At 39.1% G+C, this 123,330-nt stretch overlaps 1 protein-coding gene and 1 pseudogene across 1 annotated transcript; both read left to right on the top strand.

Annotated features, from left to right (window-relative positions):
- Nucleotides 1-2,248: 2,248 nt before the first annotated feature.
- LOC100341884 (SERTA domain-containing protein 1-like) lies at nucleotides 2,249-69,065 on the top strand. Its single transcript, XM_070047112.1, has 3 exons — nucleotides 2,249-2,467; nucleotides 32,696-32,891; nucleotides 68,112-69,065. Exons 1-3 carry the CDS (start codon nucleotides 2,249-2,251, stop codon nucleotides 68,747-68,749), a joined length of 1,053 nt encoding a protein of 350 aa, XP_069903213.1. The 3' UTR covers nucleotides 68,750-69,065.
- Nucleotides 69,066-104,605: 35,540 nt separating this feature from the next.
- LOC100342394 (vacuolar-sorting protein SNF8 pseudogene) lies at nucleotides 104,606-106,957 on the top strand (annotated as a pseudogene).
- Nucleotides 106,958-123,330: the final 16,373 nt, after the last annotated feature.

Raw genomic sequence — 123,330 nt, 5'->3', positions numbered from 1 at the left:
CCAAGAAATGGAAAAATCTTCCATGCTCATGGATTGGAAGAATCAACATCATCAAAATGTCCATTCTCCCAAAAGCAATTTATAGATTCAATGCAATGCCAATCAAGATACCGAAGACCTTCTTCTCAGTACTTTGTACTTTGAATGTCTGTGTGAGTGCAAACTGTTGAAATCTTTACTTAGAATAGAGTTGATCTTCTGTATTTAAAGATAATTAAAAATGAATCTTAATGAAGAAAGGATAGGTGAGGGAGTAGAAGGTGGGATGGTTTGGGGGTGGAAGGGCAGGTATGAGGGCAAGAACTGCTATAGTCCAAGAGTTGTACTTATGAAATTTATATCTATTAAAATAAAAGCTTTCTATTAAAAAATAAAGGAGGCCGTGTCTTATCAAATGCTTTCTCTGCATCTATTGAGATAATCATATGGTTTTGGTCCTCAGTTTGTTAATATGGTTTATCACATTTATTGATTTTCAGATGCTGAGCCATCCTTGTTACCAGGGATAAATCCCACTTGGTCTAGATGAATGATATACCTGATGTGCTGTGGGATTCAACTGACTAGCATTTTGTTGAGAAATTTTTGCATCTACGTTCATCAGAGAAACTGGTTTGTATCTATTTCAGGTTTAGGAATTAGAATGATGCTGATTTCATAGAAGGAGTTTGGGAGGATTCCCTCCTGTTCAATTGTTTTGAAATGTTTGAGAAGGATTGAAGTTAGTTTTTCTTCAACTGCCCAGAAGAATTCAGCAGTGAAGCCATCTGGCCCTGAACTCTTCTTTGTTGAAAGTCTATTAAAGATTCAATTACTGTCTAGGTTAATGATATGTTTACATTTTCTATCTTCATGGCTCAATTTAGGTAGGTTGTATGTGTACAGGAATCTATCCATTTCTTCAAAGTTTCTTGATTTTTTGGCATATAGCTATTTGTAGTAATTTCTGTAATATGTGCTGTGACATTGGTTTTTAATCTGTAATTTTATTGATTTCAGTTTTCTCCCATTTTTTTGGTTAGTTGGACCAATGGCTTGTTAATTTAGTTTAGTTTTTCAAAAAGCCACCTCCTCATTTCACTGATATTTTGTATTACTTTTTGGTTTCAATTCTGTTATTTCTTCTCTAACTTTGATTACTTCCTTTCTTCTACTAGTTTGGGATTGGATTGCTGTTGTTTTTCTAAATCCTCTAGATTCTTGTGATTCATTGACAGCTCATTTATTTGTGGCTTTCCAATTTCTTGATGTAGGCACCAATTGCTATAAACTTTCCTCTTAACACTGCTTTTGCTGTATCCCATAATTTTTTTTAAAGATTTGTTTATTTATTTGAAAATCAGAGTTACATGGGGGGAGGGCAGGAGAGAGAGAGAGAGAGAGAGAGAGAGTGCTCTTCCATCTGATGGTTCATCCCCAATATTCTTCTGCTTCACCAATTCTAGTGTTAAGGCTTTCCAATGTACTTTTTATTTCTTCTATTGAATTCTTAATTTCCAAAATTTCATTTTGATTTCACTTTAAGATCTCAATTTTGTGGGAGAAATTTTCTTTCATGCATTTAGTTCATGCATTTTCGTTTGATTACTTCTAAGTAATCCTATGATCAATTTTTTGCATTCCATTTCTCGCATTTATTTAATGTATTCATCTTCACATTCTAGTGTTGAAGTGTTGTATTCTTTTGGAGGCATCATGTTGTGTTCTTTATTCTTGTTTCTTGAATTGGTACATTTATTATTTGGCATTTGTGGAGATACTCGTTGGTTTCTTCTTTGTTTTTTTGCACATTTATTTAATGTATTCATCTTCACATTCTAGTGTTGAAGTGTTGTAGTCTTTTGGAGGCATCATGTTGTGTTCTTTATTCTTGTTTCTTGAATTGGTACATTTATTATTTGGCATTTGTGGAGATACTCGTTGGTTTCTTCTTTGTTTTTTGCTGTGGTAGCTTTTATATTTGGACTATTCCTCCGTGGAAAAGTGGAGCATTTATTTTTTCAGTGAATACCTATAGGTGTGTCGTAAATGTGGACAGGGAGCTCTGTTCAGTGCTCCATGGTGAACGAAGTGTCTAAGGTAACACCAGGTTGTCACCAGGTTGTCACCAGGTTGTGTGGTAAATCTCTTTTTATCAGAGCATAGGTATGTTCTGTTCAACTCAACTGCTCTCTTCACAGGAGACCAGTGCCTTGGCACTAGCCTCAGTGGGTATAATATTCATCTGTGCTGCCACAAAGACCACACAATGATCTGTGAAGTCCTCAGTGTAAGCACAGATTCCCCACCAATGTCCCTCATCAGGGAACCAGGGAGCCCTGAGCATGTGGAGCCTCCCACAGTGACTTCTCAAAGTGCAAGCCACACCCTGAGCCCTCCCATGCAGCCTGTTTTCACTGTGCCAGCACACAACCCCCTTACAGTCATGAGCACCCAGCCCACTGTCAGTGCTCCCCACCAGACTCAGGTGTCTGCTTGGTTGGCTGCTGGGCTCAGACACAAGCTAGCGCACCTTTTACATATGTCCAAAATGGTGCCTGCTCTATATCAGCTTGTTACAGGATGCCCTTGCAGGGTAATGGGGGAGAGAAAAATTTGCCCTATTTTTTTCCTCCTTCAGTTTGGTGGGTACACTATATCCCACAGGGCTCCAAGCCAGATTCCCTTCAGGCTTTATCTACAGCCTATCACCAGTGGCTTGGGCTGCTGCAGACTGGTCTCCCCTCAGTCTCTGAAGGAGGTGTGGAGGCTTTCGGTTTCTGGAGTCCTGAATTGTGTTTGTCCTCACTCTCCACGTAGATCCACAGTGACCCTCTGATTTGCATGGAGTTTCCTCTGCCATTTTCTCCCTAACTCTTCCTTGAGATTGTACTCTTCACTTTTTTTTTTAACCATCTACCCCTGGACAGGAGCAGTTAAGCTCCTTCCCTATTCTGTCATATTCTACTTTCTGCTTCTTATTCCTTTTTGTTCATTTGTTTTGTTGGTTGGGTGGTTTTAAATTTTATACTCTCCTTTCTATGACTAACCATGTCCTCTGGGTCCACTTTCCAATCTGCCCCCTCCTGTCCTGGTGCTGCTCTGTTACCCTTCATAGAGGAGGATGCCAATCAAAGACTGTCATTTCCAAGTTGGCATTCTGTATTCAAAGCCACATGTGGCCCTCTCACCATCTGGAGACATCCATACTCCTTTCATAGTGGCTAGATGCCATCATCCAGTGTGATTTCTCTCAATTTATTGTTCTTTTTTCTCAGAAGTTAGCATTTTCTTGGTTTTGTCACCCCTTTCTTCCTCAAAATGTCTTTGTGTCAAGACTAACAATTCCTTGTACATTCCTCAACTCATCTTTCTCATTCTCTCACTCATCTCTGTCTGACTCTCCCTATTTCCATGAGCATTGTGCTAGAAATATGTTAAATTCTCTGTATCATTAAAAGTAAACAACTGAATGAGTACAAGCAATTCTTTTCACAGATATCAATTTTTCTTTAACAACCTCTTTTCTCCTATTTCTATAATTGTAAGATATTTACTACAATAGCCTTCCTTTGATCTCATCCATTCATATCTCCCATTTCCTTCTCATTATGACAAGCTGATTTCCACAAGTCTGTTATCTCTTAATTCTGGAGCCAGACAGTCAGGGCTGCCGACTGCCTCATATCCAGGTCTTTGACTTCACTTCAAGAAGTAATTTAAGTAACAAATAGGAGAATAGACAATAGTGAGCAGCAAGCACAATGTCATTGAGAAATCAAAGCTACCCACTTCACAGACACAGGGGTTCTACTAGGAGGGCAGTGGCCTCATCTCTGAACTGAGTAGAACAATATAGGAGAAGAATAGTCACAGATTTTCTGGGAAGTACTTGGAGATTTTCTGGAATATAGTTATCCCTCCTTTTCATTGCTTACATGGTTCAGTGCTTACTGTCATGGTGACTGGTAGGTGTCTCATTTAGCATGCTAACATATGACAATGAGCATAAAATGAGCTGTAGGTCAAATTAGGTCAGCTTAATCCCCTAAACTGCTATGAGTCTGATCCTGGCAGGAGGTCTGATTCTTCTCAGGGCAAGGGGAACCAAACCAACACCTATATGTCTTCAGATAACAGGAACTATCAGCCCTCCATGGCTCAACTGTTTCTTCTGCCTCCATGTTCCAATTCTACCTCTCGTTCCATTCTTCATTCTACTTAACCTCTCATTATGATCTTGTGACCATTTTATCTCAGTACTTGGTAAATACCTAGAATGAATTTGATACTCCATTAATATTTGGTACTATTGATCACTGCTTCAACCTCACCACTCTCTTGATTCTAGTACATCATTTATCACTGTTTTTTCTGTTTCTGGTGTTTCTCAGTATTCTTATCTGATTTCTACCTATTGAAGATACACAGTGGATAAGATTCTTTTCCTGGTTTCTTTTTTTGTTGTTGTTAATCCATACTTTTTAACTACCAAGTTATCATTCCCAAGTTTTTAAATCTCACCTATAATTGGATGATTCTCAAATGTAGTCTCTTCAAACCTAACTTTTCCTTAGTGACGACAATTTTCTCCTACAGTGAATGTTGCAGAAGCCTTCAGTTAAATTTGCCCTCACCTAAGTCCTTTTTGCCTCTGATCCAGGTTTCCTGGTCCCCTAATGCTCGTTATGTCCACTCTTGGCATCGTCATTTACCTGGGTACTGGGTTCTTTTTTCCTATATCTAACATCTGTACCATCTATAACCCTCATGCTATAATTGACACTTTGGGATTCAAACTACTTCTCTGACAAATTTTGATTTGATTATTTTAAGAAACTTCAGACTTAAGAATAGCTCTGAAAAGAGTTCTGTTCCGAAATAAACTTAGATTTCTAAAGGAAATAGACATTAGTGCAATATCTGTTTCAGGGAGGGGGCTATATTAAGATAACTTACTACATGAAAGACTTTTTATAAAATTTATTTGAAAGGTACATAGAGAGAGAGCCATATAGGCAGAGCTCTCATCCACTATTATGCTTTACCAAATGTCTGCAAGGAGGCTGAAACCAGAAGCCAAGAATTTAATGTAGGTCTCTCACATAGGTGGCAGGAACTCAATTACTTGAACCATCACCTACTACCTCCTATGGTCTGCATTGATAGGAAGCTGTAATCAAACCCTGGCACTCTGGTATGGGATGCCAGTATGTGATATCCTAGTCATTATGACAAATGTCCACCCTAACCTGAAAGATGTTTTATCTATGTAGTGGAACAGCAGTTGTTCAGCATGCATTTACTCCTCTTGCCCTCCATGGTTCTCACTGTCTCATCCTCAGTAGTTCCAAGACCTTATTCCTTTCTTAAGCTCAGGATGCAATGTAAACTTCAATCATCTGGTCCTTCTTTGTTCTATTTGTTGAAATCCTGGGCATATACATAAGATTTTTTCTACTTTTAATTTGTCTATTGTTAATTTACTTCAATGACTCAATTATGGAACATTCAGAGTGCAGAGAGAAAGTATTTCTCTCTTCTACAGGCACTGGAGATATAAATATGAGGATGACATGGTGCTTGCTTGCCTTCCAAGAATTTTACAGTCTATTCAACTAGACCAAAACCTAAGCACATGATTTCAATGTAAGATGAAAATAGCAGTGATACATGTATCCAATTCAGGCTCTTCAGACATATAATAGAAGTACATCACCTGGTATAGTGATAGTGACAGTGGAAATGAAGGAGTGGTCTTGGTCCCAGATCTGAGTCTTGAAGAGGGGACTGATTCAGTGGCCAATTGGTTGATATGCGGAGGGGATAAAATTGCATGGTATGAGAAGAGGACCTCATTCAAAATATGGGAGATAAATAGGATAGATACAGAGGATTCTGGCCTAAGAACCAGAATATGAAATCAAATCTACCATACCTAATGTTGTTACTGAACCAAGTTTGAGTCTGTTGCCCACATACATCAAAACCAGATACCATAGCCACGATCATTGTGATAACAAGGTGGCTAAGTACAGAGGCATCCTGCTCAAATCTGACTCCCCAGTCGGGAATGTGGGGAAAGTTTTATGGAGTAGACAGGAGGGAGCTAGTATGAAAAAAAATGTTGGGGAGGTGAGCTCTTATCAGAAGGACTTAGGGGGGCTGTCACTGTGGCACAGCAAGTTAAAGCCCTGGCCTGAAGCGCTGGCATCCCATATGGGCACTGGTTCTAGTCCAGGCTGCTCCTCTTCCGATCCAGCTCTCTGCTATGGCATGAGAAAGCAGTAGAAGATGGCCCAAGTCCTTGGGGCCCTGCACCCACGTGGGAGACCCAGAAGAAGCTTCTGGTTCCTGGCTTCAAATCGGCACAGCTCTGCCCATTGCGGCCATCTGGGGAGTGAACCAGCGGATGGAAGACCTCACTCTCTCTCTGTCTCTACCTCTTTATATAACTCTTTCAAATAAATAAAATAAATCTTTTAAAAAAAAGAAGAAGGAGAACTTAGAATAAGAACAGCAGAGTGCAGTCATGTTCTAAGGGACTCTCCAAAGAAAGCAGAGATTTAAACAAAACATGATCAGACATTTTGTTAATAAGATGAGACAACTTGCAGAAAAGGAATGGGAAAAATAAGAAGTTTTTGAGTTTGCACTGTCAGGGAAACTGGTAAAAGGGACAGTCCAGTCTAATAACAGTGTGTCTTGCCCTGTTCTATCCTTGATCATTTTTCCAGATTATTTTCACCCATGCCTATATCAGTGTGGAAGGGCTATCCATAAATAATGACAGCTAAGATATTTGGAAAATTTACAATGTGCTAAGCACAGCTCTCAGTGCTTTTCATCTTTTAGTTTATTTAATTCTCAATACAATTCTGTGAAGTAGGAAAGAGTATTATCCTCATCTTATAGCTGAAGAAATTAAGGCCCAAAGAGGCTTCATAACTCACCTAAGACACAGCTAACAAGCATCAGAGTGAAGATATGAACCAGGCTCTCTGTCAAGAATCTATTCTAATCATCATGCACTGCTCTCTTCCTTTGGGCTTAAAATATTTTGTCTTCAGCTTTAAACTTGTAGGATTGATATAACTTGGTATTTGTTCGTAAGATGCTGTGAATATAAAAAAAAAATCCAAGAGATAACTTTTGTGTCAAGATAACAAAAACTTGTGGGCTTTAATTAGAAATTTGAAGAGGTCATATATGCCCAGTGATCAAAATATAGATAATCTAAATTTTTAAAAACTGCCACATGTATGCCAAGATTGGCAGGCTTGCTCCTCCTAATAATCTGATAATGATCCTTTCCTGATAATGAGCTGATATTTGCAATAGATTGCTGGTTGTTATGGTGACAAAAATGAGGCTTAACTTTGCAAAATGATGAAATGTAGACAGAACAATTTTTCAAACTTATATAAGCATTCATCTAAATGAACCAGTTTCAGTGGCACCATCAAATGGTTTTACCAAAAAATTCTCTGTAAAATCAGATGAGTTTTCTCTTCATATCCAGAAGAATAAAGGTGGTCAGAGTTAACATAAATGAATAGAGTTTCAGGTACTATTTTTAAAATTAAGTTTTCCTGGAATGTCAAGCACAAAATATGAGGTATATGTGATAAAGCAGAAAATGTAGTTGCTGAGGTCTATAAGGCAGCTTGGACTCCACCTTACATAACTGAGGCTAGATAAGTTACTTTTCTATGACTTTAGTTTGGGACAGAGCAGGACTACAGTTAAATCTTCCTGGGTTAAGAACAGGCTTTTGTCCAATGCAAATCCTGTATTGTTGTCTGTAAGAGCAGAAAACCAGAAGTAATTTAGAAACAACCATGCCCAAAACTTCTCTGTGTCTTTTTTTTTTCACTTATCATAAAGAGACAACACAGTGAAATAGCTTGTTCAGACCTCATTACTGATTAGTAACAGAAATGGGATTCCTCTGTTAGTGGTTTTTTTCTGCAGTTGATTATTAACCTAATCTAGATACCAGTTTAGTAAAAATTAATTATACAAAATACTATGTTTATTATCTTTTTAGTTTCTGAAATGTCTTGTGCCATTTCTTAGGGAAAAAGGGGGGGGGGTAGGAAATAGTGACATGAGGTAGGGAGGGGGAACTGACCTGACAGCTAGGTCCTGGTGGAGAAGTATTTAACACTGTATCATTTAGAATTATCAGCATGTGGCAATAACACTAGCAGGACCAAATTCTGGATGGTTGGTTATGGCTGGTTGGTTGGTTAGTTGTTTTTTCACTTCAAAGACAAAACACTCCCTTCTTTGCCTTGGACGTGTAATTCTAAACACTATCACTGGTAGAATACTTTTCCCTATCTGGGCTCTAAAAAAGCACAAAAGTGCTTTTTACTAAAAATGAGAAAATATGCCTGAGTAGATGATGGTACCAAATATAAAATGATCTGCATTTCCCCAATGAGAAGATCCTTCATATAAAAAGGCCTGGGATAACTTGATTCTACAATCTTTTAGAAACTTAAATGAAGTAGTTATACAAATCTGTAAGTATTGAACTTGCTCATTTGATACTTATTTTATATCACATATTAATCTAAATCTCATATAAAATGAAAATTAACACAGCAATTTTGAATCATTGCTTTTTTTTCTATCCTTAAATTACATTTCTTTTTAATCTAATTTAAGAGACAAGGAGAGACAGACAGAGCTTACACTCTGCTGCTTTATTCTACAAATGCCTGCAAAGGCTGGGGCTGGCCATGCCATAGCAAGGAGCTGGAACTTAATCCAGGTCTCTCCCATTTGACTGACAGAGACCCAACTATTTGAGACATTACCACTGCTTTCCAGTGTCTGCATTATCAAGCAGTTGGAATCAGGAAACAGAGCCAGGACTCAAATCAAAATACTCAGACCCAGGATATCTCTCTTAACTTCTAGACCAAAGACATACCTGACACATGCTATTAATTCTAGTTATTCACAGGCAATCTTTTTGTATTTTGTAGAAAACGTATTTATTTGTGTGATAAGGATAGGTGAAGGGATAAGTCTGGGAGGTAAGTGGTCAAAGAATACTTTGTCTGAATGTTTACTGTTCCTTTATTTTTTTCCAGCTTTTATTTAATGAATACAAATTTCCAAAGAATAACTTACGGATTATAGTGGCTTTCCCCCCCATAACCGCCCTCTCACCCACAACCATCCCATCTCTCACTCCCTCCCCCATCCCATTCTTCATCAAGATTCATTTTCAATTATTTTTATATACAGAAGATCAACTTCTATATATACAGTATATACTAAGGAAAGATTTCAACAAACTGCACCCACATAAAGTATACAGTACTGTTTGAGTAGTGGTTATACCGATAATTCGAATATTACAACACATTAAGGACAGAGATTCTACCTGGGGAGTAGGTGCACAGTGACTCCCATTGTTGACTCAACAATTGACACTCTTATTTAGGACGTCAGTAATCACCCCAGGCTCTTGTCATGAGCTGCCAAGGCTATGGAAGCCTCTTTAGTTCACCAACTCTGATCTTATTTAGACAAGGCCATAGTCAAAGTGGAAGTTCTTTCCACCCTTCAAGAAAGGTACCTCCTTCTTTGATGACCCATTCTTTCCACTGGGATCTCACTCATAGAGATCTTTCATTTGGGTCATTTTTTTTTTTTTTGCCACAGTGCCTTGAATTTTCATGCCTGAGAAACTCTCATGGGATTTTTAGCCAGATCCGAATACCTTAAGGGCTGATTCTGAGGCATATCCCATAATTTCTTTATCCAGTCTTCTGTTGATGGGCATTTAGGTTGATTCCATGTCTTAGCTATTGTGAAGTGAACTGCAATAAACATGAAGGTGCAGACAGCGCTTTTATTCTCCAATTTAATTTCCTTTGGGTAAATACCTAGGAATGGGATGGCTGGGTCATGTGGTAGGGCTATATTCAGGTTTCTGAAGAATCTCCAAACTGTCTTCCATAGTGGCTTTACCAGTTTGCATTCCCACCAACAGTGGGTTAGTGTCCCTTTTTCCCCACATCCTCGCCAGCATCTGTTGTTGGTAGATTTCTGTATGTAAGCCATTCTAACCAGGGTGAGGTGAAACCTCATTGTGGTTGTGATATGCATTTCCCTGATGGCTAGTGATCCTAATATTGTTTCATGAGTCTGTTGGCCATTTGGATTGCCTCTTTTGAAAAATGTCTATTGAGGTCCTTGGCCCATCTCTTAAGTGGGTTGTTTGTTTTGTTGTTGTGGAGTTTCTTGATCTCTTTGTAGATTCTGGTTATAAATCCTTTATCGGTTACACAGTTTGCAAATAATTTTCAAATTCTGTCGGTTGTCTCTTCACTTTCCTGACTGTTTTTTTACAGTACAGAAACTTCTCAATTTGATGCTATCCCAATAGTTAATTTTGACTTTGACTGCTTGTGCCTCTGGGGTCTTTTCCAAGAAGTCTTTGTTGGTGCCTATATCTTGAAGGGTTTCTCCAATGTTCTCTAATAATTTGATGGTGTCACGTCATAGATTTAGATCTTTAATCCACGTTGAGTGGATTTTTGTGTAAGGTATAAGGTAGGGGTCTTGCTTCATGCTTCTGTATGTGGAAGACCAGTTTTCCCAGCACCATTGTTGAATAGATTGTCCTTGCTCCAGGAGTTGGCCTTATATCCTTGATCAAATATAAGTTGGCTGTAGATGTTTGGATTGATTTCTGGTGTTTATATTCTGTTCCATTGGTCTATCCATCTGTTTCTGTATCAGTGCCACACTGTTTTGATTACAACTGCCCTGTAGTATGTCTTTAAATCTGGTATTGTGATGTCACAGGCAATCTTGATATAATTGTTTTCATCATTACCAGAAGCAGTTTCAAGTTATCTAACAGTGTCTAGAGCACATCATCTTTGTTGCCATCTAAATTAATTGAGATAATACACTTCCTTTGAATTTTTCTGGAATGCTATCTCCAAAGATTTTGTACAAAACAGAATTCGTCATTACCTTAAACTTCTGGATAGTATTTTTGCTTTGATTTTTTAAAATTTATACTATAGCTGATTATTTTTATAGAACAAATACTATATTGCTTTTTAAGTTATCTTTGAACGACTTATTTAAGGCAATAGCCAACCCTAATTTGTAAGATCAGACCCACAGGAATAATTAGTAAGTCTGTGACTGTTATTGGCTTGAAACCAATTTGTAACTAATCTTACTCCATTTTTGGCCATGGATGGTGAATATCAGTCTTCACCTGGAAGGAAGCAGTGGTTCCAGTGCTCCACAGAATGCTGTCACTAGGGACATCTTAGCCCTCTATTTTTTTTGCTTCAGAGTAGTACATCTTTGTTCTTGACCAGGCAACTGGTGAACGTCTGGGATGAAAGTCAATCCGCTACAGAGACAGTTTTGCAAGAGCAATGACCCTCAAACATCAACAGAACCATCAACTAATACAATCACCAGCCAACATAATCAAGAACCGCAAACACAACATGGGCTCCTGCTGTTCATCCCCTCACAAGATGGCCCTGTGATCACACTTCAGATGACAAATCAACAAGAGTGACCAGAGGCTCTGTAGAAAATATTATTTTCTCAGACCTAATTGTCCACAGTTATTTTAATACCTGCAGTTCTCAGGCCACATCCTGGATGGAACAGGCAGTTCAGATTTGGAGCTCTCTGATTTTCGCATTTCCATGTGAGTTCATCCTTACTTTTAGATCCACATTTCCAGTTAAGTCTTACTAAAGACCTAGTTGCACACAATGGTAAATACCCAACAGTAACAGAGAAGGTAAACTCCATTTTTATGAAGGGGAAGGACCCAAGATCTTGTTCCAACAGTGTGCCCCAGCCCACTTCAATTCACTAGCAAGATTCTAGACCTCTTCTCTCCCTGAAGGTAGATAGAAAAGCACTGTGTACAGTTACACACTATGCAGCCATTGTTTGAAGCAAATTTTATGGTTTAGGAAAAATTTTGCTTCATGCAGGTATCAAGTAAATGACATTCAAGAGCTATTTCTTAGATTTTATTTTTCTTCCCTGAGCAAACTAAAGATGTATCTGCTTTCACTGTAAGAGGATTAAAAATATATTTGATGAGGGGCCAGCACTGTGGCGCAGTGGGTTAAAGCCCTGGCCTGAAGCAACGGCTTCCCATATGGGCACTGGTTCTGGTCGCAGCTGCACCTCTTCTGATCCAGCTCTCTGCTATGGCCTGGGAAAGCAGAAGATGGCCCAAGTCCTTGGGGCCCTGCACCCACGTGGGAAACCCAGAAGAAGCTCCTGGCTCCTGGCTTCAGATAGGCACAGCTCTGCCCATTGCAGCCATCTGGGGAGTGAACCATCAGATGGAAGGCCTCCCTCTCTGTCTCTGCCTCTCTCTGTAACTCTTTCAAATAAATAAAATAAATCTTTAAAAAATTTTTGATTATATCATCAAGATCTGAGCTAACCAATTTTTTAAAAAGTAGACCCCCAAATCTATAAACTTCAGGCTAGTTTTTGTTGTAAAAATATGACCTTTAGTTAAATTACTTAAACTGTGTGAAATAGGCAGAGAATTAGAGTTTAAAAAGCACGAGACATGATAATCCTGACTCTATCTCTAATCCAGAATAGCACCTTGGGCAAATCATTTAAACATTTTAGATTTATTCCCTTAACTGTAAATATAATTGTTAAGTCCCAGGTTCCTGTAAAATGCTATGAAGATAATATTTAAGAAAATTATGTGAAAAAAAAATTGAATTCAAGTATGTGCCAAAAGCTTTATATTCAGAATATATGAAGCATAAAAAAGCAATAAAAGGAGAGATGATCCAATTTGTTTATAAACACCAAGAACATGAAAAACCACCTTTTGTTATTAAAAGGTCTTTCTTATTACTTTGTTTAAGGAATACAATTTCATACATTTAATATATACAGATTTGGGAACACAATGCTTCTTCCTAACCTACCTCCCTCCCAGCCATACTCCCCACCTTTCTTTCTCCTTCCTCTTCCTCCACCATTCTGAAATCAATTTTCAGTTAATTTTTATAGTCATAAGGTAAACCCTACACCAAGTAGAGAGTTCACCAATTAGTATGAAGAAAAAAAAAGAAGTAAAGAACAAAAACAAACAAGGAAAATATTGTTCCCCGAAAATCACAGCAAGGGCTATTCAAAATTGTTGTATCTCAAAATGTCTGTTTCATTCTTATAGGTTATATTTTAAGTATTCTATTGGTTACCACAGATCAGAGATACCATATGGTATTTGTCCTTCTGTGACTAGATTATTTCACTAAGTATAATGGTTTCCAGTTGTATCCATTTTGTTGCAAATGACAAGATTTCTTTTTTTACCACTGTGTAGTATTCCATGGTGTATATATATCATAATTTCTTTATCCACTCATCAGTTGATGAATACCTGCACTGATTCCATATCTTAGTTATTATAAATTCAGCTAAAATGAACTTGGGGGTACAGATAACTCTTTAATATGCTAATTTCATTTCCTTTGGATAAATTCCCACGAATGGGATGGCTGGGTCATATGGTAGGTCTATATTCAGTCATCTGAGATATCTCCATACTGTCTTCCACAGTGGCTATACCAGTGTACATTCCCTACAACAGTGGATTAAGGTGCCCTTCTCCCCACATCTTTGTCAGCATTTGTTGTTTGTTGATTTCAGTGTGAGAGCCATTCTAAAAGGGGTGAGGTGAAACTTCATTGTGGTTTGTATTTGCATTTCCCTGATGGCTAGTGACCTATTGGCATTTTTTCCATGTGTTTGTTGGCCATTTGAATTTCCTCTCTTGAGAAATGTCTGTTCAGTTCCCTTGCGCATCTCTTAATTGGATTGTTTTGTTGTTATTGAGTTTCTTGGTTTTTTTAGAGATTTTAGAAGTTAGTCCTTTGTTAGTTACATTGTTTGCAAATATTTTCTCCATTCTGTAAGTTGCCTCTTCACTTTGCTTCTCAAGTGATGTAATCCCACCTGTTAATTTGGACTTTGATTGCTTGTGCTTATGGGGTCTTTTCCATGAAGTCTTTCTCTATACCAATGTATTGTAGGGTTTCCTCAATAGTTTGTACTAATTTGATGGTCTCATGTCATAGATTTAAGGCTCTAATCCATTTTGAGTTTATTTTTGTGTAAGGTGTGATGTAGAGGTCTTGTTTGATACTTCTGCATATGGAAATAGAGTTTTCCCAGCACCATTTGTTGAAGAGACGGTCTTGACTACATGATTGATTTTTGCTCCTTTGTCAAATATAAGTTGGTTGTAGATATGTGAATTTATTTCTGGGGTTTCTAACTGCTCCATTGGTCTACACGTCTGTTTTTGTGCCACTAATAGGCTGTTTTTATTTTGACTGCCCTAAGTATGTCTTGAGGTCTGGTATTGTGATGCCTCTAGCTTTGTTTTCATTGTTTAAGTTTGCTCTAGCTATTTGGGGTCTCTTGTGTTTCCACATGAATTTTAGCATCATTTTTTCTAGATCTGAGAAGAATATTGTTTTCATTTTGACTGATACCTCATTGAATGTATAAATTATTTTCAGTTGAATGGACATTTTGAAGATATTGATTCTTCTAATCCATGAACATGCAACACTTTTCCACTTTTTATGTCTTCTATTTCTTTCTTTAACCTTTTGTAATTTTCATCATAGAGATCTTTAACGTCCTTGGTTAAATTTATTCCAAGGTATTTAAATTTATTTGTAGCTATTGTGAATGGGATTGACCTTAGAAGTTCTTTCTCAGCTATGGCATTGCCTGTGTATACGAAGGCTATTGACTTTTGTGTGTTGATTTTATATCCTTCTACTTTACCAAACTCTTTTATGAGTTTCAATAGCCTCTTCACAGAGTCTTTTGGGTTTCCTAAATATAGAATCATGTCATCAGCATAAAAGGGATAGTTTGACTTCCTCCTACCTAATTGTATCCCTTTGGTTTCTCTTTCTTGCCTGTTGGCTCTTTCTAAAACTGCCAGGATTCTATTAAATAGCAATAGTGAGAGTAGGTATCTTTGTCTGGTTCCAGAGCTTAATGGGAATGCCTCTAATTTCTCCCATTCAGTGGGATGCTGGCTGGGGGTTTGTTATAAATTGCTTTGATTATGAAGAGGAATGTTCCTTCTTTACACAATTGCTTAAGGTTTTCATCATGAAAGGGTGTTGAATTTTGTCAAATGCTTTCTCTGCACCTATTGAGATTATCATATGGTTTTTGTTCTTCAGTTTGTTAATATGATGGATCACGTTGATTGATTTGTGAATATTGAACCATCTCTGCATAACAGGATAAATTCCACTTGGTTTGGGTGAATGATCTTTCTGATGTACTTTTGGATTCAGTTGGCTAGAATTTTGTTAAAGATTTTTGCATCTGTGTTCATCAGGGATATTGGTCTTTGTTCTCTTTCTCTGTTGTGTCTTTTTCTGGCTTAGGAATTAAAGTGATGTAGGCTTCATAGAAGGACTTTGGAAGGATTTCCTCCCTTCCAATTGTTTTGAATAGCTGGAGAAGAATTGAAGATAGTTCTTCTTTGAATGTCTGGTATAATTCAGCAGTGAAACCTTCAGTACCTGGGTTTTTTTTGTTGTTGGAAGGTTCTTTATTACTGATTTACTCTCCATTTTGGCTATTGGTCTCTTTAGGAGTTCTATGTCTTCATGACTCAGTTTATGTAGGTTATATGTGTCCAGGAATCTATACATTTCTTCTGGGTGTCCTGATTTGTTGGAACAAATCTCTTTATAGTAATTCCTGATGCTTCTTTTCATTTCTGCAGTATCTGTTATTACATTCCTTTTTCATCTCTGATTTTGTTGACTTAGGTCTTCTCCCTCTCTCTCTCTCTCTCTTTTTTTTGGTTAGTTGGGCCAATAGTGTTTCAATTTGGTTTTTTTTCCTCAAAAAACCAGCTCTTCATTCATTGATCTTTTGTATATTTTTGTTTTCAATTTTATTTATTTCTTCCTTAATTTTAATTATTTCTTTCCTCCTACTAACTTATTGTTTGGTTTGTTGTTGTTTTTCTAGATCCTTGAGATGCACTGACAGCTCAATTATTTGATGGCTTTCCAGTTTCCTGATGTAGGCACTAATTGCTGTAAACTTCTCTCTTAACACTGCTTTGTGCTGTGTCCCATAAGTTTTGATATGACATACTGTCATCTTCATTCATTTCCAGAATTTTTTATTTCTCTTTTGATTTATTTTATAACCCATAGTTCATTTAGGAGCATGTTGTTCAGTCTCCATGTGCTTGCATATGTTCTTAAGATTCTTGTGTTGTTGATTTTGAGCTTCAATCCATTGTTATCAGAGAAGGTGCATGGCATAATTTTGATTATTTTAATTTGTTAGACTTGCTTTATGGCAAGTATATGGCCTATCTTGGAGAAAGTTTCATGCACCACTGAGAAGAATGTGTATTCTGAAACTGTGGGGTGAAAAGTTCTGTAGATATCAGGTATTTGGTCCATAGTATCAATTAGCCCTATTGTTTCTTGGTTTAATATCTGTACAGTTGATCTATCCATTGATATAACTGTGGTGTTGAAGTCCCCTGCTACTATTGTATTGAAGTCTATGTCTCCCTTTAGATAGATTAACAAATCTTTTAAATAGCTAGGCACCCTGTATTTGGGTGCATATACATTTATTATTGTCACATCTTTCTGTTATATTGATCCCTTAATCACTACATAGTGTTTTTCTTTGTCTCTTTTAATACTTTTTGTGTTACAGTCTATTTTGTCTGATATTAGGATGGCCACATTTGCCCCCTTTTTTTTTCCTTCTGCATAGAACATCCTTTTCCATCCTTTCACTTTCAGTCTACGTGTATCTTTGCTGGTGAGGTGTGTTTCTTGTAGGCAGCAAATAGATGGGTCTTGTTTTTTAATCCATTCAGTCAGGTACACCCTGCCTTCTCTCAGAAAGTCAGTGTTTTCTCAGTCTCAGCTCCCAGGGCTCTCATGGTTGAAGAGTGCAAGTGGGGGCCGGCGCCGTGGCTCACTAGGCTAATCCTCTGCCTTGCCGCGCCAGCACACCGGGTTCTAGTCCCGGTCGGGGCGCCGGATTCTGTCCCGGTTGCCCCTCTTCCTGGCCAGCTCTCTGCTGTGGCCAGGGAGTGCAGTGGAGGATGGCCCAAGTGCTTGGGCCCTGCACCCCATGGGAGACCAGGAGAAGTACCTGGCTCCTGCCATCGGGTCAGCGCGGTGCACCTGCTGCAGCGCGCCGGCCGCGCTGGCCATTGGAGGGTGAACCAACAGCAAAGGAAGACCTTTCTCTCTGTCTCTCTCTCTCACTGTCCACTCTGCCTGTCAAAAAAAAAGAGAGAGAGAGAAAAGAGTGCAAGTGGGGCCACTCCACCCTACTAGCCCGTCCTGACCGCAGTAGACCAAGATGATCCCAGGGCCACTGTCTGTGTATGTTCCAGCCCGCTGAATTGAATCCTGTTCTCCCAATCAGATTCAATGTCAGTGCAGAATGCAGATTTTTTTCGCTGGTAAGATCTCTGGATCACGGGCGCACTCAGTACCTACCAGCCACAGCCCTATTCACTTCAAAGTTGTGCTGGGCCCTTATGAGAGTCCTGAAGGCAGCATTTCCCTTTGGTGGGGATGACTCCCCTTCCCCACCCGTTTCTGGGTAGGCATAGAGGAGCCACTGTTGTTGCCCTGATGACAAGTTGGGGACAGACCCCATCAGTTGATTCAAACTGCTGTGGTTGCCCCAACAGTCCCCAGTAGCTGCAGAGCACACATGAAGAATCTGGAGCCACTGTTCCTATTTATGTTTGAAATGGTACCAGCCTTCTCGAAGCTAGTTAGCTTCTGGGTGCTGGTGTGGCAGTGGAAGAAATGGAGAGGGAGGCATGTGCTCCCACCCCCCAACCCCAATGAGCAATCGCCCAGTTCCCCTGGGATATTCCAGGCCGGACTCATATATGGTGCAGTCTATTAGACTCTCCCTCTAGCTGTATCAACAATGGTATGGCATGGGCCAGTGCAATTTGACCTCACCTTGTCATCCAAGGCAGGCTGCTGGTTCCGTTGTAGTGTTTGTGTTCCATGCTCATTGCTGTACGTCTGTGCCTTCCCCATAGGTCCAGGCCATTTCCATTGATTTCACAAGATCTCCCACTGCAGGTTTCCCTGCAACTTTTCCCTGAAAGTGTAACTCTTCCACTTTTTTTTCTGCTAAGTTTGCATAGCCTAGAGCAGAGCTCCCTGTCATTATTCTACCATTTTACCTGCCTCCAAAAGCTACCTTTTTTAAAAAAAAAATGATATCTAAATAGCTATAAGCATAGAAAAGATATTCAACAACTTTGGTCATAGGAAATGCAAATTGAAACCAAAATATTATAACATCATAACACACCAATATGACATTTTCTAAATTACCAAGTGTCTGCAAAGGAATGGAACAATTGGATTCCCCTAAACTTCTACTAGAAAGGTACAGTGTCTGTACACTTCATACAGCTGGCAGTCTGCTATAACTGAACATATGCATGCCCTAAAACTTGGCAGTTCCACTTTCAGATATCTTCCCAGAAGAGGAAGTATACATATGTACTAAAAAATAGTCATAAATATGCAATGCCTACAAGCCAGAAATTCCACTTTTTTGGTATGTACTCAACAAAGAAAATGAATATATGCACAAAATGATATAAAATAATGTTTATGGAAGTTTTTTGAAGATATTTTAAACACATTTCATTTATTTGAAAGGCAGAGAATCAGAGACAAATGTATCTCCCAAGCATTGGTTCAAACCCCAAATGTGAGCCATAGTTGAGGATGAGGTGAGGCCAGAAGTTGGGAACCCCAACCAGATCTCCCACAAGTTTGGCAGGAACCTAGTTATTTGACAACTTCAATGTTCATCAACAGTACAATGAATAAATCTATCATGGTATGGTATTCTATGGAACTTGTTCAGTAATATAAAAGATTTTATTATGACTGCATTCAATAACTTGAATGAACCTGAGACATTGACAGTATGCAAAATAAGCACCACATAATTGATAGTATGCAAAATTCACCACCTAATTTCATTATTATATAAAGTTCAAAAATAAGCAAAACTAATCTTTGTTGACAGAAGTCAGAATAATGCTTCAGTTTGTGGGCACAACATGAAAACAGAGGCTGCAGATGTTCTAAATTCCAATCTGGATTACAACTATATGGGTGTATTCATGTATAAAATGAATATCTTATCAACAACAATTCTGCTTATAAAAATTTGTAAAGCTTTACTGTATCACATAAAAAAATCACCCAAAATAAATTTTTGAAAGATTTATTGGAAGGCAGATTTACAGAGAAAGGGGGAGACAGAGAGAGAAATATTCTACCTGCTGGTTCACTCCCAAAATAGCTACAATGACCAGGACCGGGTTAGGCTGAAGCCAGGAGCCAGGAATTTCTTCCAAGTGTCCCACATGGTTGGCAAGTGCTCAAGCATTTGGCTACCTTCCGTGTTTCCCAAGCACATTAGCAGAGAGTTGGATCAGAAGTGGAACAGCTGGGACTCAAACAGGCACCCATGTGGCTGTGCCACAACTCTGGCTCCAATTTAGGAATAAAGAAACATATACCGGGCGGAGCCAAGATGGCGGAATAGTGAGGGCGCGCACCGATAGTCCAGGAAAATTTAGTTTAATAAAAGGGGAGTTACGGTAGCCGCAGAAAAAAGAACCAGGAAAAAATTGCACGGGAATCGTGAATCGGAGGACCTACTGGGAGAACAAGGTCGCCCACCGCGCGGAAGCCAAGTCGCGGGACCGAGCCGCAGAAGCCCCAGTGCTCCAAGGGGAGTGCATGCCACACAGACAACAGCGGGGAGACTTGGGACGCTCAGGGCTCCGAGTCCACACATCGGCGCTGGAAGGGGAGGTGAGCTCAATAACCCGAGACATTGGTGGGGAAACGGGGGTCAGAATCTAGAGGGGGGCCAGAAAGTGCAGCAAACTCACTACCGGAAAGAAGGAAAAAAAAGCTTCGGGGTTTCTCTTCCCCCTAACCTTGCAAAGGTTACAAGACTGGGAGGCTAGAAGAATTCCCAAGAGACAAAGAGCAGGCCTGCTCTCTGGATTTACATATCAATGGGGGAGAGCTAAGGAACTGAGTCACTACAATTCAGTAGCCTAGGCAACCCAGTGGGAGTCCAGAGGAGCCAAAGACTGGAAGCTAAATACCATCAATTCTGCACAGCCGTGCCCTGCGGTGTTACTTACCCCCTGAATAAATAAAATAAATAAATAAATAAAAAGAGAGAGATTTACCACGCATAACCTGAGGGTGTCACCTTTGCACACCCTTAACCTGGAAGAACCAGGCAGAGCTCTCAGGCCGCACCCATCTCAAGCCTCCAAGGCTCCTCCAACAGCATGCAGTCCACTTAACACGGACACAGTATAAAAAAAAAAAAAAAGAAAAAAAAAAACGCACAGTGACGCAAGAAGAATTAACTATGCCGAGTAACAAACACAGAAATAGAGGGAGCAAGATCAACAATGACACTATGATGCCTCCAAATAAGCAAAACACCCCAAGCCAAGAGTATGAAGATGATGAGATAGAAGAAATGCAAGATACGGATTTCAAAAAATTTATGATAAGAACATTTAGAAGTTTTCAAAAGCAAATCCTTGAACTACAGAAATCCTTAATGGACAAGATTGAAAATCTCTCTCGTGAAAACGAAATTTTAAGGAAGAGTCAAAATGAAACTCAGAAACTAGTAGAACAGGAAAGTGTTATAGTGAAGAGAAATCAAAATGAAATGAAGAGCTCAATAGATCAAATGACAAACACATTAGAAAGCCTTAAAAACAGAATGGGTGAAGCAGAAGAGAGAATATCGGACTTAGAAGATAGAACACAGGAAAACATACAGTCAAACCAAAGAAAAGAAGAGGAAATTAGAAACCTAAAAAATATTGTTGGGAATCTACAGGATACTATTAAAAAAACCAACATTCGAGTTCTAGGAGTTCCTGAAGGCATGGAGAGAGAGAAAGGATTGGAAGGCCTTTTTAGTGAGATACTAGCAGAGAACTTTCCAGGTTTGGAGAAGGACAGAGATATCCTAGTACAGGAAGCTCATAGAACCCCCAATAAACATGACCAAAAGAGATCCTCACCACGACACGTGGTAATTAAACTTACCACAGTGAAACATAAAGAAAAGATCCTAAAATGTGCAAGAGAGAAACGTCAGATTACTCTCAGAGGATCTCCAATCAGACTCACAGCTGACTTCTCATCAGAAACCCTACAAGCTAGGAGGGAATGGCGAGACATAGCACAGGTGCTAAGAGAGAAAAATTGCCAGCCCAGAATATTATATCCTGCCAAGCTCTCATTTGTGAATGAAGGTGAAATAAAGACCTTTCATAGCAAACAGAAATTGAAAGACTTTGTGGCCACTCGTCCGGCCCTGCAAAAGATACTTAAAGATGTGCTACACTCAGAAACACAGAAACACGGCCATCAATATGAAAGAAGGGAAAGAAAGAACACCTACCAGTAAAAGAGCATGGGAAGCTCAAAGCATATACTAGAAAATATTTCCGGGAAAACGGCAGGGCAAAGTCACTACGTATCAATAGTCACATTGAACATTAATGGTCTGAATTCTTCAGTTAAAAGACACCGTTTGGCTGACTGGCTCACAGAACACAACCCAACTATTTGTTGCCTACAAGAAACACATCTCTCTAACAAAGAGGCATGCAGACTGAAAGTGAAAGGTTGGAAAAAGATATTCCATGCCAACAGAAACCAAAAAAAAGCAGGTGTAGCCATATTAATATCAGACAAAATAAACTTTAATACAAAAACTGTTAAGAGAGACAAAGAGGGACACTATATAATGATTAAGGGTTCAATTCAACAGGAAGATGTAACTATTATAAATGTATATGCACCTAATTACAGGGCACCGGTCTATTTAAAAGATATGTTAAGGGACTTAAAGGGAGATTTAGATTCCAATACAATAGTACTGGGGGACTTCAATACTCCACTCTCAGAAATAGACAGATCATCCGGACAGAAGATCAACAAGGAAACAGCAGATTTAATTGACACTATTGCCCAAATGGATCTAGCAGATATCTACAGAACTTTCAACCCTACATCTACAGACTTCACATTCTTCTCAGCAGCGCATGGAACCTTCTCTAGGATTGACCACATACTAGGCCATAAAGCAAGTCTCAGCAAATTTAAAAGAATTAGAATCATACCATGCAGCTTCTCAGACCATAAAGGAATGAAGCTGGAAATTAGCAACTCAGGAAACCCCAGAAAGTATGCAAACACATGGAGACTGAACAACATGCTCCTGAATGAACACTGGGTCATTCAAGAAATCAAAAGAGAAATCAAAAACTTTCTGGAAGTAAATGAAGACAACAACACAACATATCAAAACTTATGGGATACAGCAAAAGCAGTATTGAGAGGCAAATTTATAGCAATAGGTGCCTATACCAAGAAATTGGAAAGGTACCAAATAAATGAGCTTTCAGCGCACCTCAAGGACCTAGAAAAACTGCAGCAAACCAAACCCAAATCTAGTAGGAGAAGAGAAATAATTAAAACCAGAGAAGAAATTAACAGGATTGAATCCAAAAAAACATTACAAAAAATCAGCCAAGCGAGGAGCTGGTTTTTTGAAAAAATAAACAAAATTGACACCCCATTGGCCCAACTAACTAAAAAAAGAAGAGAAAAGACCCAAATCAATAAAATCAGAGATGAAAAAGGAAACGTAACAACAGACACCACAGAAATAAAAAGAATCATCAGAAATTACTACAAGGACCTGTATGCCAGCAAACAGGAAAACCTATCAGAAATGGATAGATTCCTGGACACATGCAATCTACCAAAATTGAACCATGAAGACATCGAAAACCTAAATAGACCCATAACTGAAACAGAAATTGAAACAGTAATAAAGGCCCTCCCAACAAAGAAAAGCCCAGGACCAGATGGATTCACTGCTGAATTCTACCAGACATTTAAAGAAGAACTAATCCCATTTATTCTCAAACTATTCAGAACAATCGAAAAAGAGGGAATCCTCCCAAATTCTTTCTATGAAGCCAGCATCACCTTAATCCCTAAGCCAGAGAAAGATGCAGCACTGAAAGAGAATTACAGACCAATATCCCTGATGAACATAGACGCAAAAATCCTCAATAAAATTCTGGCCAATAGAATACAACAACACATCAGGAAAATCATCCACCCAGACCAAGTGGGATTCATCCCTGGTATGCAGGGATGGTTCAACATTCACAAATCAATCAATGTGATTCACCACATTAACAGACTGCAGAAGAAAAACCATATGATTATCTCAATTGATGCAGAGAAAGCATTTGATAAAATTCAACACCCGTTCATGATGAAAACTCTAAGCAAACTGGGTTTGGAAGGAACATTCCTCAATATAATCAAAGCAATTTATAAAAAACCCACAGCCAGCATCCTATTGAATGGGGAAAAGTTGGAAGCATTTCCACTGAAATCTGGCACCAGGCAGGGATGCCCACTCTCACCACTGCTATTTAACATAGTTCTGGAAGTTTTAGCCAGAGCCATCAGACAAGAAAAAGAAATCAAAGGAATACAAATCAAGAAGGAAGAAGTCAAACTATCCCTCTTTGCAGACGATATGATTCTGTACTTAGAGGATCCAAAGAACTCTACTAAGAGACTATTGGAACTCATAGAGGAGTTTGGCAAAGTGGCAGGATATAAAATCAATGCACAAAAATCAACAGCCTTTGTATACACAAGCAATGCCATGACTGAGAAAGAGCTGCTAAGATCAATCCCATTCACAATAGCTACAAAAACAATCAAATACCTTGGAATAAACTTAACCAAGGATGTTAAAGATCTCTACGATGAAAATTACAAAACCTTAAAGAAAGAAATAGAAGAGGATACCAAAAAATGGAAAAATCTTCCATGCTCATGGATTGGAAGAATCAACATCATCAAAATGTCCATTCTCCCAAAAGCAATTTATAGATTCAATGCAATCCCAATCAAGATACCAAAGACATTCTTCTCAGATCTAGAAGAAATGATGCTGAAATTCATATGGAGGCACAAGAGACCTCGAATAGCTAAAGCAATCTTGTACAACAAAAACAAAGCCGGAGGCATCACAATACCAGATTTCAGGACATACTACAGGGCAGTTGTAATCAAAACAGCATGGTACTGGTACAGAAACAGATGGATAGACCAATGGAACAGAACTGAAACACCAGAAATCAACCCAAACATCTACAGCCAACTTATATTTGATCAAGGATCTAAAACTAATTCCTGGAGCAAGGACATTCTATTCAATAAATGGTGCTGGGAAAACTGGATTTCCACGTGCAGAAGCATGAAGCAAGACCCCTACCTTACACCTTACACAAAAATCCACTCAACGTGGATTAAAGACCTAAATCTACGTCCTGACACCATTAAGTTATTAGAGAACATTGGAGAAACCCTTCAAGATATTGGCACAGGCAAAGAATTTCTGGAAAAGACCCGGGAGGCACAGACAGTCAAAGCCAAAATCAACTATTGGGATTGCATCAAATTGAGAAGTTTCTGTACTGCAAAAGAAACAGTCAGGAGAGTGAAGAGACAACCGACAGAATGGGAAAAAATATTTGCAAACTATGCAACAGATAAAGGGTTAATAACCAGAATCTACAAAGAGATCAAGAAACTCCACAAAAACAAAACCAACAACCCACTTAAGAGATGGGCCAAGGACTTCAATAGACATTTTTCAAAAGAGGAAATCCAAATGGCCAACAGGCACATGAAAAAATGTTCAAGGTCACTAGCAATCAGGGAAATGCAAATCAAAAGCACAATGAGGTTTCACCTCACCCCGGTTAGAATGGCTCACATTCAGAAATCTACCAACAACAGATGCTGGCGAGGATGTGGGGAAAAAGGGACACTAACCCACTGTTGGTGGGAATGCAAACTGGTCAAGCCACTATGGAAATCAGTCTGGAGATTCCTCAGAAACCTGAAGATAACCCTACCGTTCGACCCAGCCATCCCACTCCTTGGAATTTACCCAAAGGAGTTTAAATTGATAAACAAAAAAGCGGTCTGCACCCTAATGTTTATTGCAGCACAATTCACAATAGCCAAGACCTGGAACCAACCTAAATGCCCATCAACGGTAGACTGGATAAAGAAATTATGGGATATGTATTCTTTAGAGTACTATACCGCAGTAAGAAACAACGAAATCCAGTCATTTGCAACAAAATGGAGGAATCTGGAACACATCATGCTGAGTGAAGTAAGCCAGTCCCAAAGGGACAAATACCATATGTTCTCCCTGATCAGTGGCAACTGACTGAACACCAAAAAGGAAACCTCCTGAAGTGAAATGGACACTATGAGAAATGGTGACTTGATCAGCATAGCCCTGACTGCTAATGGACAACTTAATACACTATCCCTCATAGTATTTTTTTTTATCTGTTCTACTTAATATGACTGGTTTAGATCTGTAATTGATGCACAGTTATTCTTAAGTGTTGAAAATTAACTGAAATGTGATCCCTGTTAAACATAAGAGTGGGAATAAGAGAGGGAAGAGATGTATAATTTGGGGCATGCTCGGGCTGACTTGCCCCAATTGGTAGAGTTGGAAACATACCAGGGGATTCCAATTCAATCCCATCAAGGTGGCATGTGCCAATGCCATCTCACTACTGCAAGTGATCAATTTCAGTTCACAATTGATCATAATGAAAGGACTAAGAGTCAAAGGGAGCACATAAACAAGTCTAGTATCTGCTAACACCAACCGATAGAATAAATAAAGGGGAGAGTGATCCAACATGGGAAGTGAGATACTCAGCAGACTCATAGAATGGCGGATGTCCTAAATAGCACTCTGGCCTCAGAATCAGCCCTAAAGGCACTCGGATCTGGCTGAAAAGCCCATGAGAGTATTTCAGGCATGGAAAGCCAAGACACTCTGGCAAAAAGATCTCTGTGAGTGAGATCCCAGTGGAAAGAACAGGTCTTCAAAGAGGGAGGTGCCTTTCTCTGAAGGGAGGAGAGAACCTCCACTTTGACTATGACCGTGTCTAAACAAGATAAGATTCGGAGAACTCAAGGGGCTTCCATAGCCTTGGAAACTCATAACTGGTGCATAGGGAGATTACTGATGCCATAAACAGGAGTGTCAATTGGTAAAGTCAACAACAGGAGTCACTGTGCACTTACTCCTCATGTAGGATCTCTGTCCTTAACGTGCTGTACACTGAGGCTTAATGCTATAACGAGTACTCAAACAGTATATTTCACTTTGTGTTTCTATGGGGGTGCAAACGACTGAAATCTTTACTTAATGTACACTAAACTGATCTTCTGTAAAAAAAAAAAAAAAGAAAGAAAGAAAGAAATTATCAATTCCCAACTTGACTCTCACTGGGATTAAACATGACAATAGGTCTGATCTGATTTCATCATCATTTAAAAAAAATCATCTATTATTTTTCACTTTATGTTTCTGTGTGGGAGCAAACTGTTGAAATCCTTACTTAAGGTATACTAAGCTGATCTTCTGTATATTAAGATAATTGAAAATGAATCTTGATGTGAATGGAAGGGGAGAGGGAGTGAGAAAGGGGAGGGTTGTGGGTGGGAGGGACGGTATGGGGGGGAAGCCATTGTAACACATGAGTCGTACTTTGGAAATTTATATTCATTAAATAAAAGATTAAAAAAAATCTAAAAAAAAATAAAAAAAAAAGAAACATATACCTGAAGTCCATTAATTCTTACAATTATTAACTCTTTTTTGTTCAATTAAGTAATATTTTTAATTTTAAATCATATATTTCCTATAATCCTATTTTTCTATAACTACTTCTTTTATGTGGTTATTTTTGCAGTATATATGCATAAAGAGATGTCTAGGTAAGATTCACGAAATATTCACCAAATGTTAATGATTTTTTTCCAGAAGGTAAAATTAGGATAATATAATTAGGATGATAGGTTATTTTTGTCATGAACTTTCCAATGTTGTCTGAATTTTTAATAATGCATATATTACTTATATAAAAATCATAGAGCCATTTTTGACAGATAAATAAAGCTTTCTGGATAATATGCCTGATCACTAGCCCTGCAATAAATGAGGAGATCATGTGATTCAACATTGGTAATAAAACCCACAGATGGCATCATTCTGAAATCCCTGCATCCTCACTGTTCCTTTCTGTTTATGACATGTACTGCTTTTAATGGCTGAGGGCATCACAGAGAGGCTCCATAGCTAATCACCAGGGAGCCCATGGCTGCCAACAACATCATTTGCTGCTCTTGCCCTACTGTCACCCACCTCTTATACTTCTCTCAAGCACTTTGCTGACAGCTGCGATTCCAACTGACTCATCCAAGCCCTCTGGCTATCCACATTTCTCATGACAGAATCCATTTCACCAGTAGGTAGGTTCTGATACAGATGTCTCTTCACCACAGGCCAAGCTGATTCTAAGACTGAGGCAACCTAAATTCCCATTATTTCTCCCACAACAGAGGGATGTTGAATAATTATGAGGCACACAATTATGAAGGTTGATGTCACTGTTTTCAACCACATTATATCTGATTACTCTTTATATCTGAAGGAAAGATTCTTAGTATAAGATTTCCCAAAATGGAAGCCAAAAAGGTCCCTAGCAGCTGTTCTCAGAGCACATGGCCTCAACTCTACCATTGAGGCTTCCCACATAAGACTTGAGAGGATGGCCAGCGCCATGGCTCACTAGGCTAATCCTCCACCTTTGGCACCAGCACCCCGGGTTCTAGTCCTGGTTGGGGTGCCGTTTCTGTCCCGGTTGCTCCTTTTCCAGTCCAGCTCTCTGCTGTGGCCCAGGAGGGCAATGGAGGATGGCCCAAGTGCTCGAGCCCTGCACCCACATGGGAGACTAGGGGAAAGTACCTGGCTCCTGGCTTTGGATTGGTGCAGCGCACCAGCTGTGTTGGCCATTTGGGTGTGAGCCAACGGAAGGAAGACCTTTCTCTGTCTCTCTCTCTCTCACTGTCTAACTCTGCCTGTCAAAAAAAGACTTGAAAGGATAAAAAAAAGTCCTGGGGCACCCAATTATTCATAAGTGGATTGCAGACTTGAGTGCTCATGGAATGGCAGCAAAAGTCATCCAGAATACTACCAAAGGTATTTTACTGGATGAGGTGTGAATTTGGTCATGTTTTCAGCTACCAGACTTCCTTGGCTCTTGACTCATTTCCAAGCCTGATTCATCTGTAAGTTACCCAACAAGCTCCAACATAAAAAACTTTTCTCCTGAAGCTATCCAAATTTTGTCTCTGTTGTTTGCAACAAAGAACCCTGTTCACCTCCCACTATCTTCTGATTTCTTCTCTCTGGATGAAACCTGAAGAAAACGAACATCACCTCTCCTTGAAACTATTTCACTGAAGGAAGTAAATCCAATCATTCTCATCATTCACCACTTCTCTGGCATAATTGGTTTCCATTAATTGCAAACAAATTCCACATGCACTGGGTCTTTTTGCTGACCTCTAACCTTTGAGGTCCCTTGTACTCCATACAAAATCCATTAAACAGAAGAAGTCAACCTAAATAAGAGTGTCAATTGTTAAATCAACAATGGGAGTCACTGTGCACCTACTCCCCATGTAGAATCTCTGTCCTCAATGTGTTGTACTATGAGAATTAATGGTAAAACTACTACTAAAACAGTAAACTATACTTTGTATGCCTGTGTGGGAGTAGTCTGTTGAAATCTTTACTTAGTATATACTAAGTTGATCTTCTGTATATAAAGAAAATTGAAAATGAATCTTGATGAAGAATGAGATGGGAGAGGGAGTGGGAGATGGGATGGTTGTGGGTGGGAGGGAGGTTATAGGGGAAAAGCCACTATAATCCAAAAGTTGTACTTTGGAAATATATATTTATTAAATAAAAGTTGAAAAAAATGAAAAAATGTATAATCTTGAAAGTGAAATCAATTGATATAATATCCAAGGGTGGGCCATGAGCACTACTGCATTAGTTTGAACTCCAGGTCTACTTATGCAAGTGTATAAGAGATGGTATTTGGGCTAGTGGTTAAGATGCAAGTTTTATCACCTGCATCCCACATTTGAGTACCTGGGTTGATTGCCAGTTTTGACTCTTGCCACTAGCTTCCTGCTACTGTAGACAATGGGAAGCCATGGTGATGGCTCAAGAAATTGGGCTCCTGCCACCCTCAGGGGAGACCTGAATTGAGTTCCCAGATCCTGGCTTTTGCCAGCCCAAACAACTGTGGGCATTTGCTGAAAGAAACAGCAGATGAGATCAAAATAAAAGTTGATAACTCCCACTCCCTCTCCCTTTACCTCTCCTCCTCCCCCTCCTCCTTCCCTTCTCCTTCTCCCTCTCAAATAAATAAACAATAATGAATTTTTAAGTGATTTAGATAGGAGAGGACCAATGCAACAGGCTGGAAATCCAGAGAATTACATTCTCTTGCTTGTAACTGACTGCTTCTGTCAGAAAATAGAATATAGTGGATATTTGTCTTACTCTGAGGCTATATAACAACCATGGACAGCCCTGCAGTATATGGGAATGTCCTATCATAAAAGCCTCATCTTCCAAAGTAAAAGCCATCAAATACCTTTATTAAACACTGAATACTCAGCAAGTGACTAAGGATCCTTCCCATCAGCTGGGCAGAGCATGGTTTGAGCAATACTCCGGTCAGTCCATCATAACTCATGCTAATAGATTTACAGTGTGTTTAATCTAATGACAGCAGGTCCTCTTTGACCATTAGTAATTATGGGTAAGATACATACAATGAATTGTTTTAATTTCTTCCTGTAAAACAGAGATCTACCATGATAAGAAATAAAATATCCTGGCAATAGAAACTGTGTGTAAGATGACAGAGGAGGGAAGGAGCTTACTGCTCTAGTTTAGGAGAAGATAGTTTTTTTAAAAAGTGGAATTAGTGCAGTCTCAGGGAAGAGTTAGGGAGAAAACAACAGAGGAAGCTCTACAAAAATTGGAGAGACACAGTGGACCTATGTGGAGGGTGAAGACACGCACAGTTCAGGACCCCTGCAGCTGAGAGCTTCTGCACCAGTGTTGGAGAGTGAGGTGAGGCCAGACTGCATCAGCCCAAACCATTAGTGACGAAGCTGATGGAAGAGCCTAGAGGGAATCTGGCTTGGAGCACTGTGGGTGATAGTGTACCTGCCAAACTAAAGGGGGAAAAACAATAGGAGGGCATGCATTCTCTTACCTGATTACCTTTCAACAGCATTCTCTAACAAGCTGATAGAAAGTAGGCACCTTTTTGGACATATGTAACAGCTGTGTGACCTCATGTATGTGCCCAGCAACCAGCCAAGTGGAGACTCCTGAGTCTGATGGGGAGAACAGATGGGGCTGGATGCTTGTGACCATGGGAGGCTTGTGTGCCAGGGCTGTAAAAACACTGAGGTTGCGTGAGAGGACTCAGGGTATGGCTGGCTCTTTGGGCAGTCATTGTGGGAGGCTCCACATGCTCAGGGCTCCCTAGTTACCTCGTGAGGGACACTGGTGGAGAATCTGAGCTTATACTGAGCATGGCACAAATCCTTTGTGTGGAACTTATGGCAGAGCAGGCTAGTAATGTACCCACTGGGGCTAGTGGCCAGGCACTGCTCTCCTTTGAGAGGAGAGGAGCCAACAGACAAGAATAAACCTCCCCTCAGATAACAAAAGGAGATTTTCCATGCCAAACCTGGGTGTGTCACCTCAGACATGCCCTTTACCCTGGAGCACTGAAGAGAGCTCCTTGGCAACATCCACTACAGGCCTCTAGGTATTCCCTGAAATCAGACACTCCACTAATCCACTCAGACATAATCCAGAGATAAAAGCCACAAAGTGAAAAAGAGACCAATGAGTGTCTCCACAAAAGCCAAATAACAAATGCAAGAAACAAGAAAAAGGAACACAACGTGACACACTCAAAAAACAACACTTCAATACTAGACTGTTAAGAAGAGATTGGTCATCAATACGAAAGAAGGTAAAGGAAGGAAATCTCCCCGTAAAAATACAAAGGAAATCCAAAATAAAAAATGAGAATATTTGTGGTAAAATGGCAGAGCAAAACCGTTACTTAACAATAGTCACCTTGAATGTAAATGGCCCCAACTCTTCGTTAAAAGACAAAGATTGGCTGAATAGATTAGAAAACAGAACCCATCTATTTCCTGCCAGAAGAAATATAACTCACCAACAAAGATGTATGCAGATTGAAAGTGAAAGGATGGGGAAAAATATTCCATGCTAATAGAAATCTAACAAAAGCTGGTACAGCATTGCTAATATTAAACAAAATAAATTTTAAAACAAAAACTGTTAAAATAGACAAGGAGGGCACTATGTAATGATTAAGGGATCACTTCATTAGGAAGACGTAACAATAATAAATGTATATGCACCTAATTACAGGACACCTGGCTATTTAAAAGAAATGTTAAGGGATCTGAAGGTAGACATAGACTCAAATACAACAGTAATGGGGGATTTCAATATCCCACTTTCAGCAATGGACAGACCAATCAGACAGAAAATAAGGAAGGAAACAGCAGAGTTAATCGACACTATAGACCAAATGGATCTAACAGATAGCTACAGAACTTTTCATTCTTCAGTTATGGAATGCACATTCTCCTCAGCAGTCCATGGAACTCTGCCTAGGATGCTAGGCCATAAAGTAAGTCTCAGCAAATTCAAAAAAATCGAAACCATACCATGCATCTTCTCAGACCACAATGGGAAAAAGCTGGAAATTAGCAACTCAGTAATCTCTAGAACATATGCAAACACATGGAGACTAAACAAAATGCCCCTGAATGCACGGCGGGTCATAGAAGAAAAAGAGAAATCAAAAAGTTTCTGGAATCAAATGAAAATGACAACACAAGATATCAAAACTTATGGGATACAACAAAAGTAGTGTTAAGAGAAAAGTTTATAGCAATTGGTGCCTACATCAAGAAATTGGAAAGGCACCAAATAAATGAGCTATCAATGCATCTCAAGGATCTAGGAAAACAACATCAAACCAAACCCAAAACTAGTAGGAGAAAAGAAAAAATTAAAATTAGAGAAGAAATCAACAAAATTGAAAGCAAAAATATAGAAAAGATCAGCAAAACGAAGAGCTGTTTTTTTGAAAAAATAAGCAAAATTGACAAACCATTGTTTGCCCCAACAAACCAACAAAGGAGAGAGAAGACCCTAATAAACAAAATTTGGAAGTGAAAAAGGAAATGTAACAATAGGCAACACAGAAATAAAAAAGATCATCAGAATTTACTACAAGAAGCTGTATGCCAACAAACTAGGAAACTTGAAGAAATGGATAGAGCCCTGGACACATACAACCTAGCTAAATTGAGCCACGAAGAGACAGAGCTTTAACAGACCCTTTACCAAGACATAAATTGAATCAGTAATAATGACAGTCCCAGCAAAGAAAAGCCCAGAACCAGATGGCTTCACTGCTGAGTTCTACCAGACATTTAAAGAAGATATAACTCCAATACTTCTCAAGTTTGACAAAACAATTGAAAAGGAGAAAATCCTCCCAAATTCCTTCTATGAAGCCAACATCACCTTAATTCCTGAATCTGTAAAATACACAACAGTTGAAAGAGAACTACAGACCAATTTCCCTGATGAACACAGATGCAAAAATCCTCAAAAAAATTGTAGCAAATCGAATCCAAGACATCAGTCCTGCATCCCTGGTATGCAGGAATGGCTCAACACATGCAAATCAATCAATGAGATACATCACATTACAAACTGAAGGAAAAAAAATATGATTATCTCAATAGATACAGAGAAAGCATTTGATAAAATACAACACCCTGTCATAATGAAAACTTTAAGCAAATTATGTTTAGAAGGAATATTCCTCAACATAATCAAGGTAATTTATGACAAGTACACAGTCAGCATCCTTTTGAATAGAAAAAAGTCGGAAGTCTTTCCACTGAGATCTGGAACCAGACAAGGATGCCCACTCTCACCACTGCTATTTAATATAGTCCTAGAAGTTTGAGTGAGGGCCATTACAAAACATTAAAGAACGAAATAGAAGAAGATACAAAAAATGGAAAAATCTTCCATGTTCATGGATTTGAAGAATCAATATCTTCAAAATGTCCGTTCTTCGAAAAGTAATTTACAGATTCAATGTGATACCAATCAAAATACCAAAGACATTCTTCTCAGAACTAGAAAAAAAAGATGCTGAAGTTCATATGGAAACACACGAGGCCTTGAATAGCTAAAGCAATCTTATACAACAAAAACAAAGCTAGAGGATCACAATACCAGACTTCAAGCCATACTACAAGGCAGTTACAATCAAAACAGCTTGATACTATACTAAAACAGTTGGATAGATGAACGGAATAGAATAAAAATGCCAGAAATCAATCCAAGCAACTACAACCAACTTACATTTGACAAAGGAGATAAAATCAATTCATGAAGCAAGGACAGCCTCTTCAACAAATGATGCTGGAAAAACTGGATTTCCACATGCAGAAGTTTGAAACAGGACCCTATATTACACAGAAATCCATTATAAATGCATTAAAGACCTAAATCTATGACCTGATACCATCAAATAATTAGATAATATTGGGGAAACACTGCAATATATTAGCACAAGCCAAGAGTTCTTGGAAAAGACCCCAGATGCACAGGAAATCAAAACCAAAACTAACAAATGGGATTACATTAAACTGAGAAGCTTCTGTACTGAAAAAGAAGCACTCAGTAAAGTGAAGAGGCAACGGACAAAATAGGAAAAATTATTTGCAAACTATGCAACTCATAAAGGATTAATGACCAGAATATATAAAGAGAACAAGAAACTCAACAACAGCAAAACAAAAAAACCCAGTGAAGTAATGGGCAAAAGACTACAACAGACATTTTTAAAAAGAGGAAATCCAAATGGATAACAGGCACATCAAAAAAACTCAGGATCACTAGGCATCAGGGAAATGCAAATCAAAACCACATGAGGTTTCACTTCACCCAGTTAGAATGGCTTTCATACAGGATGTGAGGGCGATCTGGCTGCGACATCTGTCACCCCATTGATTCGGCTGATTTGGCTGGCTAGGCGGGTGTCCCCTTCCTCCCTCACTGTTCCATGTGTGTCCATCCCGAAGCTGCGCGCTTGGTCAAAGAGGATGACCTTCCCCACTAGAGGAGGACGGGTCTTCGGTCAAGGGTATACAAGTAGCTGCACTCCGCTGCTAGAACCTCCAAACAAGCTCTCAAGAATGGCTTTTATACAGAAATCAACAAACAACAATTGCTGGCAAGGATGTGGGGGAAACATTACACTAATCCACTGTTGGTGGGAATGTAAACTCATAAAACCACTATGGAAGATATTTGGAGATACCTCTGAAATCTGAACATAGACCTAACATATAACCCAGACATCTAACTCCTAGAAATTTACCCAAGGGAAATGAAAACAGTAAATAAAAGAGTTATCTGCACCCCTATGTTTATTGCCACTCAATTCACAATAGCTAAGACATTTAATCAAACTAAATGCCCATCAACTGAAGACTGGATAAAGAAATTATGGGATATGTACTCCATGGAATACCACACACTGGTCAAAAAAATTAAATCCATTCATTTGCATCAAAATGGATAAATGAATTGAAAACATCATAGTTTGTGAAATAAGCCAGTTCCAAAGGGACAAATACCATATATTCTCCCTGACCTGTGATAACTAATAAAGCACCTAAAAGGAAATCTGAATAAGTGAAATTGACACTCTGAGAAGCAATGACTTGTAGAGCCCTTGTCTTGACTGTTGAGGAATAGTTATTTTTTCTCCTCTTAATACTAGTTTTGGGGCCGGAGTCGTGGCTCGCTTGGTTAATCCTCTGCCTGTGGTGCCCACATCGCATATGGGCGCCAGGTTCTAGTCCCGGTTGCTCTTCCTCCTGTCCAGCTCTCTGCTGTGGCCCGGAAAGGCAGTGCAGGATGGCCCAAGTGCTTGGGCCCCTGTACCCACATGGGAGGCCAGGAAGAAGCACCTGGCTCCTGGCTTCGGATCAGTGTAGCACTGGCCGTAGTGGCCATTTTGGTGGTGAACCAACGGAAGGAAGACCTTAAAATAAAAAATAAATAAATAAAAAATACTAGTTTTGGAACTCTTTACTTAACATAGTTAATCATATGTGTATAAAGTCAATTGAAGAGGCCGGCAAGATGGCGGAATAGGAAGGGAGCACACTGATAGTCTGGGGAGAGATAGTTTAATAAAAGTGGAGATACTGCAGGTTCAAGGAAGAGTAGGGGAGGAAACAGCAGAAGAAACTCTTCCGGAACGCGTGACTCACAGCGGACCTGCTTGGAGAGCGTGGGAGCCCACAGTTCGGGACATCAGCGGCAGACTCAACACACCAGCGCTGGAACGCGAGGTGAGCCGAACCTCAATAGCCCGAGACACCGGCAGGCAAGCGGAGAGAGGAGACTAGAGGGAACGACCCCCGGGGGGGGGGAGTTCACAAGGCTAACTGGAAGAGAGAGAGAGAGAGAAAAAAGGGTGACTAGTACGGACACGGGTTTCTCTCTCTCCGCTCACCTCTCAAGGGCGAGCAAGACAAAGAGCAGGCGCCATCTTGGACATACGTCATAAGCAGAGCGACCTCAGGTCTGCACCGGCCCTGAGCCTAGCAGAAAAACCTGACTCTGGGCGGGGCAAATTAACAGGAGATTAGGAGCTAGTAAATTTGTGGTGCTACTGAACTGAGACTGTGAAAAAAGAGACGGTGGGGGAGAGAACTCACGGAATTCACGTGAGCACTCTCCAGAGACGCTACAATTCCGTAACTTTGGCAACCCAGTGGGAGGCTGAAGGAGAATTTGAGCCCATTCTGAGGGCCGAATAGATTCCCTGTGGGGATCTTGGGAAAGAGCTTCCGATCTCTGGCTCCTGTGGGTATATCATTTGCCTGCTAACTACCTCCAACTTCGTTCAGCTGTGCGGAATTACTTCCCTTTTGAATCAAAAAAAAAAAAAGAGAGAGAGAGAGAGAGATTTACCACGCCTAACCTGGGAGTGTCACCTTTGGCACACCAAACAGAGCTCTCAGGCCACACCCATCTCAAGCCCTAAGGCTCCATCAAAAACAGATAGTCCACTTAATCTAGAGTCATAGTATAACAAGAAAAAGCACCACAGTGAAGAAACCAAATATCTCCAATATGCCAAATAACAAACGCAAAAACCGAGGTAATAAAAACAAGGAAGTCACCATGACGCCCTCAAATAAAAAAGACACCCCAATTCAAGATTATGAAGATGATGACATAGAAGAAATGCAAGAAGCAGATCTCAAAAAATTGATAAGAACATTAAGAAGTTCTCAAAAACAAATTCTTGAACTACACAAATCCTTAATGGACAAGATAGAAAATCTCTCTCGTGAAAATGAAATATTAAGGAGGAATCAAAATGAAACGAAACAACTAGTACAACAGGAAACTGGGATAGTGACTGAAGTGAAGAATTCAATAGATCAAATGAAAAACACAATAGAGAGCCTTACAAACAGAATGGGTGAAGCAGAAGAGAGAATATCGGACTTAGAAGACAGAGAACAGGAAAGGATACAGTCAGACCAAAGAAAAGAAGAGGAAATTAGAAATCTGAAACATATTGTCGGGAATCTTCAGGATACTATTAAAAAACCCAACATTCGGGTTCTAGGAGTTCCTGAAGGCATGGAGAGGGAGAAAGGATTAGAAGGCCTTTTTAGTGAGATATTAGCAGAAAATTTCCCAGGTTTGGAGAAGGACAGAGACATCCTAGTACAGGAAGCCCACAGAACCCCTAATAATCACGACCAAAAGAGATCCTCACCACGACACGTTGTAATTAAACTCTCCACAGTGAAACATAAAGAAAAGATCCTAAAATGTGCAAGAGAGAAACGTCAGATTACTCTCAGAGGATCTCCAATCAGACTCACAGCTGACTTCTCATCAGAAACTCTAAAAGCTAGGAGGGAATGGCGAGATATAGCCCAGGTACTAAGAGAGAACAACTGCCAGCCCAGAATATTATATCCTGCAAAGCTATCATTTGTGAATGAAGGTGAAATAAAGACTTTTCATTGCAAACAGAAATTGAAAGAATTTGTTGCCACTCGTCCAGCCCTGCAAAAGATGCTTAAAGATGTGTTACACACAGAAACACAGAAACACGGTCATCAATATGAAAGAAGGTAAAGGAAGGAAACCAAAGAAGGAAAGCTCACAGCAAAAGATCACAGGGAATTCAAAGCATATATTAGAACTTATCTTTGGCAAATGGCAGGGCAAAGTTACCACTTATCATTAGTCACTTTGAACGTGAATGGCCTGAACTGTCCAGTTAAAAGACACCGATTGGCTGATTGGGTGAAGGAACAAAACCCATCTATTTGCTGCTTACAAGAAACACATCTTTCCAACAAAGATCCATACAGACTGAAAGTGAAAGGCTGGAAAAAGATATACCATGCCAACAGAAATGAAAAAAGAGCGGGCGTAGCCATCTTAATATCGGACAACATAAACTTTACCACAAAAACTGTTAAGAGAGACAAAGAGGGACACTATATCATGATTAAGGGATCAATTCAACAGGAAGATATAACAATTATCAATGTATATGCACCTAACTACAGGGCACCAGTTTATCTAAAAGATTTATTAACGGACTTAAAGGGAGACTTAGACCCCAATACAGTAGTACTGGGGGACTTCAATACTCCACTCTCAGAAATAGACAGATCATCCGGTCAGAAGATCAACAAGGATACAGTAGATTTAAACGACACTATAGCCCAAATGGATCTAACAGATATATACAGAACTTTCAATCCTACAGCTAAAGATTTTACATTCTTCTCAGCAGTACATGGAAGCTTCTCTAGGATTGACCACATACTAGGCCATAAAGCGAGTCTCAGCAAATTCAAAAGAATTAGAATCATACCATGCAGCTTCTCAGACCATAAAGGAATGAAGTTGGAAATTACCAACTCAGGAATCCCTAGAGCATACGCAAACACATGGAGATTGAACAACATGCTCCTGAATGAACAATGGGTCATAGAAGAAATCAAAAGAGAAATCAAAAACTTTCTGGAAGTAAATGAAGACAACAACACAACATATCAAAACTTATGGGATACAGCAAAAGCAGTATTGAGAGGCAAATTTATAGCAATAGGTGCCTATACCAAGAAATTGGAAAGACACCAAATAGATGAGCTTTCAATTCACCTCAAGGATCTAGAAAACCTACAGCAAATCAGACCCAAATCTAGTAGGAGAAGAGAAATAATTAAAATCAGAGAAGAAATCAACAGGATTGAATCAAGAAAAACATTACAAAAAATCAGCCAAATGAAGAGCTGGTTTTTTGAAAAAATAAACAAAATTGACACCCCATTGGCCCAACTAACTAAAAAAAGAAGAGAAAAGACCCAAATCAATAAAATCAGAGATGAAAAAGGAAACGTAACAACAGACACCACAGAAATAAAAAGAATCATCAGAAATTACTACAAGGACTTGTATGCCAGCAAACAGGGAAACCTATCAGAAATGGATAGATTCCTGGACACATGCAACCTGCCTAAATTGAACCAGGAAGACATCGAAAACCTAAACAGACCCATAACTGAGACAGAAATTGAAACAGTAATAAAGGCCCTCCCAACAAAGAAAACCCCAGGACCAGATGGATTCACTGCTGAATTCTACCAGACATTTAAAGAAGAACTAACTCCAATTCTTCTCAAACTATTCAGAACAATCGAAGAAGAGGGAGTACTCCCAAATTCTTTCTATGAAGCCAGCATCACCTTAATTCCTAAGCCGGAAAAAGATGCAGCACTGAAAGAGAATTACAGACCAATATCCCTGATGAACATAGATGCAAAAATCCTCAATAAAATTCTGGCCAATAGAATGCAACAACACATCAGAAAGATCATCCACCCAGACCAAGTGGGATTTATCCCTGGTATGCAGGGATGGTTTAATGTGCGCAAGACAATCAATGTGATACACCACATTAACAGACTGCAGAAGAAAAACCATATGATTATCTCAATAGATGCCGAGAAAGCATTTGATAAAATACAACACCCGTTCATGATGAAAACTCTAAGCAAACTGGGTTTGGAAGGAACATTCCTCAATACAATCAAAGCAATCTATGAAAAACCCACAGCCAACATCCTATTGAATGGGGAAAAGTTGGAAGCATTTCCACTGAGATCTGGAACCAGACAGGGATGCCCACTCTCACCACTGCTATTCAATATAGTTCTGGAGGTTCTAGCCAGAGCTATTAGGCAAGAAAAAGAAATTAAAGGGATACAAATTGGGAAGGAAGAGCTCAAACTATCCCTCTTTGCAGATGACATGATTCTGTATTTAGGGGACCCAAAGAACTCTACTAAGAGACTATTGGAACTCATAGAAGAGTTTGGCAAAGTAGCAGGGTATAAAATCAATGCACAAAAATCAACAGCCTTTGTATACACAGACAATGCCATGGCTGAGGAAGAACTTCTAAGATCAATCCCATTCACAATAGCTACAAAAACAATCAAATACCTTGGAATCAACTTAACCAAAGACGTTAAAGATCTCTACGATGAAAATTACAAAACCTTAAAGAAAGAAATAGAAGAGGATACCAAGAAATGGAAAAATCTTCCATGCTCATGGATTGGAAGAATCAATATCATCAAAATGTCCATTCTCCCAAAAGCAATTTACAGATTCAATGCAATACCAATCAAGATACCGAAGACCTTCTTCTCAGATCTGGAAAAAATGGTGCTGAAATTTATATGGAGGCACAAGAGACCTCGAATAGCTAAAGCAATCTTGTACAACAAAAACAAAGCCGGAGGCATCACAATACCAGATTTCAGGACATACTACAGGGCAGTTGTAATTAAAACAGCATGGTACTGGTACAGAAACAGATGGATAGACCAATGGAACAGAATTGAAACACCAGAAATCAACCCAAACATCTACAGCCAACTTATATTTGATCAAGGATCTAAAACTAATTCCTGGAGCAAGGACAGTCTATTCAATAAATGGTGCTGGGAAAATTGGATTTCCACGTGCAGAATCATGAAGCAAGACCCCTACCTTACACCTTACACAAAAATCCACTCCACATGGATTAAAGACCTAAATCTACGACCTGACACCATCAAGTTACTAGAGAACATTGGAGAAACCCTTCAAGATATTGGCACAGGCAAAGAATTTCTGGAAAAGACCCGGGAGGCACAGGCAGTCAAAGCCAAAATCAACTATTGGGATTGCATCAAATTGAGAAGTTTCTGTACTGCAAAAGAAACAGTCAGGAGAGTGAAAAGACAACCGACAGAATGGGAAAAAATATTTGCAAACTATGCAACAGACAAAGGGTTAATAACCAGAATCTACAAAGAGATCAAGAAACTCCACAAAAACAAAACCAACAACCCACTTAAGAGATGGGCCAAGGACCTCAATAGACATTTTTCAAAAGAGGAAATCCAAATGGCCAACAGGCACATGAAAAAATGTTCAAGGTCACTAGCAATCAGGGAAATGCAAATCAAAACCACAATGAGGTTTCACCTCACCCCGGTTAGAATGGCTCACATTCAGAAATCTACAAACAACAGATGCTGGCGAGGATGTGGGGAAAAAGGGACACTAACCCACTGTTGGTGGGAATGCAAACTGGTCAAGCCACTATGGAAGTCAGTCTGGAGATTCCTCAGAAACCTGAAGATAACCCTACCGTTCGACCCAGCCATCCCACTCCTTGGAATTTACCCAAAGGAATTTAAATTGGCAAACAAAAAAGAGGTCTGCACCCTAATGTTTATTGCAGCTCAATTCACAATAGCGAAGACCTGGAACCAACCTAAATGCCCATCAACGATAGACTGGATAAAGAAATTATGGGATATGTACTCTTTAGAATACTATACCGCAGTAAGAAACAACGAAATCCAGTCATTTGCAACAAAATGGAGGAATCTGGAACACATCATGCTGAGTGAAATAAGCCAGTCCCAAAGGGACAAATACCATATGTTCTCCCTGATCGGTGACGACTGACTGAACACCAAGAGGGAAACCTGTTGGAGTGAGGTGGACACTATGGGAAATGGTGGCTTGATCAGCATAGCCCTGACTGTTAATGAACAACTAAATACATTATCCCTCTTAGTAGTTTTTTTTATCTGTTCTACTTAATATGACTGGTTTAGATCTGTAATTGATGCACAGTTATTCTTAAGTGTTGAAAATTAACTGAAATGTGATCCCTGTTGAACATGGTGGTGGGAATGGGAGAGGGAAGAGATGTATAATTTGGGACATGCTCAGGCTGACTTGCCCCAAGTGGTGGAGTTGGAAGCATACCAGGGGATTCCAATTCAATCCCATCGAGGTGGCATGTACCAATGCCATCTCACTGTTCCAGGTGATCAGTTTCAGTTCACAGTTGGTCATGGTGAAGGGACTGGGAGTCAAAGGGAGCACATAGACAAGTCTAGTACCTGCTAACGCTAACTGATGGAGTAAATAAAGGGGAGAGTGATCCAACATGGGAAGTGAGATACTCAGCAGACTCATAGAATGGCAGATGTCCTAAATAGCACTCTGGCCTCAGAATCAGCCCTAAAGGCATTCGGAGCTGGCTGAAAAGCTCATGAGAGTATTTCAGGCATGGAAAGCCAAGACACTCTGGCAAAAGATCTCTGCGAGTGAGATCCCAGTGGAAAGAACAGGCCATCAAAGAAGGAGGTACCTTTCTCTGAAGGGAGGAGAGAACCTCCACTTTGACTATGAGCTTGTCTAAACAAGATAAGAATCGGAGAACTCAGAGGGCTTCCATAGCCTTGGAAACTCATGACTGGAGCATAGGGAGATTACTGATGCCATAGACAGGAGTGTCAATTGGTAAAGTCAACAACAGGAGTCACTGTGCACTTACTCCTCATGTAGGATCTCTATCCTTAATGTGCTGTACATTGAGATTTAATGCTATAACGAGTACTCAAACAATATATTTCACTTTGTGTTTCTATGGGGGTGCAAACTGTTGAAATCCTTACTTAATGCATACTAAATGGATCCTCTGTAAAAAAAAAAAAAAAAAAAAAAAAAAAAAAGAAATTATCAATTCCCAACTTGACTCTCACTGGGATTAAACATGACAATATGTCTGCTCTGATTTCATCATCATTTTAAAAAATCATCTATTATTTTTCACTTTATGTTTCTGTGTGGGAGCAAACTGTTGAAATCCATACTTAATGTATACTAAGCTGATCTTCTGTATATTAAGATAATCGAAAATGAATCTTGATGTGAATGGAAGGGGAGAGGGAGTGGGATAGGGGAGGGTTGTGGGTGGGAGGGACGGTATGGGGGGAAAGCCATTGTAATCCATAAGTCGTACTTTGGAAATTTATATGCATTAAATAAAAGTTTAAAAAAAAAAATAAAGTCAATTGAAAATAGATCTCAGTAAAAAGTAAGAGTGGGAAGAAGAGGGAGGAGTAAGGTTGCAACTGTAAAGCTGTATAGTTCTATATAAATTCCTATGGACTTACTTGTAAGGATACAGTTTAAAAACTTGCATAGAATGGCAGATGTCCTAAACAGCACTCTGGCCTCAGAACGGGTCACCAAAGAAGGAGGTATCTTTCTCTGAAGGGAGGAGAGAACTTCCACTTTGACCATGGCCTTGTCTAGATATGATCAGAGTCAGTGAACTCAGGGGGCTTCCATAGCCTTGGCAGCTCATGACAAGAGCCTAGGGTAATTACTGATGCCATAAACAAGAGTGTCAATTTGTTAAGTCAACAACAGGAGTCACTGTGCACTTACTCCTCATGTAGGATCTTTGTCCTTAGTGTGTTGTACATTGAGATTTAATGTTATAACTAGTACTCAAACAGTATTTTTCACTTTATGTTTCTGTGTGGGAGCAAACTGTTGAAATCTTTACTTAATGTATGCTAAACTGATCTTCTGTATATAAAGAGAATTGAAAATGAATCTTGATGTGAATGGAAGGGGAGAGGGAGTGGGAAAGGGGAGGGTTGTGGGTGGGAGGGACGTTATGGAGGGAAGCCATTGTAATCCATAAGCTGTACTTTGGAAATTTATATTCATTAAATAAAAGTTAAAAAAAAAAAACTTGCCATGGGATCCCAAATCCCATTAAGCTGGGGGGTAAAAAATGGCATCTTAAGTGTTAAAGAGACCATATCAAGTGTAAAAGGATGACATAGATAAGATCAAGTATCTGATAATAATAATAGAATTAAAAGGGAGAGAATGTTCCAACATGGGAAGCAATGCACACAGTAGACCTATAGAATGGCAATCACTTTAAATAGCACTCTAACCTCAGAATCAGCCCTTAAGGAATTCTGGTCTGGCTGAAAAGCCCATGAGAGCATTTCAGGCATAGAAACCCAAGACACTGTGGCAAAATAAATGTCCTACATGAATTCTCTCTGTAAGAGAGACCCCAGTGGAAAGAAGTGGCCATCAAAGAAGGATGTACTTTTCTCTGAAAGGAGGAGAGAACTTCCACTTTCCTTACGGCCTTGTCTAAATACTGACAGAGATTTGGATTCCAAAATTTTCCATAACCTTGGCCTCAGGTGATCACTGACATTATACATAGAAGTTTTAATTGTTAAATTAACAACAGGAGTCACTGTGCACTAACTGCCCATGCATGACCTCTGTCCTCAATGAGTTGTTTTATGAGAGTTAACTGTAAAACTTGTTCTCAGTGAGTGTGTGTGCATGCAAATTGCTGAAATTTTTAGTTAGTATAAAGTTCATCTTCTGTGTTCAAAGTTAATTGAAAATGAATCTTAATGGAGAATGGGACGGGGAAGGGGAGAGAGAAGAGATGGGAGTATGGGTGAAGGGCAGATATGGTGGAAAGAATCACTATATTCCTAAAATTGTACTTATGAATTTTGTACTCATTAGACAAAATGTTTCTTTGGGAAGAAAAAAAAGGAAATTTCCTTTCAAATTTTAGTGTATAGGGTATACTCATTATTATATACTTCTTCCTACATATCTCAGAAGAACAATTATTATAAGCATTATTTATTATAGTGATAAATAACCATCTCTCAGGTGTTAGGTAGTTTTTAATAAACTAAATTTCACTGAACATTATTTACATTCATCTTCAGATTAGGAGATCATTAGTATTGTTGAGTCTTAATTGAATCACACAAACAATATTACATGTTCTTTGTGGTATGTGCCAGCAACAATAGTCCAATAAATCTTATTCAATGTCTTTATACTGCATCAGTCTTACAGGTGATAGCGTTTTATAACAGCATCATGGTTTTGTTTATTTGTGTGAATTTTGTAGTAAAGCTTATTTACTATTTATCATCCTGTCTTTTTTATACTGTCAAATGGCTAATAGTCACTTTATTGTTTTTCTTTTGGGTTTGTTGGCATCTTTGAGCTATACAAATGGTTACATTTATGTAGACTCTGAAATTCATTATGGTTTTGTGTTGAGGAAATAGAATCTAAAGAAAGCTCACTCTCTGTATGTATCTGTATTTCTAGGCCAAGGCAAAGACTCAGTAGTAGTCATCTTCCTTTGACAATTTGATTTAGCATAAATAGACACATAACTGGCATGTAATTATCTAAAATTTTTCCATGTGAATCAGAAATCACTTCATGGTAAAATATCGTTATCTACCTATCAAATTGCACTGCTAATCCTATAATTTAAATTAACCTTCTCATCAGTTTGGTCTGGATTCATAGTTATAGACTAAAGATCTTTATCTGACTAAAGCAGAAAGAAATTACCAAGTGATATGAATAGTTCACAGAATGGTTAGAAGAGCTGAGAAGACAGAATAATTATTTCAATAACATGACATAAAACTGGGCCACTCAAGGAATTTCTACCTCCACTCTTCCTTTAACCCTCAGATGTGTGGCTGAATCAGTAGGTTGGTATGAGGGTTGTCCCTAGGATAATGGGTCCTGTTCCAGAGTTACATCATCATTGTATCTCTTCTATTGTAACGAAATTGGACCTCATGGTTATATATAAGTTTTGTGTGAGTGCAGCTATACTTGAAATGGGTCTTAAATCAAGACAACACCCTCAATGAAATGGAATTTAGGAAATCTAGATGTTTTTATTTTTCAAGTCTCTGCCATACAAAAGGACACAATGGAAAGGAGTTGAAATGTCACCTGATCAAGCCCAATGCATATATGCTTCATAACAACTTTCTCATGCTTCTACTAAGCCAGAATGATCTTTACAATTAAACCCTGATATTGTCACTCCTACATAAAATCTTATGGGAATTCTAAATTACTCAACGTAGGAAATTTTTAACATGGTTTCTAGGACTTTCTTCTTTTTTTTAATAAATATACATTTCCAAAGTACAGCTTTTGGATTACAGTGGTTGCCCCCCATAACTTCCCTCCCACCCACAACCCTCCCATCTCCCGTTCCCTCTCCCATTGCATTCAATTCAAGATTCATTTTCAATTATCTTTATATACAGAAGAGCAATTTAATATATATTAAGTAAAGATTTCAACAGTTCACACCTACACAGAAACAAAGTATAAAATACTGTTTGAGTACTAGTTACAGCATTAATTCACGTTGTATAACACATTAAGGACAGAGATCCTACATGGGGAGTAAGTGCACAGTGACTCCTGTTGTTGACTTAACAAATTGACACTCTTGTTTATGGCATCAGTAATCATATAGGACTTTCATGATATAACATTTAGGTCTCCATCTTCATCTCCTTCCTCAACATATGAAGCTTATTTTCATCAAAAGTACAATCTTATGATCTTAAACTTCCCAATCTTTTTTTTAAATTTTATTTACCTCTATTTTATTTGCCTTGAATGTCTTTAACCACTGTTTTTGTAGTAAATTTCCACTATTCCTTCAGTTAATTTTGGTATTATCACACATTCACAAAGATGCCCATCCCCTGTAGTATGACTGTATATCTATCCAGCTGACCTCCCATACTAACCAATGCATATGGATTTAGAGAACTAATCATCTGGAATCATCCTTATCTTGATTTATTTTTCAGTCTTCCATATATGACCATAACTGAGGCAATGATTATCTATCTACCACTATTTTTCCAATACTTTTCACAATGCCTAACACGTAATATTTTCTTAAACAAATGGATTAGGGCAAAGAAAATAAACAGATGGGTCACAGGTGAATGTTAGGACAATGAGACTACCTTATTTGATACTCTAATGTCGAATAAATGTCATTATAAATTTATCAAAACTCATAGGATGTACAATACCAAGTATGAACCCTAATAAAAAAATATAGACTTTAGGTAGCATTGCATCAATGCCTTGGTTATTACAAACCTACCAATCTGATGTGTAGAGACAGAGTGTATACAGAAACTCATACTTTTTGTGACTATGAACTTCTGTGAAAAGTAAAGTCTATTTAGGAAAAAATAAATGGAAAAGTCAGTATAATTGGATAATAATTCCATTGTGGGCATAAGGTTAACAAAAGGTGTTTCCACATGTCCACCTAGGAATATAGAATTAGAGACCACCACACAGGGGCCAGCACTGTGGCACAGTGGGTTAAAGCCCTGGCCTGAAGCGCTGGCATCCTGTATGGGCACTGGTTCTAGCCCAGCTGCTCCTCTTCCAATCCAGCTCTCTGCTATGGCCTGGGAAAGCAATAGAAGATGGCCCAAGTCCTTGGGCCCCTGCTCCCACATGGAAGACCAGGAAGAAGCTCCTGGCTCCTGGCTTTGGGTCAGCTCAGCTCCAGCTGTTGCAGCCATCTGGGGAGTGAACCAGTGGATAGAAGACCTCTCTCTGTGTCTCTACCTCTCTCTGTAACAATGTCTTTAAAAACAAAAAGAGAGAGAGCACCATACATTCTGAAAACCACATGGAAGAAAGTTTTATAACCAGTAATGTTTAATCCCTTTATTATATAGAAGAAGAAAAAAAGAAACGTAGAGCTATTTTCTCAAGATCACAAAGATATAATTTGAGCAAGGCACACAAATGTTTTTTCTTCTGCCTCCCTCCTTGAATGACTCTGGACTTCTGATAGAGTCCAGAACCAGAGGCCTTGGCATAGGCCATTCCAAAGTCTAAAGAATTACACATTAAAGGTCAGACAGGGACATAAAAGCTTGATGAACTCATGTACTTCAAGTAAACTATTGCTACAGGGTTCTCCAAAGTCCTTTTCCAAGTGCCTTTAGGTTTCACAACTAACCTCTGTGAATTTTAAACAGAACAAAATAAAGTTTTAAAGAATCAAATGACATAATGCATGAAAAAGAAAAAACACATTATCATGATTAAATATACTTCTTAGTATAACACAATATCTGCCACTAGCTAGAAACTGTTTAAGTAATTTTAAATGAGCTAAATTGGTAACATATTTCATGAGGCTTAATAAATTACAGCATAAAAGAAAATAAATGAGAAAAAGTTTTCAACTCTGGTAAAATCTATGACTCAACATTACTTTGCTTGAGAAACAATTTGACAAGCATCCAAATGCAAACAAAAAATTTTAAAATATTATATATATATGTATATATATTTTACTTAACTTCATTTTAGTAAGGTATTACACTTTAAAGTGTGGTCTTACAGAAGTTTATAATCTCTTTAATATAAACACCACCTATCCAACTCAGTGTTTTCCTTCTTAATAAGAAACCTAGTGAAATGTCATAAATAAATTTGGAAACTCAGATAAAATGAAATTCTTTTTTAAAAGATATATTTTATTTATTTGAAAGGCAAAGAGAGAGAGAGAGAATCTTCCATCCACTGGTTCACTCTCCAAATGGCTGCATTACCAAGGCCAGGCCTGGACAAAGCAAGGAGCTTCTTTTGGGTCTCTCACATGGGATGGGTACAGAGGCCCAAGGGCTCGGGCCATCCTCCACTGCGTCACCAAGCACATTAGCAGTGATTGGAAGTGAAGCAACCAGAACTCAAGACAACACCAGGATAAAATGCTGGCATGCCAGGCAGTTGCTTTACCTGCTAGGCCATAACACCAGACCCAAAACTCGAAATTCCTATAAAATTATAAGCTATCATAACTGAATTGAAAAATAAAACATATGAATAAACCTGGAGCCACAAAGAAATTGAATCAGTAAAATCTTTCCTCAATGAAAATAATAGGTCCTGAAATTTATACACAGTTAATTAACAGATCATTTTATATATTTTATATATTGATTGATTTTAATTTTATATTTGATTTAAATTTTAATTTTATATATTGATTGATATTAATTTTATATATTGATTGATTTTTAACTTTTATTTAATGAATATTAATTTCCAAAGTACAGCTTTTGGATTACAATGACTTCCCCCCCTATAACTTCCCTCCCACCCACAACCCTCCCATCTCCTGCTCCCTCTCCCATTCCATTCATATCAAGATTCATTTTCAATTCTCTTTATATACAGAAGAGCAATTTAGTATATATTAAGTAAAGATTTCAACAGTTTGTACCCACACAGAAACACAAAGTGGAAAATACTGTTTGAGTACTAGTTATAGCATTAAATCTCAATGTACAACACACTAAGGACAAAGATCCCACATGAGGAGTAAGTGCACAGTGACTCCTGTTGTTGACTTAACAAATTGACACTCTTGTTTATGGTGTCAGTAATCTCCCAGGCTCTTTTCTTGAGTTGCCAAGGCTATGGACGCCTTTTGAGTTTGCCGACTCTGATCTTATTTGGACAAGGTCATAGTCAAAGTGGAAGTTCTCTCCTCCCTTCAGAGAAAGGTACCTCCTTCTTTGATGACCTGTTCTTTACACTGGGATCTCACTCACAGAGATATTTCATATAGGTGTTTTGTTTTGTTTTGTTTGCCACATTGTCTTGGCTTTCCATGCCTGTGAGACTCTCTTGGGCTCCTCAGCCATATCCAAATGCCTTAAGGGCTGATTCTGAGGCCAGAGTGCTGTTTAGGACATCTGCCATTCTATGGGTCTGCTGCATATCCTGCTTCCCATGTTGGATCATTCTCTCCCTTTTTTATTCTATCAGTTAGTATTAGCAGACACTAGTCTTGTTTATGTGATCCCTTTGACTCTTAGTCCTATCATTATGATCAACTGTGAACAGAAATTGATCACTGGGACTAGTGAGATGGCGTTGGTACATGCCACCTTGATGGGATTGTATTGGACTCCCGTGGCACGTTTCTAACTCCACCATTTGGGACACGTCCGATAGAGCATGTCCCAAATTGTACATCTCCTCCCTTTCTTATTCCCACTCTAATATTTAACAGGGATCACTTTTCAGTTAAATTTCAACACTTAAGAATAATTGTGTATTAATTACAGAGTTCAACCAATAGTATTAAGTAGAACAAAAAAATACTAAAAGGGATAACATATTAAGTTGTTCATCAATAGTCAGGGCAAGGGCTGATCAAGTCACTGTTTCTCAAAGTGTCCATTTTACTCCCACAGGTGTCCTATCAGGTTGGTTCAAATTTCTTACTGAAAACAAGTCAAAAACAATAGATGAATTAAAATATCAAATTAATGAGCATAGATATAAAAATCCTGATAAAAATAATAGAAAATCAGGGGCTGGAGATATGTCATAGTGGCTGAAGCCACTCCATGTGATGGTTGCATTCAATATTTCTGCTGTCTTGAGTCCCAGGTACTCCATTTTGATCCAGCTCCCAGATAATTTGACTGGAAAGGAGTCAAAAATGGCCCAAGTGTTTGGGACCCTGCACCCATGTGGGCTGCCCACATGAAGTTCCAAGTTTACAGCTTTGGCCGGGTCCAGCCCCAGCTGTCACGGCTAATCAGGGAGCAAACCAGTGGATGGAAAATCACTCTCTCGCTCTCTCTTTCTGTAACTTTGCCTCTCAAAATAAATAAATAATTATTTAAAAAAAAGAAAATCCAATAAATAAAATATAATAATGTCAGAATATCCTAGGATTGCATTAAAAGCTTAACACTGGAAAATCATCAATTAGCAAACTTAAGGAGACAAATCATAAAATCATTTTTACAGACACAAAAAACATTAAATTAAATCCAACATTATATTCCTCACAAAACAGCCCCTGGCCAAAGAAAATTTTCTCAATTTAAAAACATATTTAACAAAAACTTCTTAGGAACTTCACACTTCATGATGACACATTAAAATGTGTCCTTAGATTTTACGTGGCAGATTCCAAGATAGAGGATTAGGGAACAACATATTGTACTAGGCTAGGGATAAACAGTGGAGAAAAGGGTATGGACAGTGTGCATTAAGGAGAGAATTGTAGAGAAAACCACACTGTAAATCCTGCAAAAGGAAGAGGAATACCATGGATCTGTGCGGAGGGTGCAGACATGCAGCATGAACAGCTGGAGGTGAGAGCTTGGAGATGGAGGTGAGACCAGACTGCAGTGATATAGCCGGAGACAGAGTGTGGTGCGAGTTCAGACTGGAGCCCTGAGGCTAGCAGTTGCCCATGGACCCAGTAGTAGCAGAGGGAGCACATTTATCTTCCACAACTACCCCCCAACAGCACCCACTGCCCAGCTGAGAAAAGACAGGTGCCATTTTGGGTTTGATTGGGAGTTGCAGAAGACTTTGCATGAGCACACAAGCAACAGGCTGAGACAGGATGCCATCTTCATGGCAGTACTAGCAGCAGTGGTGGCGAGAGAGCAAAATTTGGCCAGTGGCTCTTGTGTACGCATGTCATTCAGAGATTCTAGAGAAGGGAAAGTCTATAGTCTCCACCGACTATGAGCCTGGCTAGGAGGTGGCTGGGCAACCATATATGATGGTGATGTGCCCACAGTTTTCCAGGATCAAGATGCTTCAACAGAGCTGTCTTGGGGAACATCTGCCTCTCTGTTAACTGGACAGATTGGTAGGGCAAAGAGAAACCTCTGCACCTGTAGGAGTGTTATGTGCTGAGACTGTTGGGACTCGATGGTTGTATGAGAAGGTGGAAAGTGTAGCTGGGTCTCTGGGCAGTCAGTGGGTGCAGCTCCACATGCTCAGAGCTCCTTGGTTGCCTACAGCAGGTCATTGCAGAGGGAATTATGCTCACAGTGAGGACAGTACAGATCATTTGTGTGGTTCATACAGTGGCATGAAACACACTGGGGGCTAACACCTGGGGCACTGAGATTTACCACACCCAACTTGGGTGTTATCTTGGTTACTAGCCTGACACTGGAGCACTGGCCACAACCACCACACACCACTTGAAATTCACTGAAAGTGCAAACATTCTTCTAAGGCACAGAGGCATACCTAAAAGACATAAGCCATCAGAGGAAAAAAAAAAATCAGCTCCACAAATGCCTAAAAGCAAATGCAGAAATTCAAGAAACAAGAAAAAGAAAGACACACTGACACCCTACCAAAGGAACACAATAAAATTTCAATATTAGAATGTGAAGATGAAGAGACTAAGGAAATCAACTGTCGAAAATGGTATTCAAAAGATTAATCAAAGATAACTTAAAACAACCAAAAGTATACAAACGAAAGGAAACCATACTTGATATAAATGAAAATTTTTCCCATGAAATTTAGATTTTAATGATAAATCAAAATGAAATAGCAGAAATGAAGAATTCAATAGCTCAAATTAAAAATGAGATGGAAAGCCTTAATGGAAACTTGGCAATGCAGAAGAAAAATATTCAAACTAGAAGACAAATCTTTGGAAATCTTACAGTCAGACCAAAAAAAACCTACAAGAAGAAAATTAAAAAACTTAAAAACAGTATTGGAGATTTATAGGATACTATCAACATGTGGGTCTTAGGAGTTCATGAAGATGTAGAAACAGAGAATTCACTAAAAGGTCTATTTAGTAAAATAATTACAGAAAATTTCCCCAAATTGGCTTTCATACAGAAATCAGAAAAAAACAAGTGCTGGTAAGGATGTGGGGGAAAAGGTACCCTAGTCTATTGTTGCTGAGAATGTAAACTCATGCAGCACTGTGGAAGACAGTATGGAGATACCTCAGAAATCTGAATACAGGCCTACCCCATGATCCAGCAATGCCACTACTGGGAATTTACCCAAACAAAATAAATCAGCATATGAAAGAGTTACCTGTACTCCCATGTTCATGCAGCACAACTCACAATAGCTAAGATTTAGAATCAACCCAGATGTCCATCAAATGTTGACTACATAAAGAAATTATGGTGTATATAAACATAATGGATTACTACTGAGCTGTAAATAAAATGAAATCCTGTCTTGCAACAATGTGTACACAACTGGAAACCATTATACTTAGTGAAATAAGCCAATCCCCAAAAAACAGATATTGCATTTTTCCCTGATCTGTGGTAAATAATAGAGTATGTCAAATGTAATGTATTAGAATAAAATAGACATTTTGAGATTCAATAATTGTTAACAGCCCTTGTCTCTTCCACTGAAGAACAATTTCTTTTCATACTGTTTGTTGAAACCTTTTACTTAGTGTAGAGTTAACTATAAGATCATTAAGTGGAGCCAGCACTGTGGCATAGCAGGTAAAACCGCCACCTGCAGTGCTGGCATCCCATATGGGCACCGGTTCAAGTCTTGGCTGCTCCACTTCCAATCCAGCTCTCTGCTATGGCCTGGGAAAGCAGTAGAAGGTGGCCCAAGTCCTTGGGCCCCTGCACCCATGTGGGAGACCTGGAAAAAGCTCCTCTACTGCTTTTCAAGGCCATAGCAGAGAGCTGGATTGAAAGTGGAGCAGATGAGACTTGAACCGGCACCCATATGGGATGCCGGCACTGCAGGCAGTGGCTTTACACACTACACCACAGCACTGACCCCAAGTGGAGGATATTCTTATGTCTCATAAGTTTTAGTTATGCCTAGTTGTCCAACTCATTGCTTATTTTCATAAGTGCTTCCTTAATTAATGATAAAACTTGTTTTCAAGGACTTACTTTCTTTTAATGTATTAAGTGCAGGATATTCTTAGGTCTCCTAAGTTATAGTTATGTCTAAGTGCTTGCAAAAGATTTATCATTCTTGGGTGCTCCTTTAAAGTTAATTAAGTTTCTCAAAAAAAAGTGGGAAATTAACTTCAAGATGCAATGACTTTGAATAGCCTTTGTCTCGACTGTTGAAGAACATTTTCCCCCATACAAATTGTTGAACTCTTTACTCAGTATAGAGTTGGTCTTCTGTGTATAAACTTCATTGAAAGTAGATTTTAGTGGAAAATAGGACTGAGAATGGGAGAGAGATGAGGAAGAGGTATGGGGTGTGGGTAGGAGGATAGGTACAGTGGGAAGAACCACTAAATTCCTAAAGTTGTACTTACAAAATGTACGAAGTTTGTATTCCTCAAATAAAAGGTTTCTTAGAACAAAAGAAAGAAAGAAAATCCATAAACAGCTCAACACATATATGGAAACTCACACTCTGATAGAGTTGGTATTACAGACGGTTGTAAGACTATGGCTTTTTCAATACATGCTGCTGAGATGACTGGTCATCCATATGGAAAATGATAAAGCTATATTCCCTACTTGAAAAATATAGTGATCAATTCTAGATATAATTGTTTATAAAAATAAAACTTTTAAACTGTTTAGATGGAATAAAATAGTATGTTGTTCCTCAACAGTCAGGACAAGGGCTGATCAAGTCATTGTTTCTCATAGCATCCATTTCACTTCTATAGGTTTCCTTTTATACTTTTTAATATTTTTTGTTATATTTAATACCAATGGTTAAACTATTTAATTACCACACAATTATTCTTAGGTGTTTAAATTTAACTGAAAAGTGATCACTTATTATTAGCAGACACTAGTCTTGCTTTTGTGATCCCTTTAACACTTAATCCTATCATTATGAACAATTATGAACTGAAACTGATCACTTTGATTAGTAAATGGCATTGGTACATAACCACCTTGATGGGACTGAATTGGAATCCCCTAGCTCTACCATTAGGGGTAAGTCTGAAAGAGCATGTACAGAACTGCACATCTACTCCCTCTCTTATTCCCACTCCTATATTTAACAGGGATGACTTTTCAGTTAAATTTAAATGCCTAAGAATAACTGTGTGTTAACTAAAGAGTTCAACCAATGGTATTAAGAAAAAAAAAACACTAAAGGGAATAAAATAGTAAGCTGTTCCTCAACAGTCAGACCAAGGGCTCATCAAGTCATTGTTTCTCAGAGTGTCCATTTCACTTCAACAGGTTTCCTTTTAAGTGCTCAGTTAGTTGTCACAAATCAGGGAGAACATATGATACCTATCCCTATGGGACTGGCTTATTTCACTCAGCATGATGTTTTCCAGGTTCCTCCATTTTGTTGCAAATGACCGGATTTCATTATTTTTTACTGCTGTGTAGTATTCTACAGAGTACAAATCCCATAATTTCTTTATCCAGTCTTCTGTTGATGGGCATTTAGGTTGATTCCATGTCTTAGCTATTGTGAAGTGAACTGCAATAAACATGAAGGTGCAGAAAGTGCTTTTACTCTCCAATTTAATTTCGCTTGAGTAAATTCCAAGGAGTGGGATGGCTGGGTCATGTGCTAGGGCTATATTCAGGTTTCTGAAGAATATCCAAACTGTCTTCCATAATGGCTTTACCAGTTTGCATTCCCACCAACAGTGGATTAGTGTCCCTTTTTCCCCACATCCTCGCCAGCATCTTTTGTTAGCTGATTTCTATACGTAAGCCATTCTAACCAAGGTGAGGTAAAACCTCATTGTGGTTGTGATATGCATTTCCCTGATGGCTAGTGATCCTGAACATAGTTTCATGTGTCTGCTGGCCATTTGGATTTCCTCTTTTGAAAAATGTCTATTGAGGTCCTTGGCCCATCTCTTAAGTGGGTTGTTTGTTTTGATCTTGTGGAGTTTCTTGATCTCTTTGTAGACTGTGGTTATTAATCCTTTATCTGTAGCATAGTTTGCAAATATTTTTCCCATTATGTCGGTTGCCTCCTCACTTTCCTGATTCTTTCTTTTGAAGTACAGAAATTTCTCAAGTTGATGTAATCCCAATTGTTAATTTTGGCTTTGACTGCTTGTGTCTCTGGGGTCTTTTCCAAGAAGTTTTTGCTGGTGCCTATATCTTGAAGGGTTTCTCCAATGTTCACTAATAATATGACGGTGTCAGGTCATAGATTTAGATCTTTAATCCATGTTGAGTGGATTTTTGTGTAAGGTGGTGTAAGGTAGGGGTCTTGCTTCATGCTTCTGCATGTGGAAATCCAGTTTTCTGAGCACCATTGTTGAATAGACTGTCCTTGCTCTAGGAGTTGGTTTTAGATCCTTGATCAAATATAAGTTGGCTGTAGATGTTTGGATTGATTTCTGGTGTTTCTATTCTGTTCCATTGGTCTATCCATCTGTTTCTGTACCAGTACCACGTTGTTTTGATTATAACTGCCCTGTAGTATGTCCTGAAATCTGGTATTGTGATGCCTCTGGCTTTGTTTTTGCTGTACGAGATTGCTTTAGCTATTCGAGGTCCCTGTGCCTCCATATGTATTTCAGCATCACTTTTTCCAGGTCTGAGAAGAATGTCTTTGGTATTTTGATTAGTGTCGCCTTGAATCTATAAATTGCTTTTGGGAGAATGCACATTTTGGTGATATTGATTCTTCCATCCATGAACATGGAAGATCTTTCCTTTTTTTGGTATCCTCTTCTATTTATTTTTTAAGATTTTGTAATTCTCATCGTAGAGATGTTTGACATCCTTGGTTCAGTTAATTCCAAGGTATTTGATGGTTTTGTAGCTATTGTGAATGGGATTGATCTTAGCAGTTCTTTCTCAGCCATGGCATTGCCTGTGTATACAAAGGCTGTTGATTTCTGAGCATTGACTTTCTATCCTGCTACTTTTCCAAACTCTTCTATGAGTTCCAATAGTCTCTTAGTAGAGTTCTTTGGACCCCCTAAATATAGAATCATCATCTTCAAAGAGGAATAGTTTGACTTCCTCCTTCCCAATTTGTATCCCTTTAATTTCTTTTTCTCATCTAATAGCTCTGGCTAAAACTTCCAGAGTGAGAGTGGGCATCCCTGTCTAGTACCAGATCTCAATGGAAATGCTTCTAACTTTTCCCCATTCAATAGGATGTTGGCCGTGGGTTTTTCATAAATTGCTTTGATTGTATTGAGGAATGTTCCTTATATACCCAATTTTTTTAGAGATTTCACCATGAAAGGGTGTTGTATTTTATCAAATGCTTTCTCTGCATCTATTGGGATAATCATATGGTTTTTCTTCTGCAGTTTGTTAATGTGGTATATCACATTAATTGATTTGCGAATGTTGAACCATCCCTGCATAGCAGGGATAAATCCCACTTGGTCTGGGTGGATGATCTTTCTGATGTGTTGTTGCATTCTATTGGCCAGGATTTTATTGAGGATTGTTGCATCTATGTTCATCAGGGAAATTGGTCTGTAATTCTCTTTCAATGCTGCATCTTTTTCTGGCTTAGGAATTAAGGTGATGCTGGCTTCATAGAAAGAATTTGGGAGGATTCCCTCTTTTTCGATTGTTCTGAATAGTTTGAGAAAAATTGGAGTTAGTTCTTCTTTTAATATTTGGTAGAATTCAGCAGTGAATCCATCTGGTCCTGGGCTTTTCTTTGTTGGGAGGGCCTTTATTACTGTATCAATTTCTGTCTCAGTTATGGGTCTGTTTAGGTTTTCTATTTCTTCATGATTCAATTTAGGTATATTGCATGTGTCCAGGAATCTATCCATTTCTGATAGGTTTCCCTGTTTGCTGGCAAACAACTCTTTGTAGTAATTCTGATGACTCTTTTTATTTCTGTGGTGTCTGTTGTTACATTCTCCTTTTAATCTCTGTTTTTATGATTTGGGTCTTGTCTCTTCTTTTTTTAGTTAGTTGGGCCAATGGAGTCTCAATTTTGTTTATTTTTTCAAAAAACCAGCTCTTCGTTTGGCTGATTTCTGTAATGTTTTTTTTGGATTCAATTTTATTGATTTCTTCTCTGATTTTAATTATTTCTCTTCTCCTGCTACTATTGGGTCTGGTTTGCTGCAGTTTTTCTAGATCCTTGAGATGCATTGATAGCTCATTTGTGTGGTGCTTTCCAATTTCTTGATGTAGTAACCTATTCCTATAAACTTTCCTCTTAACACTGCTTTTGCTGTATCCCATAAGTTTTGATATGTTGTGCTGTTATCCTCATTTACTTCCAAAAAATTTTGGATTTCTCTTTTGATTTCTTATATGACCCAGTGTTCATTCAGGAGCATGTTATTCAGTCCCCATTTGTTTGCATATGCTCTAGGGATTCCTGAATTGCTAATTTCCAGCTTCATTCCATGGTGGTCTGAGAAGATGCTTTTGAATTTGCTGAGACTTGCTTTATGGCCTAGTATGTGGTCGGTCCTAGAGTAGGTACCATGGACTGCTGAGAAGAATGTAAATGCTTTAGATGCAGGATGAAAAATTCTGTACATATCTGTTATATCCATTTGGGCTATAGTGTCATTTAAATCTACTGTATCCTTGTTGATCATCTGTCTGGTTGATCTGTCTATTTCTGAGAGTGGAGTACTGAAGTACCCCAGTACTATTGTATTGGGGTCTAAGTCTCCCTTTAAGTCCCATAACAAATCTTTTAAATAAACTGGTGTTATTAGGTGCATATACATTGATAATCATTATATCTTCCTGTTGAATTGATCCCTTAATCATTATATAGTGCTTCTCTTTGTCTCTCCTAACAGTTTTTGTGTTAAAGTTTATTTTGTCTGATATTAATATGGCTATGCCAGCTCTTTTTTGTTTCTGTTGGCATGGAATATCGTTTTCCAACCTTTCACTTTCAGTCGGCATGTATCTTTGTTGGAAAGATGTTTTTCTTGTAAGCAGCAAATAGATGGGTTTTGGTTTTTAATCCATTCAGCCAGACTGTGTCTTTTAACTGGAATGTTGAGGCCATTTACATTCAATGTGACTATTGATAAGTAGTGTCTATATCCTGCCATTTTTCCAAAGATATTTCTAATATATGCTTTCAACTCCCTGTGATATTTTACTGAGAGATTTTCTTCCTTTACCTTCTTTCGTATTGATGGCCACCACAGCAAAAAAAAAAAAAAAAGAAACAAAATGAAGGAGAAGAAACCAAAGAATATCTTCACAATGCCAAACAAATGCAGAAACCAAGGAAACAAGAACAAGGAAGACATCATGATGCTCCCAAATGAACATGACACCCCAATACAAGATTATGAAGATGATGAAATAGAAGAAATGCAAGATACGGATTTCAAAAAATTTATGATAAGAATATTTAGAAGTTGTCAAAAACAAATGCATGAACTACAGAAATCTATACTGGACAGGACAGAAAGTCTCTCTCATGAAAATGAAATCTTAAGGAGGAATCAAAATGAAATGAGGAATTTAGTAGAACATAAAATTGAGATATTAAAGAGAAACCAAAATGAAATGAAGAATTCAATAGAACAAATAATAAATACATTTGAGAGGCTTAAAAACAGAATCAGTGAGGCAGAAGAGAGAATATTGGACTTAGAAGACAGAGCACAGGAAAGTATACAGTCAAACCAAAGAAAAGAAGAGGAAATTAGAAACCTAAGAAATATTGTTGGGTATGCTTATTTTTCTGTAAATACCATATGTATATATGATAATCAATAAAATATCATATAATATTTTGTCTTCCACACTCAACATCATCTGTGAGCTTTGGTCACATTGTCATATCTGTAATTCACTCATTTTTACTACTCTGTGCTATTGCATTCTGATAAGGCATAATTTATTTTCCCATTCTGTTGATGTGTGTGTGGGTTATAGGTTCTTTCCAGTTTTTCACTGTTATGTATGATGCTTCTAAGCACTCTCTTGCTTATGTCTTCTGGTACATTTTACTCATATAGAGTATGTGCCTAGAAGTAGCATAACTGGGTAACAGAACATAAATATGCTCTACTCTATTAGGTAATGCTAATTTTTTAAGTCAAAGTTTACAGTGTCACCACAGCATATGTTTCTGTAGCTTCTAACCACTATCAACACTTGAAATTTTTATGCTCTTTGGCCAATTTGATAAGAATGAAACAATATAGCAAGTTTTGTTATTTTGCATAGCCCCTTATATTAGTGAAACAAAACACCTTTTCATATGACTACTGTTCACTTATGTTTCTTCCTCTATGATATGTCAACACATGCTTCTTGCAAAGCTTTCTTTTTTAATATAGTATTCCAAGTACCTTTGGGTGGTTTTATCTGTTGCAAATATATTTCCCATTGCACAAACTGTCTTTGTTTATTATGCCTTTCAATAAAAACTTACCAAGGGTTATCAAACCCCATTAAGCTAGGTGGTAAAAATGCCAACTTAAGTGTTAAAGTGACCATATCAAGTGTTAAAGTGATCATATAGATAGGATTAAGTGTTAAAGGGATCATATAAATAAGATCAAGAGTCTGGTAATAATAATAGAATTAAAAAGGAGAGAATGTTCCAACATAGGAAGCAATACACATCGCTTCTTGGCCTTTTGGCTAAGATCAAGTGTGGAAGCAATGCACACAGTAGACCTATAGAATGACAATCACTTTAAATAGCACTCTAACCTGAGAATCAGCCCTTAAGGAATTCTAGTCTGGCTAAGAAGCCCATGAGAGCATTTCAGGCATAGAAACCCAAGACACTGTGGCAAAAAAAAAAAATGTCCTACATGAAAAATCTCTGTAAGAGAGACCCCAGTGGAAAGAAGTGGCCATCAAAGAAAAATGTACTTTTTTTCTCTGAAGGGAGAGAACTTCCACTTTGCTTATGACCTTGTCTAAATACCGATAGAGACTGTGTATTTAAAAGGTTTCCATAGCCTTGGCATGTCAAGAGCCTCGGGTGATCACTGAAGACATATATAAGAGTGTTAATTGTTAAATTAACATTATAAGTTACTGTGCACTCCCCCTGTAGGACTTCTTTCCTCAGTGAGTTTTATTATGAGAATTAGCTGTAAAACTTGTTCCCAGTTTTCTGTGGGGGTGTGGGTGTGTGCACATGCAAATTGTTGAAATCTTTACTTAGTACTGAGTCAGTCTTCTGTATATAAAGTTAATTGAAAATCAATCTCAATGGGAAATGGAACTGGGAATAAAAGAGGGAGGAGGAACTTGGGTGGGAGTGTGGGTGGGAGGGCAGGTATGGTGGGAAGAATCACTATCTTCCTAAAGTTGTATTTATGAAATTTGTACTCATTAAATAGAAGGTTTCTTTGGAAAAAAAGTTATTTAAAATGTAATTTAAAACAATATATAATATTCAATTATATAATACTTAAAATATTATTTAAAACCTTGAAATCATAAAAGAATCTTAATTATACATGTGATATATCTATTTGTTTGAGTCTTCTTCTATCTTTCAATAAAAACAATTTTTCTTTTTTTTAACTTTTATTTAATGAATATAAATTTCCAAAGTACAGCTTATGGATTACAATGGCTTCCCCCCCATAACGTCCCTCCCACCCGCAACCCTCCCCTTTCCCACTCCCTCTCCCCTTCCACTCAATCAAGATTCATTTTCAATTCTCTTTATATACAGAAGATCAGTAATAAAAACAATTTTTCAATAGAAGTCTAGCATATTTTCTATAAAATTTATTCATAGGTCTCTTATTTACTTTTGTTCATATTATAAATGATATCCATCTTCCTTTGCATGTCTAACTGCTCATTGCTGTTATCATGCTATATTTTTATTTTTATTATATTTTTCAATTAGGCATATCATTACAATACAAAGAAATAATTATTAATCAACTATATATATATATATATATTCTGTGTTACATGTTCAACTAGAAACTCTAGACACTGTCTCACTTCACATAAATAAACCTTCCTTAAACAATGTGAAAGGAAATTGTGTATGTGTGTGTGTGCATGCTCTAAGAACAATTAACATGAAATTGACCCTCCTAACAGATTTTGAAGTACATAATACAATGCAATTGTCTCTCAATATCCATAGGGATTATGTTTCAGAACACCCAGAAACACCAATCCAAAATTTGAAAGTTTAAGTCCCTTACATAAAATCTTATATTGGCATATAATCTATACATTCTCCTGAATATCTTAAATAATTTCTAGATTACTCTTAATACCTCATATAGGGGCCAGTATTGTGGTGCAACAAGCTGCCACCTGATATGCTGACATCCCACATGAGAGCAGGTTTGAGTCCCAGTTGCTCCAATTTCAAATTAGCTCCCTGCTAATGCACCTGGGAAGGCAATGAAAGATGGCCCAAGTGCTTGGGTCCCTGACAACCATGTGCAGACCTAGATGGAGACCCAGCCTCCTGACTTCAGCCTGATCTAGCCCCAGTTGTTGTGGCCATTTGGGGAGTGAACTAGAAGATGGAAGATCAATCTCAATACCTCTCCCTCTCTCTGAGTTTCAAATAAATACAATGAATCTTTACAAAAAACTTCATACAATGTAAATATTTGTAAGCAGTTGTTACACTGTGTTATTTATAAGAAAATGATAGGGGGAAAGGTCTGTCTATGTTCAGTACAGAAGCAGTTGTTTTTCAAATACTTTCAGTTTGCGACTGGTTGAGTCTTTGGATTCAGAACACTTAGATACAAGGGCCTCCTGCATTGTTAACTTCACACACAATGTTGTTCAGCAGACTTCTAGTTAATGGTCTCACACACACACACACACACACACACACAAACGGGGGGGGGGGAGATGTAAGTCAGCCTTTAAAAAGAAAGAAATCCTGAAATATGTGATAACTCAGATAAACCATAGGACATTATGTTAAGTGAAATGAGATAGTCATTCACAAGCAAATGCTGAATGATACTAATTATAAAAGTAATATTGAATAATCAAACAAGTGGTAAGCAAAGGAGAAAGGTGATTGCTAGAGGCATGGGTAAGGGGTAACAGGTAAGTTATCTTCAATGGTATATAATTTCAGTTATGCAAGACCACTATCTCTGGCTAGGAAAACTTAATATCACTTCTACACTCTTAACAAATTTTTGAAAAATATGATACAATGCAGTTGTCTCTGCATTATCTCAATAGATAACTTTATTTCTTCTTACCAAGTTGGAGGCTTTCTATTTTTTTATTCCCTAATTGCACAGGCTAGGACTTGAAGTACTATGAGAAATAGAAGTAGGAAGGCTAAGCAACCTTGTCTTGTTCACGGGCTTACAGGAAAAGCTTTCAATTTTTCATTGTTTAGAATGATATTGAGTGGAAATTTTTCATATATGGCCTAAATTGTGTTGAGATACATTCTTTCTGCAAGTAATTTGTTGAGAGTTTTCAACTTGAGAAGATGTTGAATTATCAAAATTTTTGCACATTTACTGAAATGATTATGTAGTTTTTATCTTTCATTCTGTTAATGTGATGCATCATGCTACTTTATTAACATATATTGAAATATCTTCACATCCAGTGGATAAATCCCACTTGGTCCTTGTGTATGCTACTTTTAATGTGCCACAAAGGGAAGATTTTTTTGTCTCATAGTATAGTTTAGAAAACTGAGGCTCACATAGTTAAGCAAAATTCAACTAGGATATGAAAATGGAAGCGAGGCGTAGAAAAAAGAATGTGAAGACAGAAGGGAAAGATGGAGAGAAGATGAAGGAGGGCAGAAATGAAAGGGAGATGATTACAGGAAGTAAAAAGAAATACTGGGGAGAGAGGAGGGTGATCGAGGGAGGGTGAGAGAGACAGATAAAGAGGGAGAGAGGGAGATGCTTGAGGGTAAGCAGCTCATTCCCCATAATCACCAGGGCCTCATCCCAGTCTTATCAGTGTTGGAGCCCCTGACTACCATGTAAGAAACAGGAATTCCTATTTATGTATCCACAATCTCCTCCTCTCTGAGATTTTCACTTATTTTTCCAAAATAAATTATTTCTTAAAATGACACCAACTTTTGTAAGCTTGAAATTGTTTCCAAATAAAAAGGTAAAAGGGCTGGTATTGTGGTACAAGGAGTTAAGGCAGCACCTGTGATGCCAAGATCCTTTAACAGAATGCTGGTTTGAGCCCTGGCTGCTCTGCTTCCCATCCAGCTCCCTACTAATGCACCTGGGAAAACAGTGGATGATGACCCAAGTACTTGGGCCACTGCTATTCACAAGGCAGACCTATATGGAATGATGGAGTTCCTAGCTTCTGGCTTTAGCCTGGCCCAACCCAGGCTGTTCCAGCCATTTACAGAGTAACCAGTAAATGGTAATCCTTCTCTCTCTTTCTTTCTTTCTTTCTCTGTGTGTGTGTGTGTGTGTGTGTGTCTATGTGTCCCTCTGTTGGAATCCCCTTATTCCCTTCAAATAAATAAATAAATGAAAACTTTAAACCACCTGAAAGATGGCGGTATAGCAGCAAGGTACGCCGAGTTATACAAAGAGAAACTGATGAATAGAGGGGACAGTCAGGCGATGGAACCACAAAAGGTTGGCTAGAGTGACACAGGAGCATGCCAGAGTGTAGGGGTCCACCCCAGGGCAGGTAGAGGTGCCCAGAAAGACAATGCTGCATGGAAAAAAAGAACCAGTGGGAGGATGACTGCTGTGGCTTCTACCACCACCACCACTACCACCGCTGGCGCTGCCTCCAACCCACCCTGGGAAGGACAGGTGAGACACACGCGGTTGAGTGGGGAAGGAAATCAAAACAAAGTAAATAGCACCCACGGGAAGAGGGCATGATCCAGGGGGACGAACTGAGAGACTGAACATGCCAGGATCCCTCGGTGTCTCCACCCCCAATCAGAGTTTCAGCAGGCAGAGAGCAACAAGCTTGTTTACATTTGGGCATGAAAGAGGGCGGGCTCTGCTTTTGCTTTCCGAATGCAGTAACTTCAGTGGTGGGGACCATAGCGGTTTGGAGTGACTCCCCACTCGTCACACAGGGGCCACAGTGACAGGGAGGGAGATTTAGAAAAACAGCAACAAACCAAACCCAAACCTAGCAGAAGAAAAGAAATACTAAAGATTAGAGAATAAATAGAATTGAAACCAAAAAAAAAAAATAAACAATAAAAAAGATCAACAAAACCAAGAGCTGGTTCTTTGAAAAAATAAACAAAATAGACACACCATTGGCCCAACTAATCAAAAAAAGGAGAGAGAAGACCCAAATCTGTAAAATTAAAGATGGTAATGAAAATGCAACAACAGAAATAACAGAAATAAAAAGAATCATCAGAAACCACTATAAAGAGATGTATGCTAAGAAACTGGGGAATCTGGAAGAAATAGATAGATTCCTGGACACATACAACCTTCCTAAACTGAGCTGTGAAGATATAGAAAATCTAAACAGACCCATAACCATGAAAGAAATTGAATCAGTAATAAATGCACTACCGAAAAAGAAGAGCACAAGACCAGATGGCTTCACCACTGAATTTTACCAGACATTTAAGAACAACTAACCCTAGTTCTTCTCAAATTATTCAAAACAATTTAAAGGGAGGGAATCCTCCCAAATTCTTTCTATGTAGCCAATATCACCTTAAGTCCTAAGCCAAGAAAAGACACAACAGAGAAAGAAAATTACAGACCTATCTCTCTGATGAACATAGATGCAAAAATACTCAACAAAATCCTGGCAAACTGAATCCAAATACAAATCAAAGATCATTCACCAAGACCAAGTGGGATTTTTCCCTGGTATGCAGGGATGGTTCAATATTCAAAAATCAATCAATGTGATATATCACATCAACAAATTAAGAAACAAAAGTCATATGATTATCTCAGTAGATGCAGAGAAAGCATTTGACAAAATACAACACCCCTTCATGATGAAAACTCTAAGCAAATTGAGGTTAGAAGGAACATTCCTCAACACAATCAAAGCAATTTTTGATAAACCTATGGCCAGCATCATAGTGAATGGGGAAAAGTTGGAGGCATTTTCATTGAAAACGGGCACCAGACAAGGATGCCCACTCTCACCATTGCTATTCAATACAGTCCTAGAAGTTTTAGCCAGAGCCATAAGGCAAGAAAAAGAAATTAAAGGGATACAAATGGGAAAGGAGGAAGTCAAACTATCCCTATTTGCAGATGACATGATCCTATATATAGGAGATCCAAAAAACTCCTCTAAGAGACTATTGGAACTCATAGAAGAGTTTGGAAAAGTAGCAGGATAGAAAGTCAATGCTCAGAAATCAACAGCCTTTGTATACACAGGCAATGCCATGGCTGAGAAAGAACTGCTAAGATCAATCCCACTCACAATAGCTACAAAAAACAATCAAATACCTTAGAATTAACTTAAACAAGCATGTCAAAGATTTCTACAATGAGAATTACAAAACATTAAAAGAAAGAAATAGAAGAAGACATACACAAAAAAAACGGCCATGTTCATGGATGGAAGAATCAATATCACCAAAATGTGCATTCTCCCAAAAGCAATTTACAAGTTCAATGCAATGCCAATAAAAATACCAAAGACATTCCTCACAGACCTAGAAAAAAATGATGCTGAAATTCATATGGAGAAACAGGAGACCGTGAATAGCTAAAGCAATACTTTACAATAAAAACAAAGGCAGAGGTATCACAATTCCAGACCTCAAGACATACTACAGGGCAGTTATAATCAAAAAGTCTGGTACTGGTACAAAAACAGATGGATAGACCAATGGAACAGATTAGAAACACTGGAGATCAATCCAAACATCTATAACCAACTCATATTCAACAAAGGAGCTAGACCTACCCCTGGAACAGAGACATCCTCTTCAACAAATGGTGCTGGGAGAACTGGATGCCCACATGTCTAGGTATGAAACAAGACCCCTATCTTATACCATATACAAAAATCAACTCAACATGGATCAAAGATATAAATCTAAATCTAAATCTAAATCTAAATCTAAATCTAAATCTATGCCACCACACCATGAAATTAATTGAGAGCATAGGGGAAACTCTTCAAGACATTGGAACAGGAAAAGAATTCCTGGAGAAGATCCCAGAGGCACGGGTGGTCAAAGCTAAAATAAACAAATGGGATTACCTCAAATTCAGAAGTTTCTTTAAGCAAAAGAAACAGTCAGGAAAGTGAAGAGGCAACTGACAGAATAGGAAAAAAACATTTGCAAACTACACAACTGCTAAAGGTTTAATCACCAGAATCTACAAAAAGATCAAGAAATGCCAAAGCAACAAAACAAGCAACCCAATAAAAAAAGATGTGCCAAGGACCTTAACAGACATTTTTCAAGAGAGGAAATCCAAACGGCCAAAAGACACATAAAAATCTGCTCAGGATCTCTAGCCATCAGGGAAATGCAGGTCAAAACCACAATGAGGTTTCACCTCACCCTGGTTAGAATGGCTTACGTACAGAAATCAACTAACAACAGATACTGGCGAGGATGTGGGGAAAAAGGGACACTAATCCACTGTTGGTGGGAATGCAAACTGGTAAAGCCACTATGGAAGATAGTTTGGAGAGTCCTCAGAAACCTGAATATAGCCCTAGCAAATGACCCAGCCATCCCACCCCTTGGAATTTACCCAAATGGAATTAAAGGGGAGAAAAAAAGAGCCATTTGCATCTCAATATTTGTTGCAGCTCAATTCACAATAGCTAAGACATGGAATCAACCTAAATGTCCATCAACAGATGACTGGATAAAGAAAATGAGATATGTACTCTATAGAATACTATACAGTAGTAAAAAAAAATGAAATCCAGTCATTTGCAACAAAATGGAGGAATCTGGAAATCATGCTGAGTGAAATAAGCCAGTCCCAAAGGGACAAATATCATGACAACTAACAGAGCACCTAAAAGGGGAACCTGTTGAAGTGAAATGGACACTATGAGAAACAATGACCAGATAAGCCCTTGTCTTGACTGTTGAGGAACAACTTACTATTTTATTCCTTTTAGTATTTTTTCGGTTCTACTTAATACCATTGGTTGAACTCTTTAATTAACACACAATTATTCTTAGGCATTTAAATTTAACTGAAAAGTAACCCCGGTTAAATATAAGAGTGGGAATAAGAGAGGGAGGAGATGTACAGTTCGGCACATGCTCACTCAGACTTACCCCTAATGGTAGAGCTAGAAACGTGCTAGGGGATTCTAATTCAATCCCATCAAGGTGGTATGTACCAATGCCATCTCACTTGTTAAAGGGATCAGTTTAAGTACATAATTGATCAAAAAGATAGGTGAAGTGACAAAGAGATTTCACAAATAAGACTAGTGACTGTAAATAATGATGGATAGAATTAAAAGGGAGAGAATGATCCTACAGGGGAAGCACGATACACAGCAGACTCATAGAATGGCAAAGTCCAGCCTCAGAATCAACCCTTAAGGCATTCAGATCTGGCTAAAAGGCCCATGAGAGTCTTGCAAGCATGGAAAGCCAAGACACTGTGGCAAAAACGACCTGAACAAAAGATCTCAGTGAATGAGACCGCAGCGGAAAGAACAGGCCATCAAAGAAGGAGGTACCTTTCTCTGAAGGGAGGAAGGAATCTCCATTTAGATATGGCTTTTCTAAATAAGATCAGAATTTGTGAACTCAAGAGACTTCCATAGCCTTGGCAGCTCATGACAAAAGCCTTGGGTGATTACTGACATCATAAATAAGAGTGTCAATTGTTAAATCAACAACAGTCACTGGGAACTTGCTCGCCATGTAGGATCTCTGTCCTTAATGTGTTGTACTATGAGGATTAACGGTAAAACTACTACTCGAACAGTACTCTGTATCTTGTGTGGCCTCCAGCTCGCTGTTTGACCTCTCCGTGCTCAAGCTCCACCACAGCTTGCGGCAGAGCGAACCGGACCTGCGGCACCTGGTGCTGGTGGTGAACACGCTGTGGTGGATCCAGGCGTCCATGGCACCCGCAGCTGCCCTGCCACCCGTGCCCAGCCCACCCGTGGCCCCCAGCGTGGCCGACAGCCTGCTGGCCAGCTCGGACACCGCCCTCTCATCCTCCATGGCCAGCCTCCTGGAGGACCTCAGCCACATCGAGGGCTTGAGCCAGGCCCCGCAGCCCCACGCGGACGAGGGGCCACCAGGCCGCCCTCTGGCGGGAACCCCACCCAGCCTGGGTGCCTTGGACCTGCTGGGCCCCGCCACGGGCTGTCTGCTGGACGATGGGCTCAAGGGCCTGTTCGAGGACATCGACACCTCCATGTATGACAGTGAACTTTGGGCACCGGCCCCGGAGGACCTCAAAGCTGCTCTTGAGGGGGGACCGGGCAAGGAAGCCGCTCCGGAGCTGGATGAGGCCGAGCTGGACTACCTCATGGACGTGCTGGTGGGCACGCAGGCCCTAGAGCTGCCGCCAGGGCTGGGGCGCTGACCCCCCGGGGCTGTGCTGCTTGGCTGGAGTCTGATCTGAACCTGGTGGCTGGACCAACGCTCCCTGGAGAGACACAGCTGGCTTTCCTGGAACCCGGAGAGGGGGGCTTGGGCCACTTTGGAGAGGTGGACTGCGGTCTGCTTGTCTCAGGGCCGGTGGGGGAGCCTGGTAGGGGCCCCTAGCCATGGAGCGGCCGGGTCTGCTGGCCGGAATGAGACCCGGCCAGGCCCGTGCTGGACTGAACCCTCCAGGGCCACAGCCTGGGCTGCTCCTTGCCTGATGCGGGGAGAGACTTTGACCGGTTTTTGACATTAAAACCAGCAGTATTTTGAAATCTTTACTTAGTAAATACTAAGTTGATCTTCTGTATATAAAGATAATTGAAAATGAATCTTGATGAAGAATGGGGTGGGAGACGGAGTGGGAGATGGGATGGTTGTGGGTGGGAGGGAGGTTATGGGGGGAAAAGCCACAACAATGCAAAAGTTGTACTTTGTAAATTTATATTTATTAAATTAAAAAAACTTTAAGAGAAATAAACAGTAATGAAAAGGTAAACATATTAGTTAATTTTCACTTTTAAAAAGTACTTTGATCACAAGGAATTATCAGTCTCCTAGAATCTGTCAATCTCTCCAAATGGCCCTCCATGCCATTTGGGCTGCCCTCTGCCAGTGCCTCATGTGTAGTCCCTTGGTTGCCACAGAAACAACTTTGGTACCCACCTGGACTTGGCTTCTCTGGGCCCTGCCCTAGGGTTCTTGTACTTTTCTTCCCTATTTTTTATCCTCCTCTATTCAAAGAAACCTGTGTCTCCTGTCTAGAAAATCATCCTGTTAGTGGAGTAATCATGTAAATCATTTCTAGATAGCCTAAAATGCATATCTTCTTTAAAACATTAAGATAAAAGACTAACAAAATAATAAAAAGAATAGAAACCACTATACTAGATGGACTTTTGCTACATCTCAAATCATACCACACTAGTACCTATGCACCCTCTCTTCCACAAAAATCTGTCTTGCTAGAACAAACAGGTGTGAGACAAAAGCAACACCTTCTTTTGAACAGAATGTCTCAGGGATCTAATACTGATAGGATTTTAAATACACTAATGTATTATGCAAAAAATAGAGCAATTTTAGTAGACATTGGCAAATCAAAAAAGAAGACAAAGATCCTTTCAACATAATAAGACACCAGGGCTGTGCTCTAAAAGGTGCTCATTCTCAGCCAGGGAATAGCTTGCTTCCACTGTCACCCAGATATTGGACTAAAAAACTATTATTTTGTTGTTCTCTTCCCCTACCTGTCAGATCTGAAGCACCATCATTCCAAGTGCTTCTAGGGAAAGGCCAAAATGAATTTAACTGATGGCTCAAACCAAAGCCTAAGATCAGGAGGTAGCACCATGGAAGCATGTATATGCAGGGGCAGGGCAGGATGGATGAAAACACCCAGCTATCCTGATGGTACATGCAGGGAAGACAGAGCAGCAACTGTCTGCAGTTGAAGAGGAGGATGGCCTACAATGGCATGAAAGAAAAAGAACTGTCTTGCACTACTCCCTACTTCCCTTGATGTGCCTCATGATGTAATATTGAGGTTCTTCAGTAATGGACTGTATTATTTGCCCTTCTGAACATTAAAGGCATAGCTAAGGGGTTACTCAAATAAACATTTCCTTTGTAGAGTACATAAGCCAGTCATCATTGCTTTATGGTGCTACAGAGGAGAAAGATTTTGTCTCACTGCTTTGCCTTTTATGAGAGATGGCTGGAAAATAATCTTCTATTTATTTCCTTTCCTTGATGTTTTTTATCACTTTGCAGATCAATAAAATAGAATGATGATGACGCACAACTTTCCTGCAAAAGTTTATAAAGCAAGCTATTAGGAATGATGATCCCATTCTAAATAAGCAAACTTTTACTTCAATGCCTGCTCACTAGAGTGGTGTTTGTTCATTCAATCATTGGTTCAACAGACAATGAGCATCTGCTATGTGCCATGCCCAATATCTAAGGCTCATGCTAAGCCTCTGTTCCTTTAATGTTCAGGAAACTGGCACAGCTTAGTGTTTAGTAAAATAAAACCTGGCAAAAATTATGCATGTTATTATTTCTTCTCAAAAGAGTTAGTCTTTATTTTCATAGCATAAACTAAAATTAGTAAATAAAATGAATTCTATAATTTTATAATGTGTATTTCATCTTTTCCCTTTCCAAACTCTGTATTTTTAAAAGACTATTTTTTAATTCTACTGATATTTCTTATATCAAACTACCAAAAAATTATTTTACTAAGATCCTGCAACCTAGAAGTCCTTACATATTCATAAGTGTGAAAATTGATCTAGGGCTTCTTGTCTGCTTTAAGAAAATGATACAGTAGCAACAGCTAAACTCTAATTTTAAATTCTGAACACTGAACTAAGTGTAACATCAGATATTAACTCATTTCAAACAAGGAAATAAAAGAACAACATCTCCATTAAACTGTAAACAATTCCCTTCTCGAAGTAATTTACACACAGTTCCATTAAGTTTTCCTTTGACTGTCTCTTTATTTCTTCAGAATTTTTATTTGTTTGAACTAGACCCCTTTATTTTGCACAAGAATCGCGTCTCAAATTACCTATACCTCATCATCACAAGTATTAACCCATTAATCAATAACTGATTCATAATATTTGGTGTTAACCTATATTTGCTATTTTCTTCCCACTTTTATTTATAGTTTGTCCTTTTCTACTTAAGCACTTGAGAAAATCTTGAATCATTGCCTAATTTGGTAGGGCAGAGGCTAAAGGCAACATGTAAGCCATCCTTGGCTTATATTCCACAAAACCTAAGCACTCTGGATAACTTAGTATAGCACAGAAGAGATGAAAAAGGAAATGTCATTTAAGTATTTAGAAAAAAAATTTCATGGAAGAGGTAGTTATAATGATTTCCCTGTCCCGCAAACCAGAAATAAAATCTTTCTTTCCTGGCATGGATGAGGAGAGAGAGAAGCTTACAGATCCTGCATTAGTGAGACACAGACTCTGCATCCTGGAGTTACCACCAGAAGATGTTAATGCATGGAATATGTCGTCCTAGAGAACTACAAGAAGCCTCATAAATGTTGCTATGTCTCAAGAATCATCACAGCTATTTCTTACAAAGTAATTGCTATCCACCAGACAATGCATAATATATACCAAATAGTATAATATACACCAGATAATGCATAACAATAAAAAAAATGAATTCCCTGGCTATAAATCACAGAAAACAACTCTAACTACACAAAGAAATAAGTGGTTTTATGATAAGGATGCAGGATTGAGGCAAAAGTTGAAGAAACAGTCTCAGAAAAAAAAAAATCCTAGGCAGTTCAGTCACAGTAGCCAGAAAAAAAATGATAGCCTCCTCACGATACGAAATAAATTCTAGGCATCCTTTAACCTTTTTTCCTACTGCTCACAAGTCACATTAGAGGTGTGGATATGAAGGGGGCATCAAAACTGCTCCAGCTGAATACCTTAAAGCACACCAACCAAATTAATTCCAGTGGTGGATAGGGTCAATGTATCCATTCCCTATGGATCTGTGGGAGAGTAATACATCCATTACCAAATATCTTTCTTTGACAGAACTTAAGTTTGTTATTCAGAGAAATTGTAGAGCTCTGTAGACATAGAATGACTCTGAAAAGCTGTCCATTCTCAAAGAGAAATTCAATTCTACCTTACTAAAGATTTTCTCACATTTGCAAATCATTACTATTCAATATAGTTCTGGAAGTTTTAACCAGAGCCATTAGGCAAGAACAAGAAATCAACAGAATACAAATTTGGAAGGAGAAATTCAACTATCCCTGTTTACAAATGACATGAGTCTACATATAGAGGATGCAAGAGACTCCATAAAGAAACCATTAGAACTCATAAACGAGTTTGAGAAAGTGGCAGGATATAAAATGAATACACAAAAATCAATAGCCTGTTTATACACATACAATGATGTGGCTGAGAAAGAAGATCAAAGATCAGTCTCATTCACAATAGCTACAAAAAGTTAAATACCTTGGAATAAATTTAACCAAGGTTGTCAAAGATGTCTACAATGAAAATAACAAAACAGTAAAGAAATAAACAGAAGAAGACACAAAAATATGATGTTCATGGATTGAAGAATCAATATCATCCAAATGCCCATACCACCAAAAGCAATTTATAGATTCAATGTGATTTCAATCAAAATATCAATGATATTCTTTTCATATCTATAAAAAATGATGCTGAAATTTATATTTAAATATAAGAGACCCCCAAATAGCTAAAACTATCTTATACAACAAAAACAAAGCTGGAGGCATCACAATACCAGATTTTAAAATATACCACAGGGTAGTTATAATCAAAACAGTATGACACTGGCAAAAAAAAAAAAAATGGATAGACAAATGCAACACAATGGAAACTTCAGAAATTAATCCACACATCTACAGCCAACTTATTTTTGACAAAGGAGCTAAAATCAATCCCTGGAATAAGGACAGTCTCTTCAACAAATAGTGCTGGGAAAACTGGATCTCTGCATGCAGAAGTATGAAACAAGTCCCCCTACATTATACCTGATACTAAAATGCATTCAAAGTTGATCAAAGACCTAAATTTATGTATCAATACCATCAAATTATTAGAGACATTTGGAAAACCATGCAAAACACTGACATAGGCAAAGAGTCCTTGGAAAATACCCCAGGAGCAATCAAAGACAAAATTGATAAATGGGATTCCACCAAACTGAGAAGCTTCTGCATTGCAAAACTGACAGTCAGAAAAGTGAAAAGGGGGCAGAGCCAAGATGGCGGAATAGTGAGGGCGCGCACCGATAGTCCGGGAAAATTTAGTTTAATAAAAGGGGAGTTACGATAGCCTCAGAAAAAAGAACCAGGAAAATATTGCAGAGGAAACTCTTCTGGATTGAGTGGCCACGAATCGGAGGACCTACTGGGAGAACAAGGTTGCCCACCGAGCGGAAGCCGAGCCGCGGGACCAAGCCTCGGGACCGAGCCGCGGAAGCCGAGCCGCGGGACCGAGCTGCGCAAGCCGCAGGCTCTGCGCGCCAGTGCTCGAAGGGGAGTGCGTGCCACACAGACAACAGCGGGGAGACTTGGGACGTCCAGGGCTCCGAGTCCACACATCAGCGCTGGAAGGGGAGCGGACCTGCGTGGAGAGCGTGGGAGCCCACAGTTCAGGACACCAGCGGCAGACTCAACACACCAGCGCTGGAACGCGAGGTGAGCCGAACCTCAATAGCCCGAGACACCGGCAGGCAAGCGGAGAGAGGAGACTAGAGGGAACGACCCCCGGGGGGGGGGGGGGGATCTTCACCAGGCTAACTGGAAGGGAGAGAGAGGAAAAAAAAAAAAAGGTGACTGGTACAGACACGGGTTTCTCTCTCTCCGCTCACCTCTCAAGGGTGAGCAAGACAAAGAGCAGGCGCCATCTTGGACATACGTCATAAGCAGAGCGACCTCAGGTCTGCACCGGCCCTGAGCCTAGCAGAAAAACCTGACTCTGGGTGGGGCGAATTAACAGGAGATTAGGACCTAGTAAATTTGTGGTGCTACTGAACTGAGACTGAAAAAAGAGACGGTGGGGGAGAGAACTCATGGAATTCACGTGAGCACTCTCCAGAGACGCTACAATTCCGTAACTTTGGCAACCCAGTGGGAGACTGAAGGAGAATTTGAGCCCACTCTGGGGCCGAACAGATTCCCTGTGTGGTCCTTGGGAAAGAGCTTCTGATCTCTGGCTCCTGTGGGTATATCATTTGCCTGCTAACTACCTCCAACTTCGTTCAGCTGTGCAGAATAACTTCCCTTTTGAATCAAAAAAAAAGAGAGAGAGAGAGAGAGAGAGATTTACCACGCCTAACCTGGGAGTGTCACCTTTGGCACACCAAACAGAGCTCTCAGGCCACACCCATCTCAAGCCCTAAGACTCCATCAAAAACAGATAGTCTACTTAATCTAGAGTCATAGTATAACAAGAAAAAGCACCACAGTGAAGAAACCAAATATCTCCAATATGCCAAATAACAAACGCAAAAACCGAGGTAATAAAAACAAGGAAGTCACCATGACGCCCTCAAATGAAAAAGACACCCCAATTCAAGATTATGAAGATGATGACATAGAAGAAATGCAAGAAGCAGATCTCAAAAAATTGATAAGAACATTAAGAAGTTCTCAAAAACAAATTCTTGAACTACAGAAATCCTTAATGGACAAGATAGAAAATCTCTCTCGTGAAAATGAAATATTAAGGAGGAATCAAAATGAAACAAAACAACTAGTACAACAGGAAACTGGGATAGTGACTGAAGTGAAGAATTCAATAGATCAAATGAAATACACAATAGAGAGCCTTACAAACAGAATGGGTGAAGCAGAAGAGAGAATATCGGACTTAGAAGACAGAGAACAGGAAAGGATACAGTCAGACCAAGGAAAAGAAGAGGAAATTAGGAATCTAAAACATATTGTCGGGAATCTTCAGGATACTATTAAAAAAACCAACATTCGGGTTCTAGGAGTTCCTGAAGGCATGGAGAGGGAGAAAGGATTAGAAGGCATTTTTAGTGAGATATTAGCAGAAAATTTCCCAGGTTTGGAGAAGGACAGAGAAATCCTAGTACAGGAAGCTCATAGAACCCCTAATAAACACGACCAAAAGAGATCCTCACCACGACACGTTGTAATTAAACTCTCCACAGTGAAACATAAAGAAAAGATCCTAAAATGTGCAAGAGAGAAACGTCAGATTACTCTCAGAGGATCTCCAATCAGACTCACAGCTGACTTCTCATCAGAAACTCTAAAAGCTAGGAGGGAATGGCGAGATATAGCCCAGGTACTAAGAGAGAACAACTGCCAGCCCAGAATATTATATCCTGCAAAGCTATCATTTGTGAATGAAGGTGAAATAAAGACTTTTCATAGCAAACAGAAATTGAAAGAATTTGTTGCCACTCGTCCAGCCCTGCAAAAGATGCTTAAAGATGTGTTACACACAGAAACACAGAAACATGGTCATCAATATGAAAGAAGGTAAAGGAAGGAATCCAAGGAAGGAAAGCTCACAGCAAAAGATCACAGGGAATTCAAAGCATATATTAGAACTTATCTTTGGCAAATGGCAGGGCAAAGTTACCACTTATCATTAGTCACTTTGAACGTGAATGGCCTGAACTGTCCAGTTAAAAGACACCGATTGGCTGATTGGGTGAAGGAACAAAACCCATCTATTTGCTGCTTACAAGAAACACATCTTTCCAACAAAGATCCATACAGACTGAAAGTGAAAGGCTGGAAAAAGATATACCATGCCAACAGAAATGAAAAAAGAGCGGGCGTAGCCATCTTAATTTCAGACAACATAAACTTTACCACAAAAACTGTTAAGAGAGACAGAGAGGGACATTACATAATGATTAAGGGATCAATTCAACAGGAAGATATAACAATTATCAATGTATATGCACCTAACTACAGGGCACCGGTTTATCTAAAAGATTTGTTAACAGACTTAAAGGGAGACTTAGACCCCAATACAATAGTACTGGGGGACTTCAATACTCCACTCTCAGAAATAGACAGATCAATAGGACAGAAGATCAACAAGAATACAGTAGATTTAAATGACACTATAGCCCAAATGGATCTAACAGATATATACAGAACTTTCAATCCTACAGCTAAAGATTTTACATTCTTCTCAGCAGTACATGGAACCTTCTCTAGGATTGACCACATACTAGGCCATAAAGCAAGTCTCAGCAAATTCAAAAGAATTAGAATCATACCATGCAGCTTCTCAGACCATAAAGGAATGAAGTTGGAAATTAGCAACTCAGGAACCCCTAGAGCATACGCAAACACATGGAGATTGAACAACATGCTCCTGAATGAACAATGGGTCATAGAAGAAATCAAAAGAGAAATCAAAAACTTTCTGGAAGTAAATGAGGATAACAGCACAACATACCAAAACTTATGGGATACAGCAAAAGCAGTGTTAAGAGGAAAGTTTATATCAATAGGTGCCTACATCAAGAAATTGGAAAGGCACCAAATAGATGAGCTTTCAATTCGCCTCAAGGATCTAGAAAACCTACAGCAAACCAGACCCAAATCTAGTAGGAGAAGAGAAATAATTAAAATCAGAGAAGAAATCAACAGGATTGAATCAAGAAAAACATTACAAAAAATCAGCCAAACGAGGAGCTGGTTTTTTGAAAAAATAAACAAAATTGACACCCCATTGGCCCAACTAACTAAAAAAAGAAGAGAAAAGACCCAAATCAATAAAATCAGAGATGAAAAAGGAAACGTAACAACAGACACCACAGAAATAAAAAGAATCATCAGAAGTTACTACAAGGACTTGTATGCCAGCAAACAGGGAAACCTATCAGAAATGGATAGATTCCTGGACACATGCAACCTACCTAAATTGAACCAGGAAGACATCGAAAACCTAAACAGACCCATAACTGAGACAGAAATTGAAACAGTAATAAAGGCCCTCCCAACAAAGAAAAGCCCAGGACCAGATGGATTCACTGCTGAATTCTACCAGACGTTTAAAGAAGAACTAACTCCAATTCTTCTCAAACTATTCAGAACAATCGAAGAAGAGGGAATCCTCCCAAATTCTTTCTATGAAGCCAGCATCACCTTAATTCCTAAGCCAGAAAAAGATGCAGCACTGAAAGAGAATTACAGACCAATATCCCTGATGAACATAGATGCAACAATCCTCAATAAAATTCTGGCCAATAGAATGCAACAACACATCAGAAAGACAATCCATCCAGACCAAGTGGGATTTATCCCTGGTATGCAAGGATGGTTTAATGTGCACACAACAATCAATGTGATACACCACATTAACAGACTGCAGAAGAAAAACCATATGATTATCTCAATAGATGCCGAGAAAGCATTTGATAAAATACAACACCCGTTCATGATGAAAACTCTAAGCAAACTGGGTTTGGAAGGAACATTCCTCAATACAATCAAAGCAATCTATGAAAAACCCACAGCCAACATCCTATTGAATGGGGAAAAGTTGGAAGCATTTCCACTGAGATCTGGTACCAGACAGGGATGCCCACTCTCACCACTGCTATTCAATATAGTTCTGGAGGTTCTAGCCAGAGCTATTAGGCAAGAAAAAGAAATTAAAGGGATACAAATTGGGAAGGAAGAACTCAAACTATCCCTCTTTGCAGATGACATGATTCTTTATTTAGGGGACCCAAAGAACTCTACTAAGAGACTATTGGAACTCATAGAAGAGTTTGGCAAAGTAGCAGGGTATAAAATCAATGCACAAAAATCAACAGCCTTTGTATACACAAGCAATGCCATGGCTGAGGAAGAACTTCTAAGATCAATCCCATTCACAATAGCTACAAAAACAATCAAATACCTTGGAATCAACTTAACCAAGAACGTTAAAGATCTCTACGATGAAAATTACAAAACCTTAAAAAATAAATAGAAGAGGATACCAAGAAATGGCAAAATCTTCCATGCTCATGGATTGGAAGAATCAACATCATCAAAATGTCCATTCTCCCAAAAGCAATTTATAGATTCAATGCAATACCAATCAAGATACCGAAGACCTTCTTCTCAGATCTGGAAAAATTGGTGCTGAAATTTATATGGAGGCACAAGAGACCTCGAATAGCTAAAGCAATCTTGTACAACAAAAACAAAGCCGGAGGCATCACAATACCAGATTTCAGGACATACTACAGGGCAGTTGTAATCAAAACAGCATGGTACTGGTACAGAAACAGATGGATAGACCAATGGAACAGAATTGAAACACCAGAAATCAACCCAAACATCTACAGCCAACTTATATTTGATCAAGGATCTAAAACCAATTCCTGGAGCAAGGACAGTCTATTCAATAAATGGTGCTGGGAAAATTGGATTTCCACGTGCAGAAGCATGAAGCAAGGCCCCTACCTTACACTTACACAAAAATCCACTCAACATGGATTAAAGACCTAAATCTACGACCTGACACCATCAAGTTACTAGAGAACATTGGAGAAACCCTTCAAGATATTGGCACAGGCAAAGAGTTTCTGGAAAAGACCCAGGAGGCACAGGCAGTCAAAGCCAAAATCAACTATTGGGATTGCATCAAATTGAGAAGTTTCTGTACTGCAAAAGAAACAGTCAGGAGAGTGAAGAGACAACCGACAGAATGGGAAAAAATATTTGCAAACTATGCAACAGATAAAGGGTTAATAACCAGAATCTACAAAGAGATCAAGAAACTCCACAAAAACAAAACCAACAACCCACTTAAGAGATGGGCCAAGGACCTCAATAGACATTTTTCAAAAGAGGAAATCCAAATGGCCAACAGACACATGAAAAAATGTTCAAGGTCATTAGCAATCAGGGAAATGCAAATCAAAACCACAATGAGGTTTCACCTCACCCCGGTTAGAATGGCTCACATGCAGAAATCTACCAACAACAGATGCTGGCGAGGATGTGGGGAAAAAGGGACACTAACCCACTGTTGGTGGGAATGCAAACTGGTCAAGCCACTATGGAAGTCAGTCTGGAGATTCCTCAGAAACCTGAAGATAACCCTACCGTTCGACCCAGCCATCCCACTCCTGGATATTTACCCAAATGTATTTAAATTGGCAAACAAAAAAGCGGTCTGCAGCCTAATGTTTATTGCAGCTCAATTCACAATAGCTAAGACCTGGAACCTACCTAAAAGCCCATCAACGGTAGACTGGATAAAGAAATTATGGGATATGTACTCTTTAGAATACTATACCGCAGTAAGAAACAACAAAATCCAGTCATTTGCAACAAAATGGAGGAATCTGGAACACATCATGCTGAGTGAAATAAGCCAGTCCCAAAGGGACAAATACCATATGTTCTCCCTGATCAGTGACAACTGACTGAACACCAAAAAGGAAACCTCCTGAAGTGAAATGGACACTATGGGAAACGGTGACTTGATCAGCATAGCCCTGACTGTTAATGAACAACTTAATACATTATCCCTCTTAGTAGTTTTTTTGTCTGTTCTACTTAATATGACCGGTTTAATTCTGTAATTAATACACAGTTATTCTTGTTAAAAATTAACTGAAATGTGATCCCTGTTAAACATAAAAGTGGGAATAAGAGAGGGAAGAGATGTATAATTTGGGACATGCTCAAGCTGACTTGCCCCAAATGGTAGAGTTAAAAACATACCAGGGGATTCCAATTCAATCCCATTAAGGTGGCATGTACCAATGCCATCTCACTATTCCAAGTGATCAATTTCAGTTCACAATTGATCATAATGAAAGGACTAAGAGTCAAAGGGAGAACATAAACAAGTCTAGTACCTGCTAACACTAACCGATAGAATAAATAAAGGGGAGAGTGATCCAACATGGGAAGTGAGATACTCAGCAGACTCATAGAATGGCAGATGTCCTAAGTAGCACTCTGGCCTCAGAATCAGCCCTAAAGGCATTCGGATCTGGCTGAAAAGCCCATGAGAGTATTTCAGGCATGGAAAGCCAAGACACTCTGGCAAAAGATCTCTGCGAGTGAGATCCCAGTGGAAAGAACAGGTCATCAAAGAAGGAGGTACCTTTCTCTGAAGGGAGGAGAGAACCTCCACTTTGACTATGACCTTGTCTAAACAAGATAAGAGTCGGAGAACTCAGAGGGCTTCCATAGCCTTGGAAACTCATGACTGGAGCATAGGGAGACTACTGATGCCATAGACAGGAGTGTCAATTGGTAAAGTCAACAACAGGAGTCACTGTGCACTTACTCCTCATGTAGGATCTCTGTCCTTAATGTGCTGTGTATTGAGATTTAATGCTATAACGAGTACTCAAACAATATATTTCACTTTGTGTTTCTATGGGGGTGCAAACTGTTGAAATCTTTACTTAATGTATACTAAACTGATCCTCTGTAAAAAAAAAAAAAAAAAATTATCAACTCCCAACTTGACTCTCACTGGGATTAAACATGACAATAGGTCTGATCTGATTTCATCATCATTTAAAAAAAAATCATCTATTATTTTTCACTTTATGTTTCTGTGTGAGAGCAAACTGTTGAAATCCTTACTTAATGTATACTAAGCTGATCTTCTGTATATTAAGATAATCGAAAATGAATCCTCATGTGAATGGAAGGGGAGAGGGAGTGGGAAAGGGGAGGGTAGTGGGTGGGAGGGACGGTATGTGGGGGAAGCCATTGTAATGCATAAATCGTACTTTGGAAATTTATATTCATTAAATAAAAGTTAAAAAAAAAAGAAAAGTGAAAAGGCAACAGATAGCTTGGGAGAAAATATTCACAGACTATACAACTGATAAATATCCAGAATCTATAAAGAACTCACGAAATGGGTAAAGGACTTCAACAGGAATTTTTCAAGAGAAGAAATTCAAATGGCCAACAGACACTTGAGAAAATGCTCAGGATCACTAGCCATCAGGGAAATGCAAACCAAAACCACAATGAGGTTTCATCTCACCCTAGTTAGAAGGGCTTTCATACAGAAGTCAAAAAGCAACAAGTTCTGGCAAGGATTTGGTGGAAAAGGTACCCTAATCCACTGTCGGTAGGAATATAAACTGAGGCAGCCACTGTAGATGACAGTATGGAAATACTTCAGAAATCTGAATATAGACCTACCATATGAAGCAGCCATCCTATTCTTGGGAATTGACCCAAGAGAAGTGAAATCAGCATATGAAACAGTTTTCTGTACCCCAATGTTTATTGCACTTAAGTCATAATAATAATAGCCAAGATATGTAATCAATCCAGATGTCGATCACCTGAAAACTGGATAAAGAAATTATAGCTTATGTACACCATGGAATATTACACAGCTCTTAAAAAAAAAAAGAGGGCCGGCGCCGTGGCTCACTAGGCTAATCCTCCACCTTGTGGCGCTGGCACACCGGGTTCTAGTCCCAGTTGGGGCGCCGGATTCTGTCCCGGTTGACCCTCTTCTAGGCCAGCTCTCTGCTATGGCCAGGGAGTGCAGTGGAGGGTGGCCCAAGTGTTTGGGCCCTGCACCCCATGGGAGACCAGGAGAAGCACCTGGCTCCTGCCATCGGATCAGCGTGGTGTGCAGGCCGTGGCGGCCATTGGAGGGTGAACCAACAGCAAAGGAAGACCTTTCTCTCTGTCTCTCTCTCACTGTCCACTCTGCCTGTCAAAAAAAAAAATCCTGTCATTTGCAACAAAATAGATCCAACTGGAAAATATCATACTTGGTGAAATAAGCCAGTCCCAAAAAGACAAATACCCTATATTATCCCTGATTTGTGGTAACTAATAGTGTACCTAAAAGGTAATCTGTAGGAATGAAATTGACACTTTGAAATGGAATGATTTTGAACAGCCCTTGTCTCGACATTTGAGGAACATTTTTTTTCATACTATTTGTTGACCTCTACTTAATTGTAGGGTTAATTTTATGTGTATAAAGTTAATTGAAATAGATATTTGTAAAAAAATAAGAATGGGAATAGGAAAGGGAGGATAAAGAATGTGGGAATGTGGACAGGATGGGAGTAGGGTGTGAAGAATCACTATGTTCCCAAATTTATATATATGAAATGCATGAATTTTGTGTGCTTTAAATAAAAGGTTTCTAGGTTTAAAAAAAAGAAACATAAAAAATAAATATGTGAATATAAAAAAGAAAAGATTGCTCATAACACTATACTGATAACTCAAAACATCTGCAGTAGTGAATTTAAACCTTACTTCATGAATGAAAATCTATGACTATAAATGATTCATCTACCAAAATCCTTCATCATAACAGTAGGAAAACAGAAAGGTTGAATGTTATAAAATTTAATGGAGGAGTCAGCGCTGTGGCATAGAGGTAAAGCTGTCACCTGCGGTACCAGAATCCTATATGGGCATTGGTTCCAGTCCTGGCTGCTCCACTTCCAATCCAGCTGTCTGCTATGGTCTGAGAGAGAAATAGAGGAAAGCCCAAGTCCTTGGGCTCCTGCACCCACGTGGGAGACTCAGAGGAAGCTCCTGACTCCTGGCTTCGGATCAGCGCAGCTCTGGCCATTGCAGCCAGCTGGGGAGTGAACCAGTGGATGGAAGACCTCTCGCTCTCTCTCTCTCTCTCTGCCTCTCCTTCTCTCTCTGTGTAACTCTTTCAAGTAAATAAATAAATCTTTAAAAAAAAAGATTAATGGAAAGGAATAGGTCATTTTCACAGCATAGTTATATTAACTATTTATATTTATCTTTACATACGTATGTTTACCAACTAAAAGTTCATATATTAAAAAATTTAAGTAGCCATATGCTTTAAGGATATTAACAATCTGATTCATTCTTTATCATACATTACCAATTAACTCCAACATTAAAAAGAAAAATGAAGAATGATATTTTTGAAACTCAAATGAGTTGGAATATCCTTGAAATGTATGCAATATTATAAAAAAATTTCACCAATTTTTACAACTAAAATTTAAAGACTTTCAGAACATTGCCAGGTATAAGGAGACAGATCTCAGAAAACAGTGAAAAAGAAAGCAAAATGATACTATAACCGGTATTAGGATTCAAGCAATGTGAAAACCTGTGGTTTCTGGTCTCATCTTTTGCCACATATCTTCTACCATGTATACATTATGTTCCAAATCTACCTGGTACTTTCATCTCCCCTAACTCAGTGGGCCATTTGATGTTAAATGGTACCTTTTCATTGTAGGTATCCCCTCATTCAGCTAGCTGACATTTAACTTAATTTTAAGATTTTATTGACGTACTGTCTGCTCTCTGATACTTTTCTGTGACCCTCATGTTTCTTCTCTTATTCTGATAGAATCAGCAACTCTTTGTTTCATGCCCACACTTTATACACTATACTCCCAGTCCCTTTAGTACACTTTATAGGACTTATTTTTATACTTTGGATTTAGTCACCTTTTCAGTATCATAACAAAATACCTGAAAAAAATACTTATAAAGGAAAGATTATTTTAGCCGTGATTTTGAAGGTTCCCAGCCCACTATCAGGCAAACCCCATTGGTTTCACCAATGGTGAGTCCAGAGGATGGCAATGCAGGATTATGTGTGTGAAGTCAAGCAGAGCAAAAGGTTGCACCTAACTTAGGTTTTTATAACCAACCTTCTTGAGGGAACTTTCTGAGGAGGGCACACCTCAAATGACCCAACAACCTCCTTGTAGTACCACGTTCTCAACACAATAATTGGGGGATTTAATGTCCATGTGAGTTTGGGATCCATATCCTGTGCAAACTATATCACTGTCCCTGTCCCTAGAACATTGAAGTAATGGAAAAAAGGCATTTTCTGGTTTATATTTATGGCTAGATAACTTAGCATGTCATCAGTGTCACCTAGGACACTCCAAACTGGTACAGCACTCAGTAAACATTTTTTAATTCATAAGCCTATATCCAGAATGTTATTTAACTGAAAACTGAGCTTAATGCTCAAATGCAACTTATTTTACTTAAGCAATGAATGCAGTAGGCTTTAGAGCAAAGTTTTAAAAGTAAAATTCTGGATTTAAAAGATCTCTCTCTATAGTTATATATTGATGAATTTCTCCTGACATACATTCATCAATTAAAGATAGTGAGTAAGGGGCCAGCACTGCGGCTCAATAGGCTAATCCTCCGCCTTGCGGCGCTGGCACACCGGGTTCTAGTCCCGGTCAGGGCACCAGATTCTGTCCCAGTTGCCCCTCTTCCAGGTCAGCTCTCTGCTGTGGCCAGGGACTGCAGTGGAGGATGGCCCAAGTGCTTGGGCCCTGCAACCCATGGGAGACGAGGATAAGTACCTGGCTCCTGGCTTCGGATCAGCGCGATGCGCCAACCGTGGCGGCCATTGGAGGGTGAACCAACAGCAAAAGGAAGACCTTTCTCTCTCTCTCTCATTCTCACTGTCCACTCTGCCTGTCAAAAAAAAAAAAAGATAGTGAGTAAGGAAAAGGCGAGTCAAATCCTCACAAACAATTTGATAAATAATCCGTCACATGAAAACACATAGCTCTTTCAAAATTTATATTTATTAAATAAAAGTTTAAAAAAACACATAGCTCAAGAGAACTGAAATCCATCATAGAATAAAGGATATCTCTGAGTTCCCTGAACAGTCCCAGTATGTAGATTATAACAAAAAAATAGATCAAATTTTCTTTCTCTTTTAAGCCCACTTTCTAACTCAAATCCTTTACTCCTACTCACCAATACTTTTTTTAAATTTAAAGTATAACTGTGTGTTCTTATTAAATGTATAATCTTTCTGCATGCATATTTTTATTTTATGTAAATTTTAATTTGAGATGTATATTATGCATAGATATATATACATTTATACATGTATATATGCACATATACACATTTCTTTGGGGGGCAATGCTATGCTCTATGTTCTTTTGTCTGCATTTAATCCATAATTTCTAATGGGTGGTGCCTAGTCTACCACATTGTACCCATACACCCTCCCAAATATAATTACCCAGTTGCCACTAACTCCCTTTTACCAAAAAAAAGTGCTGTTGGGAACATCTTCATACATACTTCCTATAAAATATGCTTACATGTTTCTTTAAAGTATAAAAGCAGAATTGCTGGTTTAGAGACTTTATACATATTTAAGATGATTAAGTATAGCTGTATTGCTTCCTGGAACACCTGTATTACAATGCTACATTTAGAGCCTGAGGATTCCTAAATTCCCACATCACTGGTAGCACTTGGCATCATCCAGGGATTTTGTATTTAATTAATTTACTTGAAAGAAAGACAGCAAGAGAGAAAGACAGATATTTTAGCCACGGATTGACTCCCCAGATGTTTACAACAGCCAGGGTTGCATCAGACTGAATCCAGGATCCAGAACCCCAATCCAGGTCTCCCATGTGCGTGATAGGGACCCAAGTACTTGAGCCATCTCTATTACCTCTGAGAATGTCCATTACCAGTAAACTTGAATTGGAAGTAGAGACAGGACTCAAATGCAAGAACTCTGATAAGGAACGTGGGTGTTCCAAGTAGCATCTTAGGCACTGCGCCAATGCCTACCCTCAGGTTTATTTTCAATAGCTCTGTTGAAGTAAAATTGAACACAGTAAAGTATGTGTATCAGAAATGTGCATGTTTGTGTGTGTGAAATTATCATTATAGCCAACATAGTAAACATACCTTTCATTCTCAATAGCATTCTTATGGACTTTTGCCTTTCTGCTTTCTATTTCATTGGTTACTGCTCAGATCTTTTTTATTTTATCTTATTACTTTGGATTTAATTTGCTGTTTTTATAGTTTCTTAATTGGAAGCTCAGATTTTTGCTTTGAGATTTTCTTTTTCCATAATACAGGAATTTGCACCATTAAATTTAATCTACATACTACTTTAGACATAAAGCAGAAAAAAATTTATATTGTGCTTTCATTATGAAAAGTCTGCTAAGTATTTTCCAAATACTTGAAGGGTTACTAGATATCTTTCTGTGATCAATTACTGATTTTACCCAGTTGTAATTGGAGAACATATTTTGTATGACAAATTGTTTTTCAGTTTACTGAAATTTCTATTATGCCCAGTATATGATCTGTCTTGATAAATACCCAACGTGTACTTAAGGATAATGTGTTTCCTTCTGTTTTTATTTTGAATGTTCTATAAATGTAAATTAGGTAAAACTGTTTGACAGTGTAAGTTTATGTCTTCTATTTACTTACTGCTTTTCTATTTATGTTCTATCAATTATTGAGACAACAGCATTGAAATCTTCAACTATAATTAATGTTTTACCAATTTACCCCTGCATTTCTCTATTGTTTTGCTTTGTCTTGCTTTGCTTTGTGTATTCTGAAGCTCTGGAATTAGTTACATAAACACCTTTATCTATAAGAGAAGGTCCTCTTTATTCCTTGTGATAGCTTTGCCCTGAAATCTACTTTGTCTGATGTTAATATAACAAGTCCAGTTTTCATTACATTTGTATTAACCTAGTTTATCTGTTTTATCCTTCTACATTTAACCTGTTTATGTTTGTTTATTGAAAGTAGATCCCAGGCAACAAAAAGCTAATTTTTGACTTTTTTCCCAATCTCACAATTTCTACTATTAAATTGTGTTTAGACCACTCACAATTAAGCTGATTATTAATATGTTTGAATTTAAATCCATCGCCTAATACTTTGTGTTCTTTTTGTCCAATTTGCTCTTTGATGTTTTTCTTTCTTTTTGTGCCTTGTTTTGATAAATGGAATATTTCTTTGTGATACTACCTAATCTTCTTTGTTGTTGGCTTATAAGCTATTTTTATATTTTGTTATTTTAGTAATTGTTTTAGGCTTTATAATATTCATCTATAAGTTACCAAGTCTACATTCAAGTGACATTATCTCTTCTCACACATACTTTAAAGATCTTATAATGAAATATTTCCATTTCTTGGCTCTTGGGCTTTTTTGCTTTTTTAATATAGCTTACTAGCACACACTACAAACCCCAAAATGCATTGTTTTTATTCTTGATTTAAACTGTCAATTATATTTTAAAGATATTTAAATGAAAAATTTGCATTTACTTACATGCCTAACTATTTCAGATTCTGTTCATTTATTTGTGTGACTCAAAACTTCCATCTAGTATCACGGTCCTTCTGATTGAAAGATTTCCTTTCTGCTAAAGTAATATTATATAACAAAAACAAAACTGGAGGCATCACAATACCAGATTTCAAGAAATATTACAGGGCAGTTATCATCAAAACAACCAGATACTGGCACAAAAACAGATGTGTAGACCAATGGAATGAAATACAAGTGCCAGAAAACAACCCACACATCTACAATTAACTTATCTTTGACAAAGGAGTTAAAATCAATCCCTGGAGTAAGGACAGTCTCTTCAACAAGTGGTGCTGGGAAAACTGGATCTCCACATAAAGAAATATGAAGCAAGACCCTTACCTTATACCTTACACAAAAATCCACTCAAAATGTATCAGACTTCAAGATACAACCCAACATCACCAAATTACTAGAAAACATTGGAGAAGCTCTACAAGATATTGCCATGGACAAAAAAGTTCTTGCAAAATACCCCAGAAGCACAGGCAATCAAAGCCAAAACTGACACGTGGGTTTACATCAAATTGAGAAGCTTCTGCACTGTAAAAGAAACACTCAGCAAAGTGAAGAGGCAACTGGCAGAATGGAAGAAAAAGTTTTTAAACTATGAAACTGATAAGGGGTTAAATCCAGAATCTATAAAGAGGTCAAGAAATTCAACAACAAAAAAACAAACAACCCAGTTAAGAAAATGACAAAGGACTTAAACAGACATTTTTTCAAAAGAGAAAATCCAAATGGCTAACAGACTCATGAAAAAATACTCAGGCAAGCCAAAACCACAATGAGGTTTTGACTCACCCCAGTTAGAATGACTTTCATTCAGAAATCAACAAACAACAAATGTTGGCAATGATGTGGGGAAAAGGTATCCTAATCCACTGTTGGTGGGAATATAAACTGGTGCAGCCACTGTGGAAGACATTATGGGTATATCTTAGAAATCTGAATATAGACCCACCATATGACCCAGCAATTCCACTCCTGGGAATTGACCCAAAGAAAAAGAAATCAGCATATGATTGAGTGATTATTACCCCCCTTTCACTGTAGCTCAATTCACAACAGTTAAACTAAGGAAGAAACCCAGATGCCCATCAATTGATGACTTAATAAAGAAATTATAGTATTATACACTATGCAGTACTACTCAGCTGTAAAGAACAAAATGGATGAAATCACTATATATTGTAACCAAACTCACCACAGTAAAACATAAAGAAAAGATTCTAAAATGTGCACGAAACACAGGATGACTTTCAGAGGATCTCCAATTAGACTCAGAGCAGACTTCTCATCAGACTCCCCATGGGCTATGAGAGAATGGCGAGATACAGTCCAAGCCTTAAGAGAAAATAACTGTCAACCCAGAATAAGTACCCTGCAAAGCTCTCATTTATGAACAAAGGTGAAATAAGACTTTCTATAACAAACAGAAATTGAATTTTTCATCACACGTCCAGCCCTATAGAAGAAGCTTAAGGATATGAACTCACAGAAACACAGAAACATGATCATCATTACAAAAGAAGATAAAGGAATAAAATTTCCAGTAAAAGTTCAAAGGCAATTGAAAGTAAAAAATAGGAATATTTATGGAAAAATGGCAAGGCAAAGTCATTATTTATCAAGAGCCACCTTGAATGTAAATGGCTCAACTCTCCAGCTAAAAAATATAGACTGGCTGAATGGATTAAAAAACAAAACCCATCTATTTTCTGCCTTCAAAAAACATATCTCACCAACAAAGATTCACGCAGATTGAAAGTGAACGGATGGAAAAAGATATTCCTTGCCAACAGAAAACAAAAAAGAGCTTATGTAGCCATTATAATATCAGACAATATAGTCTTTAACACAAAAACTGTTAAAAGAGATAAAGAAGGGCACTATGTAATGATTAAGGAATCAATTTAACAGAAAGATGTAAGTATTATAAATGTATATGAAACTAATTACAGGGCACCTGGCTAACTAAAAGAAATGTTAAAGGATTTAAAGGTACACTTAGACTCCAGTGAAATAGTAATGAGGGACTTCAATACCCCACTTACAGAAATGGAGAGATCAACCAGACAGAAAATCAGTAAGAAAAAAAAAGAGATTTAATTGACACTATAGACCAAAGGGATCTAACAGATATCTACAGAACTTTTCATCCTACCGTTGCAAAATACACATTCTTCTCAGCAGTGCATGGATCATTCTGAAGGCTTGACCACATGTTAAACAGTAAACCAAATCTCAGCAAATTCAAAAAAATCAAAATAATATCATGCATCTTCTCAGACCACAATGGATGAAGCTGGAAATCAGCACTCAACAATCTGTAAAACATATGTAAACAAATGAAGACTGAACAACATGCTCATGGATGAAAAATAGGTGATAGAAATTAAATGAGAAATCAAAAAATTTCTGGAAACAAATGAAGATGACAATATAACATTTCAAAACCTATGAGACACAGCAAAAGCAGTGTTAAGAGGAAAGTTCATAACAATTTGTGCCTATATCAAGAAATTAAAAAGGCACCAAATAAATGAGCTATCAATGCATCTCAAGGATCTAGAAAAGCAACAGAAAACCAAACCCAAACCTAGTAGAAGAATAGAAATAATCAAAATTATAAAAGAAATCAACAAAATGAGATCCAAAAAACAACACAAAAGATCAGAAAAAAATGAAGAGCTGCTTTTTTGAAAAAATAGACAAAATTGACACACCATTGGCCGAAATAATGACAAAAAGCAGAGAGAAGATCTAAATCAATAAAATTAGAGGGGGAAGCTCTATGGCATAACAGGTAAAGCCACTGCCTACAGTGCCAATATCCCATATGGCTGCCAGTTCTAGTCCTAGCAGCTCCACCTCCAATCCAGCTCTCTGCTATGGCCTGGGAAGGCAGTAGAAGATGGCCCAAGTTCTAGGCATCCTGTACCCGCAAAGGAGACATGGAATAAGCTCCTGGCTCCTGCCTTTGGATCAGCATTCCTCCAGTCATTGCAGCCATCTGGGGAGTGAACCCGTGGATGGAAGACCTTTCTCCCTCTCTGCCTCTCCCTCTCTCTCTCTGTGTAACCCTGACATTCAAATAAATTAATAAATCTTTAACAAAGTAAAATAAAATAAAATTAGAGATGAAAAAGAAAATGTAACGACACCCCAGAAATAAAAAGAAACATAAGAAATTACTACAAAGAGCTGCATGCCAACAAACTGGGAAACTTAGAAGAAATGCATAGATTCCTGGACACACCAACCTACCTAAATTGAGCCATGAAGAAATAGAAAACATAAACAGACCCATAACCAAGACAGAAGCTGAATTAGTAACAAAGGCCATCCATCCCAATAAATAAAAGCAAAGGGCCGGCACCACGGCTCACTAGGCTAATCCTCTACCTGCAGCACCGGCACCCCAGGTTCTAGTCCCGGTTGGAGTGCTGGATTCTGTCCCGATTGCTCCTCTTCCAGTCCAGCTCTCTGTTGTGGCCCGGGAAAGCAATGGAGGATGGCCCAGGTCCTTGGGCCCTGCACCCACATGGGAGACCAGGAGGAAGCACTTGGCTCCTGGGTTTGGATTGGCACAGCGCGCTGGCCATAGCAGCCATTTGGGGGTGAACCAATGGAAGGAAGACCTTTCTCTCTGTCTCTCTCTTTCATTGTCTAACTCTTCCAGTCAAAAAAAAGCAAAGGAATAGATGGCTTCACTGTGGAATTCTACCAGACAGTTAAAGAACTAACTCCAGTTCTTCTGAAGTAATTCAAAACAATTAAAAGTAAGGGAACCCTCCGAAATTCTTTCTATGAAGCCAGGAATACTTTAATTTCTAAACCTGAAAAACATGCAACAGAGAAAGAGAATTAAACCAATTTCCATGATGAACACAGACACAAAAATCCTCAACAAAATTCTAACAATTTCGAATCCAACAACATATCAGAAAAAATCATCCATCCAGACCAAGTGGAATTTATCCCTGGTATGCAGGGATGGTTCAACATTCATAAATCAATCAACATGATACATTGCATTAACAAACTGCTGAACAAAAACCATATGATTATCTCAATAGATGCAGAGAAAACACTTGATAAAATGCAACACAGTTTCATGATGAAAACTCTAAGCAAATTGGGTATAGAAGGAACAATCTTTAAAACAATCAAAGCAATTTATGACAAACCCACAACCAGCATTCTATTGAATGGGAAAAGTTGGAAGCTGAGATCCACTAAAACAAGGTGTCCACTCTCACCACTGCTATTCAATTTAGTCCTGGAATTATTAAACAGAACCATTAGTCAATAAAAAGTAATCAAAGGGACACAAATTGGGAAAGAGGAAGTCAAGCTATCCTTATTTGCAGATGACATGATTCTATATATAGGGGATCCAAAGGACTCCATTAAGAGACTCTTGAAGTCATAAAAGAGTTTGGTAAAATGGCAAGATATAAAATCAATATACAAAAATCAACAGCCTTTTAGGCTGAGAAAGAACTTCTAAGATCAATCCCATACATAATAGCTAAAAATAAATAAATTTAACCAAGGATGTCAAAGATCTCTACACTGAGAATCACAGCACAAAATGAAGAAATGGAAGAAGACAACAACAACAACAAAAAAAAAACTTCCATGTTCATGGTTTGGAATTATCAATTTCATCAAAATGTCCATACTTCCAAAAGCAATTTACAGATTCAGTACAATCCCAATCAAAATACCAAGGACATTCTTCTCAGATACAGAAAAAATGATGCTGAAATTCATATGGAAACACAGAACCTCAAACAGCTAAAGCAATCTTATACAACAAAAACAAAGCTGTAGGCATCGCAATACCAGATTTCAAGGCATACTAAAAGGCAGTTATCATCAAAACAGCCTGATACTGGACAAAAAAAAGATGGATAGACCATGGAACATATTAGAAATGCCAGAAATCAACCCATGCATCTACAACCAACTTAACTTTGACCAGGAAGGTAAAATCAACCCCTGGAGCAAGAATAGTCTCTTCAACAAATGATGCTGGGAAAATTGGATCTCCACATGCAAGAATAATAAGCAAGACCCCTACCTTACACATTACACAAAAATCAATTCCAAATAGATTAGAGGCATAAATCTGTCACCTGACATTATCAAATTATTAGAGAACATTGGGGAAACCCTACAAGACACTGGAAATTCTTGGAAAAGATCACAGAGGTACAGGCAATCAAAGCCAAAATTGAAAAATGGGATTAAATCAAACTGAGAAGCTTCTGCACTGCAAAAGAAACATTTGGCAATGTGAAGAGCCAACTGACAGAGTGGAGAAATTATTTGCAAACTATTCAACTGATACAGGATTAATAACCAGAATATATAAGGAGATCAAGAAACTCAACAATAACAAAACAAACAACCCAGTGAATAAATGGGCAAAGGACTTAAAGAGACATTTTTCAAAAGAGGAAATTCAGATGGCCAATAGACACATGAGAAAATGCTCAGGATCACTAGCCCTCAGGGAAATGCAAGCGAAAACCACAATGAGGTTTCACGTCACCCCAGTTAAAATGGCTTACAAATAGAAATAAACAAACAACAAAAGATGGTGAAAATGTAGGGAAAAAGGTACCCTAACCCACTGTTGGTAGGAATGTAAACTGCTAAAGCCACAGTGGAAGACACTATGGAAATACCTCAGAAATCTGAATATAGACCTACCATATGACCCAGACATCCCATTCCTGGGAATTTACCCAAGGGAAATAAAATTAGCATAGGAAAGAATTCTCTGTACCCCCATGTTTATTGCAGCTCAATTCACAAAAGCTACGACATGGAATCAATCTAAAGGCCTGTCAACTGATAATGATAAAAAAATTATGGGATATATACACCATGGATATTACATAATGGTAAAAAATGAAATTCTGTTATTTGCAACAAAATAGATGAAACTGGAAAACATCATACATAGTGAAATAATCCAGTACCAAAAGGACAAATACCATATATTCACCCTGGTCTGTGATAACTAACAGAGCACCTAAAAGGAAATCTACAGAAGTGAAATTAGCACTCCAAGATTCAATTACTTTGAGCAGCCCTTGTCTCAACTGTTAAGGATCAGGTTTTTTTCATACAATTTGTTTAACTCTTTATTTAGCATAGAATTAACCTTATGTGTTTAAAGTTAATTGAAAATAGATCTTCATAAAAAATAAAAATGGGAATAGGAGAAAGAAGACAAAGTGCTGGGAGGGTGGGTACAGTGTGAAGAATCACTGTATTCCTAAAGTTGTGTTTAACAGCATAAAGTTTGTATTACTTAAATAAAAGATTTATGGAAGAAAAATTTTAATTAAAAAAAGCAGTTATTCTTAAGTGTTGAAAATTAACTGAAATGTGATCCCTGTTGAACATGGTGGTGGGAATGGGAGAGGGAAGAGATGTATAATTTGGGACATGCTCAGGCTGACTTGCCCCAAGTGGTGGAGTTGGAAGCATACCAGGGGATTCCAATTCAATCCCATTAAGGTGGCATGTACCAATGCCATCTCACTGTTCCAGGTGATCAGTTTCAGTTCACAGTTGGTCATGGTGGAGGGACTGGGAGTCAAAGGGAGCACATAGACAAGTCTAGTACCTGCTAACGCTAACCGATAGAATAAATAAAGGGGAGAGTGATCCAACATGGGAAGTGAGATACTCAGCAGACTCATAGAATGGCAGATGTCCTAAATAGCACTCTGGCCTCAGAATCAGCCCTAAAGGCATTCGGAGCTGGCTGAAAAGCTCATGAGAGTATTTCAGGCATGGAAAGCCAAGACACTCTGGCAAAAGATCTCTGCGAGTGAGATCCCAGTGGAAAGAACAGGTCATCAAAGAAGGAGGTACCTTTCTCTGAAGGGAGGAGAGAACCTCCACTTTGACTATGACCTTGTCTAAACAAGATAAGAGTCGGAGAACTCAGAGGGCTTCCATAGCCTTGGAAACTCATGACTGGTGCATAGGGAGATTACTGATGCCATAAACAGGAGTGTCAATTGGTAAAGTCAACAACAGGAGTCACTGTGCACTTACTCCTCATGTAGGATCTCTATCCTTAATGTGCTGTACATTGAGATTTAATGCTATAACGAGTACTCAAACAATATATTTCACTTTGTGTTTCTATGGGGGTGCAAACTGTTGAAATCCTTACTTAATGCATACTAAACTGATCCTCTGTAAAAAAAAAAAAAAAAAAAAAAAAAAAAAAAAAAAGAAATTATCAATTCCCAACTTGACTCTCACTGGGATTAAACATGACAATAGGTCTGCTCTGATTTCATCATCATTTAAAAAAATCATCTATTATTTTTCACTTTATGTTTCTGTGTGGGAGCAAACTGTTGAAATCCATACTTAATGTATACTAAGCTGATCTTCTGTATATTAAGATAATCGAAAATGAATCTTGATGTGAATGGAAGGGGAGAGGGAGTGGGAAAGGGGAGGGTTGTGGGTGGGAGGGACGGTATGGGGGGGAAGCCATTGTAATCCATAAGTCGTACTTTGGAAATTTATATGCATTAAATAAAAGTTAAAAAAAAAAAGTGGAGCAGGTGGGTTTCAAACCAGCATTCCAACATGGGATGAGCACTGCAGGTGGCAGCTTAGTTCACTGCACAATAATGCCAGACCCTAAAAAATTTTTCATGATTTATTTATTTGAAAGGCACAGTGACAAGAAGAGAGGAAAAGAGAGGTAAAGATCTTTCACCTGCTGATTCACTCCCCAAACAAAGGCAACAGTCCAGTCTGAGCCAGGCCAAAGCCAGGAGTTCCATCTTCATATCCAACATGGGTGGCAGGGGACCAAGAACTTGGGCCACTTTCTTTACCTTCCCAGGTGTATTAGCAGAAAGCTGGATTATATGTGGAGCAGCTAGGACTTGAACTTGCACTCTGATACAGCATGCCAACATTGCAAGTGGTACCTTAACCCACTGGGCCACAATGCTGGCCCCTAAAAACATTTTAAAACAATTTTTACTCATAAGGTGAGTGGCATTCCAGCACAGTTACCAGCTAGCAATGTTATACAGGTTCTACTCTTCTTATGTGAACAGGGTTTAAGATTCCAGTGCAACAGTTCAATCCCAGCAGCACTCCAGTTCTAGAGCCCTGCTGGTTCTTCCAGAGTAACATGACTCAAATATACTGAGTCTTCTTTGCCATCAGGACTAGAATTATATCTAGCACAAACAAGCCTTTCATCTTCTTTTGTAGTGCTTGCTAATAAATATTTGTATATTTGAGGGAACTTGGAGAATGTGGCCTAATATTTAATATCATAATAAACCAGCTGCTAGCAAGATTATAAGGGCAAGTGTGTATATCCACTAGTACTTAAATGTATTCACTAAATGATCCTGATATTGGAAGAACAAATTGGCTTAGTTCTGTTTTGCTGATGTGAAGTGAGGCCGATTTTGTCTTATACTTTTATTTGCATTTTTTATTTATAGTTAGGTTGACTTTCTTCTCATATGGCTGTTGAATATTTGCTTCTTTCCATTTGTGAATTAGTCATCATATCTCCTGACCATTTTTCCTCCTGTGGTATTAAAATTGTTCTCATTGGTTTATAACAGATCATGGGCCTGGCACTATGGCATAGCAGATAAAACTTCTGCCTGCAGTGCTGGCATCCCATATGGGCACCAGTTCAAGTCCCAGCTGCTCCACTTCCAATGCAGCTCTCTGCTATGGCCCAGGAAGGAAGCAGGGGATGCCCCAAGTCCTTGGGCTCCTGCCCTCAACGTGGGAGACCCAGAGGAAGCTCCTGGCTCCTGGCTTTGGATTGGCACAGGTCTGGAAGTTGCAGCCTTTTGGGGAGTGAACCAGTGGATGGAGGACCTCTCTCTCTCTTCCTCTCCTTCTCTCTCTGTGTAACTCTTTCAAGTAAATAAAGTTTTTAAAAAAATGTTATCTTCTGTCATATGAATTGCAAATGTTTTCCAATTGTTTATGATGCTTTTTCTGTGATAGAAAAGTTTACCAATATTTTTCTTTATGGTTTCTGCCTTTGGTGTCATACTTAGAAAATTCTCCTCTAACAATCTACAGTCACCTAAATTTTCTTCTAAAGGTAAGAATGTGTTTTACAGATTCCATGGGAAAAAATGCAAGAATTGGAAGTTTAAGGATTTGTAAATAGCAATGAAAGGTCTAAAATTGCCTTTCTCATGGGACAATAAAAAAGTAAAAATGGTTTTGTTATAAGTACTGTCTCCTACAAAAAAAATTCTATTTACATATATCTGGGAAGGTTTTTATTTTCTTATTTTTTGAAAAATATTTGAAATATATTTCCGTTAGCATCTATATCTAGATTGGCAATATTTTCCTCCAAACATTAAAAATGTTTCTTCACTGTCTTCTAGTTGCATTGCTTCTATGAGACATTTGCTGTCAACTTTATTTCTTTCTATATAAGGTGTCCTTTTCTTTCTGGCTGTTATTTTTTTTTTTTTGCTTACATTATCTGTTTAAAGGTTTTTTCTCCCCAAAGAAACCTTTTGTTTAAGGAATACAAACTTCATACATTTCATAAGTACAACTTCAGGAATATAGTGATTCTTCCCACCATACCTGCTCTCCCACCCACTCTCCCACCCCTCCACATCCTTCCTCTCCTATTTCCAGTACCATTCTCCACTAAGATACATTTTCAATTAACCTTATGCAAAGAAGATCAACTCTATACTAAGTAAGGAGTTCAACAATTTGCATACACAAAAAAAAACCTGTTCCTCAACAGTCAAGCTAATGTGAATTCAGCTGTAATAAACATAGGGGTACAGATAATGCTTTCATATGCTGATTTCATATCCCTTAGGTAAATTCCCAGGAATGCAGTAGCTGGGTCATATGGTAGATCTATATTCAGAACTTTGAAGTGTCTCCATACTGTCTTCCATAGTGGCTTTACCAATTTACAGTACCACCAACAGTGGATTAGAGTACCTTTATCCCCACATCCTCACCATCATTTCTTGTTTGTTGATTTCTGCATAAAAGCCATTCTAACTGGGGTGAAGTGAAACCTCATTGTGGTTTTTCACTTGCATTTCCCTGAGGGCTTAGTGATCCTAAGTATTTTTCATGTGTCTGTTAGATATTTGGATTTCCTTTTTTGAAAGATGTCTGTTTAAGCTTCCCAGTCACAAATACCCAGCCCCCTGTCAAGTCTCCCTGCCAACTCAGGAGTCTCTACTAAGCTGGTTGCTGGGTATGGACATGAATTGGCGCAGCTGTTCATATGTCCAAAATGGTGCCCAATCAATCATCTTTTACATAATACCATTCAGGATGATCAGGGAGGAAGAAATGTGCCCCCTCTTTTTTTTCTCCTCTAATTTGGCAGGTACACTATCCACCAACAGGGCTCCAAGTCATATTCCCTCCAGGCTTTTCCTGAACCTTAATCGCCAGTGGTTTTCGCTGCTGCAGTTTGGTCTCACATTGTAAAGGATAATCGGTGTTTGTCAAAGTCTACTGATTAAAATGTTAGTTATTCTTAAAAAAATGTTAGTCACATCTTTAAAAAATAGCTTTATAGTAATATCTAGACTGGCACTGGACCAAACAATTGGCATCACACCCCAACCAATGTTGGTACATAGAATTAGACATCACACTAACACATACATATGTTTGGGGGAGCTCTGGCTATATCTCTAAGGCATGGAATATTTTTGTCAATGTCTAAAATTCACCTCCTTTCCAAGGGAAGAAGTTACATTTTTCTTTAAAGCAAGACTGATATTCAGCCAATATTTACTCATCCATTCTATCATTCTATTAACTATTGTTGATAGCTTTGACTACTTTTAACATCAATTATCTTAGCAGATATTTGCACAATGTGTTAACATTTAGATTTTTAATGTTAATTGTTTAAACTGTCATTAAAGTGTGAAGGTTAAAGTTTCATTCATTTTTGTAATGTAATAATGAAAAAAATTTGATTTGCATATAGGGACAAGACTTGTATTCAACTTCCAACCATATGGATAGCATTTATATGTTATTTTTATTTTTCTAAGGTTTATTTGATGTATGAATTAATTCCTTCTTCACAGGAAGGTGTTTTATTTCTATTCAGGAAAAAAAGTTCATTCCTTTCAAGGAAGAAATGAGTATTTTAAGAACTTGTAAGGGATAAAGAAGGCATAGAAGCAGATGAGTTGGGAAATAGTTCCAAATTCAAAAAATTAGATTATAAGAAGTAAGAACAATAAAAAAGGGTAACAAAATCAACAAAACAACTCTACACTCTCTGCAAATTCTATTAACATTCTGAGATCATTTAACAGTCATTTTTGAACACCATAATTTTTTTTTTATTTTATTGACAGGCAGAGTGGACAGTGAGAGAGAGAGACAGAGAGAAAGGTCTTTCTTTGCCATTGGTTCACCCTCCAATGGCCACCGCGGCCGGTGCGCTGCAGCCGGCGCACCGCGCTGATCCGATGGCAGGAGCCAGGTACTTATCCTGGTCTCCCATGGGGTGCAGGGCCCAAGCACTTGGGCCATCCTCCACTGCACTCCCTGGCCACAGCAGAGAGCTGGCCTGGAAGAGGGGCAACCGGGACAGAATCCGGCGCCCCGACCGGGACTAGAACCCGGTGTGCCGGCACCGCAAGGTGGAGGATTAGCCTAGTGAGCCGCGGCGCCGGCCTGAACACCATAATTTTCATAAATAGCAATATCTTGGAGAGTTCTAAGACTGACCAACATTTCTAAACAAAGCTAAAGGGATCTTGAATTATCACCAATTGTAAAATGAATAGAGTAGTGCCTAGATTCTAATTTACAGGTAGAAGCATAGCCAGTAAATATGATGCCCTCTTTTTGTACTTTGTCCTATTAGGTTCTTATCCAACAAACGACGATACTTAAAGAATAACTATAAAATCATTTCAAGGACCATAACTACTGCTCAATCTCTGAGTTAATAAACACCCCATAAATACTTTCACATATTTGTGCAAGAAATGTTGCTAAATCATCTACGTTAAGTTGCTTTTAATGGCAAAAGACAACACAGAGAGAAAGATACAGCAAATGTCAAACCATGTGAGATCATGAGCTTATTTTAAAAGAACCTAGACCTTAATCCAAAGTCCAAGTGAAGCAGACAGAAATGGGCCTTCCAGTGGCTAATAAGCAAGGACTTGGACAGTTAGTCTTCAGCAGGAAACCCCAATCATCACCTCACAAAGGAAATTCCTAGATAGCACCACTTCAGAGAGTTCTCATTCATATCTACACATGCCAGAGCAATTCAGGCAGGAAGCAGAACAGACCCAGCACCATCACTGCTAGTGTGTTGCTTCTACAAAGGCTAAATCTCAGAAAGCAAGTCAGCGCTGAGTACAAGCTTGTCTACCAAGACCACATTGTCCACGTCTTTAAGGAATAAATCATTTCCACATGTCTTATGGAAAGTTGAACATTTTAAAAGCAGCCCTACACATCAACAATTAATTATGCCTTTTACCCAAGTTGTGCTTTCAAAGAGACAAGTCAAGTGAAATGAATCCATCTCACTCCAAGGCACAACTAGAATAGCCCAAACATCAGCCACTGGCAACCACCCAAGAAACCCCCACCCACATACCCACAAAGAGGACTAATGGAAAGGTCTAAGCAGCAGAACATGGGAATGCATGTTTCAATAAATTGTAGACAAGGGAGAGAAGACTGATTTAGGGGCAATCTGGTCAGGTTTCAAAACACAAACCATAATTCAGCAAGTTCAAACTCACTATGCTCAGTAAATTCTGCAGCATGACATAACACAAGAGAAAATATATCAAGATATATTTGAATGATGGCAATGAGGTCTTACACTTTCTTATTACACTATTTATATTTGACTCATAGTGTCTTTGGCATATAAAAGAAACATTAAAATTCTACTGATACCTATAATTTTAAAGAGTTTAATAACCTAAAAGATAACAGATGGAGTAAAATTAATTGGTCAGGAGAGGCAGCTATTCCCAAGGTAGCATTCAAATCTTCAACAAATCTAAAGATGAGCCCTTGTTATCAACCAGTAAGCTACTTGTAAGCCTAGGACAAGACCCTGTGATTCTCTTAAGGATTGAGAGCAACTGCTGAAAAGTAGGGAGAAAAGCACCAACTACTAAAGAATGAAATAGTCCCAAGCTTTTATCCCACACAAAACATGAGAGAGATTAAAAAAGTGCATGGAATATGAGTATTATGAGAGAAAAATAAACTATGCATGGACTCTATTTTACCAAAATAAACTTATCTTTAATTTTCTTTAACTTATCTTCAATAAAAAACTTTTGAAGTATCCTCAAGACCCACCCAATATATTGAGTTGTATGGGGGGAAGGGGTTAATTAAATATTTGATTTTTGACCCAAGCAATCCTCACCTTTGGAGCTGAAGCCACTTCAACTCCATCTGCTGATATAGTCCTAATCTAGCCACCAGATCAATGTTCTCCATAGGTAATTTCAAAAATAAAACCATATAATAGGCACACAAACAGTATGATTTCACTCTAGCACTCTGGTCTTCGTTAGTGAAAATGAATAATGAAGACAGAGCCAACACTGAATTTAGATTCTATCTCTACTAATCGGTCACTACGTGACTTTGCAAACAAATATCATTAAATTTCCCTTAGCTATATTTTTTCCTCATCTATGTACTAAGAATAACACCTACACAGTTTTATGTGAACATATGAATTACAAGTTAATAACAAGAAAATTGACTACAAATGAGGCCCAGGTGAATGTTTTGGAGTAATAGAAGTATTCTATATCCTCATTGCATTGACCACACATTTGTCAAAATTCACATAAAGTAAACAACTAAAATCCGTGATTTTACTACATGTGGAATATACTGGTCAATCTTTCTTTTTTTTTTTGATGTTAATTCATTTTATTTTATTTTATTTTATTTTATTTAACTTTTATTTAATGAATATAAATTTCCAAAGTACAGCTTATGGATTACAATGGTTTCCCCCACATAACGTCCCTCCCACTCGCAACCCTCCCCTTATCCACTCCCTCTCCCCTTCCATTCACATCAAGATTCATTTTCAATTCTCTTTATATACAGAAGATCAGTTTAGCATTCATTAAGTAAAGATTTCAACAGTTTGCTCCCACACAGAAACATAAAGTGAAAAATACTGTTTGAGTACTAGTTATAGCATTAAATCTCAATGTACAGCACACTAAGGACAAAGATCCTGCATGAGGAGTAAGTGCACAGTGACTCCTGTTGTTGACTTAACAAATTGACACTCTTGTTTATGGCATCAGTAATCACCCTAGGCTCTTGTCATGAGCTGCCAAGGCTATGGAAGCCCCCTGAGTTCACTGACTCTGATATTTTTAGACAAGGCCATGGTCAAAGTGGAAGTTCTCTCCTCCCTTCAGAGAAAGGTACCTCCTTCTTTGATGACCCGTTCTTTCCACTGGGATCTCACTCACGGAGATCTTTTATTTAGGTTTTTTTTCCCCCCCCCAGAGTGTCTTGGCTTCCCATGCCTGAAATACTCTCATGGGCTTTTCAGCCATATCCGCATGTCTTAAGTGCTGATTCTGAGGCCAGAGTGCTGTTTAGGACATCTGCCATTCTATGGGTCTGCTGTGTATCTCACTTCCCATGTTGGATCCTTCTCTCCCTTTTTTATTCTATCAGCTAGTATTTGCAGACACTATTCTTGTTTATGTGATCCCTTTGGTTCTTAGTCCTATCCTTATGATCAATTGTGAACAGAAATTGATCACTGGGACTAGTGAGATGGCATTGGTACATGCCACCTTGATGGGATTGAATTGGAATCCCCTGGTATGTTTTTAACTCTACCATTTGAGGTAAGTCCGCTTGAGCATGTCCCGAATTGCACATCTCTTCCCTCTCTTATTCCCACTCTTATATTTAACAGCGATCACTTTTCAGTTAAGTTTCAGCACTTAAGAAGAATTGTGTATTGATTACAGTATTCAACCTAAAGTATTAAGTAGAACAAACAAAAAACATACTAAGAGGGAAAACATATTAAGTTGCTCATCAACAGTCAGGGTGAGGGCTGATCAAGTCACCGTTTCTCATAGTGTTCATTTCACTTTAACAGGTTTCCTTTTTGGTGCTCAGTTAGTTGTCAATCTTTCTTAAGAATCCAAGTGAGAGGTATACATTTAGCCTAGTGGTTAAAACACCAGTTAAGACACCTGCACCAGAGTAACTGGATTTGATCTCTGGGTCTAGCTCCTGATTCCAGTTTCCTGTTAATGTGTAGCCTGGGAGGCAGTAGTGATAGCTCAAGTAATTGGGTTCCTGTTACCCATTTGGGAAACTTTTGAGTTCCTGGCCACTGGCTTCAACCCCTATCCCAGCCCTAGCCATTGTGGGCATTTAGGGGGTGAACCAACAGATGGGAGTACTCTTTCTCTCCCTCCCCTCCCTCTCTGTGTCTCTCTGCCTCTCAAAAAAATTTTTTCTCAAAAAAGTAAAGAACTACAGTATTCTAATGCCACTTTGTCCATTGGTCTCTATCATTTTTGGCATATTTGAAACAAGTGCATTTGAGCTTGCCATGAGTCAGAAGGTCCAGGAACAATTTCTTCCATCTTCTGAAGACTTGGAGAGCCACAGGGATATTGACCACTGTAAGTCTTTTGCAGTAAACATTCAGGAGTGTTCCCCTAAGATGAGACTTTTACCACCGAGGCCCAGGAAGCTGAAGCTGGAGATAGCCCTGATATATCACTAATCACCTATTATATCAAGGTCCCCTCAATATCTTCAGTATCAATATTTCAGGTTAGATAATTATTTATTGTGGAGGACTGACCTATGTACTACAAGATGTTTAGCAGCATCTTTGGTTTGTACCCATGAGATACCAGTGGTGTGCCCCTCTCTGGTTGTGACAACCAAAAATGTTTCCAGACATTGCCAAGTGGGGTAGGGGAAGGGGATCATTCACAGTTGAGACCCACTCTATCTGGAAAATAGGTAATGAAGCATATCCACACTCCTGTGGATCCTCAGAGACTTGCAGCTGAGACAAACTGATCATCCACAAGCAATTTGTCAAAAATACTAGCCCAATTAAGAACATGCCTGTGTCACTGTAGGGCTAGGATGAGTATGCAGAACTATGGACAAAGCCTTCCAGGGATTATGAGAAACAAAAATCAGAAAAACAGAAGACTAGGATGAAGAGGTCCTACAAAGATCTTGCAACTATTCTAGGCTGTTAACTAGGATAATTTAAATTATCATAAAAGAGATTTAAAAACCTCCAAAAGAGAAAGGTGAAAGTCATGAAAAACCCACACCTAAAAATTTCAGCATATTTTTGCTTTCATCCTCCTTGTTTCTACTAGAAATTAAAATTGAAAAACAAATTAACGAAAAGTGACAGCTAGGTTAGCTGGGATAGGTATCTTAAAAATAATTAAAAACAGTCATAAAAATCACCATGGCAGGTACCATGGTGGTAGCAACCTAGAGACAGACTTGGAAAAGAATCCTTTAATATCAATTTAAAATACATGAAATGGGTGAGAATTTGATGCAGTAGTATATGCCCACATCACATATCAAGACACTTAGGTCTGACTGCCAGCTCCACTTCAAATTCTAGCTTCCTACTAAAGCATCATGGAATGCAGCAGGTGATGGTTTAAGTACGTGAGTTCCTGCCGCCCATGTAGGAGACCCAGATTGAGTCCCCAGCTCCTGGCTACAGATTGGCTGAGACCAAGCTATTGCAGGCATTTGGGGAATGAACTAGTTGATGGGAAACTACCTACCTATTTTCCTCTCTGCCCTCTAAATAATATTTTTTAAAATTCAAAACATTCAATAAAACCAGAAGTACATTAATTCATCCAAAAATCAAGTAAAGGATCATTTCATTGTGATTAAATTCAAACAAATTTGTAAAAAACTCAGAGTAAGAATTAGATACAATGGTTTCAAGGAAACAAAAACAGAAGTTCAGGGTAAGACAACAAAAAACAGTAACTCCAGGAATAAGAGAAAGAATTGAGAATGGAGTTTGATAACAAGACCAAGACCTTCGGAGTGGGGTCCTTGTGTAATTCTTGCACAGGACCAGAACTTTTCAAATTAGAACTGAACCAAGCCTCTCAATGCAAACAAGTAGGTCCAGTGACCATGACAGTAAGAAATTGGAAAATTAGACTTTTTAAAAAGCTGCTATTTAGATTTCCACAAAACTTAAAAGAATGAAAAAAAATTCTGCTTCCTGAGCCTTAATGAAATTTAAAAATCAAGAGGTATTTCTGTGTTTGAAATCCAGCATTGATTTATACTGAATTGGAGCTCTGATTGACCTAACTTTTAGACATATTTAGATATATTTCACTAATACCATGAGAATCCCAAAAACCTGCATTTAATTGCCCTACCTAAAGGATTCAAGATCTGTTTGGGAATGATTAAAGAGCAAGAAAAAGCAACTGAGTGGCCTATATCTCATTTCAACAGAAGAAGAAGCAACTCTGATTTAAGGACACTGTGCATTACAGTACAAAATGTTGAAACTGATAAGAAAGAAACTGATTAAACTTTAATGATAAGAACAAAGAAAACAATTTTTTTCAGTGTATGTAGCGAAAACTTAAAACATCTAAAGTTCTTGGGATGCCATGGCTATCTTCCTAGGACATACTGAAAAGACTACTGACTACCCAGTATCTATTCTCCCTTTTAAAAACTGTAACCCCTCCACTCTGAGGGTAAGGACAGCAGAAAAAAGACTGCCCTCATTTGCAGACATGTTTCTTGAGAAGGATTGGGAGGAATGCCTTCCTCAGGTGAGAGGATTCAAAAAAAAGTTTTGAATGCATACCTTTTCACGCACACACACACAAAAATGGTATCATCAACCCAAGAGTAACAATTTGGGAATTCCAAATCTTATACAAAGCCCTGAAAATGTCTGTAACAGCAGCAATGAGCTCAGCTAAAAATTAATCATTTTCCCAATAGCTCCCAGATACCCTCGCCGACATGGCCTGTGGTTAATAAACACAATTCCTTGAGTAGGCCTTCTGAGAAAGCTCCTTAAACAGAAAGGTCGCATCTGGAAAACATAGCATTGTTACTTCCTCCTGCGTCTTTCTAGAAGGTAGACATGCTAGCTAGAGCCCCTTAGGGATCCTGGAACAATTGTGAAGATGAAGCCACCTTTAATGATGAAGGAACAAGACAGGAGTCTGGATTGCTGAGCTCATAGCACCACCTAGCCCACGACTGGCTGATTCAAACCCTCTTACCGTGGGGAAGTAAAACCACCCACCTTTTTGAAACTAGTGTTTTTTTTTTTAAAGTCTTCTATTAGCAGCTGTTTACAATTCCCAATTGGATGAGAGCTTTTGAAGAACTAATTGGGAGATTCTGATAGACTGCTAGATGAAATTATGACAGACAAAGCCAAAAATCCTTTCTACTGAGACGGAATTTTTTTTTCTTTTTATTTTTTTTCTTTCAAACTTTTATTTAATGAATATAAATTTCCAAAGTACAGCTTATGGATTACAATGGCTTCCCCCCCATAACGTCCCTCCCACCCACAACCCTCCCCTTTCCCACTCCCTCTCCCCTTCCATTCACATCAAGATTCATTTTCAATTCTCTTTATATACAGAAGATCAGTATCAGAACCTACCTGACTGAAGAGCCGACGGTGGATCCCGGAGGCAGGAGACCTGGGATTCAGGCAGCTAGGCAGCCAGTCCAAGACGGTGTTGCCCTGCCGCGGCATGGGAGCCAGCGCCATCACCAAGAAGCAGCTGGCCTGGACCAAACACAAAAAAACAAGGGACAGTCTTGGCAAAGGGCCTGCTGGCTCAGATGTCAAAGCAGCTGAACGTGTTCAAGACCAGCCTGGAGGAATCCGCCAGCAAGCACGAGTAGGAGGTCCGGAAAAATCCCGAGTTCTGGGTGCAGTTCCAGGACGTTCGAGCCACCACTGGGGCGCATCCTCTGGCTTCTGGGAAAGGATTTTGGTCCGAGATGCTGTGTGTGGGGCGTCTTCTTTTATGAGCTGGATGTCCAGGTTATCGAAGTGTGCCCAACCCGGAAGCACAGAAATGGAAGTCTGCTAACTCTGGAAGAACCACGTCAACAGGTGTTAAATGCAAGTTCGCGCAAGACGTTGGCCAACAGGACCTCACCAGGGCTATCAAGAAACAGGTCGCTTGGCACTGGCTTCAGCCTCATCCCCGAGGGCAGCACTTACAGCACTCAGTCTGCTCCAGCTGCCCTCAATAGGGATCACTTCTTGGTGCTGCAGCTGGTAGAGAAAAATGGCGACATGACAGGGAAATCAAAGCCAGTGTCAACCAGCAGACAGAGCGAGCATGGCAAGTGCTGTAATGCCTGCTGACAGAGGACTGGTCTGGCTGGACTTGCAGGCCCCAGGAGAGGCTCCCTACGGGCTCCCTGCTCTCTTCACTGACCTCTACTCCCAGGAGATTACAGCCTGGGGGGGGGGGGGTGGCAAAGAAGCCGTCCCCTTAATGTGGGAATGTGGGAAAGCTTGGATAATTTTATGTTTATGGCCTAGAAGCCAGAGCTCCCTGGCTCTGTGTTGCCGCTCACCTACCTGTCAATCAAGGGACCCCTCCCCCAGAAGTACTTCCTCTTACCCAGGACTGGGGGTGCTATTATGTAAATACTTCCGCGTTTCTAAACTCATAAGCTAGATGGAACAGAAATTCTAGCTTTCTTCCCCACAGATGCAGGAGGACCACAGCAGGGTAGGAAAATTCCTTTTTTTGTTTGTTTGTTTTTTTTGTTTGTTTGTTTGTTGTTTTTTTTTTTTTTTGGACAGGCAGAGTTAGTGAGAGAAAAGTCTTCCTTTTTCTGTTGGTTCACCCCCCAAGTGGCTGCTATGGCCAGTGCTGCGCCAATCCGAAGCCAGGTGCCAGGTGCTTCTCCTGGTCTTCCATGCAGGTGCAGGGCCCAAGGACCTGGACCATCCTCCACTGCCTTTCCAGGCCACAGCAGAGAGCTGGACTGGAAAATAAGCAACCGGGACAGAATCCAGCGCCCCAACTGGATCTAGAACCCAGGGTGCCGGAGCCACAGGCAGAGGATTAGCCTAGTGAGCCACAGTGCTGGCCGGAAAATTCCTCTTTACAGACCCTGGCACACTCTCTGTAAATAAAGCCCTTCTGTGCCTGTGTATTTTCTCTATGTAAATAAAGCTTATTGAGGCCAGCACCGTGGCTCAATAGGCTAATCCTCCACCGGGTTCTAGTCCCGGTCGGGGCGCCGGATTCTGTCCCAGTTGCCCCTCTTCCAGGCCAGCTCTCTGCTGTGGCCCGGGAGTGCAGTGGAAGATGGCCCAAGTCCTTGGACCCTGCACCCCATGGGAGACCAGGAAAAGCACCTGGCTCCTGGCTTCGGATCAGCACGATGCACCAGCCACAGCGCGCTGGCCGCAGCGGCCATTGGAGGGTGAACCAATGGCAAAAGGAAGACGTTTCTCTCTCTCTCTCTCTCACTGTCCACTCTGCCTGTCAAAAATAAAAAAAAATTAAAAAATAAAAAATAAAAAAATAAAGCTTATTAAGCTGCATGTGGTGTTTGTGCCTGTAATTAGAATTCTCCCCTAAGTAAAAAAGAAGGATCTGGGAATATTAGTATAGGCCCAACTTAGTCCACAACAACCTGAGTGTGGAAGGGCACACAGCAACAGGCAGGGAGAAGAGGGAAGACCTAATGGTGAACAAATCTCTGTTTAAGAAAAAAATAAAAGAAACTACCTGAGCATATGGAACTTGTCCTCAAAATTAAATCAAGTTAATTATGTTAACAAAATTTACCATAGTACTTTTTGTCAAAAAATTTGAGGGTGGGATTTGAGTGATGGTTTGACTCTTAGAATCTGCCAGCCCAGCATCAAAAGCTGTCTGTTGACATCAGACAGGCAAGACAAAAAAAAAGAAACAGGTAAATTAAATTTCATCAAAACTGGCCAGTGATGTGGCACAGCAAGTAAAGCCGCCACCGGCAGTACCAGTATCCCATATGGGCACCCGTTCAAGTCCCGGCTGCTCCTCTTCCAATCCAGCTCTGTTATGGCCTGGGAAAACAGTGGAGGATGGCCCAAGTCCTTGAGCCCCTGCACCCACGTGGGAGACCCAGAAGAAGCTCCTGGCTCCTGGCTTCAGCTGGGCAGCTCCGCAGCCAACCAACAGATGGAAGACCTACTTCTGGCTCTCTCGGTCTCTCCTTTCTCTGTATAACTCTGACTTTCAAATAAATAAATAATCTTTACAAAAATTTTTCACCAAAACTAAAAACCTGAGCTAGCATTGTGGTGTAGCCAGTAAAGCTGCTTTCTGAAACACTGGCATCCCATATGGGCACCAGTTTGAGACTCAGCTGCTCCAATTCCATTCTAGGTCCTTGCTAATGGCCTGGGAAATGCAGAATATGATGGCCCAGATGCTTGGGCACCTGCTACCCATGTGAGAGACCTGGATGAAGCTTCTGGCTCTTAGCTTCTGCCTGGCCCAACCCCGGCCATTGCAGCTATCTGGGGAGTGAACCAATGGATGGAAGATTCCATCTCTGTGTATGTTCCTCTCCCTGTGTGTGTGTGTGTGTGTGTGTGTGTGTTCCCTTGTCTCTCTACCTCTCTCTCTCTCTTTCTCTCTCTCTCTCTCTCTCCTCTTTCTCCCTCTCCCCTCTCTCTCCCTCTGAGTGTATGTTTCTGCTACTGGAAAAAATATCCCACAAAAATGTATCACTTCACACCCATTAATATGGCTATTACCAAAAAAGAAAAATAAGATTGGCAAGGATGTAGAGAAATTGGAACATTTGTTCATTGCTGATGGAACTGGTGCTCCCCCTATGGAAAAAAACTGAGGAGACACCAATCCTCAAAAAATTAAACACACTTAATTTTACACTCTGGCGTAAGGGGGTAAAGCCACCGCCAGCAGGGCTGGCATCCCATATGGGAGCCGGTTCAAGTCCCTGCTGCTCCACTGCCTGAGAAAACAGTAGAAGATGGCCCAAATCCTTGGGCCCCTGCACCGACATTGGAGACCCAGAGGAAGCTCCTGGCTCCTGGCATCAGATAGGTGCAGCTCCAGCCATTGCAGCCATCTGGGGAGTGAACCAGTGGATGGAAGACCTCTCTCTCTCTCTCTCTGCTTATGCTTCTTTGTAACTCTGCCTTTCAAATAAATAAATAAATCTTTAAAAAAATTAAACACAGAACTAGCATAGGTATATAAGTTAGCAAATCTTCAAATAGAAGGCTCAAGGATTTTAATCCTCTCTTGGCTAACACTTGGCAGACTATCAATTCCACCTGTCCTGTCCCCTTAGCAATGAACTCTGAAAACTCCTACCCACAAACTCAAGATGATAATTTCTGCAGTGTCAGCCTGGCAGGAACTTGGGGACTGGAATATTTTTTATTGGCATGGTCTATGGTATGGGGTACACTGAAAGTATAAATTATAGACTCCCCTACCTGTCATCACATGGGCCTTGTCTATATACTCATAATCAAGTACACTTTGGTTCTCTTGCTTTAAAAATGCTGGTCAAGGTGAAGCAAGTAGAAGAAAACCATGTTTGTTCTTGAGTTTCAAGCAATATAGGGTTCAGTTACCCTGACCTCTCGGGAGCAGCTTAACAATTGTTTTATTGTATTTGTTCCAAAAGATCAAAAACAAAGTTTAGCAATTCATTAGATTTATTGTGTTTCTTGCTTGACTTAAGCATAATTGGTTTATGTTGAATGATCCCACTGGAAAAATCTGAAAGGCTGAACTGCAAGTCTTCAGATCAACTCCATCAATTAAAATTATTTTTGTAGATGAAAATAATACATATCCCAAGGAGACTGACAGCGAAAAGACCTATGAGCAAAGAATAACAAATGGCTCAAAATAGGATGAATTCACAATGACTGGTCAATTGAGGTTTCTGAATTTTTTTCAAAAGGAAAGTTTACTCATTTAAAATTAGTAATTACCATATTCTGTATAGATCCTTGTTGAGACAAAAATCATGAGTTATTTTAACAGAGTTTTATATGAAGAAGTAAACTAAGTAAAAGGATTTTTAACCAGAAGACTAAAAATTCCAGAAAATTAAAGAACAATAAAATGTCATGAAACCAGCAACCTGCAGCAAGCAGCTACCATTGCTGGCATTGGGACAAAACAGAAAAGAGATTGAAACTATTAAAAAGTTATACTTTGGACAAAGAGCCCCATGGAGCTTATTCTCAGACTTGTGAAAAGTTGTGCTCCTGAGCTGGATGGGTGTCTCTGTGCATGGAGAAAGGAGCCAGTGGGGCAGAGGTTCAGTCTTCCCCAGAGGGGACACTAACTGGTGGTTGTTGGTGTCTCTCAGGGACACTATGAAGCTAGTACTGCAAAGGTTGCAAACTGCATTCAGTTGTTTCTATAACAATGAAGAACTACTGTTGGACTGAAGAAATGAGGCCAGTGTGATGTTACAGGAACCCAAACTGTCAGCAAATAGGAAAGACTTGTTTCTTTCTCCTCCAGCCTACCATACCTGCTAGTGTACCTATTTGTCGATCTAAGAGAGTCAGCTGGTCACACAGTCCTACTTGCAGAATCCAAGTATAAAATCATGAAGCAGAACATAAAGGGTGGATTTATACCTGAGGCACAATAGCATGATAACTGACACAATCCACCTCTTAAGACAAATCAGTGTCTATCCACATTCCTTCTACATTTTGTGAATTTCCAAACAACAACAGAAAGAATGATAGACCTGCATTGTACATGGTAGAACTGTTCTTTAGACAAATGATGGCATTCTCATCCTCTCTCCAAAATATCGACATGCAGTCTCCTATCATTATATCCCTCTCTCAGTTATGTTAATTTCACTGCAAATACAGTTACAGCAGCATATAGAAGTTCTGTTCTCTAAAGACTATCTTGTAAAGTTTACCTCTAACATAACTTGTGTGACAGTCTAAAGTATGTATGTATGTATGTATATATTCAAAAGAAGATACATATAGTCACTGTAATCCTCATTTCTGTAAGGTCATAAGACCCTAGTTGATTTTTAAAATTTCTTTCCTTTCCATCCCATTCATGTTTCCTTTGTCCTCAGTAAGGGTCTCATGACTCTTCCACACATAATGAACCACACTTTCATTTCTGAAGATTCCAAATCTCCAGGTGTCCTAGGTATTTTTAGTTTCTGTAATTTTTTATTGACTTTTAATCTTGGACAAAAAAAGAACTAAGAGAGCCAAAGAATCTCCTAGATTCCAAGTACAGACTTTATTATTTTTACTCTGTAACAAGAACCCAATTTCACATTGGAAATCAGTATCAATGCCCCCAAGTAGTAAATTAATCTTCTTAACCTGTTACTTTGATAGCCTGAGGATCCAAAATGACAAAGTGGCAATCTCAAATTTTAATTCAATAGAACATTGTTTTGTCCCCTTGAGAACCAAGACTGCCAAATCAGCAAAACACCAAGTTGTAGAAAAGAGAAGCAAAAGCTACACAAGCATGTTATTGCTATAATGGTGAGAGGAACCACACCCACTTACATGCTCTGATTGTTGGACCCACATGGTGGTCCAATGCGTAGGTTATGGAAGAGGCAACCTCATATATTGCTTGAAAATTAAAAGTATATCCTTGTATTGTACATAATATAGTACGTCTATTCCCTAACCTTATAGAGTATTTAAACACTATTCTAAGACCCAACAGGCCAGTCCACTACAGTGGCTTTTGATGTGGAAAACCTGGGGCTTCAGCAGAAGTCAGCTTATGAAGAGCACTAGCAGCTCTGCAGGCCAAGAGTTGGATCACTGGAAATGGAACTGCCCTGGAGTGGAAGGACAACCAGGTCAGAGCCACAGATCTTGCTGGCTCCAAGCTGAAAAGCACTTCATTCGGCTCAGCTTCCAAAGTGACCACTGCTGCTGAGGGGACAGCCAAGTAGGGTCAGTAACACTGCAGGAAGAACTGTAAATTTCCTGTTAGAGATGCTACCTGCCTTTACCCGGCCAGCTCTCCTTCCAGGCCAGCTAGGTAATGGAAGTCAACAGAGTGCCTTCCCCAAGAGGTTCACACCTCCCTTAGGACCCTATATGAAGAGACAGATAAGTCGGGTCTCCTAACTGACAAGACCTTAAAGCCCACCAGATAATTTTCAAGCCCTTCTGTCACTTTCTATTTGCCTCTCAATCAGAGAACTTAGTCGTAGCTGTGGTTTAGACAGCAACTCCCTTTGGTTCTCCATTAATGACTCTGTCTTTTGTTCTAGACCCTATCTAGCCCATCTGGGGCCTCATTCCTTTGTAATCATAGCCTCTATGCTAACATCAATGGCTCTACTCCTGACCTGTGTGTATTGATGGTCCTCTCCCCCACATAATGTTGTGTGATTGTTCAGAATTTCTCTACAGACAAACCTTTCAACCTGCAAAAGATGAGTGGCCTTTCTCCCAGTCTTGGTTGAGACAGGCATTAAACCACATCTATCAAACAGTTTTCACAAGGGTCCCGAGAGCCCCCCCCCATCTCTTCTCCTCTATGAAATCCTCTCATTACCTGGTTAATGCCACTCTTAGGATGGTTGTTTGTTATTCTCACCCTGTCTTTTATACTACTGTGTCTGCTTAAATGTTTACAGGAGTTGATAATGGAACAAACCAAGGCCTTCAGCAACCAGGCAGTCAATCAAATGCTGCTACAGGGATATACTTGGCTCCACACCCAGGAGACAGAGGCTTGAGACATCACCCCATGCCAGTAAAGAGTACCTCGTCACCCCATGTCGGCGGGAAGTAGCTCTAAAGACAGATCATCATCCCTCTACCCCTCCTGGACTTTTGGAACTAATGTAATCCCATATAACTCCTGCTTTATAGAAAAAAAAGGAGGGGGGTGTTAGTAAAATGGTGCAATCTTATCTATGGTGCAATCTACACCCTGACACCATCCTAGGCTCTAGCCCCCAAAGCCATTGCTGGAAGCCAGGTGGCCACATGGCTTAACCACTGGTGTCAGCCCCACCCCCATCCTAATGGGATTCACTTCTCCTCCTTCCCTGCCTGCCCTCCTCGCCAAGTTTTAAAAAGACCTGTTTCCGAACATGTGGCTCTTTCTTTTTCTCCATCTCCTGTCTCTGTCTCTCTTACACTCTCCTTTCTCTTTTTCCTTCTTTGCCCGTTCCCTCCAGTCTGTCAGGTTTCCCCCCAATAAACTCTTTCCCTTAAAAAAAAAAAATTCCAATATTGCTTCAGATGTTATACTCTAAAGGGGCATAAAAATTAAAGAATTTGCTATCCTCCCAGGTCCTGGAGACAGGTGGCGTGGCATGCCAAGCAAGGGACCACATGGGCAAATCTCCCAAGAATTGTTCTATATAAAGCAGATAGGCAATGGAGAGAAAAAGAAAAAAAAGAGGAGAAAGAAGACCCACCCACGGGCAAGTACCTTTGTTGAGAGTAATGACAAAATATAACATGGGGATTCCATGGATGTATTTCATTGTCACTAGGTCATAGTCATGGCATGGCAAATGGGGAATTTACGTAAGGACTAAATTGTATGACACTGATGTACCTACTCGCGTAGCCTAGGTATTCACAGTCTTTTTCTGGGGATATTGAGGAATCAGTAAAATACAATTTTTTAAAAAAATTATAACATAATATTGCATCCTACATGATAAAATCAAAATCTTTTCAACTTAGTATCTCCCAGTTGGAATCATATCGACTTCAATAATGATTTCACCTTTGTTTTAGGTCCACCAGTCTTGGTAATAGGATAGGATAATGATCAATCAATTTCAACAGCATGTGCCCATTGACAGATTTCATTTTCTGTGAAATTAGTTAATCAGAAGTGTATTAAGTTAGAGTTTGAAAATAACACTGATATTAATATAGAATATCATTTCATAACATTATGTGCTGGGAAGACAAATCCATACTCAGAAAGCAGGTGTACTTTAGGGAAGTCAAGTATAACCCATTCATGGTGAGTGAGCTATCAGGCTGATCTGAAATGGAAATGATGGCATGTCAGGGGCTCAGTTCCAATCTCTGCTTTTAACAGGTAAGTTCTCAATAACAGTAGTAGCATCAGAGAAGAGAAATCCATGTTGCTAAGCCCATGAATAAACTCTCTCCTCGCCATCAGGGTCTCTTTGTACATATTTATCATACAAACACTGGAGTGGCTAGGATATATGCCAACAGATATCCACATAATGTATCATTTTTTTAACCATTAAAGGTCTTGGCTGGCACTGCGGCTCACTTGGCTAATCCTCCACCTGCAGCACCAGCACCCCGGGTTCCAGTCCCAGCTGGGGTGCCAGATTCTGTCCCGGTTGCTCCTCTTCCAGTCCAGCTCTCTGCTGTGGCCTGGGAAGGCAGTGGAGGATGGCCCAAGTGCTTGGGCCCTGCACCCCATGGGAGACCAGGAGGAAGCACCTGGCTCCTGGCTTCAGATCAGCACAGTGCACCGCAGCACACCGGCCATAGTGGCCATTTGGGGAGTGAACCAATGGAAAAGGAAGACCTTTCTCTCTGTCTTTCTCTCTCTAACTCTGCCTGTCAAAAAAAAGGTCTTCTTCTCTGCAGCTGATGCTCTTTGATTAGTATTCACATGAGACACAAATATGTTCATGTTCTGTGTCTACTCTGAAAGATCTAACCGCAAAATTCTTCAGATCTTGTCATCAACCATCCATTCTGTTCTTTCAGAGTCTCTGACACCCAGTCAAACTATTAGGAACTGCCCAGGGGAAAGTGCAGATCCATAATTCTGGTCATTTCTCATTGACACAGAGGGAGAGAGAGACAGAGATCTTATATATACTAGTTCACTTCTCAAATGGCCACAACAGTCATACTGAACCAGATCAAAACAAGGAGGCAGGAACTCCATTAAAGTCTACCATGTGGATGGACAAAGGGCTCAGTACTTGGCCTAGCTTCTCTACTTTCCCAGGTGTATTAGAAGAGAGCTAGATCAAAAGCAGAGCAGCAAGAGCTTGAGCAAGTATTCTGATACAGGACAGCCAGCATTTGAGGCATTGGCTTAACCTGCTGCACCACACTGCTGGTTCCTGCAATCTTACATTACTATACATAAACCAGCTCTAAAGTTCATTTCTTCCCAGTCATAAGTTCATAAGGAAATCTCCATGGAGGCACTAGTGTGACAAAAAGAAAAAGGCAAATGAGCAGGAAGTAAGTGTTGACTGTGTCTAAAGTATCTTCTTGAGCAATGTCCTTGTGTCTTTCGGATGAGCTCAAGCTCAAGTTCTTTTGTTTTCCACTTTCACTTACTGAAGGTTGCTGTCACTCCTGGCTCACCTTGTGACTTCGTAAGAGCACCTAGTTTGTGATAGTAGCCTTAGATCACCTGGTCACTTGATGACCAGTGATTGAATAATCAATCACTACTAAAACCCAGAAGCAAATCTAGAGCTATTTCTTAAGAGACAAATAGCTGGGGCAGGTATTTGGCTCAGTGGTTAAAGCACTGCTTGGAATACCTGTATCGCATATTATAGGCCCTGGATTCAAGTCCCAGCTCTACTTTCAATCCAGCTTCCTGCCCATGCACCCTGGAATGCAGCAGGTGATGACAGAGTACTTGAGCCCTGGCCACTCTGTGGGAAACCTAGATTGAGTTCTTGGCACTCATCTTCAGCTTGGTCAGTCATGGCTATTGTGGGTATTTGGGAGTGAACCAGCAGATAAAATCTCAATCTCTCTCTCTCTCTCTCTCTCTCTCTCTTTCTCTCCTTCCACGTTCCCTCCCTCCTTCCCTCCTCAATCTACCTTTCAAATTAATTAATTAATTCATATTTTAAAAAACTGAAACCCAGGGGCCAGCACTGTGGCACAGCAGGTTAAAGCCCTGGCCTGAAGCGCCAGCACCCCATATGGGAACTGGTTCTAGTCCCAGCTGCTCCTCTTCCGATCCAGCCCTCTGCTATGGCCTGGGAAAGGAGTAGAAGATGGCCCAAGCCCTTGGGCCCCTGCACCCACTTGGTAAACCTGGAAGAAGCTCCTGGCTCTTTGCTTTGGATCAGAACAGCTCCAGCCGTTGCGGCCAGTGGATTGAATACCTCTTTCTCTCTGTCTCTACCTCTCTCTCTGTAACTCTGTCTTTCAAATAAATAAAATAAATCTTAAAAAAAAAAAAACACTGAAACTCACATGTTACTTAGTAGGAGGTATCATAAACACTCAAATGTGGTATATGTAGCCTCCAAAATCCAAAAAGAAAAGGCCACCTAGCATTGTGCCTCATTCTGTTGGTGGGTGGTGCACAGTGCAGTAATTTTGTCTTTCACCCCTAAGATGATATCTTGAATGGAAATTTCACTGAGCTGGTAGGTCCCTAAATTCTCATGAGGTTTATAAGTCATTTGGTTCATTGTGTCTTGCTATATTTGTCCATTTTCTGTTACCACAATAAAATGCCTGAAGCTAGGGACTTCATAAAGAAAAGGGTTTTATTTAGCTCACAGTTCTAGAAGTTCAAGGGCCTAGCTCTGGTGAGGTTATCATGGCTGATAACATCATGGCAGTCTCTTATGCAGGGTGCAAAGATTACTTGGCAAGACAGGAAGCCAGAGTGCAGTTCAGAGGTCAGGCTTGCTCTTTTCATAACAACTTTCCCACAAAAGCTATATTAACTTCTTCAAAGTATGATGCCCCTACAACTTCAAGCTAGATCCCACCTGTTAAAGTCCCACCATCAGTTAACATCACTCCACTGAGGACCAAACTTCCAACACATGAACCTTTGGGAGACAAACCACATGCAAACAATTGCACTGATTAAGGCATGTAAATGCCTGTATTGCTTCTTGCTCATCAGAGCCAAATGCATAATACCACCAGTGTAATGCACAAATGTGACACTGTTCAGATTGTTAAGGTGATTGAGAACTCTGCAGAGGATATTAAGCTAGGAAGCAGTTGGCATGTCCTTGAGACAGGATCATGAAAGTGTATTGTTGGTTCTGACATAAGAAGCAAGCAATTTGTATGATTCTTAAATTAATATAGAATAAAAATCACTTTCAAGGTCTAGAATGATTCCCAAGGTTCCAGGGTCAATGTTAATTTGTTTCAATAAAGGCACTACATCCAGAGCAGCAGTTGCAATTGAAGTCAACACCTAATTAAATTTATGATATTCCACAGTTATTCTCCAAAAACCATCCCACTTCTAAAGAGTCCAAACAAATAAATAGGGTTGTGATTGGTTTTACCAATTTGCATCTCACAATTCTTTGAAAGTAGCAACAACAAAAGAAGAAATTCTTCCAAAGATGTGTTATTTCTTTTCTTTCAAGATTTTGTTTATTTATTTGAAAGTCAAAGTTACAGAAAGACAGGGAGACAGAGATCTTCCATCCTCTGGTTCACTTACTGAGATGGCCACAACTCCTAGAGTTGGGCCAGCCAAAGCCAAGAGCCAAGAGTTTCATCTGTGTCTCCCAAGTGGGTGTCCAGGGACCCAAACACCTGCACTTCTTTTGCTACTTTTCTCCCAGGCCATTAGCAGGGAGCTGGATCATAAGTGGAGTAGCCAGGTCATGAACTGGTGATAATATGGGATGCCAGTGTCACAAAAAAAGTAGCTCTACCCGCTGTGCCACTCCAGCCCCATGGTATTGCTTTTGATTCACTGTTCTGTCACGGAAAGAAAATTCCAGAGACATCCACATGGTCCTTCCTACTATAATGTCTTTACTTCCTGAGCCAGGGAATCAATATAATGATGCTGGCAAGTATGTCTACTCAATTCTACATTCAGTTACACAGAAAATAACTACAAGAATCTGCAGATCTATTAAGTTAATGGAGATTAAAATTTAGGCCAAAACACCATTTATCACTACACCCCCATTAGCCTCACATTGACTATTGAACCACAGTGGCATTTTGGTTCTCCTGGATTTAGCATCAGCTCAGAGCCAGTATCTAGTAATCCTTCAAAATTACTTATTTCCTTTTTCCTAATGTTCATTTACTCTAGTAAATTTCTGTATATGCCTTAGGGAAAGTTTGGATGAAGACTTATAGTATACCTCTTTGTAATTTCCTGACATATTTTATAGCTCAAAAATATGCAGTTTTATTGGTAAAGAACATTCATGGTAGAACAAAAATATAATGAGATATTCATTCTCTTCCATTCATTCATTCAAAAAATATGTGTAGTGTGCCCTCTGTGTACTAGACCTTACTAAAGTCAGTATCTATAAAGAAGTAACCCCATATAGATATTTGGTACAGCAGTTAAGTCACAGCTAGGAATTCTTACATCCCATATTGGAATGTCTGAGTTCAAGTACCAGCTCTACTTTCTATTCCAGCTTCCTGCTAATACAAACTCTAGTAGGCAGTAGGTGATGGCCTACCATGCATGTAGGAGATGTGGGTTACATTCCCAGCTCCTTGCTTTCACCTGACTCAGCCCTGGCTGTTATAAGCTGTTAGATTGTTAGCCAGTGGGTGAAACTTCATTATCATTCACTTTGCTTTTCAAAAAAATAAAAATTGGTAAATGAAAATTGTTTAAAAAAAAGTATTCCCAAGGACCTTAAATTTTGGTAAACAAAAAAATAAAATATTTCCAATAACTTTAGGTTGAGATAAGTACAACAAGGGGAATAAACAAGGGGAGATGGGCTAAGCATTAAAAGGAAATTGTGGAAGTGATACTCTGAATAAAGTGGCAAAGGCTAATCCAAGCATGTGAAATTGAGATTGAAACCTGAAGGAAGTAAAGGAGTCAGCATGCAAAGAACTGGAGGAGAAAAATCCTAAAATATGTAAGAGAGAAATGCCAGATAACCTTCAATGGATCTCCAATTAGACTGACAGCTGATTTCTCACCAGAAACCCTACAGGAGAAAATGGAGAGACATAGTCCAAGTCTTAAAAGGAAAAATTATTCAAAAGCTGTACTATGGAAATTTATATTTATTAAATAAAAGTTTTTAAAAAATGTCAAATCAGAATACTGTTCCCAGTGAAGCTGTAATTTATAAATAAAGGTGAAATAAGGACCTTCAAAAACAAACAGAAATTGAAAGAATTTGTCACCACCCAGTCAGCATTACAAATGAAATTTAAGGATGCACCACACACAGAAAAAAATAATTAGTATCAGAAAAGAACATAAAGGCAGAAAGTTTCCCAGTAAAACTATAAAGGAAATTCAAAACAAACAATAAAAATATGAGAAAAAGTGAGGAGGGTTCCAAGATGGTAGAATAGGGAGGAAGCTTAATGATAGTCCAGGAGAAGATAGTTTAATAAAAGTGGAGTTAGTGTAGTCTCAGGGAAGAGTTAGGGAAAAAACAGCAGAGGAAACACTTCCATAATTAGAGGGACATGGTGGATCTACGTGGAGGGCATGGGCACCCACGGCTCAGAACCCCAGCTGCCAAGGGCCTCCACACCAGTACTGGAAAAAGAAATGAGATGAAACTGCATTAGCCTGAGACACTGGCAGAAAAGTGGCAGGAAGAGCCTAGAGGGAACAGGCTTGAAGCCCTGTGGGGGAAAGTACACCAGCATAACTAGAGGAGAAAAAAAAATAACAAGGAAGATACAGACATGATTCTCTCTCTCCAGTCACCTTACAAAGGCATATGAGCTGACAGAGTAGGCACCATTTTGGACATACGTTAACAGCTGCGTCAACTCAGGGCTGTGCCCAGCAATCAGCCAAGCAGAAAAACCTGACTCTGGTGGGGAGTAATAACAGGAGACTAAGACCTAGTGAATGTGTGGAGTTTATATACTGGGACTGAAAAAAGGGGAAAAAAATCTGAGGGTGTATGGGAGAACTCATGGTGTGGCTGAGATGTGAGTAGTCTCAGCGGGAGATGCCACAAGCTTGGGTGGTCCTGGACCCCAGTGAAAGACATTGCAGGGGAATCTGAGCTTACACTAAGGACTGCACAGATCCTTTGTGTGGTCCTTGGGACAGAGCAGATGAATATTATAACCACTGTGGTTAGCACTCAGGCACTGATCACCATCGAGGAGAAGAGCTCAGCTGAGTGGAATTACTTCCCTTCTGATTAAAAAAGAGAGAAAGAGAAGATTTACCATGCCAAACCTGGGTGTGTCACCTTAGCCACACCCTTAACCCTGAAGAACTGAACACAGCTCTCTGGCCACACCCACCACAATCCTCTAGATATTCACTGAAAGCAGACAGTCCACTTATCCACAGAGTCACAGTACGAAGAGAAAAGCCGCCACAGTGGGAAAAAAAAAAAAAAGGAAGATACCAACGAGTATCTCCACAAATCCAAACAAATGCAACAAATGCAAAAACCGAGGAAACAAGAACAAGGAACACAATATGATACCCACAAAAGAACACGACACTTCAATACAAGATTATGAAGATGACGATAGAAGAAATGCAAGAAATGGAACTCAAAACATTTATAATAAGAATATTTAGAAGTAATCAAAAACCAACGCATAAACTACTGAAATCCATGCAGGATATGAAAGAAAATCTCTCTCATGAAAATGAAATCTTAAGGAGGAATCGAAATGAGAAATTTAATAGAACATGAAATTGAGATATTGAAGAGGAAATCAAAATGAAATGAAGAACTCAATAGAACAAATAAAAAAACACATTTGAGAGCCTTAAAAACAGAATCAGTGAGGCAGAAGAGAAAATATCAGATTTAGAAGACAGAGCACAGGAAAGTATACAGTCAAACTAAAGAAAAGGAGAGGAAATTAGAAATCTAAAAAATATTGTTGGGAATCTACAGAATACTATTTAAAAAAAAAACAACAGTCGGGTTCTAGGAGTTCCTGAAGCATTGGCAAGAGAAAGGATTAGAAGGCCTTTTTAATGAGATACTAGCAGAAAATGTCTCAGGTTTGGAGAAAGAAAGAGACATCCAAGTACAGGATGCACATGAAACTCCCAATAAACATGACCAGAAGAGATCCTCACCATGACAAATTGTAATCAAACTCACCACAGTGAAACATAAAGAAAAGATTCTAAAATGTGCAAGAGAGAAACGTCAGATTACTTTCAGAGGATCTCCAATTAGACTCACAGCAGACTTCTCATCAGAAACCCTACAGGCTAGGAGGGAATGGCGATATATAGCCAAGTACTAAGAAAAAAAAATGCCAGCCCAGAATATTATATCTTCCAAAGTTCTCATTTGTGAATGAAGGTGAAATAAAGACCTTTCATAGCAAACAGAAATTGAAATAATTTGTCACCACTCATCCAAAAGATCAACCAAACGAAGAGCTGTTTTTTTGAAGAAACAAACAAAATTGACACACCATTGGCCCAACTAACTAAAAAAAGGAGAGAGAAGACCCAATTCAATAAAGTCAGAGATGAAAAAGGGAATGTAACAACAGACACCACAGAAATAAAAAGAGTCATCAGAAATTACTACAAAGATTTGTATTCCAGCAAAAAAGGAAATCTATCAGAAATGAATAGATTCCTTTACACATACAACCTACCTAAAGTGAACCATAAAGACATAGAAAACCTAAACAGACCCATAATCAAATCAGAAATTGAATCAGTAATAAATGCCCTCCCAATAAAGAAAAGCCCAGGACCGGATGGATTCACTGCTGAATTCTACCAGACATTTAAAGAACTAACTCCAATCCTTCTCAAACTATTCAAAACAATTGAAAGAGACGTAATCCTCCCAAATTCTTTCTATGAAGCCACCATCACCTTAATTCTTAAACCTGAAAAAGATGCAGCAGAGAAAGAGAATTAGTATTTTTTTGTTCTACTTAATACCATTGGTTGAACTCTTTAATTAACACACAATTATTCTTAGGAATTTAAATTTAATTGAAAAGTGATCCCTGTTAAATATAAGAGTGGGAATAAGAGAAGGGGGAGATGTACAGTCTGGCACATACTCACTCGGACTTACCACTAATGGTAGAGCTAGAAACGTGCCAGGGGATTCCAAATCAATCCCATCAAGGAGGCATATACCAATGCCATCTTACCAGTCAAAGCGATCAGTTTAAGTTCATAACTGATCACAAGGATAGGATTAAGTATCAAAAGGATCACATAAACAAGACTAGTGTCTGCAAATAATAAGTGACAGAACTGAAAAGGAGAGGATGATACACATGGTAAGCAGGATACACAGAAGACTCATAGAATGGCAGATGTCCTAATCAGCACTCTGGCCTCAGAATCAGCCCTTAAGGCATTCGGATCCGGCTAAAAAGCCCATGAGAGTTTCTTAGGCATAGAAAGCCAAGATACTGTGGCAAAAAATGACCTAAATGAAAGATCTCTGTGAGTGAGATCCCAGTGGAAAGGACGGACTATCAAAGAAGGAGGTATCTTTCTCTGAAGGAAGGAGAGAACTTCCACTTTGATTATGGCCTTGTCTAAATAAGGTCGGAGTTTGTGAACTCAAGAGGCTTCCATAGCCTTGGCAGCTCATGACAAGAGTCTCTAGTGATTATTGACATCTTAAACAAGAGTGTCAATTATTAAATCAACAATGGGAGTCACTGTGCACTTACTCCCCATGTAGCATCTCTGTCCTTAATGTGTTGTACTATGCGAATTAACAGTAAAACTACTCAACAGTATTTCATACTTTGTGTGTGTATGTGTGGGTGCAGTCTGTTGAAATATTTACTTAGCGTATACTAAGTTGAT

The sequence above is a fragment of the Oryctolagus cuniculus genome, chromosome 8 (genome assembly GCF_964237555.1).
Source record: "Oryctolagus cuniculus chromosome 8, mOryCun1.1, whole genome shotgun sequence".
NCBI classification, from domain to species: Eukaryota; Metazoa; Chordata; class Mammalia; order Lagomorpha; family Leporidae; genus Oryctolagus; species Oryctolagus cuniculus.
The sequence above is the reverse complement of the archived record's forward strand: the minus strand, read 5'-3'. Positions and strand labels throughout refer to the sequence as shown.

Coding starts and splice junctions, on each gene's coding strand:
- LOC100341884 (XM_070047112.1), top strand. CDS start 2,249: ATGATCTGTGAAGTCCTCAGTGTAAGCACAGATTCCCCACCAATGTCC. Junction 2,468..32,695: donor GTGCTCCCCACCAGACTCAG/GTGTCTGCTTGG, acceptor ATACTTCTCAAG/TTTGACAAAACAATTGAAAA. Junction 32,892..68,111: donor ACATCAGTCCTGCATCCCTG/GTATGCAGGAAT, acceptor TTGTACTATGAG/GATTAACGGTAAAACTACTA.